The sequence below is a fragment of the Prionailurus bengalensis genome, chromosome E2 (genome assembly GCF_016509475.1).
Source record: "Prionailurus bengalensis isolate Pbe53 chromosome E2, Fcat_Pben_1.1_paternal_pri, whole genome shotgun sequence".
In the NCBI taxonomy this organism is placed as follows: Eukaryota; Metazoa; Chordata; class Mammalia; order Carnivora; family Felidae; genus Prionailurus; species Prionailurus bengalensis.
The window spans coordinates 9,720,438-9,860,659 of record NC_057352.1 but is presented as its reverse complement, the minus strand read 5'-3'; the positions used below and the strand labels follow the sequence as shown (position 1 = coordinate 9,860,659).

At 52.0% G+C, this 140,222-nt stretch overlaps 6 protein-coding genes across 13 annotated transcripts in view; 2 read left to right on the top strand and 4 right to left on the bottom strand.

The window, feature by feature from the left end:
- The window catches only part of BSPH1 (binder of sperm protein homolog 1), a 10,427-nt gene extending 6,173 nt beyond the window's left edge, over positions 1-4,254 (bottom strand). The window contains exon 1 of the mRNA XM_043601012.1: positions 4,182-4,254. Within this exon, the coding sequence (XP_043456947.1) occupies positions 4,182-4,254 (73 nt within the window). The remainder of the gene's footprint in view (positions 1-4,181) is intronic.
- Positions 4,255-14,857: 10,603 nt separating this feature from the next.
- On the top strand, positions 14,858-28,935 carry ELSPBP1 (epididymal sperm binding protein 1). Its single transcript, XM_043600432.1, is given in 7 exon segments — positions 14,858-14,933; positions 16,531-16,562; positions 16,565-16,598; positions 20,860-20,997; positions 24,534-24,680; positions 26,432-26,590; positions 28,531-28,935. Coding segments are annotated over 7 exon segments (735 nt in total). The 5' UTR covers positions 14,858-14,866; the 3' UTR covers positions 28,689-28,935.
- A 4,340-nt stretch (positions 28,936-33,275) lies between these two features.
- Positions 33,276-42,393, bottom strand: CABP5 (calcium binding protein 5). The gene is made up of 6 exons (XM_043600431.1): positions 42,161-42,393; positions 41,240-41,270; positions 40,151-40,294; positions 39,104-39,213; positions 35,446-35,593; positions 33,276-33,822 (listed from the first exon to the last, which is right to left on the bottom strand). Exons 1-6 carry the CDS (start codon positions 42,221-42,223, stop codon positions 33,797-33,799), a joined length of 522 nt encoding a protein of 173 aa, XP_043456366.1. The 5' UTR covers positions 42,224-42,393; the 3' UTR covers positions 33,276-33,796.
- Positions 42,394-44,335: 1,942 nt separating this feature from the next.
- Positions 44,336-87,436, bottom strand: LIG1 (DNA ligase 1). 4 transcript variants are annotated; one of them, XM_043600429.1, is made up of 28 exons: positions 87,308-87,436; positions 82,865-82,939; positions 80,731-80,814; positions 79,946-80,081; positions 77,076-77,202; positions 74,551-74,643; positions 72,682-72,780; positions 71,661-71,777; positions 71,392-71,467; positions 68,546-68,626; positions 68,279-68,335; positions 65,472-65,644; positions 64,927-65,093; positions 64,486-64,562; positions 63,657-63,748; positions 63,367-63,466; positions 62,527-62,612; positions 61,658-61,773; positions 59,213-59,308; positions 56,829-56,939; positions 56,200-56,271; positions 53,702-53,846; positions 53,496-53,578; positions 52,132-52,284; positions 49,825-49,878; positions 48,840-48,983; positions 44,716-44,808; positions 44,336-44,592 (listed from the first exon to the last, which is right to left on the bottom strand). In XM_043600429.1, exons 2-28 carry the CDS (start codon positions 82,879-82,881, stop codon positions 44,509-44,511), a joined length of 2,733 nt encoding a protein of 910 aa, XP_043456364.1. In that variant the 5' UTR covers positions 82,882-82,939; positions 87,308-87,436; the 3' UTR covers positions 44,336-44,508. The 4 variants fall into 4 exon arrangements, with proteins under 4 accessions (XP_043456364.1, XP_043456361.1, XP_043456363.1 ...); XM_043600426.1 differs by having other exon boundaries at positions 71,661-71,780; positions 72,682-72,783; positions 87,308-87,435; XM_043600428.1 differs by having other exon boundaries at positions 72,682-72,783; positions 87,308-87,435.
- Positions 87,437-88,857: 1,421 nt separating this feature from the next.
- ZSWIM9 (zinc finger SWIM-type containing 9) lies at positions 88,858-108,749 on the top strand. The gene is given in 4 exon segments (XM_043600430.1): positions 88,858-88,915; positions 88,917-89,131; positions 95,898-96,210; positions 105,811-108,749. Coding segments are annotated over 4 exon segments (2,706 nt in total). The 5' UTR covers positions 88,858-88,867; the 3' UTR covers positions 107,941-108,749.
- Positions 108,750-118,273: 9,524 nt separating this feature from the next.
- On the bottom strand, positions 118,274-140,007 carry CARD8 (caspase recruitment domain family member 8). Of its 5 annotated transcripts, XM_043600424.1 has the most exons (12): positions 139,879-140,007; positions 138,787-138,890; positions 137,160-137,318; positions 135,101-135,265; positions 130,098-130,153; positions 127,923-128,073; positions 126,874-127,103; positions 126,537-126,799; positions 125,150-125,275; positions 124,675-124,816; positions 123,003-123,047; positions 118,608-119,185 (listed from the first exon to the last, which is right to left on the bottom strand). In XM_043600424.1, the coding sequence occupies exons 2-12, from the start codon at positions 138,843-138,845 to the stop codon at positions 118,914-118,916; spliced, it is 1,668 nt and encodes a 555-aa protein (XP_043456359.1). In that variant the 5' UTR covers positions 138,846-138,890; positions 139,879-140,007; the 3' UTR covers positions 118,608-118,913. The 5 variants fall into 5 exon arrangements, with proteins under 5 accessions (XP_043456360.1, XP_043456359.1, XP_043456356.1 ...); XM_043600425.1 differs by lacking the exon at positions 123,003-123,047 and having other exon boundaries at positions 118,274-119,185; XM_043600421.1 differs by lacking the exons at positions 138,787-138,890; positions 139,879-140,007 and having other exon boundaries at positions 137,160-137,443.
- Positions 140,008-140,222: the final 215 nt, after the last annotated feature.

Sequence of the window (140,222 nt, the reverse complement as noted above, 5' to 3'; positions counted from 1 at the left end):
TTTATTTATTTATTTTTTTTTATTTTTTTTTCAATGTTTATTTATTTTTGGGACAGAGAGAGACAGAGCATGAACGGGGGAGGGGCAGAGAGAGAGGGAGACACAGAGTCGGAAACAGACTCCAGGCTCTGAGCCATCAGCCCAGAGCCCGACGCGGGGCTCGAACTCGGACCGCGAGATCGTGACCTGGCTGAAGTCGGACGCTTAACCGACTGCGCCACCCAGGCGCCCCACGTTTATTTATTTTTGAGACAGAGAGAGACACAGCATGAACGGGGGAGGGGCAGAGAGAGAGGGAGACACAGAATTGGAAGCAGGCTCCAGGCTCTGAGCCATCAGCCCAGAGCCTGACCCAGGGCTCGAACTCACGAACCGGGAGATCGTGACCTGAGCTGAAGTCGGACGCTCAACCCACTGAGCCACCCAGGCGCCCCTCTATTTCTGTTTAGTACTATCTGAAAGGTACCATTGGAAGCAAACATTTACTGATCTGTCCTTGGCTTTTAGAATAAGATCAGATTAGTTTTAGCATCTGTTAAGGAAAGGTCTTTGCAGGTCAAAGTCACAGGTTTGTCATGAGGGTTGAATAAAAACATACATCCGGGCTCTGCATAGTACATGGCAGATAGCAAGCATGTACCATACGGCAACTCTTTTATTGCAGAAAGGATTTCTTTCCTTACGATAATCATTATTATTTTCTCCCTGATGAGGTTCAAGTTTGCAATTAATTTTCACAAACAATAGAGAACTTCTATCCACTAGAAACTGCTCCAGAATTGCAGTTTAGGAGACTCTGGTATCGGGCAAGTATTGAAATTACAAGAAATCTCACAGAAAGTGCTAGGGCGTTTCATAATAAACGGATTGTCTGTTGTGCGCAGATCTTCAACTGCTCTTTTCTGAGATCGGAACAGAGACAGGATCTCAATGGATGTGTTTTTGCCTGTAACCGTTGAACTGGCAACCTGTATAAAACATGAAACTTTTTTTTTTTTCTGGGAGCAGGAAACATGGCATAAAGAAGGCGATGAGAGATGACTTATTTTTTCACACCCATCACCAGGAAGGATTCCAGTTGGAGGACACATTCAGAATATAAATTGACAGTGAAGAGATGTGGCTAAAGAAATATGCTTTCTCAGAATCTCTAGCTCAGTTGTCCGCAGCGAGCTGTGTGACTCTGGGGACACGACTCAACCCCTCTGTGCCTCAGATTCTCTTCTATAAAATGAGGGTGCTAATTGTACCTACCTCATGGGCTTGTTATGAGGACCATATGTATTATGCATATCAAGCACCCAGCACACCATTCGGCTTAACACTAGAAATTCTGTCTGCCCTCCACGGGGGAGAGGACATTGACAGTTCTTTTGAGTCTGTGGGAACGTTTCCATAATACAACGGGTTAAAGGTTTTTAAAAGAAAACCTGACCTAATCATAACAGCAAAGAATTATGGAGAACTCGCGCTGGGAATGTAAAATAGTGCAGCTGCTGTGGAAAATGGAAAACAGTAGGGAGGTTGCTCAAAAAATTAAAAATAGAATGGCCATGTGATCTCGCGATCTCATTTCTTTTTTTTTTTTTTTAACGTTTATTTTTTGAGAGACAGAGAGAGGCAGAGCACAAGTGGGGGAGGGACAGAGAGAGAGAGGGAGACACAGAATCCAAAGCGGGCTCCGGGCTCTGAGCCATCAGTACAGAGCCCGATGCGCGGGACTTGGGACTCGGGACTTGAACCCATGACCTGAGCTGAGGCTGGGACTCGGGACTCGAACCCACGAGCCATGAGATCATGACCTGAGCTGAGGCTGGACGGTTAACCGACTGAGCCACCCAGGCACCCCAGGCAACCCCCTTCTCAACCTCGCCCATTCTGGGTGGCATCCCTGGAGTGTTGGGGGCAACAAGAATCATTCTCCTGTTCCAGAGCAGCTGAGGCTCAGAACCTTGTCTAAGGTCACAGATGAAACTCAGGCTGGAGCCAGAGAGGGCAAGTGGTGGTGGCGGGGTGGGGGTGGGGGGTGGTGGCGAGGGGGACTTTGGAGCCCCTTGCAGGAGGGAGGTAGAACACAGGAGGGTGGGAGGGTGCTCAGCCCTCAGCCAGTAGGGGGCCTCCAGGAGCGCCCGACTATCATTCCACCACACCCCGATAAAATAATAAAGGCTCCCTTTATAATAATAATTTTATATTTATATTTGTATTTATATTTAATAAATAATTATTTATAATAATAAATGCAAGATTCGTATTTTAGTGCAAACCTTTGCGAAGGGGCACCTGGGTGGCTCAGTCGGTTGAGCCTCCCACTCTTGGTTTCGGCTCAGGCCATGGTCTCACGGTTCCGTGGGTTGGAGCCCTGCATCAGGCTCTGTGCCGTCCTCCCAAAAGGGACCCCAGTGTCACCTAATCCCTGAGTGCACCCCAACAGCTCGTAACCGCGGGGAAATTACACTTCGTGCATGGCAAATTTCTAGTCCTGGAATAAGGTCACTCAACCGAGCCCTCTGTGAAGCCTCGCCAGGTCAATCACATCTCCGTTCTTGTGCGGGGCATGCGGGGAGTGGGGGGCGGGGTATGCTCGTAGGGCTCATCTGTCTCCTGTCTTTCCACTAGCCAGGACGCATGAATGGAGGCACTCCCGCCACTTAATGTCTGCACCATCCCGTGTGCCTGGCGGGATCCGAACCACCCATCTCATTCCTTCTAAGATGCTAAAACGCAATGCTTTTCCTGGTTCGTCTCTGGAATCAGAGCGCCCCCTATTTCCGATGGCATCTTGTCCGCAGGCCGGGTTGCCGTGGGGACGTGGTCATTGTGCCCACAGTAGCCAATGTGGGTCATTGTGCCTATGACAGTAGCCAAAGGGCAGCGTCCACACGTGTAGCCTGCGTGTCAGGGGCTCAAAAGAACCCCCTAGAGACAACCACGGGGCCCTCCTAGCCTCCGGGAAACAGATACTTGCGAAGGGAGATGGACAGTGTGAGTAAACATTTCCAAAGGCTCAGAAGTAGACTTAGCACCACGTTAAATGGAAAGACCAGCTAAGGTGCCCAGAACCAGTGGGTCTTCATTCTTACGTGCATTCTTCTGAGAAGTGTTACAATCACCAAGACTCTGGACGGCATCCAGACAGTGGGGAAATGTGATGTTGGTAATTCAGGAGGCCCGGCACCAAAAGGGGAGAAATTCTAGGACCGTCTTAGCCAGCTTCTTGTGCTTATGTTTTCTTTTTCTCATGTACCCACAAAAGTGATATCTCATGAAAAATCCACGTCTGAGACAAAAGTGTTATTTTCCCAGCAGCATAAAACGAACATTCTAACAGATAAGAAAGCAGTGGTGGGGGCCCCCGGGGGTGGCTCAGTCGGTTGAGCATCCGACTTTGGCTCAGGTCATGATCTCGCGGTTCGTGCGTTCGAACTCCACGTCGGGCTCTGTGTTGACAGCTCGGAGCCTGGGGCCTTGCTTTGGATTCTGTGTCTCCCTCTCTCTCTCTCTCTCTCTGCACCTCCCCTGCTCGCTCTGTGTCTCTTTCTCTCAAAAATAAATAAAAACATTAAAAAGAAAAAAGAAAAGAAAGCAGTGGTCATGGTCACACTGAGGACATCTTGTTCTAAAAAAATATTTATCCATGCTGCATTTGATTTATGTTTCAGGGCAAAGATGTCCTGAAGAATACTTACAAATAGGACATGCAACACCATCTTTTTTTTTTTTTTGCCATTTTGCAAAAACAAAAAAAAATTGTTTCACAACTACGTGTAACCCCCATGAAATGTGTAAGAAATGCATCCATAATGAAGTTTCTTATTGTGTTATTTACAACTGTCGAAGGCCACAGGATTTTGGTAAAGGGTTAAAACAGACTTGCCAAAACTCAGTTCCATTTTCAAAGACGCTAATAAGGCACTTAAAATATTTTAATGCTTATTTATTTTTGAGAGAGAGAGAGAGACAGAGCACGAGCAGGGGAGCGGCAGAGAGAGAGGGAGAGACAGAATCGGAAGTAGGCTCCAGGCTCTGAGCTGTCAGCACAGAGCCCAATGTGGGGCTCGAACCCACAAACTGTGAGATCATGACCTGAGCCAGTCGGGCGCCCAACCGACTGAGCCCCCCAGGCACCCCAAGAATTGGTTTTTAAATGTCCACCCCGATGCTGGAACATTGATACTCACCTTCATAGTCTTGACCAAACACACTGTGAAGCCAGCAGACCCAGAGCAGCAAAAACACCACGTGCAGGACCATGTTTCTCCTCTCAGGGACTGCTGGTTGACCAGCTCATCCTCAGGATTTTAGAGCCCCAACCACTGCTCGTCCCTCCTCCTTCTCCTCCCCCTCTTTTTCTCCAGCATTCCCAGACTCCTCCTTCTCTCCTCCTCTTCCTTAAATTTTTTTAAATGTTTATTTATTTTTTGACAGAGAGAGAGAGACAGAGCATGAGTGGGGGAGGGGCAGAGAGAGAGGAAGACACAGAATCCGAAGCAGGCTCCAGACTCTGAGCCATCAGCACAGAGCCTGACGCAGGGCTCGAACCCATGGGCAGCGAGATCATGACCCGAGCCGAAGTCAGATGCTCAACTGACTGAACCACCCAGGCGCCCCTCCTCTTCCTTGTCGTAAGGTCCCCTTCCCTTCTCAGCCCCCCTCCTCTTTCCCTCTCACTCTTCTTCACCTTCCCCCCCACCTCTCTGCCTCGCATAGAAGGAAATGCAGAAAAAGAAATACACAAGGATTAGGAGAGTCACGACAAGGAATTTCAAGTTGTTTCCACAGCCACAACCATCCAGGACCCAGAAGCAGTATAGACTTATCCAAGTCTTGGATCTTACATGGGTCTTATATGGGTCTTTGAAAGCCAGGCCCAAGGACTCCACCGGAGAGGCCCAGGGAGGCTGTTTGGAGACGTAGATTTGCTTCCAGATACAAGCATCCCTGCGCATGCCCCATGAACCTTTGGTGTGGGATTCTGCTCTCTGGAGTCCCATGGAGATCCACCCAATGGGCCACAGGTGGCTTTGCAATTCCGAGGAATAAGCAACGCCACGTGTATGGGTCCCCTACAGTTCACAGCTCTGAAAAGTAAGACTGAATTCTGAAACACAGGCTCCGGTAGTCTCTATTAATATCCTTTTTAGAAAATGTTTATATATTTATTTTTGAGAGAGAGAGAGAGAGAGAGAGAGAGAGAGAGAGAATGAACAGGGGAGGGACCGAGAGAGAGAATCCCAAGCAGGCTCCCAGCTGTCAGCACAGAGCCCGATGCGGGGCTTGAACTCACAAACCATGAGATCATGACTTGAGCCGAAACCAAGAGTCAGACTCACCAACTGAGCCAACCAGGCACCCCTTCATTAATATTTTAAGTTGAAAGTACATCCATCATGTTGCCTCCTTTCTACTCATCAGTAAAGACGAGGATTTCCTTTGGAACCAATGACAAAAGAAAGGGTTGGCCTCAAATGACAGCCACCAAAATGTCAAGAGCCAGCAAATCAGAGGCTCTTAACTGGTAACTTCTGCTGTTGCACAATAGATTTTATGTTCATTTCTCAAAAATTTTAAAGACTTAAAAAAAAAGTAATCTCTGCACCCAGTGTGGGGCTCCAACTCACAACCCTGAGGTCAAGAGTCACTCGCTCCACCATCCGAGCCAACCAGGCTGCCCTGGGTGGCTCAGTCGGTTAGGCGTCCGACTTCAGCTCAGGTCATGATCTTGCTGTCCATGGGTTCGAGCCCTGCGTCGGGCTTTGTGCTGACAGCTCCGAGCCTTCAGCCTGCTTCGGATTCTGTGTCTGCCTCTCTCTCTGCCCCTCCCCCCGCTTGTGCTCTCTCACTCTCGCTCTCAAAAATACATAAACATTGGGGCGCCTGGGTGGCGCAGTCGGTTAAGCGTCCGACTTTAGCCAGGTCACGATCTCTCAGTCCGTGAGTTCGAGCCCCGCGTCAGGCTCTGGGCTGATGGCTCAGAGCCTGGAGTCTGTTTCCGATTCTGTGTCTCCCTCTCTCTCTGCCCCTCGCCCGTTCATGCTCTGTCTCTCTCTGTCCCAAAAAAAATAAATAAATAAACATTGAAAAAAATTTTTTTTTAAATACATAAACATTAAAAAAAATAAATGAAATAAAAACCTACTCAAGAGCTTTGAATTCCAATTCTAATTGGGAACAGTTGCTGCTTTTGCTTATTTCTAACACTGGTGTCTGCATACACTGCTTCCTACAGTCACTTGAGAAAGTTTATCCCCAAATCTTGGATCGACAGATGTTCCCATGGAACAATGCAGTTGGCATCTGGGGATTCCTATCGGCATCCACACACTTATTTCATGAAAACCACTCTCTCTTCTTCCTAGGACTTGAAACTGTACATTTCCCTCCAAGAAATACTTCCAATCTCGGAGCACAGCAATTTGTCACATCCTCGCCTCTGTTGTACCTGGATGACCGTCTCTGCAAGGTGGTGGCAGCCGTGGGTGGTTTTCCCTTTGTGATCCAGGGAGCCAGGAGATACTGTGTCCAGTGTCTTTGTTTTGTATGTAGCCTGCAAACGTGCAATAACCACTTCGTCTCCTTTTTGGAACATCTTTCAGCAAAATATGATAAGGCAGTTCTAGAATATGTTCCACAACATAGTGGTTGGTCTTTGGCACACTATTGTTTTGCTAAGAGAGTCGGTACTTTAAAAAAATTTTTGTTTATTATTATGTTTATTGATTTTGAGGGGGTGGGCAGAGGGAGAGGGAGGCACAGAATCTGAAGCAGCCTCCAGGCTCCAAGCTGTCAGCACAGAGCCTGACACGGGACTCGAACTCACAGACAGTGAGCTCATGCCCTGAGTCAAAGTCAGACGCTTAACCGAGTGAGCCACCCAGGCGCCCCTGAAAGTTCTTAATAACTAATTTTTTATACAAAACTAATGGCTTTCCAGATTCTTTCCCTCAGGTCTCTCTCTCTTCTCTACCCCTCTCATGCTCTCTCTCTCCCAAAAATAAATTAAAAAAAAAAACAAACATTAAAAAAGAGGGGAGATCTCATGTTGAGTGTTCTTACACACAAAGCAAAAACACAAATACAAAAACAAACAGAAAGACACAGGAGGGAGCTTTTGGAGGTGATGTCATTACCTAGATTGTCGTGATGGTTTCCCAGGTGTATGCATACCTCCAAACTTGTAATCGCACAGTAAACTATGCCCAATTCTACCTCAATAAAGCTGTTAAAAAAAATACAAATGCTAATAGGTCTAGGCTGGAACCCGGGAGTCTGTATTCTTAAAAGCTCTCTGGTGATTCCAATACACATTCCTATTTTAAAATAAATAGGTTGAGGGGCGTCTGGGTGGCTCAACTGGTTGAGAGCCTGATTTTGGCTCTGGTCATGATCCCAGGGTTGCGGGATCAAGTGCCACGTTGGGCTGCATGGAACCTGCTTCAGATTCTTTCTCTCTGCCCCTTTCCCCACCACTCATGCATGTGCTCTCTTTCTAAAAAAATAAAAATTAAAGGGGCGGCTGGGTGGCTCAGTCGGTTGAGCTTCTGACTTTGGCTCAGGTCATGATCTCGTGGTCCGTGAGTTTGAGCCCTGCACTGGGCTCTGTGCTGACAGCTCAGAGCTTGGAGCCCGCTTCAGATTCTGTGTCTCCTTTCTCTACCCCGCCCCACTCATGCTTTGTCTTTCTCAAAAATAAACATTGAAAAAACTTAGAAAAAAATAAAAACATAAAAATTTAAAAAATAAGGAGTGGTTGAGGAAGAAAGAGAGGCAGGCTGATGGACTAAAAAAAAAGAGAAAGAAGAGGGGCAGAGCCACATGCACATATTTATGGACACACATAGACACTAACACATACATGCCCATAAGTATATACATATGTATGCATACATAGTGAGACATCCAGGTCAGAATGACACACAGAGAGAGAACAAACCCAGAGACCCAGGGAGATAAAGAAGAGGAAAAAGCAGACAGGGTGGGAAGAAAAAGGGAGAGGGGGAAGAAAGATGGTACAAGAGGTTGGGAGAGAGTGGATCTCCAAGACACAGAGAAAGAAGGACAGATGGAGACAGAGACAGGAAGTAGATGACAGGAAGCAGGCAGAGACAGGAAGTAGATGATAGGAAGGAGGCAGAGACAGGAAGTAGATGACAGGAAGCAGGCAGAGACCGGAAGTAGATGATAGGAAGGAGGCTGCCAAGCCAGGAAACGAAGACCTCAAAGCCTCTTATCTAGAAAACTCCCAAACCTATGCAATGAGAAACTGACACGAAAATGACAATAAAATGAGACCCCAATCTCAGCTGCTCCAAGTTCCACTGTCCCCGCCTGCTTGCTATATGGCTTTTGGCAAGTCCCTGGGCACATCTGTGCCTCCATTTTCTCATCTGTAAAACCAAGGAGTCCTACCTGTGATCAATTGCAATATTTGGTAAATCTCTATGGTGTCAGTCCTGAAAGATACCAGGACAGGGCTGTGGACTTCTTACAGAGTTTTCAGAATGGTAGGATAGAATTTAAAAATGAGGAAAAATTAGGGGCACCTGGGTGGCTTAGTCGGTTAAGCGTCTAACTCTTGATTTTGGCTCAGGTCACGATCTCACCATTGGTGAGTTTGAGCCCCACGTCAGGCTCCGCGCTGACAGTGCTTGAGATTCTCTCTCTCCCTCTCTCTCTGCCCCTCCCCTGTGCTCGCTCTCTCTCTCTCTCTCTCTCTCAAAATAAATAAACTTTTAGAGACACCTGGATGGCTCAGTGGGTTGAGTGACTGACTTTGGCTCAGATCATGATCTCACTGTTTGTGAGTTCAAGCCCTGCATGGGGCTCTGTGCTGATAGCTCAGAACCTGGAGCCCACTTCAGATTCTGTGTCTCCCTCTCTGTCCGCCCCTCCCCCACTCACTCAAAAACAAATAAACATTAACACAAATAAAACATGAACAAATAAACTTCTTAAAAATGAGGAAAGATTAGACAACGTGTTTCAGAGAGCTGGTGTTTTTGATTCTCCCACGGTTTCTTTCTCACTGGAAAATTCTAGGGCTCTTCATTTTTCATTATTCAGGTAAAACCTGTCCACTTCCTGGTAGCCTCATATCCAGGGGCACTTTCTTCTCTGTTCATTAATATTCTTGCCCATGACCCCGTCCCTGAAAGATCCCATTAATAAACACATGATTGAATTTTATGGGCCTCATGGATATGCATGAGCTCATCTTGGGGCATCATTAACCATGAGGCCATTTCATCCAAATCACCCTGATTGTAATCACTTGCAGAAAACCCTCTTTGGGGAAGCTGCGGTGTCTTCCTACCGACAGGTTGGGACCAGAACAGTCGGGCCAATCCCCAAATAATCCAGAGATTTGGTGAGCAGAACCTTAAAGAGGGCTCGTGGAGACAGCTAGGGCCAAGAAGGACTCTCTCAAAGGTACACCTTAACCTAGAAACTTGGGAGGGGTGTGAGAGGCGGGACCTGGGAGCTCCCACAGCAAGGAAGGAAGGTTTAGAACAGCATGGTCCCCTGGAGAAAATAAAACGTAAGCCATAAATATCATTGTAAGTTTCATAGTAGCCACATTAAAAAAAAGAGTAAGAACAGGTGCAGTTTATTTTAATGATGTATTTCGTTGAACCACGATAGCCAAAATACTATCATTTCACATATGATCAACACACAAAAAAATTAGTGAGATAATCACATTCTTTGCTTTTTCATACTTCATCTTCAGATCCCACTTTTTTATGCTTACAACATGGGGCAATGAGAACTCACCACATTTCCAGTGCTCAAGAGCCATAGTGGCTGGTGGCCGCCATACTGGAAGGTGCAGTTATGGAGCTCTGTGAAAGAAAGGCCAGGGAAAGTGGGGAAGGAAGCTGTGGGGGCAGATTCCTTTCCTTGTAGAAACTCAAAGGTGTAGGTGAAGCCAGACCGTCTGACTAATGTAATGTTATGGAAGGCTGCCTGTACCCCAACTTTGGGGGAAAAGAGATGGAAGAAAAGAGAACTAACCTGGACAAACTGCCTATTAAATTCCTGGTAGTCAGCTACTATCTTCATGGTCCCATGAATATTTTTTGGCACCATTCCTCTAAGGTAAGGCTCACTCTGCCTGTTTCATGAAGGAGAAAGCTGAGATTCAGAGGTCCTTCCTGAGGTCCTGTCATTGCTCCCTCCAAAGACAGCCTGAATGCATAATGGAAGAGGTGCATTGGCATGTTTGTGAGGGGGTCTCACACTGAGGTTTTGTTTCACACTTGGAGACATCTGCTGCCAAGGAGCAGAAGGACTCAGTATTTTCAAGCCACACTAAACTCCAAATGCCTAGGCCCATGAGCTCCTATAATTCCCACAATAGCTTCCAAAGTTGGATTTTTATCTCCCCTTAACAGATGAGAACTTGAAAACTGGAAATTGGAGAGGTGAAATGACCTTCCCAAGGCCACCCAGCAGATAAATGGGAGAGGTGGAGTTTGAACCTGGGTTGGTTGGGTGCCATTCTCTTCTCATGGCTCCATTGTGACATTTTTTTGCTGAAGAGAATCAGTGAGTTGAGGCTGTGGGCTAAGCTGCCTCCTGGTGACTCTCTCAGCACCTTCATACTACCTGGTGTGGCTGTTCTCACTTCCCATGTTGGGTGATAGATATTTGTGCCTATGTCCCATCTCTGACTGTTGAAGCCAAAAATAATGTCCACTTCCTCTTAGTAGTTGTCCCAGTTCTATATGGATGGCAAGGTTCTAGAATACTTATTGGATGGATAGACAAAAAGTGGATGGTGGAAGAATGGATGGATGGATAGAAGGATGGAAGGAAGGAAGGCTGGATGAAAAGATGGATGATGGGTCAAAAGATGGATGAATGGATGGATGGACGGATGGATGGGTGGGTGACAGAAAGATAGATGAAAACAATATTAACAATGAAGAATATTATCAAGCAAGGAAAGCATTTACTAGAAGATAACATTTTCCGAAAAGTTTGGAGGACGATAAATAACAAAAAGTAAAGGAAAGAAGAAAATCAGAACATTTCCAAGATAAGTTTACTTAATGAATTAATTACTGAGAGCCTAGCATGGTGAAGAGAAGACTGGATGTTACTATCATCATCATCAATATTATCAGTCATCACCATCCTTAGCATTAATGGCCAACATTTATTGTGATCTTCCTTTATAGCAGACACCGTACTAAGTATTTTATATCTTTTGTTTAATTTGGTCCTTCCAACAAATGCGTGGAATAGGTATGATTCCCATTTTATGGATGAGTAAGCTGTTAAGAGCCTTGCATAATTATTGTTTTTAATTATGAAATCGTGTACACCTATGGAGAAAAATTCAAATAGGGAGTCTTGCAATTATCCTTGATTGTTCATTCCCACTTCTCAGAGATCTTACCAGCCAACAATCTTGTGACAGTGGCAGGATGCCAGCCCCAACTACCCCACGGCCCAGGACAAAAGGTCCTCCACAGCATTTGAATGTGCCAGTGATCAAGGAATGACTTGGTCCTCACTTGAATGTTCCAGACGTGGGTGTCTGGCTGTTGAGGCTCACTTCACAGTTCAGTCATTGTCTCGAACCACCCCCAAATATTTTCTATTAATATCCATGGCTTGATCCAAGTAGGCTCATTAACATTCCAGAATATCGGTCCTTATCAACTTCTTACATTTGCACGGTGTCCTTCGTGGCACAAAGAAGCAAACCATGTAGATACCTGGGGGGAAGCATCCAGGTGGAGGGAAGAGCAAGTGTAAAGGCCCTGAGGTGTAAGTTAGCTCAGCCTGTGCTGGAAACAGCGAAGAGCCTAGTGCAGCTGGGGCAGATCAAGGGAGAACAGAGTGATAAGGAATGAGCTTGGAGGGGAAGGCCATGGTATGGACTGTGGATTGTGTTATAAAAGTGACAGAGAAGTGTGTGGGAGTTAATGGATGCCACTTGTCCCCATTTTGATCTCTCCAGTGGCTTCTGTTTGCGTTTAGAATCTAAGGAAGGCTCTGTAGGGGTCCAGCACCATCTGCCTCGCCAAGTACTTCTTGGGCCTCACTCCTCCCTGCTCGCACCTGTTCTGGTTGTTGTTTAAATACATGTCAGCTTTTTCTCTCATCTTGCCTCTCCTGCCCAGATGAGCCACCAAGCCCCCTCCCCTGGTTCCCCTCACGCCTACATCCCACTCTTCCTGAGGGTCTGTTTACAAGTCATTTGCTTGGAAGAGCCTCGCCGGCCTCTTATCACCTTGCCCCAGTTACTCTTTGTCTGTAGCCTTGGTCCTTCCCCTTCGTCACCATGATCATGAGTAAGAGACACATGCTTGTCTCTGGTTTATTCCCTTCCTGTCTGTCTCCTTTGCAGGCAGCCCAGCCCCATGAAGGCAGGGGCAAGGCCTGTCTCCCACTCTGCTGTCTCTCATCCCCTAACCCTGCAGCCCACGCATTGTACAGGCTCAGGAAATATTTGTTTCTGAATGAATGCTTGAAAGCAAACACCAAGACCCCTGTGGACAGGACAGGGGAGAGCCTGGAGGCCAGGACATCGGTGATGGAAAGTGACAACCATCTGGGGGATAGAAGGTGAAAGCCCGAGTTTGCAGGAGCAGGAGAGACAGAGAGAAGGTGATGCGTTCACGAAGCCATTCGGGAAGCAGAAGCCACAGGGTTTGATGACTGATAGGACATTAGGGAGGAGAAAGCTTTACTGTTGGGGTGACAACTTGAGGGGTGGGGAAGAGCATTGTCTTAGCATTTATTTTTCGTGGTTCTGAAGGCTGGGAAGTCCAAGACTGTGGTACCCACAGATTCAGGGTCTGGTAAAAACCCACTTCCTGGTAGACAACCATCTTCTCACTGTGTCCTCACGTGGCGGAAGGGGCGAGGGGGCTCTTTGAGGTCTCTTTTACAAGGGCACTAGCCCCACTCATAATGTGTCACCCTCATAACCTAATCACTCCCAAAGACCCCACCTCCTAATGCCAATACCTTGGAGGTTAGGATTCCAACATATGAATTTGGGGGAGACACTTGAGCATCTGCCTCTTGATTTCAGCTCAGGTCATGATCCCAGGGTCATGGGATCGAGTCCCTTGTTGGGCTCTGCGCTGAGTGTGGAGCCTGCTTAAGATTCTCTCTCTCCCTCTTCCTGTGTTCCCAGCTCTCACTTTCTCTCTCTCTCAAATAAAAAAAAGGGGGAGAATAAAATAGAATTTGACATTCAGAAGTTTGCCTGGAGAGTTCTGGTATGAACAAGGATTTGGGTGGACATTTCTGGACTACTTAGACAGTGTCCCACAGCAGCTGAGAGCCCAGTCTCTGGTGTTGGGTTGTTGGGGTTCAGCTAAAAGCCCCAGCACTTATGAAGTTTGTGATCCTCAGCAAGATGCTTAAGCTTTCTGTGCCTCAACTTCCCCAAATTCGTAATGGGGGTTATATTAGTACCTCCCTCTTTGGGCTACTGTCAGGATCATAACGAATTTAGAATAGTGTATAGCACTCAATGAGTATTACCTGTTATTATGATCTCAGTTAATCATCATCACAAGCCTAAGTGGTAAGTAAGGTTAGCACCCCCATTTTTTTAGAGGAGGAAGCTGAGGCTTGGAGAACTTAAGTAACTTCCCAAGGTCACCCAGGTGGCAAATGGTGGAGTCAGGATTTCAATCAGGACCAGCTAGTTTCTGCAGTCAGAGGTGGGTCCAATTCTAGAGTCTGAACCACCAGCCAGAGTGAGAGCCATGAGTAGGTGGGCAGTGAATGAATGAGATATCACTCAGGAAAAAGCAAGTTTAGGGCTTGGTGCTGTGGTTAAGAATAACAAGAGAAATCAGAAAGGCATTCCAATGTGTAACAGGAAGGCAAGTGAGAGAGTGTGTTCTGAGACCCAGGTGCTCAGTAATGCCACCTACCTGTTCAAGGACCTGAATCGATGGCTTTGGGATTCCCCCCCCCCCCAATGGACCATTCAGATTTGTTATTAAGAATTGGGGCCATCTGATGTCTTTCCTGAGCTGCCTTATCTTTGCCTTAATTACTCATAAACCCAACTAACAATTTACAATGGAAATGCCCTTTCACATCAGTATCTCATTGGACCCTCACAGCCTCTCCCGGAGGCAGGAATTATTAACCTACACTTCTGCAGGCGAGGGAACAAAGGCCCATAGGAGGGAAGCGGTTTATGAAGCTTGAGAACTCTGAAACTTGTGTAGACAGGTCTGCAGTGGAACCCGAGATCTGTCCCTTACCATCTGTGGTGTTTGGGCAAGTTACTCAACTTCCCAAACCGTGTTTTCACTCTACTGTAAAGCAAAAATAATCACCCCTGCTCCTTAGGTTGTTAGAAGTGGCATACAGTAGGCACTTAATAATTTGTAGCCAGGGGCACCTGGGTGGCTCAGTCGGTTCAGCATCCGACTTCAGCTCAGGTCATGATCTCACAGTCTGTGAGTTCAAGCCCCGCGTCAGGCTCTGTGCTGACAGCTCAGAGCCTGGAGCCTGCTTCCGATTCTGTGCCTCCCTCTCTCTCTCTCTGCCCCTCCCCTGCTCATGTTCTGTCTCTCTCTGTCTCAAAAATAAATAAAAACTTAAAAAATATATTAAAAAAAAATTCGTAGCCAGCAGTAGAAGCAGTGATAGAAGCGGAACCTCAAGACAAAACAGGTCACCAGTTCCAGCCCTGGGTTGTTGTTTTTCTGGAGAACAGCCCATCTTTCTTTCCTGTAAGAGGGAGTTACTCTTCACTGCCCTCTGGGGATAGAAAGTAAAAGGGCATGACACCAAACCTGGCAGTTAGTGGAAGAGGAAGGGGCCCCGTGAGAGCAAAATTTTTGTTTTCCTTCAGTCCAGAAAGAAGAGGCCAGTTGCGATGAATCGATGGTCCGGTTACCTGCTGGGATGGATGACCTTCCTCTACATCTGGGAGACAAGTGGAGGTGAGGGTACTGGGCAATGTTGGGGAGGATTTGGAAACCGGAAAGAACGAAAGGGCCAAAGTAAAGATTCCTGGATTCAGGTAGGGAGGAGATAGAGAGTCATCTGCTTCTGGACTACCTTGAGGGCGGATAACTGAAACCATGGAAAGAGAGACCGTGGATAAGCCGGGGACTGCTGTGCCCAGGACACAAGCACCTTTTGAGATGCTCAGCACGTGGTAGGGGAATGCGAATATGTTGATTGAAAGGGGGGGGGGGGCTCCATAATTCCAATGGACTGAGTCCTCAGACTGCAACTTGGACCCTCCCTTTCCACTCTTTTTCTTAAATCGAGGTAAAATGCACAGAACATAAAATTTCCCCTCTTAACCGTTTTGAAGTGCACAGTTCAGGAGAAGTACACCCACAGCGTTGTACAACCAATAGCCATGATACATCACCTGTACTCAAACAATGCACGTTTTCCCCGCCCCCAGCCCCTGGAAACCACCAACCTGCTTTCTGACACCATGAATTTGACTGTTCTACATACCCCACGAAAGTGGAATCAAACAATACTTGTCCTTTTGTGACTTTTATGTCCCTTAGCATAACGTCCTCAAGATTCATCCATCCATTGTGTGGCCTGTGTCAGAATTTCCTTTCCTTCTAAGGCTGAATAAATATTCCACTGTGTGTGTGATACATACTATGGACGTACCACGTTTCGTTTATCCATTCATCCATGGATGGACGTGGATTGTTTCTACCTCTTGGCTGTTGTGACCAATGCTGCTGTAAACATTGGGTGTTACAAATACTTCGCGGGATATAACGAGGAGTGGAATTGTTGGGTCACATGGCAATTCTACGTTTATTTTATTTTATTTCATTTTATTTTTTGAGGAACTGCCATACTATTTTCCAAAGCAGCTGCACCATTTTGTATTCTCATCTACAGTGCACAAGGGTTCCAATGTCTCCACATCCTGTTTAAAAGAAAAAAAGTAGGGGTTCCTGGTCGGCTCAGTTGGTACAGCGTGTGACTCTTGGTCTCGAGCTTGTGAGTTCGAGCTCCACATTGGGTGTAGAGATTACTTAAAAATAAAATCTTTAAAAATTTTTTAAATATTTTTTTTTTGAGACAGAGAGAGACAGAGCATGAGCTGGGGAGGGGCAGAGAGAGAGGGAGACACAGAATCGGAAGCAGGTTCCAGGCTCCGAGCTGTCACCCCAGAACCTGACGTGGGGCTCAAACCCACGAACCGTGAGATCATGACCTGAGCCCAAGTCAGACGCTTGCCCGACTGAGCCACCCAGGTGCCCCTTAAAAATAAAATCTTTAAAAAAAAAAAGTAGCCATTCTAGTGGATGGGAGCCTACGTTCTCAATACATCTAGGAATCTAAATTAACCACCTCAAGATGGTATGGTAAACATGGAAGGAGAACAGACACCCTGTGTCATAGTTCACTTAAGCTATGGCGAAACATTCTCCACAATTAAAATCCTTTTCTGCCTGATGAGCCCTCTCCCTTCAATAAGACTCAAAAAACACTTGTTTTCATGCCCTTTAATTCCATGAAGTCCTTTTTGAATGACCACATTCTGCATTCCAGAAATTCCTAAGCTGAGGTCACTGGGTTAGCACTAGAGTTCATGAAACCCTGGCTCCGTATTTCAAAGGGTGTGTATTTATCAGGGTAGTGAGGATAGCTATTGTAACAGAGAAGCTCCAAACTATTAGCAGCTTAACACAAAACATTTTATTTCTTGTTCCTACAAAGTCCAATGGGGGAGCATCTGGTTAGCAGGGATCCATGCGCCTTCCACCGTGGGGCTCCACCATCCCCTAGGGTTCCAGGGTCCTCTGTGGATTCTTTGCATGGAGCTGGTAGACGAGGATCAAGAATCTTATGATCTTGAAGGAGAAGGGTTTTCCTTTTTTTCTGGGCCAGGAAGCGATACCCATCATTTTCTCCCACTTCCATTGGCCAGAACTCACAGGGTGCTTAGCTGCAAGGGAGTCTGGGAAATGTAGTTTTTAGCAGTACCTTTGAGAGGAAGATGAAGCTGGTTTTGAACACACAGCAGTCTCTGCCACAGGGATGTATGGACATTTTCCTAGAGAGAAGATCTGGGTTCTCAAAAGAACTGACAAGTCCTGAAAAGGCTAAGAAGCCACACTTTATTCAGACAAGAAACAATGCCAGCTTTTCCAGTTAGTGTCTCCTTCTGGTCATACCTTTCTGAGACCACACCCGTATTCCTGTGGTGAAAGTTGGTATCCCTAAGTCTCCTCTGCACATAGTTATGGACTAATTTATTCAACACACATTTGCCGAGTGGTTCCCGAGTGCCAGGCACTGTGCTATGGGCCAGAAACATAGCAATAAATAAAACTCATGCCCTGCTCTCGGGAGAGCTCACAGCAAATGGGAGTGATAGACACATAAGCAGATAATTATATTCTTTAAATATTCGGTAAGTACATTTATAGAGATCATCTCAGAGTATTATAAGAATGTGGAAGAGTATTAATCCAGGCTGAACCAAGTCGTATGGATGAGAAGCAGGGAGTAAAGCTAGGGACAAAGAAAAGAGCAGGATGAAGGGCATGAGCCAAACGCTGAAGACGAGAAAGAACGTGGAGGAAGGTCGAGGAAATGTTAATCAGGCAGTGAGAACAGAGAGGTCAGCAGGGCCCGGATTATGGAGGATTTTAACCCAGTTAAGAAGATCAGACCATCTGCTGGATTACTTTGCAGATGGCTAATAGTATCTATTATGTGTTGGTTTGTACTAATAAGTCCCAAGGATAATCTTAATCCTGTGTACAGGGGCATCTGTCTGCCCTCCACTTGCCACCAGCATCACACATACTGGTGGTGCCCATGACTGAGCATTATTGATGACGATGGTGATGGTGATGATGATGATGACAGTTAACGTTGGTCGAGGAGCAGCCATGTTCCGGGTCCACTTCTAAACACTTTCCAGATATTAACTGGTTTCAACTTGGTCTTCAACCAAGACCACACAGTTCTGAGAGCCAGGGGTGGACAACGCAATGTGACTTAAGGACCTCCACTTGCCTCAGCCCATTGGAGAAGCTCAAAATGGCAGTCTGCCTTTTCTGCTGTCTCCCAGCCTCACCCCTGTGATGGCCCAGGTCAGATTATACAGGATAAGAATCTGATCCAGAGCAAGAGATGGAGGTTCCAGGTTGAAGACAGAGATGATGTCTGGTTCATCCGTATTAGTAATAGACTGACTATCCCTAAATGTCAGTGGCTGAACTCAGTAGGGTTCATGTCATCTAGAACTTCAGTGTGGATGTTTCATGGGAAGCCACTTGTGTTGTGATTCAGAGACACAGACCCCTTCTGTACTGGGGCTCCACCATCCCACAGGGCCTCAGCATACTTTGCAGGGTCCTCTTTCTCAGACTTTCTCAACCTGGGCACTGTTGACATTTGGGACCAGATGACCCGGTTCTGGGACGTGTGCATGGTAAGGTGTTTAGCAACATCTCCAGCCTCTACCCAGTAGGAACCAGTGGTGCAGCTTCCAGGTCGCCCCTCTCCCAGTTGTAACAACCCGAAATGTCTCCAAACATTGTCTAATGTCTCCTCCACTGAGAACCACTGCTCTATGTCCAGCTGGAAGAGGAAGTAGGGAGCATAGGGTTCACCGGGGACTTTTCTGAGTGAGGAGCTGGAGAAGATCATTTCTACCCACATTGCATGAGTTGCAACTGAGTCACGTGGCCCCACCTATTAGAGAGGCCGGAAAATGGGTTCATTTCTACCCACATTCCATGAGTTGCAACTGAGTCACATGGCCCCACCTAACTATTCAGCCGAAAAATGGGTTCTCGCTAGAAGTCCAGAAAGAAAAAAGAAGATAGGTTTGGTGAGTCCATGGAAGCTTTGCCTCACCATCTTTGGAACATGAGCACACATACACATGCACACACGTGTATGCACGCACATCAATAACCTATCAGAATATCTTAGTCATAGTATCCATAATTATGTCTTTGAGGGAGGGAGAAAAGGAGGGAAGGAGGGAATGACATGATGAAGGCAGGGAGAAAAGCTGTGATCCTGGACCAGTAGATAAAAAAATGCTGGTTCTCATCCCAGTTCTCAAAAAAGGGGGAAAAAAGGTATTAAGTTGAAATGATTCCTTATCTTACATGGGTATTCACTTTCTCCTCCACAATGTGGGCTAGAATAGCATTTCTTTCCCTTTTTTTAAATGTTTTATTTATTTTTCAGACAGAGGAGGGGCAGAGAGAGAGGGAGACACAGAATCTGAAGCAGGATCCAGGCTCCCAGCCGTCAGCACAGAGCCCGACGCAGGGCTCGAACTCACAAACTGTGAGATCATGACAGCCTAAATCGGACACTTAACAAACTGAGCCACCCAGGCGCCCCACTTTTCCTTTTTTTTTAAAAAAGTTTATTTATTTATTTTGAGAGAGAGAGAGAGAGTGGGGGAGGGGCAGAGAGAGAAAGAGAGAGAGAGAGAGAGAGAGAGAGAGAGAGAGAGAGAGACTCTCAAGCAGGCTCCACACTGTCAGTAAGGAGCCCAATTTGGGGCTCGAACTCACGAACCAAGAGATCATGATCTGAGCCGAAGTCTGATGCTTAACCAACTGAGCCACCCAAGCACCTGTAGAATAACATTTCTTAAGATGTGTCTCAGGGAGGGGGACCTGGGTGGCTCAGTCGGTTAAGCGCTGGCTTCGGCTCAGGTCATGATCTCACGGTTCATGAGTTCAAGCCCTGTGCCAGGCTCTGTGCTGACAGCTCAGAGCCTGGAGCCTGCTTTGGATTCTGTGTCTCCCTCTCTCTCCGCTCCTTCCCCACTTGTGCTCTGTCTCTCTGTGTCTCTCAAAAATAAATAAACATAAAAAAAAAAAAGGTGTGTTTCAGGGACCATTATTCTCCAGCACTATTGAGGAGTGGGGGGAAAGGACAATTCAATATAATCCATACACCTCCTGCTAATTCAACACTCATCTGCATGCTGACCCTTCTGATGAGTCCTTTGTTAAAGAAACGGGTTTAGCTTTCTTTCACGTGGCATTTTCCGAGCTCATTCCATTCTGTCAGTTCTTTCTGAAGCATCTACTATGAGCAAGTCACAGTTCTAGGTTCTGAGGATACGTTGTGTGTCAAAGACAAAGTCCTGTCCTCACACAGAGGAATACAAAAAGCACCCCTCAGTATTTGCCACATCTGCACACCACCAGCGCTCTCATTTACCCAACCTTCTTGAAATGTACTCTTTGACACCTTTATCTTCACTTTAACACCTTTATCTTTAAAGAATAGTTAACATTAGCTCTGTAATCTGTAAGCGTTACTAACTTGCCGTAAATAGAAATTGCACACAAAAGTGAATGCTATGAAAAGGAAATCTTATTCCTAAGTTCTATTGGGCGCAACAATAAGACTTTGAGCCTGGGTCCTGCCCTGTTTGTTGTTGTTGTTGTTAAAAAGGAGATTATTAAAAAGTAGAGGCATGGTAGAGAAATACTCGCATTAAATTGAAGTCTTCTCTTTTGTGTAATCAGAAGGATTGAAAAAAGCGTTGAAATGTGAAATTGTTTTCTGGTCTGTGTTGCAGCATTATTTGACGCGTGTCGCTCCATTACCTACTGCGATGTCATGACCCCAGAGTGTCTGGTGTGACATTGACGGTGCTCTAATGGTCTGGAGGAAAACTTAATTCCAGTTGCCTTTATGATTTATGAGACTCTTTCCCTGTGCTCTTGGTCTCCACGTAAACTGGACACACCCTTATTTGTCACAAGAAAGTTGGATGCCAACACTGCATGTGTCACCTTCAGAACCGCCCACGAGAACCAAAGCAAGACTCACCCTTGGCTCATTCATTTGTGATGAAACCCTTCTATTTGTCTCTCTGTCCTCCAGGTCAGAAGGATTCATGTGTGTTTCCCTTCGTCTACAAGGGGTCTACTTACTTCTCTTGTATCAAAACCAACAGCCTGTCCCCTTGGTGTTCGACAAAAGCCGTTTACGATGGGCAGTGGAAGTACTGTATGGAGGAGGGTGAGTGATGCTGTCCCCTCAGCCGACCTCCTCAAATGACGGATTATAAAAGAGAATGTGTGGATGTGTAGAATGTGATCATATTTTTGAAGACGAGTTACAACATCTGTGTGTGTGCACAGAAAGTGCGGAGGCCACATATGGGATGCTAACAATGGCTAATAATATGACAATGATAGTGTTAAAAATGGTGCTTTCTGAATGAAAGAGAGGTTACAGGGCCACAGGGAACCACTGTATTCTTTGTCTCTTTCTTAATTTTCTAAATTAATAAGGAAAAACAGACAACAAAGTGTAACAGAGAAGGGATCTGACAGACTCTGTTTGCTGCTTCTCAAAGCCCAAGACATTTTTGACAATTAGATGATTTCTAATTTTTGTGCACAGGACAAAAGGCATTTTGTTTGTTTTAACCAATATCCTGTTGTTGGACATTTTAATTGTTCCTATGAGCAGCCAGATTTTGAATATTTGGGATTTTCTTTTCACTTGTATGACTGTTCTTGACTCTCTTAGATCAAAGGCTCCCTTTGATAATAAGTATAACAACCCTTTTACTATCCTGAAATAAAATGTATACATAACGTTACCTATTCCAAATTCATAATTTGAGAATAAATCAACACAATCCCTTAGCTGCAAAATTAGACAGAAATTAAACAAAGTAAATTGATAGTAAAAAGCACCATGATCATAACTAACCTAAAAAGATATTAAAAGGTGGCCAGAGGCTCATACCTCCAAGCGGAATCTCTTTGATTATAAGAGCTAAAAATGACTACAAAGAAGCCCCATTACACTGGGGGGTGGGGTGGGGAACAAAAAAACAACAATAAAAACAAAAACCCAAACTTGGAAGCAATACCACCTCTAGTTGAAAATATCGCTCTAGTTTAAATGATGCAAATCAGGATTTACTGGTTGAAGTTGAATCCGAAAATTAGAAACAAACTTTTTTTTTTAATTTCTAAAAAAGAGGTCCCCAAACATGCTTAAGACACACAAGAGGAGACAAAACTCTGCCCAAAGTGCGGATACAGACACTATCAGGGCCTAGAGATTTAACAACCTGCATCTGATTAAACCTCTTTCAGCCAATCACAGAGGATGGTTTGCCATTGGCATCGCCTCCCTCAGCCCTGGCTTCTGAACTAAGAACTTCTCTTTGGACCCCTAGTGGTGGGTTTCTCACCACCTGTGAACAGCCCCAATTCTTTCCCTCCCACCCCTCATGTAATCCACCAATTAGCCTGTTGGTTCTACCTTCAAAAATCGATTCTAGCTTCATTTTCTGGGAAGGAGCTGCCTCCACTGCTCCCATCCTTCTCCAAATCACCATCAGTTCTCCCCCCCCCCCAAATTTGTTAACTGGGCTCCTCAAATCCCCCCCACCTCCCTCCAAATCAATTCCCCACACATCAGTCAAAGTAACCTTTTCGGAATGTGAAATCATGCAACGCTACTCCCCTGCTTGTGCCCCTGCATGGCTCACCAGCACACTTAGAAGGATATCCTGAGCCCGAAGAGCCAACACAACCCTGAGAAAGGAAAACAAAGCAGGAAGCATCACACTTCAGACTATATTACAAGTTATAGTAATAAAAACAGTATGGTATTGGCATAAAAACAGACACATAGATTAATGGAGCAGATTGAGAGCCCAGAAATAAACCCATGCATATATGGTCAATTAATTTATGACAAAGGAGCCAAGAATGTGCAATGGGGAAAGAATGGTCTCTTCAATAAGTGGTGTTGATAAAACTGGACAGCCGCATACAAAAGAATGGAACTGGACCCCTCTCTTATGCCATACACAAGGGTCAACTCAAAATTATTAAAGACTTGAATCATAAGATGCAAAACCCCAGAACTCCGACAAGAAAACATGGGGCTAAGCTGGAAGACATCAGTCTTAGTGACGATTGTTTGGGTTTGACACCAAAATCAAAAGCAAAAATAAACAAGTGGCACTACATCAAACTACAAAGCTTCTGTGTAGCAAAAGAAGCCATCGATAAAATGATAAGGCAACGCAAGGAAGGGAAGAAAATATTTGCAAATAATATACCTGATAAGGGGTTAATATCTGGAACGTCCAAAAGAACTACACCTTGAGGAGAGGAGAAGAAGAAGAAGAAGAAGAGGAAGAAGAAGAAGAGGAAGAAGAAGAAGAGGAAGAAGAAGAAGAGGAAGAAGAAGAAGAGGAAGAAGAAGAAGAAGAAGAAAGAAGAAGAAGAAGAAGAAGAAGAGGAAGAAGAAGAAGAGAGAAGAAAGAAGGAGGAGGAGGAGGAGGAGGAGGGGGGTGGAGGGAGAGGAAGGGAAGAAGAAGGAGAAGGAGACACCTCACCTTGGTCTGCAAAGCTCTACAAGAACTTGCCCTTCTCTGTCCTCACCTTCTTCCACTCCCTTCCTTGCCTGATGAGCTCCAGCTACACTGGCTGTCATGCTTCTTGAATATTCTGAACTCCTTCCTGTCTTGAACCCTTCCCACTTTTATTCCCTCTATCTGGACCTCAATTCCTCCCAATTTTTGCATGGCTGGCTTCTCCACAGTGTGCAAGCTTCTGCTCAAGTGCCACCTGCTCAAGGAAGACTTCCCTCATCCCTTCATCTATGACAACCCCTCCATCACCTCCAAATGACCCTGATTCCCTCACTGAGTGTGAGTAAATCCCCCCACTATAAACATAATGTCCAAAACGATATTTGTTGTACTATTTGTGGTGGGAAATTCAATCTATGAAAGTTGCAATAAGGCACCAGCACCTGGATGATAATGTTACTATATTTTACTTCACTGATATTTGACTTTTTTTCAGTAATGGCAACTTTTTTTTTTTTTTTGTATGCCAAGATCTTGACTTCACCTGTTGATCGTAAACCATCAAAATTCTTTGTCTTGACTTGATTCCTACAGGTCTGTTGGTGATTCTAAGAGATTCTTTTTTTTTTTTTAAAGGGCTCTTTCTTTCTTTCTTTCTTTCTTTCTTTCTTTCTTTTTTTTAAATTTTTTTTTCAACGTTTATTTATTTTTGGGACAGAGAGAGACAGAGCATGAACGGGGGAGGGGCAGAGAGAGAGGGAGACACAGAATCGGAAACAGGCTCCAGGCTCTGAGCCATCAGCCCAGAGCCTGACGCGGGGCTCGAACTCCCGGACTGCGAGATCGTGACCTGGCTGAAGTCGGACGCTTAACCGACTGCGCCACCCAGGCGCCCCTCTAAGAGATTCATTTTTAAGACACTGAAGTATATTAAGTTTGTTCAGCAGGTTGGGGGGTGGTGTTGTTGAGGTTGGGAGCCCTGTTGGGGGAAGCTTTGAGCATGAAAGTACACAAGTAGGCTTTCTTTACAACATGATTAATAAAGTGAATGAATAAAATATCTTTAAAACTTGATGCTTGTCCTGTATTTGATGGCTGATGGATGGATGGATGGATAGATCGATGGATGAATGCATGGATGGATGATTGAGTGACTGTCCTGTGAATGACTAGAGAAAGTCAAACCACTCACAGACTCCTTTCCATACAGATTACCCACGATGCATCTTCCCCTTCATCTATCGAGGAAGGTACCATAACAACTGCATCACGGAGGGTGGCTTCTTCAGGAAGCTGTGGTGTTCCGTCACCTCCAGCTTTGATGAGAAGCAGCAGTGGAAATACTGTGAAACAAATGGTAAGGCACTGGAGCAGGGATGGGGGTTTTGGTGGGGAGGCGGGTGGGGGAGAGCAATGATCATTCTGAGGGGGTGGTGGCATGGGGGAGAGCAGAGCATTGAGAGCAATACTTCTAGGAACTAAGTGTGTTCTTGGAGAATACATTAGGACAACCACAGGAGACAGGAATGTCCTAAGGCCATGTTCCCCCGAGTGCCTAATGTCAGCATGGAAAATCTAGTTGTCCTAAGAACCAGTACCATGGGCTGCAGTCCTGACATTGGTTTTCAACTATTTCTATTGCTAGACTTGGCAATACGTGGATTCACCCAGTGCTGGACCCTACCTGCATTTCAAAGTGGCTTCAGATTTCATCTTAATTCTATGCCTACTCTTATTCTTTAAAAAAATTTTTAATGTTTATTTATTTTTGAGAGACACACAGAGAGAGAGAGAGAGAGAGAGACAGAGTGTGAGCAGAGGAGGGGCAGAGAGAGAGGGAGACACAGAATCCAAATCAGGCTCTAGGCTCTGAGCTGTCAGCACAGAGCCTGATGTGGGGCTTGAACTCACGAACTGTGAGATCATGACCTGAGCCGAAGTTGGGTGCTTAACCAACTGAGCCACTCAGGTGCCCCTTAACTTATTCTTTTTAAAAATGTTTATTTATTTTGAGAGAGAGAGAATGAGCATGAGTGAGGGAGGGGCATAGAGAGAGGAGAGAGAGAGTATCTCAAGCAGCCTCCATGCTATCAGTGCAGAGCCCGATGCAGGGCTGGATTCCATGAATTGTGAGATCATGGCCTGAGCTGAAATCAAGAGTCAGATGCATAACTGAGTGAGCCACCCAGGCATCCCTACTCTTAACTTTTTTTTTAATTTTTAATGTTTATTTTATTTTTGAGACAGAGAGAAACAGAGCATGAGTAGGGGAGGTGCAGAGAGAGAGGGAGACACAGAATCCAAAGCAGGCTCCAGGCTCTGAGCTGTCAGCACAGAGCCTGATGCGGGGCTTGAACCCACCAACTATGAGATCATGACCTGAGCCGAAGTCGGATGCTTAACCGACTGAGCCACCCAGGCGCCCCTACTCTTAACTTCCTAATGACCTCCATTCATTCTGGAGCCCTCTCTGTATTAGACTCTATATACCACATCCCATTGAATGTTTCCATAGAAGCCCTACGAGATGCTATTTTTTCCACATTTAATAAGTGGTCGCAGCAAAATTAAATCCTGTCCAAGGTCACACTCCTAGGTGATGTCAGAGTTAGGATTTGAATGCAAGTCCATATGGCTCTGATGCCCCTGCTCCCTCACCAAGCAGCATTGCCTCCATTGAGATGAAAATTCACGTGAGGCACCTATCCATGAGCACACTTATTCCTGCTAAAGCCTTATTTATGTTTATCCCTTAGCACTCAAAAAACCATAATGCCATATAAAACCTTGAATTTTATCTTTGTCGTAGCCATCCATCACTTGTATCCTTAACCCTAAACCAACGTTAACCTTAGATCTCACGATAACTCTGTTGATGAAGCCTGCAGAGCAACTCTGTTGTAAATGGTGTGGTTGTTGATGGCTTGGGTTCTCACTTACACGCAAAGTGGATGGAAATAATAACATCACCAGGAACTGAACTGGAGCATGTTCAATGTCGTGTTGCCTTTCCTGAGATAAAGCATGGCGCCTACTTGATGCATGATACATGGAAGCTCTTTTTGTTATCTCTTCTTGTCCCTGTGACTTTTCCATCATTATTTTCAGAGTATGGGGGAAATTCTTTCAGCAAGCCCTGTGTCTTCCCCTCCGTCTACAGAAATAGCATGATCTTTGAATGCATTGAGAGTGAAAGCAACAGACTGTGGTGCCCGACCACGGAGAACATGGATGAGGACGGGAAGTGGAGCCTCTGTGCCGACACTAGTAATACGGGGAAGGGGGCTGGGTGGACATAGGCAGACTCCTTCACTCAATTACCCAGAAAACACTGACTCCAGCCCTACTGCGTGCCAGCCACTGTGCTGGGCGGTGGGCATGTGGTGATGAGTAAGACGGAGTCCCACCCTCGTGGATATCTGATGAGCAAATAGCATGAAAAATACGACAGCATGATGGGCAAGATGCGGGCTGCTTAAGATCCACAAGAAAGGGGTCAATATAAGGTTTTCAAAATGTGAAACACCTAAGTACTTGCTTGCACAAACATAGAGTAAATCCACGCTAAGATTTAAAAAAAAATTGCTAATAAGGGAATAACAAGGATAGTGAAGCTAGTTCGAGGGACGTTTTAAGAACTACATAAAGTCGGTGAAAAGAATGTTGAGCTGAAGCAAGATTGTTAAGTTAGCCACCCAATCTGGTAACACCTAAAGGGCAATCAAGGGACGCCTGGCTGGCTCAGTTGGTGGAGAATCCAACTCTTGGTCTCAGGGTCATGAGTTTGAGCCCCACGTTGGATATGGAGCCTACTTAAATACATACATACGTGTGTAAATACATAAATAAAAATAAAATAACACAAAGGGCAATCAAACCTTTGGGGTTGTCTACCAGACAGAAATTATCGGCATCTCTACCAAACAAAAATCATTCACAATGTATCAATCTTTTACAAGTTACAGAGTTGGGGCCTCCAATCAATAGCAGGTAGTAAGTCAGATAAAGTTCTATTTCCCTAGAGCAGAGGCCTGCAAACTCTCTCTTGCCTATGAGCTAAGTCTGGGCCAATGTTTCTCTTGGCCCCCAACCCAACTTTCTACACAGTCGAAAAAAGTCCAAAGAAGGATCCTATTTTGTGACGGGCAAAAATTATACGAAATTCAAATCCCAGGGCCCACATATAAAGACCGAGGCTGTGTGAGGCACGAAGCTAAAAATAACTACCATCTGGCCCTTTTTAGAAAAAGTTTGCTGACACTGAGCTAGAGAACCAGATGGCCCAGTGCTTTAGGAGGACATAAGGTCAGGATCTTTTGACCCCAATTGTGTGTTTTGGATAATTTTGTTAACAAAGGAAAACAAGTGTACATTTGGTGGGTGATAAGGGAAGAAGCCCACGAGGAAGAAAAATAGAACATTTCTCTGTAAATGTAACCTGATGGGTCCCCGTAAAGGACACCCCAGGCGGCCTGGACTTCAGGACCCTGGACAGCTCTTCAGCACTCGACGCGTTTTGCTCGAGAGCTGCGCCGCACAAGCCCGGCCAGTATTGATTTGGGTTCCAAATCCACTTCAGCGAGTGGAGAATTCGCACATTCAGGATCTGTGAATGAAGACGACTCCCTGTAAGATGTCCTCACCGCGCTTCCCGCTTGCCTCCCTGGCTCCCCTGCTGACATGACGCTGTCCTCCTCTCTCCCACTGCCAGGACCCCTTGTGCCCCACGCTGCCCTTGTGCCCCATTTCCTCACCCCACAGAGCTAAACTCAAATAGCTTCCCAGGGAAGAAAACCCCTCTGGCATTTAGGATTAAGTCAGTATTTCCTTCCTCTAATGGGAGTCTCTGAGCAGACCCATGGACCATGTGGACTCAGTTTTTATTTAAAAATTTTTTAATGTTTATTTATTTTTGAGAGAGAGAGAGAGCACTCACCCGCGAGCAAGCGGGGGAGGGGCAGAGAGAGCTGGAGACACAGAATCTGAAGCAGGCTCCAGGCTCCACACTCTCAGCTCAGAGCCCGACACGGGGCTCGAACCCACGAACTGTGAGATCATGACCGGAGCCAAAGTCAGACACTTAACCGACTGAGCCACCCAGGTGCCCCGACCCAGTTTTGATTTTAGAGGGGGCTTTGAAGTCTAAGCCTTCACCACAGCGTCAAGGCACGGGGGTAACCACTTTCCTATCCCCTTCCACTCCCTAGGAATTTCTTCACTGGTTCCTGGCTTTCCCTGCCACTTCCCATTCAACTACAAAAACAAGAATTATTTTAACTGTACCAGCAAAGGATCGAAGCACAACCTTACGTGGTGTGCAACCTCTTACAACTATGACCAGGACCACACCTGGGTGTACTGCTGATGCAAAGGTGAGGTGCATAGCATACCTGGGCAATGCCGCTGTGAAGGTGACATCCGTCCCTTCCAGCACGATTCGCTGGGGTTGCCAGCAAGGTGAGCTCCCTGTCCCAGAGATGAGGTGAAGTGGGGGTGGGGGAGGGACGGGGACAGCTTCCCAGATTAGTAAGAGGTGGATGAACCATTTTGGACCCAGAAAGGTGCCATGCCAAGTGTTAGGTCGGGGAAGCCTTGGGTGTGCAAAGTAGGAGAATGGAATTTCTCAAACTGGGGCGTGAGAAGGAAAGATGACCTTGAAAGGAGATGACCAGGACTTCACTGGGCCCCAAAAGCCACGCACCAGGTTATTGACCTGCTACCCACTGAGTAGCCAACAGAGAAAAAGGTAGGGTTCAGTTCTCCTCCTCGTTGCATGGGTCCTTCCCCCACCTCTGCACGCAAGTCCTCAACTCTCTCCACAGGACCAACTTCTCTCTCCCTTCCAGTCTTTTCTTCTGATTTCAGTATTCTCCCCAGACCCCCTGTGTGGGTCCACTGACCTAATCACTCAGGATGTCTGGGATTTAACAAACAGAACCCTTTCATCAGATATGTGGATGGCTCTGGTGTTTCTGGCAATATTTGCTCTTATGATGCACGTGGCTTAGGGATGACACCAAACTTAGTGATTCCTCCCGAATTTTGCCTTGGCCATCAAAACAATCTTCCTGGAACAGAAGAGAGGCAACGGAATAGGTCTGGGGCTCTGGGTACCATCTTAACAGGGTGGCTATTAAAAATCACCCACAAGTCGTCCCCAGGCTTGGCTAGAATGAAGAACATTCTTAGTGCCCAGCCTCTGACTCTTGTCCACCAGAGCACAACTCTCTCCTTTGGGTCCCTATTTCAGCAAGTCTAATACAGTAGAGGTGAGGTTAAGGTGCTCAGGGTTCAGTGGCTTATCGGCCGCCATGAGCCAGGTGAGGGGCAGGGGTAGGTCTAACCACTCTTGGCTCGGCCACCTCCTCTTCTGACTCAGTCTTGGAAGCCAATGCAATACTTTTTTATTCACATCACACTTTGAGTCAGTGCACACTTGTCACCTGAATGCTGGCTTTTGATTCTATTTTCAAGGAGAGGAGAAACATCTTCAGAGGAAGACGGACATACCAAGTGTGGAACCTGCTTCGTCTTTTCCTTTCGAGCTTAATCACCTTTAGAAATACCTTGTCCGCCATTTTGCTTAATCACTTGGTCCTTTGTGAAGAACAGAGGGGGGAAATGTGGCCTAAACACCAGTAAAGGAGCCCACAGTTAATCCCCCAGGGGGCTGCCTTTGTGCTTCCTGGAATGGGATTCGGTGAGGGACCTGGAATGTATGGTGAATCTCCTGGTAGGAGGTCAGATTCTCAGCCCAGGGGCCCTTTGGAAGGAACTGCATCCTGCTATCTCTTTCCTGGAAACCATAGATTTGGGTGGAGCATTTTTAGGTACTTACGAAATCATTAATAAATAAATTAGTAGATAAACATAGGGTAGAAAGTTCATTGCAAGGGGGCCCCTGGGTGGCTCAGTCAGTTAGGGGTCCGACTTCAGCTCCAGTCATGATCTTGCGGTCGGTGAGTTCGAGCCCCGCATCGGGCTCTGTGAAGATAGCTCAGATTTGGATTCTGTGTCTCCCTCCCTCTCTGCCCCTCCCCACTCACACTCTGTCTTTCTCTCTCTAAAAAATAAATAAACATTTAAAAAGTAAAAAAAAAAAAAAAAAGGAAAAGAAAATTCATTGCAAGACTACCTCAACTATTCCTTCCCCATGCCCATGGCAGACATGAGTAATTGATTACAGAATCTGCTTCCCTGTGAGCCCAGATGCATCCTTGTGTTATTATTGTTCGTTTCCCCTCCCCTTCCCCACTCCTCCTCTTTCATGAAACCCTCTGAGCAACTGCTACCCCTATCCCACACTGCATGCAGACATCAGGAATAGATTTTCACCATTCAGCCTCATTGGGTACCAATCTGATTGGCTGAAACGAGGTCGCAGAGACATTCGAGAAGCCCGAAGACCCCATGGCAGATCTTTTCCACTGTAGATCAAGACCAACCAGATGACCCATCCTTCCTTAATCACATACAAACAGGCCACAGGAAACCTGGCTCTCCTGCCCCCAGCTGCCACACAAGACTTCAGAGACAGACAGACATACTTCCCTTCCCTCACAAACTTTCCACCTCTGCCCCCTCAACCCAGGCACAGCCCTGTTCTCGAAGCTACCACGCTGACTCCAGCCTCGGTGCCTTGCTTGTGTGGAACCCCCCTTCCCCGGTCTCTGCTGAGCCACTCAGTGTTGGAGATGGAGGTGTGTCCCCGGATCCCCCTTCTGCAGAGGACCTGCCCAGCTCTGGCCAATGCTGTCTGCAGGCAGCCGTCAGCCATCAGTCCCAAATCAGGGATGTCCTCAGCTATGGAGTAACCTCCCTCGTGCAAGGTCATGCTCTTCCCAGGGCAGCCTGTGTGCAAGTGTTGACTGAGGGCAGGTTAAAAGTTCAGCCAGTTCAACCCCAGGGGGACAAGTCAGAAGAGCTAGGTCAGGAGTTTCCGTGGGCTCAGCTGCAATGTGTGAGTTTGCATTCCGGTTCCTTCCCCAGGTACCGAGCCTAAGGACACTCCTTGATAAACCTCCTGCATACTCAGAGGAGGGACGCTGGGAACCCAACCTGAGATAGCCCATCATTAAGAAATGTCATTTCTGGGGGTGTCTTCCTGGCTTGGTTGGTAGAGCATGTGATGCTTGATCTTGGGACCATGAGTTCAAGCCCCATGTTGGGAGTAGAGATTACTTAGAAAAAACAAGAACTTAATAGTCATGGGGACCCTGGGTGGCTCAGTCAGTTAAGCATCCGGCTCTGGCTCAGGTCATGATCTCACTGCTCGTGAGTTTGAGCCACGTGTCAGGCTCTGTGCTGACAGCTCGGAGCCTGGAGCCTGCTTCCGATTCTGTCTCTGTCTCTCTCTGCTCCTCCCCTGCTCATGCTCTCTCTCTCTCTCTCTCTCTCAAATATAAAATAAAAAAACATAAAAATATTAAAACAAACAAAAAACCTTAATAGCCACAGGTGGTGAGGGGCTCCCGAATGGACAGTGCAGATCTAGAACATTCCATCATCATGGAAGATCCCAGGGGATTGCGTGCCTCTAGAATACAAGCTCCTTGAGGTCAGGTACCTTTTCATTGCTGTATTTCCATCACCTGGAACAATGCCAGGCATATAGCAGGGACTCAGCAAATATCACATTGAATAGGTGGGTGGGATGGACAGGTGTATAGATGGAAGGGGATAGAGCTGAGACAGGAGGCAGAAACCATATTTTAAAGGGTGATCTGGATTATGTCACTCCTCTGTTTAAAACCCTCCAAGGCCCTCAAACGCCTCTAAAAACACACACGGTTTAACCTCTGACGATTCGGACTCCTTACCACCTACCCCCCTCCAGCCACCACGGCCTCTTGCTATCCCTCCAACAGGCCAGCTACATTCCCACCTCAGGGCCTTTGCATTCACCCAACACTGCGTTTGAGGTGCTCTTCCCCTCCATATGCCCCTGGTGCTCAGTAGACTCCTTGCCCCTGCCGGGACTGGGGACTCCTCCTCATTCCCAGATCCCTTAATCACCTTCCTGCTCCATTTTTCTCCATATCTCTTTCCATCTTCTGCCATACTAACTAGGATTATATTTACTCATGTATTTTGTTCCGTGTCTGTCTCTTCCCTTCATAATGTAAGCTCCTCGTGGGGGGGGGGGGAGGTGGCGGCGGGGATCTGTGTATTTCATTCACTGAGGTAGAGCTATTCTTGGAAGAGGGCCTCGTATGCAGCAAGCACTTCATACATCACTACTGAATAAATGAAGTGCCAGAAGGGAGGGAGGGAGGGAGGGAGGGAGGGAGGGAGGGAGGGAGCAAGGAAGGAAGGAAGGAAGGGCAAAAGGGAAGTGGCCACAGCGAGAAGTTAGGAAATACATTATTCTGGTTCCACTCTTTTAAATTTAAATTCTATAAAGCGAGGCTATTGAGCCCTGATGACCCATTGCATACAACTGCTTAGTGGGTTTCGAAAGTGAAATAAACTCGGTGGAAGGACGTGACACGAATCCTGTACTTTGGGGACCTTGCATTACTGGGGCGTCCTGCCCACGGGCAGAGGTGAGGAGGAAAAGACCCTCTGGTTTCAGGGTGCAGGTCAGCGTAGGGTGTGAGGGCTGGCCCGACTCCCCACCTACCAGAGGCAATCGCCCTGAACACCCAGGGCAGACAGACACGGGGAGGGCGGGGCAGGGAGCTTCTAGGAACAGTTTCCACACCACCTGGCCGAGCTGAGGATTTGAGAATTCCCCCATCCTCTTTCTCGTTTGCGCGATGACATTTTGCAGGGGATTAATTCCCCGGGGATCAGCTTGCCCTAAACCTCCGTAATCCAGATTTATGGTTTAATTCAGTGGCCTGAGTATCTTACCCAAGTTATCTTACACCACGAAGTAGGAGGCAGGAGGGTGAAAAAAAACAACCACCACCAGACTGTGCTTCCAGGAAATCAAGAAAACGGACTAAGCTCACTTTGGAAGCCTCTTTAATGGAACCATTTCCAAGCCCGGTCTTCCCAGGAATCCTGTTTGTAGCCCCAAGATTGTCATGCCTCCCTCTTACCGACAGAAAGAAACCGAGGAAATCTGAAGCAGCTGAAGCAAGAAGGGGGAAGGGTGGACCATGGGCTGAGCTTTTTGAGAGTCTGACCCAAGAGGACACCAGGGAAGAGACTCTGCTGGGGTGTAGGCATTGGGGGTTACATGAAGTCGAGATGTCATTAACCTCTGGCATTGGTGGGGTGGCGCTGACCTTGGTCCTGATCTCATTTCTAGCTTCTTATCTCATTCTAGAGAGGTTCCCCCTCACCCCGCCCGCCATCCGGGCAAAGCCATCACTTTTGGTCCAGCCTCGACTCATACAATGCAAGGCCAGTCACCACGCACCCTCCCACCCTCTCTCCTGGACGGGCCCGAGGGGATCTGGTCTTCCACAAGTGCGGGGTCCATGCCTGCCTGGTGGGGAGAGACCGGGGGCTTCCACAACCTCCTCAGCGAGACATCATCTTCACAAACTCTGCAAAGAAAAGCCCCTGGTAAGGCGCCGATTTGTAAGAGCACTTTTTGAGCCCTTTACTATGTGTCAGGAACCCAGGGTGATCTTTGGGAAACCCTCTGCTCCTCAGTTTCTTCGTCTCCCAAATGGGAATCACAGGATCGCCATATACCTTACACAAGTTTTCCAGATGGTTAAACGATAGAATGCTTACAAGACCCATGAAGCGTTACACAATCGTTATGACTATCTTATTTCATCTTTCCAACCGATCCTGGAGGCGTAACTACCATTTCCCAGATAAGCAAACGGAGGCCAGTGAGGTTGACCAACGCGCCTGAGGCCACGTGGATGGTGAATGGAAAACCTCGGAAGGAACGCACTGACTCTGTGGTGACTCCACGCCCCATGAACTTCTGGGCCCCACCCAGGTCTTGAGGTCCATCTGTCCTTCCCCTGCGCGGGGCTGGACCGAGGATCTGTCTCTTAGCTCGTCCAGACTTTCAGTGATGCCCCCCGTACACCTGAGCCTGGCGAGACCCAGCGGGCATCCCGCCAAGATTTCCTCAGTTACAGCCAGGCCATAAATGCCTCCTGAGTTTCCCTACTGGGAATTACAAGCTGATGGGTCAGAGAACATCCCTGACCGGCCTCCAGGATTTGACATCCCAGGAGGCCAACACAACTCAAGGCAGCGAGGTCTGCGGCGATTACGTCCTTTGAAGGGAGGGGGACAGGGAGGCCTTTGTAGGGCCACAGATATGGGGGATACAGCCAGCTGAGGACGAAGGGACGCTTCATGGCAGAGACCGAGCTGCGCCGATTCCTGAGGGATGGAGAACACCGGGGAAGGTACCGGAAGCGGAAGGGACGTCAGAGAGGGAGAAACCGGATTTAGAGAGCACAGAGCAGGCACCCAGTGTGCACCAGAGCGCAGCGACCCCGAGAGTGGGGACAGAAGTGCGGCCGGGGGTGGGGGTCACACCAGGGATGCACCTGAGTATCAGACCGAGAACTCAGCTTTTGTCCCCCGGCAGCAGTTAGATGCTGGGGCGCCTGAACTAGAGTCACCATGATGAGACTCTGACCCTCCCTGTTAGGTCTCCCACGAAAATGGTCTCCACTCCCATCCACCCAGGATTGCCACGGGTTCCCTTCCGCCCATCCCTCAGTACACGTGGGACGAGCTCTGTGCCAGGACCGGGGTGTGTAGGGAAGAAGGGTTCAGTCCGGGGCCTCCTCGGGAGGAAACAGGCGAGGCGCTATTACGAGCTCGGGTGATGTCACCCTCAGCGCTGCGGCGGAGGCACAAGGGGGCGCCGAGAGGAGGGGTGGGAGCACCTTCCGGTGGCCTAACTGAAACTGGGCCAGCGGGAAGGGGCAAGGGCGTTCCCGCCCGGAACGAGCAGCAGCGTCACGCGTGACTTCCCTGGGTGGCTAGGACAGGTAAGAGACGACCTTGAATTTGAACCCCGCGCATCTGACCCCAGAGCCCCAGCTGGTGACCGGTCCACTCTCCCGACGGGACAGTTCGTTCTCGACAAAGGCGCCCCGTGAGCCAGGGAGGGACAGGCACGGGGGAGGTAGGAGCGAGCCCTGGCTCAGAAAGCCACCCGCGCGGCGGCTGCCCCCTCGCGACGTCACCTTCAAAGTCGACCGTGCCGTCTCCGTTCACGTCCGCCTCCTGCACGACCTCCGAGATCTCGCGAGGGGTGAGCTTCTCTCCCAGAAGCCTCTGCATGGCCTGCTGCAGCTCCCCGAGGGTGATCTCCCCGTCCCCGTTGGTGTCAAACTGCTCGGGGCAGAGGCGCGGTGTTGGCAAGGACCGTGACCACAACCACGGCGGTCGGGAGCTAAGCTAAGCGCCCGTCGTGCACTCGAAAATGTCCTCAGCTCCCGGAGGGCGGGTCATTTTCACGGTCGTGTTCACCGCCCCGTGGCAGGTCCCCCAAACGGTGCTTTCCCCACGGTGCAATATTAGTTAAATTAATGAACTATTTTCAAACCTCCATGCTGCACACCCCTAACCAACCCGCACAGAAAGTCTCGTCCGGGCCATCTCCCCAGCGTGGGGGGCGTGGGGGTGGGGTGGGGTGGGGGGTGGGGGCAGCTAACCATCCTCGTCTAGCCGCGCTGATGCTAACCCGGCTGAAGCCACAATCGTCTCTTGCCTGGACCGTCATGACGGTCCCCTGATTGGTCCTCTGGATCCCATGGTGGTCCACATCTCAGGACCTCCTGTTCCTGTTCACTTAAGACAGAAATCAGGGGCCCCTGGGTGGCTCAGTGGGTTAAGCATCTGACTTTGGCTCAGGCCGTGATCTCCACGTTGGTGAGGTCGAGCCCGGCATCCGGCTCTGTGCTGACAGCTCAGAGCCTGGAGCCTGTTTCGGATTCTGTGTCTCCCTCTCTCTGCCCCTCCCCCACTCATGCTCTGTCTCTCTCTGTCTCGAGAATAAAAAAACATAAAAAAAAAAAAAAATTAAACAGAACTCAGGGGCACCTGGGTGGCTCAGTCGGTTAAGCATCCCACTCCCGATCTCAAGGTTCACGAGTTTGAGCCCCGCATTGGGCTCCGCGCTAACAGCACAGAGCCTGCTTTGGATTCTCTCTCTCTCTCTCTCTGTCTCAAAAATAAACTTTAAAAAATAACAAAAAAAAATAAATAACAACGTAAAACAGAAATCAGCATCCCCTGCTGAAAATCGTCCAGTGGCTTCCTCATCCCCCTCCATGATATCCTGGCTCCTTCCAAGACGCACAGACTCCTACGAGGTTGACCCTTCCGCCAACTCTGACCCTTGTTGATCGCCTGCTACTTTCTCTCCGGCTCGGGACTCCAAGCTCCAAGATCTTGCCCACATCTGTCTTCCTGCCTTCCAGCGTCCGTCCACACCTGCTGCTTGCTTCCTCAGCCTGGAACATGATCCCCCCCCCCAGAGCAGTGCCGTCCAGGAGAAATACAGTGCGAACTGCATGACTGATTTAAAATTTGCTAGTAGCCACGTTTTTAAAAAAAAAAAAAACGGTGAAAGAGAACAGCGAAGTTTTTAAGTAGACCTCACACCCCGTGTGGAGCCCAACGCAGGGCTTGAACTCATGACCCGCGAGGAGATCAAGAGTCAGACGCGTAAGCAACTGGGCCACCCAGGCGTCCCACACGTAGATGTGTGGCAGAGCCTGATCTCCGGGTCGTGAGGTCAAGCCCCATATTGGGTGTAGAGATTACTTAAAAATAAAATCTTGAGGGGTGCCTGGGTGGCTCAGTCAGTTAAGCAAGCGTCCGCCTTCGGCTCGGGTCACGATCTAGCAGTTCGTGAGTTTGAGCCCCGCATCAGGTTCTGTGCTGACAGCTGGGAGCCTGGAGCCTGCTTCGGATTCTGTGTCTCTCTCTCTCTGCTCCTTCCCTGTTCGTGCTCTGTCTCTCTCTCTCTCAAAAATAAATAAACATTAAAAAAATTTTTTTCAGTAAAATCTTTAAAAATTATTGAGCTATATTACATTTTTTAATTCGCACTGGATTTCGGAAGACTTAGCATACTACCATAGTAAGTACTTATACTTAGCGTGATTAGTTAATGTGCTCAGTGCACACGTATACTTAAGCCAAGGATACTAAGTCTTAATCCAGGTGTATTTTACCACCGATAGTGCCTCTCAATTCAAACACCAAATAGTACAGGAAATACTTGACCTGTATGCACCTTGCATACAATTTAGAGTTGAAAGGGTAGATCTACATGCCCAAGTTTTTCCAAACAAAATGTTTCCCAATAACTGAATTGAATATTTGTTTTTGTTTTATTTTACTTTACTATTTTATTTGTTTTATTTATTTTATTTTATTTTATTTATTTTATTTTACATTTTTTATATTTTATTTATTTATTTATTTTATTTATTTTATTTTTTAATTTTATTTTATTATTTTATTATATTTTTATTTTATTTTATTTTATTTATTTATATATTTTTTGTATTTTATTTTATTTATTTTATTTTGCATTTTTTATGTTTTATTTTTTATTTTTTATTTATTTTATTTTATTTATTTTATTTTATTTTATTTTTTCATTTTATTTTATTATTTTATTATTTTATTTTATTTTATTTATTCTATTCTATTCTATTCTATTCTATTCTATTCTATTCTATTTTATTTTATTTATGTAGGCTTCACACCCAGCACAGAGCCCAATGCAGGCTTGAACTCACGACCCTGAGATCAAGACCTGAGCTGAGATCAAGAGTCAGACCCTTAGCTGACTGAGCCGCCCAGGTGCCCTGTGTATTCCTTTTTAAAATTCAAACAAATTGAATTTATATTCTGTTGAATGTCAAAGGAAATTAAATAAATAATCGAACTGAAACTAACCAAAATTAGAGAAAATGAACAAATCAGTTCCTCAAGTCATACTGGCCATGTGTCAAGGGCTTGGCAGCCACAGGTGGCCAGTGGCTACCATTTTGGACAGAGCGTTCCTTTCTTTCTTTTTAAAAACATTTTTTAATGTTTATTTATTATTGAGACAGAGCATGAGCACGGGAGGGGCAGAGAGAGGGGGAGACACAGAATCCGAAACAGGCTCCAGACCCTGAGCCGTCAGCACAGAGCCCGACACGGGGCTCGAACTCACGAGCCACGAGATCATGACCTGAGCCGAAGTCAGACGCTCAACCGACTGAGCCACCCAGGGGCCCTGGACAGAGCGTTTCTGAGATCACAGGCAGCTCTGTCGGACGATGCAATTCTAGATCTTTATGTGAAGCTGGGGCAGAAAAAGGACACAGCTGAAAGGGGTAGATCTTCCTGGGATTGGGAACCCACGTTTGCACAGCTCTAAAGTCTTTCCTTCCAAACGCCATGCTGTTCTTTACTTTCACCGCCTGTATTGAAAGCTCTGAGAAAAGCGTTTTATCGGGGGATGAGCGCATTTCAGCAAACGCCTCACCCTCCCTGGGTCTCATGTGTTAAGCATCTGGGTTAAACCAGATTATCTCTCTGCGTTCCCCTCTGGGATCTCAAGTTATTGGATTCCTTCTTCCCATTACAGACAGCGAGATGAGAGGTCCTAACATGGGCTAGGGGACTGCAGGACCTTGGGTAAGATTTAGTAAATTCCACGAGCCTCAGTTTCCCCATACGCATGACTGAGATAAGGGGCTGCTTACTCCCACCGTTATTTGCGATGATTAAAAAAAAAAAAATCGGTGTGGGTGGGTTCTGTCCCCGCTTAAAGCCCAATCGTAGACCCCTGGGCTTTCTTCAACTACCCCTAGCATCGCGAAACTCTCGACTCACTTCCTTGAAGGCATCGCGCATCTCCTGGACGCCGATCATCCCTGCCGTTTCCTCAAGCAATTTGGGGGTCATCAGCTCCACAAAGTCGTCAAAGTCTACACGGCCACCCACTGGGGACAGAAGAGGCAGGTCTAAGTGAGATTCCGTGTGCCTAAGCCACCATTGCCTTCAAGGTCTGTTCGAGGTAGACCTGTTCTGATCTCTCTACCTTCTGAGAACCTTCCCTCTCGGCCAACCCGGGCCCCAGGGTCCCTCTAATCCAAACCGGGGCGGATGGGGTGCACAGGGTGGCAGTAAGCAGCTGTCCGTGTGACCTCGAGCAAATCTCTTAATTGATTCAGATCTACATTCGCTCCTCTGTTGGTCTGTGCGCGGGCGAGTGCGAATTAAACGGGAGCCACGTCCCTTCCAGATAGGAACACGATCCTGTCCTGGCGTTCGACCTCCTTTCCTCCGTGACGTGCCCAGAAGCAAACCTCAGAGCGATTCTGGCCCGGCTTCCTTCTCGAAAAGCCGGTGGTGGTGGCAGTAAACCTACGTCCCTAACCAAGAGCCTGACCTGCGTCACCTCCTTTGTCGCAATCGCACAAGGAGTGACATCATTTCTGCCTGACAGGTGGGGAAACGGAGACTCAAGAGTGGGGGTTGACTCCACTTTTCAAAAGGGGCCACAGTCGGGGCGCCTGGGGGGGCTCAGTCGGTTGAGCGTCCGACTTTGGCTCAGGTCACGATCTCACGGTTCGTGGGTTCAAGCCCCACGTCGCTCTCTCTCCCCCAAAATAAATAAATTAAAAAAAAAAACCCCACAATCAGTAAATGATAGAAATGGGCCTTGAGTCCAGATCCTGCCTCTAAGGTCACCATTTTTATTCACTTCTAAACGCTGCCTCCCCGAGTACAGCCTGAGCTGCTCGGACTCCCAGTGGCTTCCGGACTCCCAGGGCCGCCTACCCTCTTCCTTACCTGCCGCTCAGCCTCCACATCCTTCCCGATTCCCCCCACCAGCCCGCCCCCAGCCCCAGTCCTTCTTCCCGCCCCCAGCCTCACGGTTCATGCGGATTTGCTGGCCCAGTTCAGTCAGCTCCATCTCTGTGGGCATGTAGCCCATCGTCCTCATGAGATTCCCCAAATCCTTACAAGAGATGAACCCATCTCTGTCCTTGTCGAACTCAAGAAATGCTTCCCGAAGCTCTGAAAGTGAAGAGAGAAGAACTTTGGGGGGGACTTGAAACGGTGAATGGGGCAGACGGGCTGGGGAGACTTGAAACAGTCAATGGGGCAGACTGGCATCCCTTGAAACCATCAGGGAGGTGCCCACTAGAGACTTCTCGAGGAACACGTCTTTGAAAACCAAAATTGCGAAAAGGGGTGACGTACAAAATGTGGACGGAGATGTCAGCGTGCAAGTGGAATCGATTCGTGAGACCGCAAAGGGATGGCCCCGGAGTCTCAGATTCTGGGGGTGAAGTTATGGGAAACTTCAAAACCACCAGAAGAAAAACCAATAGGTTTTGATTCACCTTAAACGTCATGCATATGGACGGGCGCCTGGGTGGCTCAGTCGGTCGACTTTCCGACTTCGGCTCAGGTCACGGTCTCGCCGTTCGTGGGTTCGAGCCCCGCGTCGAGCTCTGTGCTAACAAACAGCTCAGAGCCTGGAGCTCGCTTCGGATTCTGTATCCCTCTCTCTCTCCCCCTCCCCTGCTCATGCTCTGCCTCTCTCTGTCTCTCAAAAATAAATAAATGTTAAAAAAAAAAAAAAAAAAGTCAGGCATATGGGGCACCTGAGTGGCTCAGTCGGTTGAGCGTCCGACTCCCGATTTTGGCTTACTCAGGTCATGATCTCACGGGTCATGAGATCGAGACCCATGCCGGGCTCTGCGCCGACAGCATGGAGCCCGCTTGGGACTCTCTCTCAAAATAAACTCATGCACGTGTCACTCCTGGATCTCCGAGACACTTGGGGATGGGTTTTGCCTTCTAAACACTTTGGGAGGTGCCTAAAGGACCATGAGTTCCACAAATCATGGCTAAGTGGGAGGAGAGGAAGGTGGGACGGAAGGGTCTACACGGAGATGCACAGAGAGCAGCTTAGTGGCAGACGACCATGGGGTGTCTTCTGGGGACAGAGGTTACCTTCGATCTCATCCTGTCCCAGCGGTCTTTCCTGGAAAGGAATGCAGGGAGAGGGAATTTGGAGAGGGTCAGGGACCCAGCATCCACTTCTCCAACCACGTCCCCTCCCTCCTCTGAGCGACCCCTCTCCTTTCCTGTTTCTCCTCCGTTCTTGCTCGTTCCACCCACCCCTTCCTTCCTTCCTTCCCTTCCTTCGCTCACCTCCTGCCTCCCACCCACGGCTCTTGCTCATCCTTCACACTTCCTCTCTCCTGTCCTGGAATCTTGGTCTCTCTCCCTCTGCCCTTCCCGAACGGACACATCCATCCCACTGTGCTGAACGGGGGCCTTGGATGCCATGGAATCCAGGCCCCTCCTTGTCCAGAAGAAGACAGTGAGGCTGAGAATCAGAGCAAACGTGCTCAGAGTGCCAGTCCCTTCATTTAAACCTCAGAACCACCCGGTGCAGGGTAGGACCAAATAAAATAGCGTTCCCATCTTTATAAAAGAGGAAGCGGAGGAACAGAGAGGTTAAGGAAACTGCCTGAGGTCACACAGCTCCTAGGGGCAGAGCCCCTCCCAAGGCGGGGAGACTTTAAAGCGTTCCCTCCAGGCTGTGCAGCAGGGCGCCTGAGATCTGAGTTCTGAGTCCGAATTCTTCCCGCCACACCCCCTGGATTCTTACCCCACCCACCCCATTCTTTCTCCCGAGGCTCAGAATCCCTTTTGTGGGGACCAGCGTTCAGCGACGGCGGGGCCGGAGGATCCGTGCCCCCCTCGACCGGTTCCTAAACCGGCTAAGAATTTCCAATCACCGTTGCCGCCCCCGTATCTGGGACACCGCGAGGGTCAGGCTTGGGGCCGTCGCACCCGACCTGGGAAATCCCACCGAGTCGCTGCTCATCTGAAAGCCTGACAGTTAAAAGCGTGCTGCCGCCTCACCCGCTGTTTCTCGGCGATGCCTTTTCTCAGGAAGATGCAGGCGGGGCCCACGGGGACCTGCATGGAGGGACGGGGCGGCTCGGCAGGCACCAGGCTCAAGTCGGCTCCCCCTCCTTCCCGTCTCGGTCACTCCTCCGCCAACTCTTCCTGCCTCTCCCTCGGCCCCTGGTGTCCGAGAGCTGTGACAGCTGGATCAGAAATCTCTACTGGGGTTGGGGAGGGGATCAGAGCTGTGTCTGCCTCCCCATCTGGCTCCAGTGAGACGGGCGGGGATGGGGCGGGCGGAGGGGGGGGAGGCCAGTCTCAGGCTCTGACCTTTCATCCCCAGAGTAGGACTGGAAAGATCATTGCAAAAATGGGGATTAGAGCCCAGGGCAGCCCTTCATTCACGTTCCGGGCGCTCACTGCAGGCCGGGCCTCTGCTGGCCTCTGGGCGGGTAAAGACGTAGAGGGCACGGCCCTGGCCGCCGGGACCCGTGTGCCACCCGCGAGGGCCAGCTGGCGGATGCAGGAACCCAGGGACTGGGTCAGAACCCTGGCTTCAGGAAGCGGGCACGCATCGCGACCGACAGGGTGCTGTCTGGGCTGCTTCTGCTCGTCTCTCTCTTCCGTCTCCCTAAATGATTTGGGGGAGGGGAGGGGAGGAACGAGGTGGGCATCCCTACTGGCGAGGGGGAGAAGTCATAGCCACGTGTCACCGCCCAAGGAGGCAATGAGGGTCTCTACCCCCGGGGGTTGGGAGGGGATCCAAATAGGAGGAGGTGCCCGCAGAGAGGCGGCATGGCCCAGGGTGCCGGGTGGGAACGTGAGCGTGAGTGGAGAGAGGCGGCGTCTACATGACATCTAGCGTCTGGGGCTTGACTTCTAAATAGCATTCTGCACTCAAAGGAACCGAGACCGGGAGACGCGGCCAGTCCGGCCGCTCCCATGACTGGAACAGGACCAGCAGGCAGATGCGCCTAGAAACAAATCTTGGGCCGTGAGGCCAGCACAGCGTTGTGGGGTCACAGCAAAGGAACACGGACGCCAGCCTGAACAAGAATCCAAAGAAAGAACAACAGACTACATAGCATAACACAGGACACCAGGAGTCCCCACAGACAGGAACAAAAAGGGCCAAGCTTGACCACATTTATTTACGCGGCACAAAGTATCCCCTTACAACGTACTAACTGCACGGGAGAGTCGCTCTGTAGGGGGGACACCGAGCAGACACCATCTCGATCAAATGATTAAGATCAAATGATTAAGACGAACATCTCCCGGGGCGCCTGGGGGGGCTCAGTCAGTTAAGCGTCCGACTTCAGCTCAGGTCATGATCTTGTGGTTCATGAGTTTGAGCCCCGCATCGGGCTCTGTGCTGACAGCTCGGAGCCTGGAGCCCGCTTCTGATTCTGTGTCTCCCCCATCTCTCTGCCCCTCCCCCTCTCACTCTCTCTCTCTCAAAAATAAACATTAAATTTTTTTTTAATTAGGGGCACCTGGGTGGCTCAATCGGTTAAGCATCTGACTTCAGCTCAAGTCATGATCTCACAGTCCGTGAGTTCGAGCCCCGCGTCGGGCTCTGTGCCGACAGCTCGGAGCCAGGAGCCTGCTTCGGATTCTGTGTCTCCCCCTCTCTCTGCCCCTCCCCTGCTCATGCTCCATCCATCTCTCTCTGCCTCAAAAATAATTAAAAACGTTAAAAAAAATTTTTTTTTTTAAATTTTGTTTTAAATTAAAAATAAATAAATAAAATGAACATCACCAGCGGGGCACGTGGGTGGCTCAGCCGGTTAAGCATCCGACTGCTGGTTTTGGCCCCGGTCGTGATCTCACAGTTTCGTGGGTTTGAGCCCCAACTCCGGCTCTGCACGGACAAGCGAGGAGTCTGCTTGGGATTCTCTCTCTCCCTCTCTCTCTCTGCCCCTCCCTTGCTTGCACAGTTTCTATCTCTCTCAAAATAAATAAATAAATAAATAAATAAATATCAATCAATCAATCAATCAATCCTTCAGTTACACTGGCTACATTTCAAGGGCTCGGCGGCCGTGTGCGGATAAAGGACATTTCCAGCCCTGCGGATAATCCCACCGGAAGGTGCTGGTTCGGACGGTTCCCATCCGTCCCCCGCCGTCCACGTGGGAGCTCCAGGAGCCGCGCCCCCAGCACCCAACACAGACTCTGACACCACGGTGGGGGTTCAATAATTATTTATTGAAAACACGACTGGCGAAATCCCGGATCCCAACTTAAACTGTCCCCGCGCGCGCGCACACACACATGACGCTCAAAACCCACTCGACTGTGACACCGGATTTGCTGAACAACAGAGGTGATGCCCCCGCTGCCCCGGGGAGGGTGGGAGCCTAGTAGAAATCTTCTGGGTCGGAGTCTAAGTCCGCGCCCTGCTGGTTCTGAATGTGACTCTGCTTCTTATACAGAGAGGCCACCTGAGGACAGCGGGTGGGAGCGGGCGATCAGAAGCCCCGGGGGGGTACCCCTCCCCCCCCACGCCAGAACCCACCGCCGAGAAGCCAGCCTGGCCAGGCAAGCCCACCGGGCCGAGGCCTCACCTGGGCACTGGTGGTAGCCTCCTCCGGCTTCTTGTCTTCGCGGACGCGAATAAACCGGGGGAAACGGAGGGAGATCCCCTTCTCGCTATCCACCTGGGGGAGGGGGCGATGATGGGAGACGCTCCCGGGGTCTAGCCCACAGGCCACCTACGCCAGCGGTTTCCTATCCAGTCTCCTCTCCGCTCCCTCCCCTCCGGCCTCAGCTTCCTCGTCCACACAATGGGGCCAAGCAACAGGTTATAAAAAGTAAATAAGGCAACAAAGTGCTTAGTTAGGACCATACCTGGAGCGTAATAGGTGCTTAAGAAACACCAGCTACCACAGCTGTTACTATATTATTATTCTTAGGGCCGAGAGGCAGGATAGCAGAGATGGGGTGCAGGTTCTAGAACCAGAGGCAGGGTGCGAATCCCAGCTCCCAAGTCAGGAGCTGCGTGACCCCGGGCCAGTGACCTCCGCTCCCGGGGCTCTATTTCCCCAGCTGCACACTGGGGATGTTCAGTGTCGTGAGGACAGGACGCGTGCGTGTGAGTGCCGAGCCTGTGAGCACAGTGCCTGCTTCGCACAGACGTTCCACAAACGCCGCTCCTGTCACTTGTCACCGGGGCACCCTGCCTGTCTAGGGTGGAGTCTGAGTGAGAATTTTCAAAAAAGAAAGTCGATTTAAAAATAGGAGTCCCGGGGCGCCTGGGTGGCGCAGTCGGTTAAGCGTCCGACTTCAGCCAGGTCACGATCTCACGGTCCGTGAGTTCGAGCCCCTCATCGGGCTCTGGGCTGATGGCTTGGAGCCTGGAGCCTGTTTCCGATTCTGTGTCTCCCTCTCTCTCTGCCCCTCCCCCGTTCATGCTCTGTCTCTCTCTGTCCCAAAAATAAATAAACGTTGAAAAAAAAATTTTTTTTTAAATAAATAAATAAAAATAGGAGCCCCAGGGCGCCCGGGTGGCTCAGCTGGTTGAGCGTCTGACTTCGGCCTAGGTCATGATCTCGTGGTTCATGAGTTCGAGCCCTGCATCAGGCTCTGTGCTGATGGCTCAGAGCCTGGAGCCTGTTTGGGATTCTGTGTGTCCCCCTCTCTCTGCCCCTCCCCGCTCACGCTCACTCGCTTGCTCTCTCTCTCAAAAATAAACATTTAAAATGAGTAAATAAAGAAATAATAACAATAAAAACAGGGAGTCCCACTACCAAAACTGAAAGAGGAAGAAATAGAAAATTTGAACAGACCCATCACCAGTAAGGAAATCAAATTAGTAATCAAAAATCTCCCAGAAAACAAGAGTCCAGGGTCAGATGGCTTTCCAGGGGAATCCTACCAAACATTTAAGGAAGAGTTAACACCTATTCTCTTGAAGCTGTTCCAAAAAAATAGAAATGGAAGGAAAACTTCCAAACTCTTTCTATGAAGCCAGCATTACCTTGATTCCAGAACCAGAGAGAGACCCCACTAAAAAGGAGAACTATAGACCAATTTCCCCAATGAATCCTCAACAAGATATCAGCCAACCAGCTCCAACAATAGATTAAGAAAATTATTCACCACAACCAAGTGGGATTTATACCTGGGATGCAGGGCTGGTTCAATGTCTACAAAACCATTGACGTGATTCATCACATCAATAAAAGAAAGGACAAGAACCATATGATCCTCTCAATAGACGCAGAGAAAGCACTTGACAAAATACAGCATCCTTTCTTGATAAAAACGCTCAAGAAAGTAGGGATAGAAGGAGCATACCTCGAGATCATAAAAGCCATATAGGAACGACCCAACGCTAATATCGTTGGGGAAAAACTGAGAGCTTTCCCCCTAAGATCAGGAACAAGACAGGGATGTCCACTCTCGCCACTGTTATTCAACATAGTATTGGAAGTCTCAGCCTCTGCAATCAGACAACACAAAGAAATACAAGGCATCCAAATCGGCCCGGAGGAGGTCAAACTTTCACTCTTTGCAGATGACATGATACTGTATATGGAAAACCCTAAAGATTCCACCAAAAAAAACTGCTCGAACTGAGTCATGAATTCAGCAAAGTGGCAGGATATAAAATCAATGCACAGAAATCGGTTGCATTCCTATACACCAACAATGAAGCAACACAAAGAGAAATCAAGGAATCGATCCCACGTACGGTTGCACCAAAAACCATAAAATACCTAGGAATAATCTAACCAAGGAGGTGAAAAATCTATATACTGAAAACTATAGAAAGCTTATGAAAGAAATTGAAGACACAAAAACATGGAAAAAGATTCCATGCTCCTGGAGAGGAAGAACAAATATTGTTAAAATGTCGATACTAGGGGCACCCGGGTGGCTCAGTCGGTTGAGCGTCCGATTTCGGCTCAGGTCATGATCGCACAACTCGTGAGTTCGAGCCCCGCGTCGGGCTCTGTGCTGACAGCTCAGAGCCTGGAGCCTGCTTCTGCTTCTGTATCTCTTTCTCTCTCTGCCCCTAACCCCCTCGCATTCTGTCTCTGTCTCTGTCAAAAATAAATAAACGTTAAAAAAAAAAAATTTTTTTTTTAAATGTTGATACTACCCAAAGCAATCTACATATTCAATGTAATCCCTATCAAAATAACACCAGCGTTCTTCACAGAGCTAGAACAAATAATCCTAAAATTTGTATGGAACCAGAAAAGACCCCGAATAGCCAAAGCGATCTTGAAAAAGAAAACCAAAGCAGGAGACATCACAATCCCAGACTTCAAGCTATACTACAAAGCTGTAATCATCAAGACAGTATGGTACTGGCACAAGAACAAACACTCAGATCAATGGAACAGAACAGAGAACCCAGAAATGGACCCACAAACGTATGGCCAACTCATCTTTGACAAAGCAGGAAAGAATATCCAATGGAATAAAGACAGTCTCTTCAGCAAGTGGTGCTGGGAAAACTGGACAGCGACGTGCAGAAGAATGAACCTGGACCGCTTTCTTACACCAGACACAAAAATAAACTCAAAATGGATAAAAGACCTAAACATAAGACAGGAAGCCATCGAAATCCTCGAGGAGAAAGCAGGCAAAAACCTCTTTGATCTCGGCCGCAGCAACTTCTTACTCAACACGTCTCCAGAGGCAAGGGAAACAAAAGCAAAAACGAACTACTGGGACCTCATCAAAATTAAAAGAGAAGGAAACAATCAGCAAAACTAAAAGGCAACTGACGGAATGCGAGAAGATATTTGCAAATGACACATCAGATAAGGGTTAGTATCCAAAATCTATAAAGAACTTCTCAAACGCCACACCCAAAAAAACAAAGAATCCAGTGAAGAAATGGGCAAAAGACATGAACAGACACTTCTCCAAAGAAGAGATCCAGATGGGCAACCGACACATGAAAAAATGCTCAACATCATCATCAACAGGGAAAGACAAATCCAAACCACAATGAGATACCACCTCACACCTGTCAGAATGGCTAACATCGGGCTCTACTCTTGACAGTGTGGCGCCTGCCTGGGACTCTCTCTCTCCCTCTCTCTCTGCCCCTCCCCTGCTCTTGCTCTCTCTCAAACTTAAAAAAATAAAAATAAAAATACGAGTTCGCCTTTAAATGGAAGTCCACGCCCAATCATAAAAGCATACGCTGGCTACATTTTTGAAGGACCAGAAGAAATCACAAAAGAAATCCATTTTTAATTCAAGATTTCTGGAGGGGAAAGCAAAGAGCGACCCCAGCGCCAGCCACAGGGTAGCGTGTCCCCCGTACGCTGACCCTTGAGAGCTGGTGCTGAGGACTGAGCCACGGGTGAATTTTAAACCTCGGTAGCGAGAAAATGGATTGAAGGAAGTGAAAAGGTGCTGTAAGCTTTTACCCAAAAGAACCGTGTTTTTAAAACTCACTGAAGAGCCAAAGGGGAGATGATTATATTAAAGGAAACAATTTCACCGTTTACTTTCTAAACCTGGGGAATTGCTTTAAAAAAAAAAAAAAGAAAGAAAGAAAAAGAGAGACTTTGACCCTGTTTCTGACACCCAAATAAAACCTAAGCTCAAGCTTTCCTGGCTATTAGCAGCCTGGAAGCACAGGTGTGGGCTCCATGATCCCCTGCCCATCCCCCATCTGGAAAGTTGACCCCCAGGTCCCTCCCGCTGCACCCCTGCGACTCACCAGGCCCCGGGCAGCGGGGTAGATGGGGGACAGGGACAGATCGGCGCATTTCACCTCCCACACGGCGCTGGGGTCCAGCCAGTGATCGGGGGCCACGGCGCCGTCGGCCCGGACGTAGGAGCGTGGGGTGGGCAGCACCAGGGCCTGTGGGGAACAGTAGCGGGTGGGAGGAAGAGAGGGTCTTGGATCTCAAAGTCAAGGCGAGGAAATGGACAAAAGGGATAGACAGAGACACAGACAAGCCTTAACGTAAAAGCCTGGGTGGGGACAGGGGGGCAAAGGTGAAGGGAAGAAATGAAGGACAGAGGCCCTGGGACCTGAGTTAAGACATTAAAGACAGGGGTGCCTGGGGGGCTCAGTCGGTTAAGCGTCCGACTTCGGCTCAGGTCATGATCTCACAGCTCATGAGTTCGAGCCCCATATCAGGCTCTGTGCTGACAGCTCAGAGCCTGGAGCCTGCTTCGGATTCTGTGTCTCCCTCTCTCTCTGCCCTCCCCTGCTGACGCTCTGTCTCTGTCTCTCTCAAAAATAAATAAACATTAAAAAAAAAATTTTTTTTTAAAGACATTAAAGATAAAAGGCGCAAAGACAGGGACAGAGACCCAGAGAGAGAGAAGCGAGAATGTCACAGAGGCAGAGACACCAGCACACCGGAAAGGGAGTCTACCCCAAGATGCCTGTGACCATGACAACAAACAGTCCCAATTACATCACCAGGGGCTTACGCAGCCCCGCAGGGATCCGCTCAGGGCCAACTCGGGCACCCCTGCGGTAGCGCCCGCCCCGCGGCTCATCCCCCATCAGCAGGGGCAGGAGCGGGGAAGGTGGTGGAGACCCCATGACCCATCCCGTCGGCCGGCCGAGCTGGAACTCGAACCTGGACGCGAGGGGCTCCCAAGCCAGCTCCACCGCCCGCTGCCCCCCTCCCAGCGCCCCGCCCCCACCGAGAGGGTGCAGGGAGAGGAGACGAGGCCCCGCTGCCCACCTGGAGGCTCTGGAAATGGTCCTCTAGCTCCTCGTCACTGAAGCCAGTTCCAAGCTGCGGGGGGGACGGCAGAGGTGAGAGGCGAGCACGCAGGGCAGGCGGCCAGGCACTGCCCCCTGCTCCTGCCCCTGAGACCCGGCGACCTGCGCCTAGCGGCGGCCCCGCCCTCCTCCGGCCTAGCTGGCACCCACGAAAGCGCAGAGGAAGCTGCAGGGGGGAGCCGGGTGCAGACCCCGGAGCGGGGACGCCCTCTCCCTGCTCTGTTCCTTCTGCCCACCTGCTGCCCTTCGCCTTGTGGAGAAACCCTTGTTCCTTCCACCCGGCCTCCCTCCTGGGCCCTGGGGCCGCTCCCCCCCGGGGCTCCCCTCCCGGCCCCACCGGCCCCACAACCGGATGTCCTCTCCAATCTCAGCACAGCCAAAGCAGAACTCGCTGCCCGCGAATGTAGCCAGACAGCCGGCTTCAAACCGCACGTAGAAAACTTCCCCGCCGGGAGGCCTGTTTGGGGGTCGAGAGCCTGAAACAGCTTCCTACCTGCTGTCCGACAATAGCTCTTTCGGAAAACTGTGCTAGGTGCGTTCAGGCAGGGTGGTGGCGGGTTGGGGCCCTGAGATAATCGGCCAACTGTAAAGCCGCTTCGGCCACGGGTCACCCGGGCTGAGCATCGGTTTAGCAGACAGAACAAAGCCGGCCCCACAGGGAGTTCGTTCCGCAAACGGGGGCGCGTGTTGAAAACTCAGCCACAAGCGTTTGTCAACAGTCACGGGCCATGTCGCTGAAGCAGAGTCAGCGGCTAGTCGAGGGAGGACCACCCACCCCCCACTGTCAATGACAGACCCCCGGGTGTCAGTTACAGGCCCCAACAGAATCCCCGACAGGGAAGAGCCATCAATTACAGGCCCCCAGAGGGAAAGAGGGAGTCTGCATCCTAGAAGCCGTGACCGACCGCCCCCAGCAACTCAGCCAGTGAGAAACTGTCACCCCCCCCCCCAAACGGACGCTTTTTTCCCCGCAATGGGTTTTTGTTCAGAACAACCCCTCCCAACTTCCCCCTCCTTCTCCAAAGAATTACATTCCTCTCCTTCGTGGGACCAGCTGTGGTTCTGCCATTGTCTGCGTGTCCCAAGCTGCAACGCTCTGCTGCTTCTGAATAAACCCGTTTTCAAATAACCGTTTTGTTTTTATTTTTAGGATTATATTAGCCCATTCAAGTCGTGTTTATAAAAGTCCTGGGGACAAGTGCAAACACCCTAATATTTTTTTTATCCCTATGATACTGAAGCGCATCTGACGGTATTTAAAATGGTACTTAGAGGGGCGCCTGGGTGGCTCAGTCGGTTAAGTATCTGACTTCGGCTCCGGTCATGATCTCACCTCGTGAGTTCGAGCCCCGCGTCCGGGCTCTGTGCTGACAGCTCAGAGCCTGGAGCCTGCTTTGGATTCTGTGTCTCCCTCTCTCTCTGCCCCTCCCCCACTCATCCTCTGTCTCAGTCGCTCAGAAATAAATGGTAAAGAAATAATAAAAAAGCAAAAAAAAAAAGGTCCTTAGTGGGTAAAAAGTGCAAAAAAAACACAAAACCTCATATACAGAGATTACAACTTTGAAAAAGTGGAAATAAGACGTTCCCTCAAATATTAGTAATTGTTACCTCGAGGCACTGGAATTATGGGTAAGTCTATTCTGTTTCTGTGGCAAAAGCCTCACATTTGTTGGGTCAACGACGTGTGTGGCTTTAAACAAAAACAGAAGCCACTGCATTTGCTAAGCTCCCTTGTGGATGGCGTTGGGAGCAAAATTCTGACCAATGCCACTTAAACAGAAATTGCTTGGTGGCTGAGGCTGACACAGGTGGAACATCCCTTTGCTCAGGGGCCTTTCCCCTTCCTGCTGCTTCGAGCGTGGCCGTGATGGCTGGAGCTCCTGCAGCCGCATTAGGAAGGTGAGATTGGAAGCACATGACAAAGCCACTGTGCGGGGCGAGAGAAGCTGGGTCCCCCAATGACCTCGGAGAGCTGCCTGCCCCCCCTCTAGATTTCTCATTCTGTGGGAGAAAAACAAATCTCTCTGAAGCCATCACTATCTGTAGCTGAGCTCAGATATAGCGCATTCCTAACCTGATGTAGCTTCCTTACATCTTTCTACGCTAGTGTATTTTTCTACACAAAGCAAGAGTTCCTTGTGGGATCAGAAACAGCAAATAAAAACTAGGAAAAAAAAATAACACTTCACAGGGAGGCCACGAGAGCCTCTTGGTTCAGGCCCCCACCACGTTGAGTCGAATCGACTTCCCTCCAGCCTCCCGGTACCTTGCATATGGCCTGGAGCTCCTCACTCTCCTCGTCATAGGCCGCCAGCAGGAAACCCCCGTAGCGGCCGGCCCGCTTCCCACGGCCCAGGTAGGCGCCGATCACCACGAGGTCCAGGGTGTCGCCCACGCCATCGAGGTAGTCCTTCTTCAGCTGGGGAGGGAAGGGAGGAGGTGAGAGGGCGCGAGGCACGGACCTCGCTGCCGGAGGCTCATGGGTGGGTGGGAGGGGGGAGTCTCAGGAGAGCTCCCGGGAGAAGACCACGGATGGCCACCAGGCCGGGGCTGGACACAGGCCGAGCTTCTAGACTTCCCGAGTGAATGGGAAAGAGGTGACCAAACTAGGAAGGGCTAGCAGAACTGAGGACAGGTCAGAGACCTCGGGGGTTCCCATGGGTCCCCCCTTTCCGTTGGGACGAGGCGCATTCCGCTCTTTCACACGGAGAACATTTGCCATTTGTTCCAGGAACATTAACTCAGTGCCAGGCAGGGGCTCAGCCTTGAGCATGCGGCAGCAACAGTAAATGTTCCTCCCCTCCCAGTCTGGGGCGGGGGGGGGGGGGGCAGAGGGACCACGGGCTGCTAACAAACCCACAGGGCGATCCAGCCAGCCGCCCTCCAGCTGGCCTCCTGCTATAGTCCTCCCGCCCCTCTCCAGGCAAGCCTCCTGCCGGCCGGCTCCCATTCTGCCCAGCACCCCCCACCCACCCCCCCACCCACCATTCACGGCCAGCCAGATGTCCTGTGCAAAATGACAACCAGATCACGGGGCTTCCTGCCTAAAACCACCACTGGCTTCTCAAAACCCTTAGCGGAAAACCCAGCGTATTTTACAGCGACCCCCAACATGCTGTGTGATCGGGGGCCCGCTCTCCACCTCGACCTCACCTCACACCTCGATTGCCGTGCTCCCTGCACGCGCCAAGCTTGTTCCTACCTCAGGGCCTTTGCACTGGCTGCCCCCGCCCTTCTGCCCCGCCCACCCTGCTCTGTTCCCAGATCTCCATGTGGCTGACCCTTTCCTGTCGTCCACGTCTCCACACAAGCGTCACCTCGGGAGAGGCCTTTCCCAATCACCCAGAGCACGGCCAGATCCTCGCTGGCCCCAACTCAACTTGCTCTCTTCACAGTGCTCACTGCCCCCAACATCGGCTCGTTTATGTCCTGGAGTTTATGACTCCCTTCCCACTGGCCCCACTCGCTAAGCCCACAAACTTCATCCAGCTTCCGCGGCGCTCAGGCTCGTGGTGCTGGGAGGCAGCGGGGACCGAGGAAAGGTGCCTGTGCTCAAACAGGGTGCGGTGTGGATCGGAAACCTGGAAGGCAAGATTTCCAGGCTTGGGAAGGGCAGCCGGGGCGGCTCACCTTGAGCCAGTTGTGTGATCTCTTGGCGATCTCGTAGGTGGCGTCGACGTCCAGGGTCTTTACCATCAGCCCCTCGCAGGAGTCTGAAGGAGACAGGGAAGCGTGGCCTTCGTGAAGCCCCGGGCTCAGGACGGCCAGCTGGCTTCCACCAGGGCAATCGTCCGGGGCGGGGCGGACACACGGCGGCCGGCCCCAGGCCCCCTCACCTTTCACGGACTGCTCCAAGAACTCGGCGATCTGGTCTGTGTCCTTGGTGTCCAGAGAGGTGGCGAAGACGAACTCGCCCTCCGTCTGCACGAAGTTCTCCCGGAGCAGCTGTCGGCGCCGGGAAAGGGGCTCGCGTACCAGGGACTGAGGGGGCAGGAAGGGAGAGGAAGGGGCGTCACCGTGGGAGTAGAGAGAGGATAAATCTGACTGGGGGGAGACGGGAAGGCTGTGTCACACAAGCCACCACGCAGGCTACGACGATCGCCCTGGGAGGGAGGAGCCACACCGGCCCAAGGACGCGAACCAATTTCAAGTAGAGGTCAAGAACACCAAGGGGGCCGGAGGCCGTTCAGTCCTGTGCCCTCAGGTGCGTAAGACGGGGCCCCGGCCCTGCTGGAGCCAGAACGGACTGTTGTCATTGTGACTACAGTTCATTGTTTTGTTTTGTTTTTTAATGTTTATTTACTTGAGAGAGAGAGAGGCTCTGCACAGTCAGCACAGAGCCTGATGCAGGGCTCGATCTCGTGAACCGTGAGATCACGACCTGAACTGAAACCAAGAGCCAGACGCTTAACCCACAGAGCCACCCGGGCGCTCCCAAACGCTATCTTTCACATGCATCGTAAAAGTGGGTGGTTCAGGCACCGGCCGGCGTTCAGCATCAGGACCTCGCCTGGCTTCCTCCGTCGAGGCAAAGGGCGAACCGGCCTCCGGGGGAAGGAACTCTGCAGACTGACAAGACAGTAACAAGAAGCCGCCAGACCGGTAAGTCACAGAAAGGCTGAAAAGATGCTCCGGTTCGTGAGTCGAGTGCAAGCGGTCGCCGTTCGGCTGCCAGATCGCCAAAGGCTAATTGCCTATAGGATGATGGTGGTGATGGCGACGCATTTCATAGAATAAACACCGGTACGCGTCAGCCACCACGCCTGGGTCCCACGGCTCTGTCTGTCCCAAAGCAGGCGGGGCAAGGAGCTACTGTGAGCTCTTTATCATGGACGAGGAAGCTGAGACTCAGAGAGGTTGAATCACTTGTCTGCGGCCCCACAGCCAGGGAGGGAGAGCTGGGCTGTGGGTGACAGCAGGTGGCCCGGCTCCAGATTCTTACCCCGTGCCCTGGAGCAGCGGTGCTCAAACGTTCCGGTCTCAGCATCCCCTCAGCATGCTTTTTTTAAAATATCTTATTTTTAAGCACTCTCTACGCCGGGTGTGGGGCTTGAACCTACAACCCCAGGATCAAGAGTCGCCAGCTCTCCTGACTGGGCCAGCCGGCGCCCCACCGACCTCACACCCTTGGAGTTTACTGAGGACTCACTCCAGAGAGCTTTTGTGTCCAAAAAAAAAGGGTTACTCTCCCTGATATTTACCATAGAAGTGATACAGTATCAGCTACTATGGCCCATGTTAACGCAGTTGCCGTATTAAAGTGGGAAACCTTAACATTTATTAATTCACTTCCGGGGCACCTCGGTGGCTCAGTCGGTTAAGCGTCCGACTTCAGCTCAGATCGCGATCTCGCCGTTCCAGAGTTCAAGCCCTGCGTCGGGCTCTGCGCTCAGAGCCTGTGGCCTGTTTCAGATTCTGTGTCTCCCTCCTGCTCTCGCTCTGTCTCTCTCAAAAAAATAGAACTCCAGGGCGCCTGTGTGGTTTAGTCAGTTAAGTGTCCGACTCTTGATTTCAGTTCAGGTCACGACCTGTTTGTGAGTTCGAGCCCCTGCGTTGGGCTCTGTGCCGACAGCTCAGAGCCTGGAGTCTGGTTCGGATTCTGTGTCTCCCTCTCTCTCTCCCCCTACCCCTGCTCCCACTCTGTCTCTCTCTCTCAAAAAAAAGTAAAAAAAAAAAAGTAAAAAAGTAAAAAAAAAAAACAAAAAAAACCCCAATATGTTAACCCAACAACATGCTTTTATGAAATGTGCCTATATTAGAAAAAAACGAATGAGAAGAGGGGCATTACTTTACATGTTTGCAAATTCTTTAAAGTCGGGCTTTTTTTTTTTTATGTTTGTTTATTTTTGAGACAGAGAGAGACAGAGCATGAACAGGTGAGGGTCAGAGAGAGAGGGAGACACAGAATGTGAAGCAGGCCCCAGGCCCCGAGCAGTCAGCACAGAGCCCGACGCAGGGCTCGAACTCACGGACCGTGAGATCATTAAAGTCGGGCCTTTGACGGAGCCGGATTCCCGTGTGTTCACCTGCTGTGTACCAGGAGGGCACGCGGCCAGAGACGGCTGTGACGGCTGTGACGTGTCGCTCTGGCCGCAGGGCAGGAAGAGGATCTGCCTCCCCCAGCTGTGGAGCCGGGAAGGCAGGCAGGGTCTCACGCTTCCCCAGAGAGGGCCTCGGAGACCCTCAGGGGTGCTCAGACCACACCCTGAGAGCCGTGACCTGTGTGTGGCCTCCCAGCTCGGGGACGTGGAGGTCAGGAGGGAAATTCAGACCGCCGGCTCCCGAGCTCCCACGCCGCCGCCCGTCATCCCCCAGGCATGCAGCCGGAACTCACCTCTCCATTGAGGTAGATGAGGTCGAAGGCATATAGACAAACCTGGACCTGGATGTCTGCTGCGTCCACCTCCTGGGTTGGGGCGGGATGGAGAGCAAGGGCGGAGGGGGGCCGGTGAGACGGGGGCCCGGTTGGTTTGCCTCCCGTCATGCCTGAGGCCGACACCTGTCACTGTCTTCCCTTCTCTCCAGCCAATGGGCCACACCCGCCCTGAGGGTGACCATGCTGCTGGCCCCAGGCTCTGCAGCGTGATGGCTCTCAGCTCATCCCAACAACCTCATTCCCCTCTGCCAGGTATCTGCCCTCCCAGCCTCCCCTGCAGCTGACGGTGGTGACAGGACACAATTCTGGCCAATGAGAGGAAAGAAGTTTGCTGGGGTACAGGTGGTGGGCGGGCTCCTGGAACAGATCTTCCAGAATGAAACAGAGACATAGGAAAGGGGCTCTTCCCCCTTTGTACTTTAGCATGCTGGGATGAGAACGCAATGGCTGGAGCTGGGGCAGCCACCCTGCCAAAGGCCGCAAGAACCGCATCACGACTGACACTCCGCCCTCCTGGGGACGGGGCGGGGCTGGGAGGAAGAGAAAGCGGGGGACCACGGCAGGCAGCTCAGGGCGACCGGGGCTACCTTGCGCTTGCGGGTGGTGAGCACTTGGAACGGCTGGATCTGCTTCTTTTCCCGGTCCCAAGCCACGGCTTCCGTGTCCAGGATGAAGGATGTGACTGATGGCAGTTTAACCTGAAAGGTGGAGGGGGAGACCCCGGGCTGCTGAGAGGTACGGGGTGAGGCCAAAAGGCAGACGCAGGGACACAAATGGCCTTTCCCTGTTTTAGCTCCCAAGACGCGCCGACATACTGATGCCAACTCACGGACACGCGTACGAGCACAGACCCTCTCTTCTCGAAGAAGGAAAAAGCGAACTTTTCTAAGACTTCCTACTTGGTGCCATAAGCTGGGAACCCAGCGGCCCTTGTCAGGTCCCCGTGAACCTGTCCATTTCCCTTCGGACATCTCTAAGCCGCCCCTGGGCCACCCCCTCACTGAGCCCAGTCCGGCCTAGGCCACGTCATCCTACCGGTCTCCTTGCTCCCGCACGGACCCGCGCCTAACCCTCATGGCACTCGGTGGACTGTTAGCAGATGCCAAAACAGGTCGCAGTGTATCCCTGCTAAAAACCACAGCTGTCCCCGTCAGTCCCCGGCCCCCCCTCACCTCACCCGGCCCCCCTCAGGCCCCGCACCCCAGCACACTAGCTCCTCTGTTTTGTGGATGGGCTACGTTCCTTTAGCCACCAGGCCTTTGCACATGCCGATCACCGTAGCGTGCTTGTCCCTGTCCTTCACCTCCACTGGGAGGGCTTCTTTTCTCCCAGAGGAACGCTCCCGTACCACTCCAGGTGGCCCCGTTCATCCTGCAGCCTGGGGCCCTGTGCGCGGTGGTGGCCTGCCTCACTGACACCGGGCCTAGGTCAAGTCTGACTCTTACAGAGGCTCCCAGAATGGCGGTCCTTTCCTTCAGAGCCCAGGTCTCCACACAGAACTACGGGGCCAAGAGCAGGACACTCTGATAAGATCTGCCTGCCCCGTGAGGCCTAAGCTCGGTGGAAGAAGAGACTTAATGGGCCCGTCCACGCTACTAGGCCCCCAGCTGCCAGCACAGGGCTCAGGACAGAGCAGACGCCTGGTAAACCCTGGCTGAGGGAACAGGGAAAGGAGCCCCGAACTGTAGGGGCTCCATCCAAACACTCCCAGGAAGCTCCGATATAGACAACGCCACCTGTGCCGACAAAAAGGCGCATCGGTGGCTGTTGCTTCTGGGAGACGGATGGGGGCGCGGCTTGGCACGGGACACAGGAAAGCGATACGGAGCGATGCTTACATGGAAAGGTTTTTTTATGTTTACGTGGGTGTGTATAACCTTACCCGAACTCACCAAGCCAGATACGCTAAGATCGGAATATTTCATAGGAACTATGTCTAGTTGGGGCGCCTGGGTGGCTCAGTCGGTTGAGCGTCCGACTTCGGCTCAGGTCACGATCTCGCGGTCTGTGAGTTCGAGCCCCGCGTCGGGCTCTGGGCTGACCGCTCGGAGCCTGGAGCCTGCTTCTGATTCTGTGTCTCCCTCTCTCTCTGCCCCTCCCCTGCTCATGCTCTGTCTTTGTCTGTCTCTCAAAAATAAATAAATGTTAAAAGAAAAAAAAAAAAAAAGAAAAGAAACTACATCTAGTAAAACGGGTTAGAAAATCCAGGGCTTGGCAGCTAACAAGGGCTCCGCCCGTGCCTGTGAATCTGTTAGGTCAGTCCTCGCTGCTCTGGGAAAGTGCCAACGTCCTGATTAACTAGGGGCAGGCAGGAAGGGCTGTTTGACCAAGGGCTCCCAAAGCAGGCCCAAGAAGCCCCAGAAGCAGAGAAGCCCTTGCTCCGGGGCCCTCAAGGCCCAGCCATATTCTGACGGTGGGGCTGATGTGCGGGCCGGCTCCCTCTGCCCTCGTCCCGGCCACCTCTCCCTGTCAGAGTGAGATTCCGGTTTTCCCGGCCTCTGTTGCGCCACGGGGCCCAGTGCGGGACAGCAACCCCAAGCCAGAGTCGGCCGGGGGTGGTGGGAGGTATCCCGAAAACGTGAACTTTCCTCTGGAGAGGGGAACAGTGGGAAGCCAGAAACCCCTGCCCGTCTTTCTGTCCGGAAGCATGGCAGGTATCTAGGGGCGGTCAGGGCACGAGTGTTGGGGTGAAGAGCCAACCAGCGAAGGACAGCAGAGGACAGAGACAGAAATGAGCCGGATTCTGGAGGGCTTTGGTGCACAGCTGAGCCTGGGTAGGGCCGCCCACCCCGATCTCCCCGAGAAAAGAAAAAAATCACATCTGCCTAAGCCTCTGGGAGTCAGGCGTTCCGTTATTTGCAGCCAAACACATCCCCATCTCCTTGTAATAAACCCCCACCGCTCCCCGCTGCTCCCCTGCCCCCCGTAACTGCAGCCCCTGCCAGAGGGGAAGCGGGTGGCAGACGCCCACCTTGGGGATGCGGCTGATGATGTCCGGGTACTTTCCAGTATTGTCTTCCTGATTCCTGCTGAAGATCTTTACCTCCCCGCCTTCCAGGACATGGATCTGTGGCAGCAGGGGACGGGAGAGGGACTCAGAGCCCGGCCCCTCCCCGCCTCCCTGTGGCCCCTCTTTTCTCTTCTGACCCCACCTTCACCGGCAGAAGGTTCCAGAAGCTCTGGAGGAGGAACTGGTACAGAGAGCGGAGTAAATCATCTCCTCCATCCAAACAGCGACTCCCACCCGTTTGTGGAAGCCCCCCCGCCCCGTGCCCCCTGGACCCCGCCATCACTTTCCTCATCCTCCCTATCCAACCCCCACCCAGATGCCGAAGTGTCTTGCTATGTCTAAGAGGATTTGCCTGGTCTCAAGCCGTAAATATCATTCTGATTTTATGGTTAATTCATTTTAAAACAGCCTGGTCACGGTCCACATGTGCCGCCTTAAACGTACGTCATCTCGACAGCTGTGTGGGCGTGGGCTGTAACGTACAGGACTTAAAAATACGCACGTATCTTAAAAATCACGGTCACTACCGTAAAATCCTTTGCTCTCTTATCTTTTCTCAGCAGCCTACAGTAAAACCTTGGATTGCGAGTGACTTGTTCTGCCAATGTTCTGCAAGACGAGCAAACACTTCTCGTCAGTTTCAACTTGGTAAACGAGCGATGTTTCCAGCACGAGCACTCCGTGACGCCGAACGTCCCATGAGCACAACTAAGCCAATGGTTCTTCTTTGTCTCTCTCTCTCTCCCTTTCTCTGTGGGACTGTGATCGTCTCCCATGCTCGGGTGCTTGGTCTCAAGCCACGGTGTTCGGCAGAAATCAGTGGTTTTTCAGAATATTGGAAGGTGCCCACGGCTGGCATTGGTGTATTTTTTGTCATTTCGAAGCACCTGTGGACAGTCCTTTACTTTTCCGTACAAGGGTAAGCTTAGAGGAGCGCCTCGGTGGCTCAGTCGGTGAAGCATCTGACTTTGGCTCAGGTCAGGATCTCACAGATCGTGAGTTTAAGCCGCGAGTCGGGTTCTGTGCTGACGGCTCAGAGCCTGGAGCCTGCTTCTGATGCTGTGTCTCCCTCTCTCTCTCTCTCTCTCTCTCTCTGCCCCCTTCCCCACTCATGCTCTCTCTCTCCTTCAAAAATAAACATTAAAACAAAACAAAAGAATAAGCTTAGGAATGCTTTGCTTCATTCTAGGTCGGGCTGCCTGCGAATATAGACCCTTTCCTCTGCTGCCTTATTGTCAGTTACGTGAAATACAATATACGGCCGTTTATCGCTACTGTACCGTAGTGAAGAGGGGTGTATACGACGGCCCCCACGCAGAAAAAGGCTGAAAAGAGAGGACGTGATTACGCTGGGAGTTAAGAAGGAAATCATGGCGAAGTACGAGCCCATAGACAGCAGTGACTAGTGACAGTGACAGTGAAAGGCGTCCTACACAAGAACCCTCCCCTCTCTCGTCTCCCTCACACCAGCCACAGAGGTTTTCAAAGGTAAGCGCAGGTTAATTTGTTGTTCTTTCTATTCTGTATTTTCCTTGCTATTTTGCGTTACGTTGCAGTATCGTAATCTTTTTTTTAATTTATTTTTGAAGGAGAGAGAGACAGAGCATGAGCAGGGGAGGGGCAGAGAGAGAGGGAGACACAGCATCGGAAGCAGGCTCCAGGCTCGGAGCTGTCAGCCCAGAGCCCGACGCGGGGCTCGAACCCACGAACCGGGAGATCATGACCTGAGCCGAAGTCGGACGCTCAACCGACAGAGCCACCCAGGCGCCCCCGTAATCATTTTTATATGAATGTTTTTGGGTCACGGAACAAATCACCTGAGTTTCCATTATTTCTTATGGGGAAATTCGCTTTGATATACAAGCGACTAGACCTACAAGCAAGTTTCCGGAACGAATTATGCTCGAAAACCGAGGTTTTACTGTATTTTGAAGATCGATGATGCTGACTCTCCAAGTTCACTGCTTGTTAAGCACCGCACGGTGTCAGCCCGACACCTGCTCATCCATCCAGGCGACAAACGCTGGCTGGCCCCGGCTGGCCCCGCCAGGACAGAAGAGACCCAAGAAGCGACCTTACAGACCCAACCAAGGGCCCACGGGTGTGCCTGGCGCTGGGTCACACGACACGTGCTTACATCACCGCACCGAAGGCTGTATAGACGCCTCCCGTGATGGCTGTTACACTGACCCCCCCGCCAGCCGGGCGCGTGCAAAGCCGGCATTTCTCGAACGCCCACTGCAGGGGGGTCGGCAATTTTGATGGTTTAATCAAATAAAATCGGCTTTCAGATACACGGGGGAGGTGGGTGTTAACACACCCTCTACGTGAAGGTGGAAGTCCCCCCCCAGGCCCCGGCTCTCTGGCACTTTCCCTTCTGCCGAGGGAACGCGTCCACCCCCCTACCTGTGCCCTCTGCCCGTCGTATTTGTACTCGCAGGTGAAAGCCGCCTCCTCAAAGCGTTTCAGGACCTCGCTGACACCGCGGGTGGGGTGTGCCAGCATCGGTTTCAGGGGGACCCCTGGGAGGGGAGGAGCGAGAGTTAGGGTGCCCTGGGGGAGGGCCAACCCCGGGTCAGGGAGGGGTCTGTGGCACAGACAGCCCGTTGTGCCCCAGGGCCTATTCTCCTTTCCCACCGCGAAGAGAACACGCCCTCCCAGGGCAGGAGAGGGGGGTGGCCTCCCAGCTTTGGGACATTCCCAGACTCCCTTGCAGCTAGGTAAGGCCACGTGATTAGGATGCGTGTGGTAACAATATGCGCGCCTTCTGGGTCACATCCTCACCCCTCTTCTCTCTCTCCCTCCCTCTTCTCGTTATCTAGAAATCCGAGCCATCCCTGGTCACGCACATTAGGGTGAAAACCTCTGGGAAACGAAGTGACAAGACAGAAACCTAGGTCCCCGGGGGCCCCTGGGGGTCCGTGGAGCCCAGCCACGCATCCTCCCTGATCCCTGCCCTCCTCTGGACTCTTACAGGGTGGGAAGAAGAGGCTGTGTGGCCAGACCCACTGCCTTTTGGGGGATCTCTTGTTACGGCAGATTCCCCCACGCTCCTCCTGATACAGATGGGGCCTCCAAACAAACAGATGGGCTTCAGCATGGGGAATGGGATTCAATTTTGGTGCTGAGAGGAACCTACAGGTTCTCAGGGGGACGAAGAAAGCTAAGGCTGGGAGGAGGGAGTGGGGCCCGCAGGAGGGCCGGCCCCGAGCTCCGTGGCCCCACGGCCGGCTCTGCCCAGGGAGGGGCTGCGGCCTCTCCTGAGGGCCCTGTACCTGGGCTCAGCCTGCAGTGCTCCGGGAGGTGCTCCAGGCCGTGCTCCAGCAGCACAGGGATGATGCGGTCCAGGTCGGGCACCTCGCTGGGGCGGGGGCAAGAATGAGCAGGTGTCCTTCCAGAACTCCCGCAGCCTGGAAACCCTGTTCTCTGGCTCTGAGATGCGCCGCTGTGAGTCTGTCACCCTGTTTGTTCCCTCCCAGCCCCGACTCCCCTGGTCCCAACTCTCACGGTCTCTGTCCCGATCCTCCCTCAGTGTCACTACACATCCCTCTGTTCCCCTCGGCTTGGGCCTGCCGTCAGCCCTGTCGTCGTGAGACCAGCGGCTCTCCGCCTGAGCCACACGTAAAAGGCACTCGGGGATGGAGTAAAAAGTTCAAGGCCGGGCTCCGCCTCCGGAGATTCTGATGTGGGAGTGGGGGACAGGGTAGAGACGGCTGTCCTGGCCCGCGGTTCTGCAGGGTTCACGGCCATGTGCCCGAGCGGGTGCCCCCAGGGTTTCCGTGCAGACGCTCGTGGGCCCTCCTGCCACTGTCACCAGGCAGTCACGGTCCTGCTGTGGCCAGGTCCTCCAGGCAGCCCTCCCCGGAGCCCTTGCTGTCACTCCATGGATGTGCTAACGCCCCGCTGCGTGTCAGTCACAGGATCCCTCACCGTTTGCCACCTTCCTAATCTCTGTCCCCAGCCTTGTGTCCGGCCCCAGTCCCATCCAGATGGTCACTAGTGCTCACTAGCCACCGGCCCCTCCCACGTCGCCAGCAGCCCTCGGTGCCGAGCCTCCCGCCCCTCCAGCAACCCCCCCCCCCCCCCCGCCCTCGGCCCTTGGCCCCAAATCTCACCAGAATGTCTGCTTCAGGATCATGCCCTGTTCCTCCAGCCACGTCTTCCGGGCCTCCGCTGTCCGGCCCTTCCCAGCGTCCACGACAGCCGGGGGGAAATCTAAGACCAGAGCCACCAGCGGAGGCTTTGGGATGGGCCCGACCCCTCGGCTCCCCCAGGGTGGGCGGTGCTGGAGACAAGGCTGCTAGGGAAGGAAGGGGCCTGGAAAGGAGCTGGGGCGTGGACTTCGGGAAGGGAGGGCAGCCCGGGCTAACCCGAGCGCCAGGCAGAGACAGCCGCGGGGCCTCACCTTGGCCGGGGGGCGTGAGGCTCACGGCCTGGGCGAGGGCGGCCAGCACCGACTGCTCTGCCAGCCCGAGGCGTAGCCGTCCGCTCAGGGCTCTGGGGGGAGAGCGGGCGAGAGGGCTTGTCAGCACCACCTTGCCCTCTACCCGATGCGCCTGCCACCTCCGGTCTCCCAGAACCCTCTGGAACCCTCTGGAACCCTCTCCTCAAAGCCAGAACAATCTTCAGGGCTGGAAGGGACCTGAGGGGTCACACAGCCCCAGTGAACAGACAAGGAAACTGAGGCCAGCCCGTAGCAGCCATGGCCGCTGGTGTTCTCTGGGGCAGAACAAAGTGCCTCCCGGGGGCCTTTGCGGCTCACCTCAGATGCCCTCTGGGGAAGCAGTGAAGCTTGGGGAGGGCGAGCCGGGGCAGAGCGGGACACAGACTGTGATGGGCAAGGTGTCCCCCACACAGGCCTCGCTCTGAGCCGGGGGACTCGGGCGCGAGGCTTATCCTCCTTGGGCCTCCCCTCCCGCAGACCAGGCTGAGGGTAACAAGGCCTGCCCGGCAGGGCCGCGGGGAGGAAGTGATGCACTGACACATGCCACACCGGGGACCCGAGAAACACCGCACGATGGAGGACGACTACGATTTTGTTTTCACTGTCGTGGCGACCGCTTGGCTCCCGGCCCGTCCTGCACCCGCCGAGGCCACGGCAGACACGGCTGATCAATCACCGCACCTTTTACCCACGAGCCCCAGGACGATGCGAGGAGAAGAGCCTAGTGGGGACGCCCGTGGCCAGTCCCCCGCTCCTGCCACCTCCCCCAGCCTCCCGGGCCCATGCCCACCTGGCGATGAATCGGGCTTCTGAGTGACGGCAGGCGACAAAGAGGCCTTTGATGACATCCATCTTCTTGGCTGTGGACTGAGGCGGGGCAGGCCAGTGGGTGTCTGGGGTGCGGGGTGAGGACCCCGCCTCCTCCTGGCCCGCAAGCTGCCCCCACCTCTCCCTACTCCCAGCGCCCGGTCGCGCTCTGACACAGTGAGGAAGGCCGCGTCCGGCTCCCCTCCGGCCCCACCTTGATTCGGCCAGTGTCTACTGTCCCGTCACATGGTAGGAACAGAGCAGGTGTCGAAGGGCAAGGGGAGACCCCCCCTGCCCCTCCCGAGCATCCCCACAAGCAGGACTGAAGCGACCCGGCCACCAGAAGCCCCCCTGTCGCCACCCGCCTGCCGTGTCTCCAGGTCCCCAGGGTCTGGGGCCCGGGGTGGCCGCCTTGCCCACTCACAGCGCTGCCGGCGAGCCCGGCGATGTCTCGGAACTTGGCGAAGACCCCGGTGGCCGTGAGAGCGGGCGGGGGCAGCATGAGTCTCTGGGTGCTGCGGCTGTTCTCGGCCACCAGCCCCACGTCGCCCTTCTCGGCCGCCTCGGCCTTGACGGACTCCAGCTGCCGCCCTTGGGGTGCAGGGAGCCGGGGCTGAGGGGGCCGCACCGGGCCGCGGGTCCCCACAGGACCCACCCTGCCCCTCGCCGGCTCCCCCGCATGCACGCCGAGCCCCGGGGGCCCCGCCCACGTTGCTCTCCCCACATCTGACGCTTCCCTGGGCACCTGCTCCCTCCACACCTTCTTCCCAGCCCCTCCTCCCAACCCCGCGGCCCCACCTCCAGCCCCGCCTCCCTCACCAGAACCAGCGCCCCACCAGTCTGTCCCATCCATCCGGCTCTCTTCCCCACCTCCAGAGTCCCCTCTCCCATCCCTCACGCGCTCCCCACCTCTCCCCCTTCTCCCTCTGAGACCCCTACGCTCCAACGGCCACCACACGCCCTGCTTACCCGTGGCCTGGGCCACCGCCTTGAGGAGGACCCCGTCCCCGACGCCAAGCTCCAGGCCCTGCTGGGGCGGCCCGAGGCGGTTGAGGCTGAGGTAGAGGATGGGGAGCAGGTCTGGGGGGGACAGGGCCACCACGGAGCGCAGCAAGTTGCTCAGTGTCTCCACCATCCGGAGCCTGGGGGGCGGGGGGGATGGGGGGTGAGCCGCTGGCAGGTTAGGGTCAGAGCTGGGGGGGCAGGGGAAAGAACCCGGGAGAGGAGAAGACAAAAGGCTTGAGCCCAGGCCCCGGCACAGTCACAGGCTGCTGGTAGGAGGGTGATCCCGGTCCCTGCTTACGACGGAGACGGGGAGGACCATCCACAGAGGATGATGGGAGCACGGAGTGCTGTCTAGGTGCCGGGGGCCGCTTCCAAGCATCTGTGCGTTTCCGCTCACTGAAATCTCACGGCTCCCCCATCACACAGACGCCCCTATCACCCCCACTGCACAGATGAGGAAACTGAGGCGTAGAGCCACCATGGAACTCGCCCGAGGTCACAGAGCCCGTGCGACTCAAGCCGAGAGGTGACCCGAGGCCGTCTGCTCCAGGACCCGCGCTCCCAGCCACTAAGCTGCGCTGGCTCTAGAAGCACGACCACGTTAGGGACGCCCGGGCGGCTCCGTGGGTTCAGCGTCCCATTCCTCACTTCGGCGCAGGCCATGATCTCCCGGGCTCGCGAGTTCGGTCCCCGCATCAGGCTCTGTGCGGACAGCGTGGAGCCTGCTTGGGATTCTCTCTCCCTCTCTCTCTCTCTCCGCACCTCCCCTGCTTTTGCTCTCTCTCTCTCTCCCTCTCTCAAAATAAGCTTTAAAAAAAAAAACAATAAAAGTACCACGCCTCTGTCCGTGTCACGACGTCTGTACGAACGTGTGCACGTTCGTTAAGCGCACACCCAGGCAGCCTAATTGGACAGAGGAGCTCAGTCTATTCCCATGGAGGAGACACCGGAGGACCACGAAGCCCGCCGAGCAGACCCCCCAGACGTGACCGTCACGGGCGGACCCACCAGTGGCTCCGATGCTGGCGGAACGGCTTGCCCCCCAAACTGAGGTCTACCCCGGAGCCTCACGATGGGACTTTACTTGCCAGTTAGAAAATAGTGCGGTAACGATTTCAGGAGTAGAATCCTCAACTTCCTTTTTTTTTTTTTTTTTTAAAGTTGATCTATCTTGAGAGAAAGAGAGAGTGGGGGATGGAGAGAAGGAGGGAGAGAGAGAGAGTCCTAAGCAGGTGCCACACTGTCAGCAAGGAGCCCAACACGGGGCTCAAAGCCAACAAACCGTGACATCACGACCTGGGCCGGAAGCAAGAGTCGCACGTTCACTTGACTGAGCCCCCCAGGCGCCCCGCCTGAATCAGCTCTCGAGGAAACGTCACACAGACCCAAAGTGAGACTTCTGCAAGGTCCCCGGACTCGTCGAAAGCACCACAGCGGGGAGGCTGGACCAAGAAAGACCGAGGAGCCGTGGAGGATGGAGACAAGGAGACGGGGTGACCACGCACCACAGGCAGGGGTCAGGGTCAGGGCGAGGGTCCAGGGTGGGTCCCGGCCTAGCAAAGCCAACGCAAAGGGGGAAACCAGCCAGACACAAATGACGTCTGCGCGTCGCATAACAGCCCGCGCTAACGCTGACATCGCGGTCTCGGTAACCAACCCCTGCCGGCGTAAACACGTCAACGTTAGAGAAAGCTGATCACGGGTACGTGGGGGCTCACTGTGCCATTTCTACGATTTTCCTCGAAGTTTACAGTTATTTCTAAAGCGCCTAAAAAAAAAGTTGTAAAACCCTCCAACTGGGGATCGTGGGGACTGGACAGTCACCCATAGTCCTCCTGAACTCAGTGACTGCCAACAGCACCTCCTAAAAGTACTTACTAGGCACCTCGCTGTGCCACTCTGGCACCCCCTCCGAGCAAACCCGAGACGGATGATCTTCACTTTCCTTACGCAGAGGCCGAAGCTCAGAGAGGTCAGGCCACCCGCCCACGGTCACACAGCCAGGAAGCAGCCGGGACGGGGCCCACTCCCAGACCTGTCTGCGCCCGGGGCTGGGCACTGGCTCCACTGCCCACAGGTCTGGCCTTCCTGGCCCTTCCCACACCCTCTGGGCCCCAGAGGAGGCGCCTCCCGTGTTCACAAAGACACACGCTGAAGCACTGGGAAGAGCCTAAACACTCCGCGATGTACAAAAATGAAAGAACCCCATGGCGCGGCTAAAAGGGGTGAGACCTACTTAAAGCAGCATGGAAAGATCTGGAAACAATGCTGATGGAGCATCGGGGACCAGAATGACGTGGGCCCCCTGACAACACCGATTGAATACACAGGGATGGGGGGTGGGGGGGGTGCAGGATGGGGTGGAACAGGGACCAGGCCCAGGCAGCCCAGGGCCCCAAGGGCCCTTGCAGTGCTCACTGGGAGTGGGGTTCTCACTGTACCCAACACCCGGACCTCCTCACAGGAAGGGCGAGGAAATCAGCCGGGCTGCGGCGACTTCTCACCAAATGCGGGTAGACGGAGCTCATGTCATAGGGAGGAGGCGGTGTCCCCACCCCAGGGATCTGGGTTCTCTCCCCTACCACGTCTCGTTCTGATCAACAGAAACAGACAGAAGCACGGGGCAGGGGCCTTCCGAGCCTGGGGCCCAAGAGGCCTCGCAGCTGCTCCCAGGGCCATGGCCATGAGAGGGAGGGAGGGTGAAGGGACCAGGCAACAGGAGGCGTCCCTCCCCCCACCCGCCCCCCCCACAGCGGGGTCCCACAGATTACCGAGCAGAAACCTCCTCAATCTTCTCAAATGTCCGGGCCACAGCCAGGTAAGGGACCCTGGGGGAGGAAGAGAGACACGGGGCAGTGCATACAACCCACGCCGTCCATCGTCTGTCCACCTGCCTCCCCACGCTTTCCACGCTGCTGCCTGTGTCCCCTGAACGTGGACACGAGGGACGCGGCAGTTCCCTCCAACGGAGGCCTCCAGGGAGAGGCACCCGGCGACAGGGGCGTGAGGAAGGCAGTCGGGGGCGGGAGAAGCCTCACTTCTGGCCCGGCTTCCAGCAGGCGTCGTCGACGGGATGGTAGTTGTTCTTGGCCGGGTTGTAGCCGGAGGGGTCCAGGGGTCTGTGGAGGCAAAGGGGAGATCAGACACCTGGGGCAGAGCAGAGCCGCTCCTTCAGCTAACACTTTCTGGAGCACCTGCTGTGCACCCGACACCGTTCTAGGCACGAGGGCACACAAAGGAACGAAAACAAAGTTGGTGAACCTGGAGCTCCCGCTCTAGTGGGAGCGTCAGGGGCAACAAGACAAAACAAAACACAGAAGCAAACGATCTCGCTATTACGAAATACGTAAAACCAAGTGGTGGGGGGCACAGCGGGATAGAAGGTGCTAGATCTGAGGAAAAGGTGGGGAAGGAGAGGTTTGGGCAGAATAACCTGAGGCGTGAGCAGACTGGGTATCGGGGAGAAGAGCACGCCAGGCAGGGGCAACAGCCAGTGAACCCATGAAACGCGAGCTCACGACCTGAGCCGAAATCAAGAGGCACACACCTAGCTGACGGACCCACCCAGGCGCCCCTGCGGGGGAGCGTGTTTAAAATGACCCGGACTCCCCAGCCTCAGGCCTGTATCTACCTCAAAACTGGGGAGGCACAAGAGGGTGGGCGAGAAGACTCGGAAATTTTTCCAGCTCTTGTGCGGACTCTGATGCCCAGACGGGGCTGTGCGGCTGAGCCGGACGGGGCGTGCGTGCGGCTCTGCAGGGGAAGCATTTCCTAGGTGGTGGCCGTCCCGGTCGACCGTACTGTTCTTATGAGAGACAGCACGGCAGTTAAGAAATCCGACAGCCGGGCCGCCTGGTTCAAATCTCAGCGCGCGGGCCTCACTCCCCACCCGTGACCTACGCGAGGCACCGACGGTAAATTAATACTAACAGGAACAACAGTAGCAGCTACAACCTGCTGAGCTTGGCAGCGGCCAGGCCCTAGCCAAATGTTTCCAACCCTCAGGAGGAAACTGGCACAGAAAGGCTAAGGCACTTCCCCAAGGTCACACAGCTGGCCGAGGAGGAGCTGGGGCTTCTCACCACTCCACGATACCGTCCTGCCTTCAGGCCTCACCTTCCTCGTCTGTGAAATGGGGATACTGACAGAACCTACGCACAGTGACCGCTGGATGAAAGCGAGTGCGGTCCCCGGTATGTCCCCATTTCCGAGGTGAGAAAAACTGGACGTCCCGAATGTTTGTCTGTCTCCTGGAGGCAGCCATTGGAGGTGGACGAGTAATCAGGCTCGGAATGGAGTCGGAAGAATGATCTCGGTATCACGTGAAATAGGTTAACAGGACGGGGGCGCCAGGGTGGCTCAGTCGGTTAAGAGTCCGACTCTTGGTTTCGGCTCAGGTCAGGAGCTCACGGTTCGTGGGCTCGAGCCCCTGCATCCAACACCACGCAGAGCCTGCTTGGGATTCTCTCTTTCCCTCTCTGCATGCCCCTCCCCCACCCCCACGCACATGCTTTCTCTCTCTCCAAATAAACTTTAGGAAAGACAAAACCAGCCAGGATACAAAGCCTTGCAGGCAGTAGGCCACCGATTTCGTCAGAGAAACTTTTTTCTGGATGCATAAGCACACGCACGTACCCAGAAGGCCAGACGGGCCAGAACTGAGGAGGAGCACGCCCAGGATTCAGGGGGCACCCAAGTCCTAGGCCCGGCCCTACCCCCGTCTTCCTGCGTGACCCAGGGAAGCTAACGCAGCCTCTCTGGGCTAATGGTTCCAATGCCTATAAAATGGCTAAAATGCTCTCTTCTGCCACAAGAGTCCTGCAAGATGAGGTACAACAGCATAAAAGAAACCTTTAGCGCTCTACCCGACGCATAGTAGGTGTTCAAGAGGAGCCAGCGGTTCCCATAGCGATGTCGCGTGCTGAAACGGTGCCCTTTACCCCCGCCAACAACGTCTCAACTGGGGCACAAAACTGCTGTTAAGACTCCCCAAAACATTTTTATCGGAACAGTTCACCGGACGGAGCCTGCGGGGCTCCGTGGGTTGAGCGCCCGACTCCTGACTTCCGCCCGGGTCGTGATCTCGCAGTTTGGGAGATCGAGCCCCCATCCGGCTCTGCATTGGCAAGTGCGGAGCCTGCCTGGGATTCTCTCTCTCCCTCTGTCTCTGCCCCTCCCTTGGTCGTGCACGCCCGTGCGTGCACCCTCTCAAAATTGACAAATAAACTTTAAAAAAAAAAAAAAAGAAGAATTAACTGTAATCACAGCTTTTCTTTTTTTTTTTTTTTCCAACGTTTATTTATTTTTGGGACAGAGAGAGACAGAGCATGAACAGGGGAGGGGCAGAGAGAGAGGGAGACACAGAATCGGAAACAGGCTACAGGCTCCAGGCTCCGAGCCATCAGCCCAGAGCCCGACGTGGGGCTCGAACTCACGGACCGCGAGATCGTGACCTGGCTGAAGTCGGACGCTTAACCGACTGCGCCACCCAGGCGCCCCAATCACAGCTTTTCAAAAAATTCTTTGCGTGTTTTTTTTTTTTATTTTATTTTTGAGAGAGAGAAAGGGTGCAAGCGGGGAGGGGCAGAGAGAGAGAGAGGGAGACACAGAATCCGAAGCGGGCTCCAGGCTCCGAGCTGTCAGCGCAGAGCCCGACACGGGGCTCGAACCCACAGACTGCGAGATCGTGACGCGAGCCAAAGTCGGACGCCCAAACCGGCGGAGTCCTCCAGGCCCTACCGTAATCACAGATTTTTAAAGCTAAAAGAATTTTTGGTGATTATCGGTCTCGTCTTTACAGGGATAAAACCAAGAGAATTCGGACCCACTGCGCTACTCCCTTTAATGCCCTGTCCTCGCTACTCGACGGTCGATATCAACTCACCCTTTGGCCTCCTCCTTTCTAGGGGCGCCAGGTCCCTCTTCTTTCCCTTCTTTCTTGGTCGCCGGCTTCCGGGGGGCTGGGAATGAAGTCAGGAAACTGTGGGCCCTTCCTCCTGAGAGCCCCCACTGCCCAACTCCTCTCGGCCCATCAGGCCAGGAGAGAGGGGTCAGGCCTTCCGTAGGGCAGGGGTAGGGCAGGGCGTGCTCCGGAGAAAGGCCCACCGGCCTCCTCCCCGCGCGGCTGGGAGCTGATGGGCGGGAGACACTCACCGAAGAAACTGCTGACTGTCTTGGGAGCTCTGGGGGGAGGCTTAGCCTGGTCCCCCTCCCGTGCTTCCTGCTTTCCGGCCACCGCAGGCTCTGAGGTGCTGTCTGTCGGGGGCTCGGCTGCTAAAGCGAGACACAGGGTCAGCTGGAGACGCCAACATCCAACCCGAAACCTCATTTGTAACCCCAGGTCATTCTGACGCCCCAGGCGGAAAACGGCCCCCGTTCTGCCCCTTTTCTCTCCGCGTGTAAGTTTGGAGCCTCTTGGGCCTGAAGCTTTTGCGGCAAGTACTAAGGGTTCCGCTCGGCATCTGGCCTGAAACTGGAGACGTGATGCGAACGGCGGTAAAAAGAAATCTCAGCACGATTAGAAGAAAACACTCCCACTTCTCCTGCCGTTGCAGCAAATCGGATGCGATTTGTGTCCTCAGAATGCGCCCATGGTGTCCTTTCTCACACAGGAGTCTCACGGACGCCCAGTTGCGGGCTTGGGGTCTGGCCTGTGAGGGTAACTATACTGTCTGACTTCATAAATTCCCGCTCAGTGAGCAACACTTAGTACCTGTGATTTTGCAGAGATACAAATATCTTATCGGAGGACGCCCAGCTCTTTTTTCTTTACCCACACACACAGGGGGGAGATTATAACCGTAAGAACGGTAATAAAACCTACGACTCCCCTAGAATTTGCATCTTTTTTTGTGTTTGTTCATGTTTGAAAGACAGAGCACAAGCAGCGGTGGGGCGGAGAGGGAGGGGGACACAGAATCCGAAGCAGGCTCCAGGCTCTGAGCCGTCAACACAGAGCCCGACACGGGGCTCGAACTCACGAACCGCGAGATCGCGACCTGAGCCGAAGTCGGACGTTCAACCGACCGAGCCGCCCAGGCGCCCCTCCTAGAATTTGCATTTAAACAACACATTTGAGGAGCTATGTCATGTTGAAAATTAACTGGCCTCCGAAGGCATCCGACCCAAAGCCAGAGAGCCAGGGCGGGCTGGGGGCAGAGGACTGGAGACTCACGGGAGGTCTCTAAGTGCTCAGCGGGCGTCGTGGGCCGGTCCCCTTCTGCTTCCTCCTTTTGGGCCAATTCAGGCTCTGTGAGGCTTTCTGTTGGGGTCTCTGCTTTGGATAACAGACAGAAAAGTCAGATGGCAAAAAAGAATCACTCTGACTCCCCCAAGGACATTTCAAGTCCCGAGACGGTCAGCCCCCCGCTATTCCTGTGTGCCAGTCAAGCATATCTGTAAAGTGATAGGAGGTGTGACAGTCCGTTCTTGGTCAGCCCCAAGCACGGCAGGACCCCCAACACAATCCAAACCCTGTGTTCCTTTGCCTGGGCAACCAGACCTGGACACAAACAGCCAGTACCGTCTTAGCAACTTTTAGAATTATTCACCGCAAAATACCACCAGAAAGAGTCCCAAATGCATGTGATAACCTGATATGGGTAAAAAGTAAAAATTTTTCAAACTGATGGGGCGCCTGGGTGGCTCAGTAGGTTGAGCGACCGACTTCGGCTCAGGTCACGATCTCACGGTTTGCGAGTTTGAGCCCCGTGTCGGGCTCTGCGCCGACAGCTCAGAGCCTGGAGTCTGCTTCTGATTCTGTGTCTCCCTCTCTCTGACCCTCCCCTGTTCATGCTCTGTCTCTGTCTCAGAAATAAATGAACATTTAAAAAAAAAAAAAAAAAAAAAGCATGTGAACTTGAGAAAAACGTGCCTTAGTATCAAGAAGCTACCCGCCCTCCGGTGACCCCACGCACTAATGCTGGCTAAAAACGCACAATTCACACTACGAATGGATACCGACTAAAAATGGCCAACAGGAAGTCACGTGTGCCCCGGGGAAGTTGAGCCTAACAAACACTGCAGTGGCAAAGGCTATAACTGGTAGAATCTCACACGGGCCCCCAAATGACCAATGGATCAGATCTTTACGGTGGCATTCCCCCCCCCATTTCATATGCACAGAGCTGCAAGTCCCCCCCCCCCACCACCACAAGGTAGGATGGTTTAAGGTTCCAAGGGGAAATGGCGACATCTGGTGGACACTTCAGGAACTACTAGCTCGAGGTATCAGATTCCAGTATCCTTTGACCTCTATCCTTGGATTACCTTTCTACAAAGCTGGGCTTTCATTGGTGGCCATGGTAAAAAAAAACAAACAAAACAAAAACAAACAAAAAAAAAACCAACAACAACAACAACAACGAAAAACTGCACAAAAATCAATGTGGAACAGGAAACCAGGGGGGCAGTCTTCAATCGGATTCCACAGTTTGAGAAATTGTGCGGAGGACAGGAGACATCCTATTTAGTCACTGATCGTGACTAAGGACGGACCAAAAAAATAACTGCTTTCCCTTTCGATGTGCGCGCACCATTTTCTCCAACGCCCAGGTTTCTAGAACATAAACAGTCGTCTGGACGTAACTACTTAACGGACGGAGCCACTGAGGTCGTGGCCTGGTTGCGGGGGGGGGGGGGGGGGGGGGGCGGGGGGGCCAGAAAAAAAAAAATCACTGAGACACTAAGGGCGCTGTGAGAGGCTGGGGATCTCTGCTTCCTGATAAAATCTCTCAGGAAAAAGACGTGATAGAGAGGAAACGATTTTCCATCGAAACAAACAGAAGATAAAAATGGGCCAAACTGTGTACGAATTAACACTAAACTGAAGAGGCCCAAGGAATGGATTTCAAAATGCTCTGACAACAGTGATGCCTACGCTGGGGGTGGGGGGGTCAGGTTCTGACGGCCACATCTGGATCCAGGGACACAGGCATCAAATCGGGGATCCTAACACCCCGTCCCATCGGAGAGGCCCCCACCCTTCCAGATTCCCGCCATATACACACTCTCTCCCTCTCTCTCCCTCCTCCTGGTGACTCACCTTCTTCCTTCTTCCTCTTTGCCTCTCTGTCCTCATCCTTGCTCTGTTCTTCCAGGATATCCTGAATCGGCCGTTTAGGAAGCTGCTTCCGAGCTGGGAAGGAAAAGGGCACGGTAGGGCTGACCTCGCCGGCCTATCTGCCCCCCTCCCCAGTGAGCTCAGGCCCATCGGTGATGGGGGCCCCTGGAGAAGTCTCTGGAACCGCCCCCCCTTCTGCCCCGAGGCGGGCCTCATCCTTCAAGCTGTGCTGCCTCCTGGCTGTGTGACCCGGAGCAAGTTACTTAATTTCTCTGTGCCTCGCTCGTCTGCCTGTGCAGAGTGAAAACAACCCCCAAAAGTTAGTGACGCGGTGATGTGCTCGGCTCAGGACCCAGGGAGGAGGACTCTAGCAGACCCCCTCAGTGCCCTGCCTGCACCCCTAAGACCTGACCATCAGTGCGTGTCCCGGATGGCTCTTCCGGGGCCTCAGACGTCTGCGAGAGGCCAGGAAGCAACGGGTCCCGCGACGGGCCCTCGCTAGTGACTCCCGTACACCGAAGGAGCCACCATGAACGCCCATCTTCTCCCGGCTGGGCCGCCTTCCCTGAACCCCTCGCGGTCTGCGTTCTCTGTGCTTCCCAAAACAAACGACTCGCATTTGCACTCTTGTTCTGGAACTTCTGAGGCCGCTTCTAGAAGACCCCAAGCGGATGCTCAAGCGCGGTGAGGAATTCACCGAAAAGGCAACTGCAGTCTTTTTTATCGCCGTCTGTCACCTTCTCCCCGGCCTCCTGGACCCGGTGGCTCCTGCGCGTGGCCGCAGAGGGACCTGCTCTCAGCCGCGGCCGGCACGGTCCTCCTCCTCGCTCAGAAAGCCGCCCGTGTCTCCCCACCAGCCACTGAAGGATAGAGTCTTTGGATGTGGGCCCCTGTCCTACCTCACCTCTCTCCGGCTGACCTTCTAACTCCTCCCACGCCACATAACCCTTTCTTCCCACCCCCGCCCCCCGCCCCCGCCACCGAACTGCTGCTGTTCCCAGACACGCCACGCTGTGTCACGACTCCGGGCCCTGGCACGTGCTGCTGCTCGGTGGCCCTCTGGGGCAAGGTTCAGAGGTCATTACCTCTAAAAAGAATTCTCCAACCCCCCTCCCCCCAACCCAGGGCCGATCTCGGCGTCAGCCCTGAGCCACTCAGCTGTGTCGTCATGACCCCCCACTCCCGCAGCCCTCCCGTGGCGCCCCAGCACCCCCAGGATGGGCCCCGGGCCCCTGGCCCAGCACGTGCGGGCCTCCGCGAGCCAGCCCCGCTCTCCTGTCTCCCCGCGCACTGCCTTCAAGGTCTCCCTGCTCCCCAAAGTGCGTTTCATTCTCCAGAAACATTCCAGGGTGTGCGATCCCCGGAGCGCCCTCCCGAGGCCTCCGTACAGGCTGCTCTTGGCCGCGTGGCACAGTCAGCACCAATCCCTTTCCAAGGCTCAGCTCAAGGTGCCACTCCCCCCGCGCTGGCTCAGTTCTGAGCTCCCACGTACATACAGTGCCCTATTCCCACCGCTATTGTTTTTCTTTTTTTTTTTTTCGTTAAAAAAAAATTGGGAGGGAGCCTGGGTGGTTCAGTCGGTTGGGCAACCGACCTCGGCTCAGGTCACGATCTCGCGGTTCATGAGTTCGAGCCCCGCGTCGGGCTCGCTGCTATCAGCACACGGCCTGCTTCGGATCCTCTGTCCCCCTGCCCCCAACCTGCCCCTCCCCCGCTCGTGCTCACTCTCTCTCTCTCAAAAATAAAAACAAACATAAAATTATTTAAGGCTTTTGTACGCGAGTGTAATTAACATACGGTCTGTTAGTTTCATGTGTCACAACTGCGACACCCGTCGTCTGCCATCACACGAGGGTCTCTCACCCGTGCTCCCCCTGTATGAGACCTTCCTGATCCCTCAAGGGACACAGGTGCCCCTCCACAGGCCGACTTCCCATGGACCTTCTCCAGTGTCCCTGCTCAGTGTCCCCAACCCTGTGCGCTGAGCTCCAGCACACCAGGGCATCGGTGCCCTGAAGGGCCTTCCCACCGCCTCCTCCCGTTAACTCTCTTCCCTCCCCGTTCCCTGCTTGTTTTTCCGTGTCCTTCAGGGCTCGGCTTGGGGAATCTCTCTTCCACAAGCCTCCCTTGCGTCGTGGCCCCGGCCCCGTGCTCCCGCCGTGAGCTGCGCTGCCTCCACGATGGCGCGTCGCCACGGTTAGAATAACCAACACTTCCTGAGTCCTCACTACGGGCCAGGCCCAATTCCAAGCACTTTACGCCTATTTCCTCTGAACCTCTGTAGGGTAAATGCCCAGTTATGGTCATCTCTGTCCTACAGATAAAGCAATTGACGCTCAGAGAAGGTAAGTCATTTACCCGAGGTCACACAGCCAGCGGATGGTGAAGCCATGCTCTCAACCACAACATTAAGATCAGAGCTGGGACGAGGGTGGCCGCCTGGTGCAGAAACCCTCGCGTGCACAAAGAAGAGCCACGGAAGGGGCATCCTTCCTGTGTGTCCTTACCTGTGCGCCGCTTAGGGATCCCCGTTGGGGAGAGGCCCGCAGGAGAGGTGTTGGAGAGGGGAGGGCTGCCCTCGGGAAATGTGACAGGGCTGGGAGGGGAGACCTGTGGAGAGCCTGGGGCCGGCTTCTGGAAGGCAAAAGAAAGAGCAATTCTACAGTGAGGGGAGGAATAGGGGCCACCTCCTCGTCGAGGGTTCAGGCCCAGTTCAGGCCTCCTCCTCTCTTACCTGGGCCTCACTCCACCCTCCTGTGAAATTTCATGGTACCCGACTCTCCCCATCACGGACACTAATTTTTCTAAATGGACTCTTTTTTTCTCAAGTAGCGGAACTTTTGACTTTTAGCTAGGCATGTGATGGTCCAACTAAAAACCCCATTTCCCAGCCTCCCTTGCAGCTAGTGTGTCAGGAGTGTGAGAACCTCGCTTCCCAGCCTCCCTTGCGGCTAGGTCTGGTTAGGAGTGTGAGAACCTCGCTTCCCAGCTTTCCTTGCAGCTAGGTCTGGTCAGGAGTGTGAGAACCTCACTTCCCAGCCTCCCTTGCGGCTAGGTCTGGTCAGGAGTCTGAGAACCACACTTCCCAGCCTCCCTTGCGGCTAGGTCTGGTCAGGAGTCTGAGAACCACACTTCCCAGCCTCCCTTGCGGCTAGGTCTGGTCAGGAGCATGAGAACCACACTTCCCAGCCTCCCTTGCAGCTAGGTCTGGTCAGGAGCCTGAGAACCTCACTTCCCAGCCTCCCTTGCGGCTAGGTCTGGTCAGGAGTCTGAGAACTACACTTCCCAGCCTCCCTTGCAGCTAGGTCTGGTCAGGAGCCTGAGAACCTCACTTCCCAGCCTCACTTGCGGCTAGGTCTGGTCAGGAGTCTGAGAACTACACTTCCCAGCCTCCCTTGCGGCTAGGTCTGGTCAGGAGCATGAGAACCACACTTCCCAGCCTCCCTTGCGGCTAGGTCTGGTCAGGAGCCTGAGAACCTCACTTCCCAGCCTCCCTTGCGGCTAGGTCTGGTCAGGAGTCTGAGAACCACACTTCCCAGCCTCCCTTGCGGCTAGGTCTGGTCAGGAGCATGAGAACCACACTTCCCAGCCTCCCTTGCAGCTAGGTCTGGTCAGGAGCCTGAGAACCTCACTTCCCAGCCTCCCTTGCGGCTAGGTCTGGTCAGGAGTCTGAGAACTACACTTCCCAGCCTCCCTTGCAGCTAGGTCTGGTCAGGAGCCTGAGAACCTCACTTCCCAGCCTCCCTTGCGGCTAGGTCTGGTCAGGAGTCTGAGAACTACACTTCCCAGCCTCCCTTGCGGCTAGGTCTGGTCAGGAGCGTGAGAACCTCACTTCCCAGCCTCCCTTGCGGCTAGGTCTGGTCAGGAGCCTGAGAACCTCACTTCCCAGCCTCCCTTGCGGCTAGGTCTGGTCAGGAGTCTGAGAACCACACTTCCCAGCCTCCCTTGCGGCTAGGTGTGGCCAGGAGCCTCACTTCTACACAAGGCAACATAAGGGAAAATGATGCACACTTCCCAAGGAACGTCTTGCCCTCCTCACTGGCTGAATATCGACATTCACTTGGACAAGAGCATCCAGAGATAAAAGTAATGGTATAGACGCAGCCCAGGTCTTCAACACGGAGAGACTGGCACACTCATCCTGGACTTTCTGTGCTCATTAGAAAGAAACTCCTACCTCGTATCTTGGTTTCAAGTGCTGCTCTACTCATCTTACAGGGCCCCCTGCCAGTTATTAAGTGATCGCCCCTCAGCTCCTTCCCACTCTGCTGTGGCGCTGTGCATCACGCGGTGCCGGAACGGGGCCCGCGCCAGCGGGATCCAACTGACGGTGTTTCCGCCGCTCACGGGGCCTGCGACGTGACGCCCCACAGACACCAGCCCCCTCCGCCCGGTGCCCCTTCCTCAAAGATCTGACCAGGCCTTCAGGGCACCACCTGTAAGCTCAGAGACCCCGGCACCCGCCAGCCAGCGTCTGAAGGTCTGAACTTCGGCTCTCCGCTTCCAGGCGTGGTGGCTGCATCCTGCGGTGACTGCCCCCACGCTGCCTGAAGGAGTTCTCTCTTCACCCCTGCAGTCACCCACTTGAAAACCGCATTCCCGGTTGGCCATTCTCTGTATTAAACTCTCCGTTCCAACCCCTCGTGTGGTCTCCCGCTCCTCTTTGGACCCTCATGGATACGGGCCCCAAAGGAGTGTCGTGAAGGCTGCCAGTGACCCAACACCTCTTGCGTCTCTCTCCTGCTCAGAACCGGTCCAAGGATCCCCAGCAGCCCCAGGGCAAAGTCCAAGCTCCTGAAGGTGCCCCCGCTACTCCCTGGACCCCGTGAATATACTCAGGGATGTGGCAAAGGGCCATTCAGGCCGCAGAGGGAATTAAGGTTACTAATCAGCTGCCCGTTAAGTGACTTTTTTTTTTTTAACGTTTTATTTTTGAGAGAGAGCGAGCGAGCGTGAGTCGGGAAGAGGCAGAGAGAGAGAGAGAGACGGAGGATCCGAAGCAGGCTCCGCGCTGACAGCACAGAGCTCCGCGCGGGGCTAGAATTCACGAACCGCGAGATCGCGACCTGAGCCAAAGTCAGTTGCGCAACCGACTGAGCCACCCGGGCGCCCCCCCCTTAAGTGACTTTTAAGCAAGGGAGGGACGGAAGCAAATGTCTTTGGAAAAGACGAAAAGCCCTCTGACCTGCGGAGAGACCGCACGTCTGTTTTTGAGCCCTTAGTCTGTATCGTGTGTTACTCTCAGATATGTATGTGAACAGACCCCTCTTTACGCACAAGCCCTGGGGGGCAGGCGCCACCGGGAGCTGATGGGAATTATGGCTCCTCCCAGAAACAGCGGGGAGGCTAGCGGGGGCGGGGGGGGGGGGGGGCCTACCTGGCCTTTGGAGGGCGTGAGGGCTTCATCCTCCTCCTCCCCTTCACTGCCCAGGACCCGGGCCGCCTTCCGCCCTGGCCTCTTCACTGGAGAATCGTTCTCAGGCACCTCTCCGTTCCGTTCCTTCAGCGCCACCCTGGAGGGTGGAAAATGGAGGCGTTCCAGCAGGCAGAGAGGGGGTATACTGCCCTGAACGTTCCAGCGCCTTCCCTAAGTTTCATTCCCTCCCTTTCCTTTCAAGCATTTAACGGGCTTCTTCTGGAGGCCTCCTTCCCTACACTCTTCATCATCCATCCATCGACCACATCCTGCGTGCCCACCTCCTGTGATGAGCGATGCTGGGGAGCGGACGGGAGTCCCTGCCGAGAGCAGAGAAGGCCTCCCTTCTTCAGTCACACAAGCCCCTGGGATGTGGCGAAGGCCATGGCCTCTCGGCTAGAGACTATACTTCCCAGCCTCCCCTGCAGCTAGGCGCGGCCCTGTGACGGGTTCTGACCAACAGAATGTAAGGGGTAGGACTGATGCACGCAACCCGCTCCCGACTGCTCGTCCCCACGTTGTCTTACTGCTGGGACTCTCGGACTTGCCAACCGCCTTAACAACCCTGAGGTCCTGGATCCGGCCATGCCTGAAGCCGGACCTACCTTTGGACTTCCCAGTTATCAGAGACAAAAAAAATTCCCTTTAGGGCTCCAAGACATTCTGAGCGGGGCTCGAAACACTTAGAGCCAAGAGGGTCCTGATTGAGAGGAACAAATTCACCACATCCTAGCCCCGTTACCTACTTTGGAGGTGGCTCTGTCTCTCTGCTGGAGGTCTCTTTCTCCGGCTTTTTCGCTTTGCCCTCCTTCTTGGGGTGGAAAAATGACCTAGAGGAACACAGGAGGAGGGGAAAACGGGAATGAATACAGCACAAATGGGTCCTCGGATCGGTGCCCCGTTCTATTGCTTCCGACGCGGACTGCCGTCCCAGCACGCGACAACTCCCTTCGATAAGGAAAGTGACGCTCTGCCTGGGGGGGGGGGGCAGGGGCGGGGCAACGCTCTGCTTATATTTCCCATCCTGACACCCGACAGCCATGACGCATCCCAATTTTCCTTCAACAAGTACCAGCTAAGCACCTCCTAGGTGCCGGGGACCTGGCCGGGCCCCGGAGATTCGGCGGAGACCCAGACACAAAGCCCCCACCCCCGAGGGGTCGACACCCAGTAAAAGAGGCGATATTAAGTCGCTAAATATAAAATGTCAGGAGGCGGGAAGTGCTCTTATGAAGACAAACAAGGCAGGGCGCCTGGGTGGCGCAGTCGGTTAAGCGTCCGACTTCAGCCAGGTCACGATCTCGCGGCCCGTGAGTTCGAGCCCCGCGTCAGACTCTGGGCTGATGGCTCCGCGCCTGGAGCCTGTTTCCGATTCTGTGTCTCCCTCTCTCTCTGCCCCTCCCCCGTTCATGCTCTGTCTCTCTCTGTCCCAAAAATAAATAAATGTTGAAGACAAACAAGGCAAGGCGTCCCCTCTCCACTTGAGACTGGCTCGCCCGAGTGGCTGGCTTCCAGAGACCGGAGTCCTGAGCAGGGATGGTGGGAAGCTATTGGTGCAGGCACCTCGCCCACGCTCTGCCGACCGGGTGAGGGAGGCCAGTGTCACCGGGGATGTCCCGTGCCCCCTCCTACAGGGTGATGCCAGGCTGCTGCACGTCACTGCCCGTGACCCCAGTGACAACAACATCGGACAAATTTGGGGACCGTCTGCAGGCATCCTGACAAAGTCGGAGAAACCGTCCCCCAGAGTGACACCAAAGGGAACGGGGGAGGCGTGACAACGAAAGGGAATATGGGACTCCGAAACGCAGCCTGGAACAGAAAAAAGCGTTAAGGGATAAACCGTTGAAACCCGAACATGGCGTGGAGCGTAGTCAACAGTAATGTCCCAGAGCCGGCTCCTTCCTGTGGCCGACGGACGAGGCACGCGAGGCGTCAACGGTGGAAACCCGGGGCGCCGTGTGCAGGAACCATTCTAGAAGCGCCTGGGTGGCTCCGCCGGTTAAGCGTCCGACTTCGGCTCAGGTCATGATCTCGCGGCTCGTGAGTTCGAGGCCCGCGCCCGGCCCTCTGCTGACAGTGCGGAGCCTGGAACCTGCTTCGGATGCTGTGTCTCCCTCCCTCTCTGCCCCACCCCGGCTTGTGTTCGTTCTCTCTCTCTCTCTCTCTCTCTCAAAGTAAAACAAATAAACACTTAAAAAAATAAATAAATAAAAATAAAACCCGTTCCAGAATGGCTGACTTTAAAGCAGCCAATCAGTCAGCCGATCCAGCCAAGAAAGCCATCAGACACACTGTCCGCCCAGGACAGGCTACGCCCCAGATTTGTCGTCATGGGAGAAGAACGGAGCCTGTGATCTGTGACCTCCCAGGTCTCCGGGCTGGGGGTCCAGGACGGGGTCAGCCTAGAACCCATCCACTCCTTTTGGGAGGGGCCCCTCCACACACTCTCCGACTGGGACGCCCCCCTCAGAGTCCCAGTGAGAGAGTTGGGGCTGCTGATGTTTCAGGCCGCCCGTTCTTGGTGGCGGGGGCTGCCCTGTGCACTGTCGTCCAGCAGCGTGCCTGGCCCTTCTCCAGTAGATGCTGATGAGAAGCGCCCCCTCTCTTCCCCCTAGTTACGACGCTGCCGGCTGTTCCCTGGGGGGGCCGAACCACCGACTGCAAAACACTGGGTCAGCACTTCTGAACCCCGTGGCTCAAAACTCTCACTGTCCTACGCGTCGCGCTCCCCGTGTCACCTCCTGACTCTTGGAAATTCCAATTTGAAGAGTGACTTGTGTTCTTCCAGGAAAAGGCAGAGAAAGAGAGAGAGAGAAGAAAGAGCAGAGACCTTTAGAGAGTGTGGGACAGGGCGGGGTGGGGGAGTTGTTTCCTTACATGATACTCCGCTGCATGGTGACGTCCGAATTCCCTCTCCCCCCTCTCCTCCTCCTCTTCTCCGGCCAGATGTTCCTGAAACAGAAATCCCAATCGATGGTGAGAATACGGGTCGTGCAGAGACCGAAACACCCGGCCCTCCTTCTTCCAGAGAGAAGAAAACCCCACAAAGTCAGAAACATGAGTTCGTCCACCGAGATGAAACTCCCGTTTTTATGGACCAAAATGACTGGCTGGTGGGATTTATTAGCGAAGATGAAGTTCCGGAGGCACCTGGGGGGCTCAGTCGTTTGAGCGTCTGACTCCTGATCTCGGCTCGGGTCTTGATCTCGGGGTCCTGAGCTCAAGCCCCGTGTTGGGCGTGGAGCCTCCCAACAACAACAACAACAACAACAACAAAACAAAAACAAAAAAGAGAAGAAAAGAAAGGAAGTTGTGGACTGTACTATTCCATTTACACAACGTTCTCCAAATGACAAAACTCAGGATGGAGAAGAAATCAGGGGTTTGTCGGAGCTTAGGGACGAAAGGTGGGGAGCGGCTATAAGGGGCAGCACAGTGAGTGCCTTTGTGGAGCTTTTCCACACCCAGACCGTGGTTGTGGTTACACAGATTTACACGTGGGTTGAAAATGCACGCGCGCGCGCACACACACACCCCCACCCCGGACAAACTCCGTGGTCTAGTTCCCGGTACCGTCCCCTGCCAACTTCCTGGTTTTGATATTGGACTCTGGGTATATGTCACCCCTGGGGGAGGACAGGGGTACTGGTTTTACAACTTCCTGTAAGTCTATAGAATTCTTTCAATTTAAAAAAAAAAAAAAGAATGAAGATACTCTCTACCTGCTGATGTAAAGAGAAGTTCTAGGTATGTATATATGTATATATATACATTTTTTTAATTTTTTTTGTTTTATTTATTTAAGAGAGAGATTGAAACAATAATAATAAATAAGAAAGAGGCAGAACGGTATATGTAATATGCTCCTAATTTTGTAAAACAGGAGAAAATACGATCCTGTTTATTCTTTCGTATTGCTTTTATTTGCCAGATAGAAACTATGGAAGGATAATCAAGAAGCCAACAGGTGTGGCTGGGGGCACCCAAGGCAGCTGGGAGGAAGGGTGGGAACCAGACCTGTCATACCTCTGTCCCGGTTTCATGTGAAACCCTGCGTATCTATTACCTGTTCAATTTCTAGGCCCCATGTAATTATTCAAATGTCATTATCCAGGGGCGCCTGGGCGGCTCAGTCGGTTCCGTGGCCAACTGTGACACAGGTCACGATCTCACGGCTCGTCAGTTCGAGCCCCGCGTCGGGCTCTGTGCTGACAGCTCGGAGCCTGGAGCCTGCTTTGGATTCTGTGTCTCCCCGTCTCTCTCTCTGCCCCTCCCCCACTCACACTCTCAAAATTAAACATTGACATATTAAAAAAAAAAAGAAAAAGAAAAAATTGTACTTACCCAGCCTCCCACTCCCTCTGGGAAATGCCCTCCCTGCCCCCCCAGCAGCCAGGCGCCCTGCCTGGCTCTGAGCACTGGATGAAAGTGATTTTACAAATGAGGCGAGAGAAGCAGAGAGGTCGAGTAATTTGCCCAAAGTCACACAGCCTGAAGGGTTGCAAAGCCAGGACCCGAAGACAGGTATCTGGCTCCAAAGTCCGTGTCCTTAACTGCTACCTATTCTTCTTTTTTTTTTTTTCCTTAATTTTTTGAATGTTTATTTATTTTTGAGAGAGAGACAGAGCGCAAGCAGGGGAGGGGCAGAGACAGAGGGAGACACAGAATCCGAAGCAGGCTCCAGGCTGTTAGCACAGAGCCCGACGCGGGGCTGGAAACTATGAACCATGAAATCATGACCTGAGCCGAAGTCCGACGCTTGACCGACAGAGCCACCCAGGCCCCCCGAAACCGTGCCGTGTGTTGAGCGCAGTGATCGTCACGTAATTCGACACGTTTCAAAACCGGCAGAACCATACGCCAAAAAGAGGAAGTTGACTCTACACAATTTTTTTAATATTAAGGAAAACAAAACAACCACCACCAACTCTTGGAGTTACCAACGACTCAACCTCTTTCTCTCACGCCCAAACTCATCAACCCATAAATCCCACTGGTGCCGTCTCCAAAAGATCCCCCACAGTCAATCCCGCTGCCACGAATGCTGTCCTAACCCCTCCCTCTTACCCTTCCCAGTATTTAGCACAACCGGACCTTATAGATTAGAATTTGCCCCACTCTCTAGAGCAGTGCTTCTAACACAATTTTCTGCACAACAGAAACATTCTGTACCCGCGTAGTCCAAAAAGCTCACTCTATCCACATGGGGTTTCAAGCATTTGAAACGCAGCTAGTGGGGCTGAGGAGTTTCTCATTTGTTTCTAATTTAAATTAAAAAACGTACATGTGGCAGGTGCCTGGCGGTGGGGGGGGGGGGGGGGGCTCAGTCGGTTAAGCATCAGACCCTTGGTTTTGGCTCAGGTCATGATCTCACAGCTGGTGGGTTCGAGACCCCGTGTAGGGCTCTGTGCTGACAGTGCAGAATCTGCTTGGGATTCTCTCTCTCCCTTTCTCGCAGCCCCTCCCCCGATCACTTTCTTGCACACTCTCTCTCAAAACAAATAAATAGATACAATATTTATATGTGGCTAGTTGTACTCTATTCAGCAGTGCAGAGCTAAAATGCTGAGTTCCATAAAGGTAAGGATTTTGTCTACTTTGTTCAGATTATGGCCACAGGACCTAAACCAAGTGCCTGGTCCTGAATGCATTGGCCCACACATATGCCTTTATTTAAAAAAATCAGGGTAACAAAAAACATCATTACTGAAGAATTACTAAGCAGGATCTTTCGATCTTTCAAAAACCTGGAGGCCACAGGGCAAGGAGTGAAATATAAAAGGGTCTTTAAACACTTTAGTCTTTCTCTTCTCGTTAATGAAAGCTCACATCTCCTGACCTGTCTGCTCCCCTGACCACCCCCCCCTTCCACCCACGGAAAATATTTTACACCGTTCCCCTAAATCCGCTACTCTCTCTCATCCTCTGAGGCTTAGAACAGCTCAACGTCCCCCAAAGACGACTGGGGAAGCTGAGACAGGAGAAGGAAAGTGACTTTTTGCTCAGGGCCACATAGCCAGCCAATGATGGATACCAGGAATGGAGAATGGAGAGTGCCAGCTCCACGAACCGCCTGGGATTATGTTTACAATACCCCAGCCCACTGAATCAGAAGTTCTGGGAATGGAAGACGGGGGGGGGGGGGGGGGGGGGGGGGGGGGGGGGGGAGATCTGCAAGCCTAGCAAACTCCCAGAGAATCCTAAGACAAAAGGATATTAAGGAAGTCTCACTTAGACTCCACTGGCTTTTCCTTCATGCCTCCCTCTGGCTAACAGGTGAGAGATTCAAACGGGCTGAAATGGGGACGGGGGGGGGGGGGGGGGGGGGGGGGGAGCCAAGAAGTGATGTCCTTGATCCCATTCCCTACCATCTCTCCTCAATGGTTCCCCGCAGCTTTCAGATGCCAGCTCCCCTTTCCAAAGGCTCATCTCTACCAGCCACGTGCGCCCCTGCCTCGCCTTACCCTTCAAGCCGCTCCCCTACCTAAGGTCATCAACATCCTTCTCTCTCTGCTCCCCAGGCTCCTCTGACCCTCCCTCCACCCCTTCGGGCAACAATAAACCCAATACACCGAGACATTTGATTTACTCTCTCCAGGGACCCCTCCCTTCCCTGGCCTCGGCGAACCCCACCTCGGCTCCGCTCCCTCATCAGGCATCCACAAAGCCAGACCTCTCCTTACACAGAAGGTTCCCGACCCTTCGTTTGCCCTTTGCCTAGACCTGGACCCTTCCACTAATCTCTCTCTCTGCCCCACCTCCCTCCAGCGGGATTCCCTCCCCACTTAAAGCCGACCCCACCTCTCCTGGAACCTTTTCCCTGGCCCCGCCCGCTAGCATCTGGCCCCGCCCGCTAGCATCTGGCCCCGCCCGCTAGCATCTGGCCCCGCCCAGTAACAAACTTTTCCCCTCCCCCTTCCCCACCCCCTTCCAGGTGGGCCCGCCTCCCCGGCCATTCAATCTCCACGGCCCCGCCCACCAAGCATTTCCGCCCCCCTTGCCCCTCCCCTCGAGCGTCTACGACCACGCCCCCCCGCGGAGGCACCGCCCCTCCAGGCCTCTCCTCAAACTCCGTCCGGTCCTGCGGACTCCGGCCCTCGTCTACCCTCTACCTGGCCCTCTCTCTCCCGCGGACGCCCCCCGCCCCCTCAAGCGACCCGCTGCGGGCGCTCTCCCTTCCCTGCCACGCTCTGGGCCCCCTGAGCATCTCCCACGCCGGCTCCTCTGCAGCCGACCGACCCCGCGGAGCCGTGGGCCCCGAGCGTACGGCACGCGCTACGCCCCCCAGTCTCCCAGCCCCGCGTCGGCAGCTCCACTTGCCTCGCGCCGGCCCCGCGCGCCGCTGTCTCGCGCGTCACACCCGGAACCGCTCGGCGCTCGACTGCAGTCCTCAATTGGCGCCACGGAATTCGCGCGCAGACTTGGGCGGGCGGGGGCGGGGCCGCGCCGGGGGGCGGGGCCCGGGCGTCGTCCCCTCCGCCGCTGCCGCCCGGGGGACGCTGGGAGTTGTAGTCTCCCCGACCGGAGGCTACTAGGAAAAGGGGTGAAGTGGGGTGAGCCCTCCCGCAGAGCACGACGGGAAACGGCCCGCGCTTTCCCTCGCTCGGGGTGGGCGGGTGTAGCTGTGGGTCCGAGAAGTGACTGACGGGGAAAGGAGATTCAGGGAAAGCCGCTGCGCGTGGCACGGCGGGAAGAGAGGCGGGAGACCGCGCGGGGCATCCCGGGAGCAAGGGCCGGGCCTGGCCCCGGCGCGGAGCATTGTGGGAGGTGGACGCCGCTCCGGGGCGGGTAGGTGAGTGGGGAGGGGCTGGAAGGGTGCACATCTGGGGGAGGGGAGAGGCACAGCTGGGTGGGACAGCGGAGATGGGAGGGCCCGCGGCAGGAGGGGCTGGGAGGGCTTGGGGAGACAGAGGCGGGCTGGGAGGGGCTGCACCCAGTGGGGAGGCGCAGCTGGACGTGGGGGAGCATCTGGGGTGATGAAGCCCATCTGAAGACCAGGGGCCATGTCTAGGACCAGGATGCACATCTGGGGAGTAGGATAGCTGCGAATGGGAGGAGGGAACCACAGCTGGACTTGGGGGAGCGTCTGGGCAGGAGGGACCACAGACAAATATCGGTGACACTTGTGAGAATTGGCCACAAGTGAATGGGGCACACACCTGTGGGCGCAAAGTACGTACTGGATGTGGAGAGGACATCTGGATATGGGAGCATCTCGGAGGCAGGGGCTACAGCTGGATGTGGCGACCCATGGGGTCACCTCTGGGAGAGGGGCAGCGGCTGCATATCGGAGATACATCCCGGGAGGAGGGAGCCACAGGTGCGTGAAGAATATGATCGGGGTTGCGGGGTCCGTGACTGGACGTCGGAGCACATCTGGAGATGGAACATCTTTAGAAGAGGGGCACAGATGGATGTGGGTTAGGGCCAAGAGGAGACACAAGGGGGCGTTTCATAAGAATGGGGGTGCTAGAGGTGGCGGCCAAGTGGAGGAGAGACATCAGGAGGGGGAGGAGGTCTTAAATGGAAGGAGGGAACACATTTGAGGAGGTGTCCACCACGGAACTTAAGAGTCCCATTTTGGGAGAGGGACCCCAGCTGTACCCAGGGGCACATCTACAGAGGAAGGGGCCAGAGCTGAAATCAGGGACCAGGATGACCGGCTCCAGTTGTCCCAAGGAATAATGCAGGGATGGGAGAAAGCCCAAGGTGGAGCGTAGATTCATATATAAATATTAATGGGGGTGCATCCCGCCGTGGGCCCCACCTGGAAAGAGGCGCCAGCACCAAAGAGGCGGGCGGAAAACGGAGGAGGTGGGGTACCCTGATGGGGACGACCCTGATATCCACGTGTCCCCTCTTCCCCTCAGGCGCCCCAGGATGGAGTCCCCACCCAGCACGGCAGGCCAGGAGGAGCAGGAGCTGCGGGGAGCGGGCCTTCTTCTCGTGGGCCGAGTTCAGCCGCTTCTTCGACGCGTGGTGCCAGCAGCGGCTGGCACTCTTCTTCGTCAAGAGCTCCATGCACCTGGCGCGCTGCCGCTGGGCCAGCGCGCCCCCGCTCTACACGCTCATCGACGTGCTCAAGTACAGCTACGTGCGGCTCGTGTGCAAGGACGTGCGCGCGCCCAGCCGGCCCACCGTGGGGTGCGTGAGCTGAGCTGCCCCTTGCTGGGTGCTGGGGGGCGGGGGAGGTGGGGGGCGGGGGGAAGGGCGAAGGGGAAGCAACCGGGAGGAGTAGGCAGTGAGCCCCTGCGGAGAGAGACCCGGAGGGACTCATGCCCGCTAAAAGTGCTAAATGCATACACCTTGCAGAGAGGCCGAGAGTAAGGGAGAAAGGGAGACAGCCAGTCTGCTGGCCGGACAAAGGCGCACACACAGTGAGTGACAGGGTGGGCTCCAATTACAGACTTTTTTTTTTTTTAACCTTTATTTATTTTTGAGAGACAGAGCACAGCAGGGGTGGGGCGGCGAGAGAGGGAGACACAGGAATACAAAGCAGGCTCCAGGCGCTGAGCCATCAGCACAGAGCCCCATGCAGGGCTTGAACTCACTGACTGCCAGACTGAGACCTGAGCCGAAGTTGGCCATTTAACTGACTGAACCACCCAGGCGCCCCAGACTTACATTTTTTTTAACGCATTTATTTTTGAGGGGTAGAGAGAGTGTGTGTGTGCAAGCAGGGGAGGGGCAGAGAGAGAGGGAGACACAGAATCCAAAGCAGGCCCCAGGCTCCGAGCTGTCAGTGCAGAGCCCCACGCGGGGCTCAAACTCACAAACTGTGAGATCATGACCCAAGCCAAAGTCAGAAAACTGGGTGAGAGCCAGGTCTGGGACACACAGAAAGAGACCAGAGCCAGACTGAGCTGCAGAGAAAGCCACAGGACAAAGAGAAAAAGATTCATCCACGCTTTCCGTAAATACGGGGCCAGGTCCCACACAGGGGCTAGCGATACCTCACTGGGGAGAGCAGGGGTTGAGCGGGACAGACGCATCCCCTCCCCTCGTGGAACTTTCAGGCAAGACAGGGAGACTGACACATTATATGAACAAGCTCACAGTTTCCTATAAACATAATGTCACAAGGGGCAAGCGAAACACCCAAAAGAGAGCCGGGAGACTCACCCGGGTGGCCAAGGGTGTTTCAATCGACCCCACTTCTAAATCAGAGCATTCCCCATAAAATGTTTGGTTTCCGGCTTTTCTGGAAACACAGGAAGAGGCTGAGCCCACCTTCCTGCGAGGCAGACGGCCACTCCAGTTAGACTGGGTGGTGGCGTTCAGGTTTGCCCCAGACCCCACCGCTCTCCATTGCCTCATACGTGGCCCCCGCCGCTTGTGTGTTTCGCCCGCCTGGTCCCTGTGGGTGCATAAGTTTGAGACCCTTGGCTGGAGAGCCATGGGCAAGGGCGGGGCACTTAAAGACAGGCTCCGTATTACAGGGCTGTTGTGAGGTTACCGCGAGACCAAGATGGGGGAAGGCACTTACCCGGTACCTGGAACATGGGCGGCCTGGTAAACGACAGCTATTCTAGAAGTCAAAGAGCACAGCCTCAAGCCAGCAGCCTAGCCTCCGACCCCCCAGGCCTGCTGCAGTTAAGCCAGCGACACCGAGCAAGTGACGTCACCCTTCTGGGTCTCAGTCTCCTGCCTTGGAAAGTGGAGGAAGTCGTGGCATCGATCTCCTAGGTTTTGTGAGGATTAAATGAGCTAATGCAGGCACGTCGCTCAAAAGACGACGTGAGCACCTTCTGACAGCGATTCTGACCGTAGTTATTTAAACATTTATTGGGAGTTTACTGTTCTCGGTAGTTTACTCACTGCCTATGTTGAAGCAGAGACCCAGAAGCAGAGCAGCGTCAAACACCCATCCTCACAGAGAACTCTAGAACACCAGAGTTTGCGAGTGGCTTGGGCCCAATCCTGGAATCTCTCTTCGTTAACAGAACCCAATTCCAAGTAACAAACACTTATTGAGCACCAACTGAGCGCACGCTCTTTGCTGGGCACTTTGCTCAGCGCTTGAGCAGCTGAGTACCTAATGGAGGAGACAAAGACCCCCCCCCCCCAAAATGTTATTTTTAACGTGTTTTGTTTTGTTTTGTTTTGTTTTGTTTTGTTTGAGACAGAGACAGAGCATGAATGGGGGAGGGTCAGAGAGAGGGAGACACAGAATCTGAGACAGGCTCCAGGCTCTGAGCTGTCAGCACAGAGCCTGACGCAGGGCTTGAACTCATGGACCGCGAGATCATGACCTGAGCCGAAGTCGGCCGCTTAACCGACTGAGCCACCCAGGTGCCCCCAAAATGTTATTTTTAAAGGAAATGAGGGCAGTTGTGAGAGAGAAGAAGTTGAAGGGGGGTGGGGGGGATAACAGAGGAGTGGGCAGCTCCATCCGAGAGCTTACGGGGTGCTCCTGGAAGCCTTCCTGGAAGAGGTGACCAGTAAATGAAAACTCGAAGGGCTCTCTCTGTTTATACACTTATGGATGTATGTATGTGACTTCAACACGCAGCGCTTGCTGTGCACAGGCACTGTCCCCAGTGCTCTGCAAATATCACAGGGAGCCAGGGGACAGGAGGGGCAGGGCTGGGGATTGACAGGCTGGTGGTGGCTTTGGGGAGACAGCAGGATGGTCCCGGGATGGGGAGCCCAGGAGGAAGGGGGGATTAGCAAGCCGGTTCAGGGATGATGACTGGGGGCCCACGGTTTCTGAGACCCTCTCTTCCCCCAACTGCTCAGGCAGCACCTGTCCGGTGTCACAACCCAGGAGCAGCCCATAGGCCAGGGTGCTATAGGGGGCGTCTGGTGTGTGACGGGGCAGCAGATGTGGGGGGAATGGTGTCAGGGTCTTGCCCGGTGGGGCTGAGTCCAGGGGCCAGGACTCATCTTGGGGGAGCCCTGGGAGGGCTGTGAGCAGGGGCAGCTCTGGGTTTAGGATGATCCCTCCGGGGGCCACGGGAGAGGGGGGGACGGACCGGAGGAGAGAGACGGGAGGCCAGGGAGGAGGCTGGGACTGAGGGTCCCAAGAACACACATCAGGACTTTGTCTCCTTGGCCACTCTGTCCCCCTTTCCCAGAGGATGGTCAGAGAAGTCTTCCTGGAGGAGGGGACACTGAGTCTGAGCCGTGAAGGATGCGTAGGAGGTAACTAGGTGCAAAGGAGGACGAAGAAGGAAAGAACCGAGTAGACCGGTGGCAGTGGGGGTGGGGGAAAGTGGATGGTTGGACGAGGTTAGAAGGCACCATAGGCAGGACTTGGTGCTGGGTGGCTTGATGTAACGAGCGGACTGCCCGGGTACCGGGGGGTTCGTACAGCAGGATTCCATCATTCCACGTCATTTATTTACGGAGCGCCTCCCCGGCATTCTGGCATTCTCGGTGCTGGGAAGGTAGCGGTTTGCAAAACAAAGATTCCTGCCCCCTTGGAGTTCACATTCAGAGGTGGGGGGCATTATCCCCCCCCCCCCCGCCAGGTGTGAAGTAAAGAAAGTGCAAAACTAGCGTCTAGAGGCTTCAGTAGCCAGTCCTGGGAGTTGCCAGGGAACCCCAGAGGGGACGTGCTGTTCTCGGGCGAGATGCACAGCCTCACGGAAGTGTGACCTCTCTTGAGCGGGGGAGGCTTGTTCTCGGGGCTGAAACACTCAGGCCACAAGACGCCAGACCAGAGAGTTTCACGAAAAGCCCGTGAGGTATCCAGGGGGAAACGTGTCGGGTTAAGAGCCCCACGAACTGGCCGTTTTGGTCAATCAAAAATGACCGCACGTCGGAAACTTCCTTCAGTCCCTCCCGGCACCACACCACTGTGGTGGCTGGACATTTTTGTGTCTTGTGTGTAACGACTGTGTGCTTACAGGTTTTCCAAACTCGTGTTATTTTTGTTACTTTACATAAGGCAAAGCGTCTCACGCGTCTTTGGCAGACCTTTACAATCTAGCAGGCTCCCTGGGTTTTGACCTCCTGAGCAGAGAAGGAAAGGAACGTGTCGAGAGTCCCCCTTCTGGTTTAACGGAGACAGTTCTGAAATATTTACCCTGGCTGCTGAGGAGCCTCACCCTTCTCAGGGGCCATTTGGAAACAATCTGGGAGCGTTTTAGGGAGCGCGCCTGGCATTTACTGCTTGGGAGTCAGGCTTCGTAATGACTCGCCAAGCCCTGGACAGCCTGTGTCACCGGGGTCGACAGACTACAAGGCCCTTGGCCAGGTGCACCCTGCAGCTGTTTTTCGTAAATAAAGTTTTATTGGAACCCAGCCAGGCCCGTGCATTTACATGGGCTCTATGGCCGTGTTCACCAAATAGAGGCTATTTACTGTCTGGCCTTTTGCAGAAAAAGCACGACCAGTCCCTGGTCTGCAAACATAAAAACCCCCTACGAAAAAGGCTGCTGGCGTCCCTCGTGGAATAAAAACACGGAGCCTCCTTTCCAAAAGCAGATGTCAGTTTTAAGTATTATTACCAGGGAAATACACCCTGATTGTCCCCCAGCCCCGCCATTTCTCTTTCATTTTTCACAACGCTGGTTGTACCCCCTAAATCAATTTCAGCTACGGGGCCAGGCCCTGCAGTCTGAGGACCATTGTCCTAGACGGACAGGCTCTTTCCGCACACGGGCGGGTGAGAGAGTTGGGTGTCCTCAAAGCGTTGTTTGTAAGAAGAGTTAGAACCAGAATTAGAACTAGAGGGGCGCCTGGCCGGTCAGTTGGAGCGTGCGACTCTCGATCTCGGGGTTGTGAGTTCGAGCCCCACGGTGGGTGTAGAGATTATATGAAAATAAAAATCAAACAAACAAACAAACCAACCACCCCAACGTAGAGCTGGAAGAATTGTGAGTGGAATGCTCTCTCTCTCTCTCTCTCTCTCTCTCTCTGATTTGCTTCTCTTGCTTCTCTCTTCCCCTTACAAAGACCCTTGTCAGTACACAGGACCCACCTGGATAAGCCAGGATCACGTCCCCATCGCAAGACCCTTAATTTCATCACATGTTTAAGAAAGCACACGCAGCGTATGTATGCAACCCAGTGAATTTCCCGGAAATAAGATGCATATGTAACCAGTACCCAGAACAAGGGAATACACGCGTCCAGTGCCAAGAACCCCCTCACACTCCCCCCTCTTAGGGTTAACCACTCGAGGTTGTGACCTCTCTCTGATCTCTCCGCAGCAGACTCTGGCTTTCCTCTTGGAATTTCTTTTTTTTTTTTTTTTTTAAGTTTATTTTTGAGACAGAGAGAGACAAAGCATGAACGGGGGAGGGTCAGAGAGAGAGAGGGAGACACAGAATCGGAAACAGGCTCCAGGCTCTGAGCTGTCAGCACAGAGCCCGACGCGGGGCTCGAACTCACGGACCGCGAGATCGTGGCCTGAGCCGAAGTCAGCCGTTTGACCGACTGAGCCACCCGGGCGCCCCTCTTTTTTTTTTTTTTTTTTTAATGTTTACTTTTTGAGAGAGAGAGACTGAGAGAAAGAGAGACAAGGATCGGGGAAGGGGCAGAGAGAGAGGGAGACCGAGGATCTGAAGCAGGCTCCCCTCTAATAGCAGAAAGCCTGAGGTGGGGCTCGAACTCACGAACCTAAGAGATCACGCCCTGAGCCGAAATCAAGAGTCGCACGCCTACCCACCTGAGCCACCCAGGCGCCCCTGAACTCGCGATAAACGGGACGCGTGGTGCTTTATCACCCTTCACGTCGGGCTTCCTTCGCTCGGCGGGTTGGGGAGATGATCCACGTTGCCGGGGACGGTAACGATTTGGTCCCTCTTACTGTTGGTTAGTGCTGCGTTTGAGGAATATATCCCTGCTTACTTCCCCAGGCTTGAGTGGAAATCCTGGGTCCCGGAGGGGCACATCCGTGATCAGCGTTAGCAGATCGTGTCACGCAGTGCCCCACACGTGACTTAGGTTTTACGCGCCCGTGGTCTAGAAGTACGAATCGGGCCTGCCCCGCCTCCTGGCCCACGTTTATTTCGTCCTTCGGGCAGCGTGTAGTGGCATGTCCTTGGGGGTTGCTGTTTGCATTCCCTCGATGCCTGGTGAGCTGGAGCGCCTCGTCACGTAGACAAAGTTTCCGAACCTAAGAACCTACCTCCTGCTGCTTACGGGTACCTAAAAACATACGCAGGAAGGCAAAATACCCACTTTGGGAGGTGGCTACTTTGGGGGGCAGAGGAGGGAGGGGTCCTTTTTGGGGGAGGGCAGGTGCACAGGGGCCCTGCACTCGCGATGTTGTTACCGCTAAATGGGAAGTGGCAGTGTTTTCTTTCTTAAAATTGAGATAAAGATGAGAAGCTAAATCGCTCTCGAGGTGCCGTGGTAGGTAAAGGGCCGCGGCAAACCCTGAGCGCACGGGAAGCCAAGTGCTTTCCACACATCAACTCTTTCAACCCTGACAACAAGCCTAGGAGACAGGCACCATGCATATTCTCTCCCTTTCAACTCAGGAGGAAACTGAGGCACAGAGGCTGGAAGCCACTCGCCCCAGGTCACACGATCGGCGGGATCGTGAGGCCCTCTCTCTTCTCTGTGCTGGAAACAATTCTTAATTTTAGAAAACAGTCAGGGGCGCCTGGGCGGCTCCGGGGGGGGGGGGGGGGGGGGGAAGTGTCCGACTCTTGATTTCGGCTCAGCTCATGATCTCAGGGCTGTGAGATCCAGCCGGAGGCCAGCGTGGGGCTCTGCGCTGAGTGTGGAACCTGCTTAAGAGTCTCGCCCTCTGCCCCTCCCCATTTGTGCGCGCGCCCTCTGCCCCTCCCCCATTTGTGCGCGCACGCGCGCTCTCTCTCTCTCTCTCAAAAAATAAATTAGGAAAAAAAAGTATATAAAATGAAAATTTAAAAAAGGAGACAGAGAGAGAGACAGAGAAGGAGGACAAGGGCAGAGGGTGATGTGACGGCGGCCGTGGTCGTTCCTCCCGCAGGCCCCCCCAGCCCGGCTGCCCGGCCTTCATCATCGTCAAGCTGAGCCCGCTGCGGGACCGCCTCGTGGTGACAGAGTGCCAGCTGACCCACTCGCACCCGGCCTGCCCGCTCGAGTTCGCCTACTACTTCCGCCCGGGCCACCTGCTGGCCAACGCCTGCCTGCCCGTGCGCACCACCAACAAGATCTCCAAGCAGTTCGTGGCCCCCGCCGACGTGCACCGCCTGCTCTCCTACTGCAAGGGCCGCGACCACGGCGTCCTGGACGCCCTGCACGTGCTCGAGGGGCTCTTCCGCACCGACCCCGAGGCCAAGGTGGGGTCTCGGGAGAGGCAGCCGGGGGCGGGGGACAGCCACGCCGGAGCCTCGCGGGTCATTCATTCATCCATCCGCCCACTCCTCCATTCGCTCCTTTCATCCATTCCTCCGCGCCGGTCATTCGCCAGGTGCTTATTGCTAGGTGCTGGGGGAGGCCGCAGCCTGCAAGACGCGTGGTCCCCGGCCGCCGCGGGGACCTGGCCCGCCAGCGCGGCGCTGGGCCGGAAGAGCTCCTGCCCCCACGGAATTGCGGGGGAGCGGGATTCTCCACTGCCCGGAACGGTAGCCCCTGGCCACGCGTGGCTATTGGGCACTTGAAACGTGGCCAGTAGGACCGAGGAACCGAGCTTTAAGTTTCGTTTCTTTTTAACTAATTGCGACTGAAATAGCCGCGCCTGGCCCTGGGGCTGCCTTGCAGAGGAACGGGCTAGAATTCCCTCGCCTCGCGTCCTGAGTCGCACCCAAAGGTGATCAGATGTCAGTAGGGTTGGGGCTAGGAAGAAGACGAGTCAGAAGGGCAGGAAGTGCCCTTTAAAAGACATTTTGCAAACCTGGACGACGCGGTAGAAAACGCACAGACGCGAAGCACGCAGTCTGACGAATGCCCGCAGAGTGGAAACATCCAGATCAAGGCTCAGAAGGGAGGGGGCTTCCTCAGCGAAGGTGACGGAGGGAGGTGACAGAGTGAGGAGTGGGGTCCGGGAGCATCAGGTGAGGACATGGAGAGGGACGGTTGGTTGGAAGGGCGCGGTTTTAGTTTGAGGGGTCACCGAAGGTCTCTCTAAGGAAATGCTGGCGAAACAGGGGAGACAAGGGAGGCAGGGGACCCCTCCCCCTCCCCCCCTCGATCTGCAGAGGCAGGGGAGTTCCAGGCAGAGGGAATAGCCTGTGTAAAGGTTCAGAGGCTGGAGCATGCGAGCTGTTTGTCCAAGAGAAATCTTTCTGCTGCTTTCAGAGCTGGGGTGGCCGTGAACGAAGGCGGGGGGGGGGGGGGGGGGGGGTGGGGGGGGACGACGTACTGCCCCCGACTGTTCTTTTCTCTTGTGCAGGGAAGAGGTCCCAAGTCAGGGCACCTGGGCGGCTCAGTCAGTTAAGCGTCTGGCTCTTGATCTCGGCTTTGACCCTAAGCTCACGAGCCAAGCCGTGATGATCGAGCCCCGCGACGGGGTCTACGCCAACCGTGCGGAGCCTGCTAGGGATTCTCCCTCCCTCCCTCTTCCCCTCCCCTGCTTGCACTGGAGTGCGCACGGGCTCCCTCTACCCACACCTAATACTGGTGCTAACGTTAGTTAACGTTTGTCAGGCACTTAACCGTGGGCTAAGCACGACCCTAAGCGGCTGTACATCACCAGAGCGTGTGGAGGAAGGACGTCACCATTCTTACCTCCGTTTCACAGACGAGGAAACTGAAGCGCCCAGAGGGCAAGCGAGTGGCCCGAGGCCACACCGCTACCTAGTGACGGAGCTGGACTTCAGCCCTACACCGTCTGAGATGCGGGGATGTTCTCTTCACTGCTCGGCTACTCCCCAGTTTGGAAATGAGGCTCGGGCCCCCTCCCATCAGTTCTAGCCTCCGGAGAGTTGAGGGTCGCGCCCAAGTCGGTTTGCTGCTCTGTCAAATGGGGCTTCGCACACACGCGCTCCCCACCCCACTGGTCTTTGCCGAGCTGTTCCGTCCTCCACGGTCCACCATCAAATAAATCAGCCTCGGCTGTCTTTTCTGGAAACACCTGTGCTGTGTAGGGCTGCCTCCATGAGAAGCAGCTTACTGACAGATGAAAGCCTTCAAGGTCAAGGGATTGTCCTTTTAACTTCCAGTTTGGAAGCTGCCATAGACCCCGGCTAAACCAGGGTCGGCTCCTGAGTCTATGGTTTGGCCTTGACGCTTATTTTTTATTATTTTTTAAAAATTTATTGAGAGAGAGAGAGAGAGAGAGAGAGGGAGAGAACGAGCAGGGGAAGGGCAGAGAGAGTGGGGGACAGAGGATCTGAAGCGGGCTCCATGCAGACAGCAGAGAGTCCGATGCAGGGCTCAAACCCACGAACCACGAGATCGTGACCTGAGCCAAAACCGGGGGTCTGATGCTAACCCACTGAGCCACCCAGGCACCCCCACCTTAATACTTGTAAAAAAAAAATGAGGAAGATGTTCTGGAACACCAAGAGACAGACTCGTGAATGGGTTATTCCTTTTTTTTTTTTTTTTTTTTTTTTAAGTCTTTCTTTTTTGGAAGTGAAGAAGGGAGGAGGATGGGTAAAAGTCAGGCTGCCAGCTTCCAGGAACCAAACGGGGGAAGAGGGCTTTGGGATGCCCTGTCCCTCATCAGATGGCCCTGTGGTCCGCAAGGCCAGGGACCCTTTCTGCTCTACGCTCTTCGCAAAAGAAACCTCCAGCCACCTGGGGATGAGAGGCAACTTGACCTTGACAGGTCTAACTGCTTCTTAAACGGCCACCAATTTGTCTTTTTTGACCCCCCACCCTGCCTCGTGCTGCCACTTCCTTTTGAAGATGCTGCTCTCGGTCCTCAGCACTTTCCAGTTGCTGGTTCAGGAATCACGAGGTTTGGGGTTTGGGCTTTGTTTTGCGGGGAGTGGGGAGCGATCGATCGTCTTGTCCGTCTGTCTTCCAGCTTCCTGAGTTTGGTTCCTGCTGTTTCCTTTTCTGTAGCTCCTCCCAGCCAGCTCCTGTGGGAGGGATTACTTTTTTGGGGGGTTGTTTTTGTTTTGTCTGTCTGTTGGGGGGATTACTTTGCAGAGCCAAATGCCTGGGACCCCCCTGAGTGGCCGTGGCCCGCTCGGTCTGGGGAGCGGACCGCACGAGAGTCGTGTGCCCAAAAGCCACTGCCACGGTGCGTGGGCAAGACTTCCGTAGCCGCTTCATTCGGGGAGGTGCTAAGACCTTTTATGATCTGCCCCAAGGCAGCGATGCTGGGCGGAGGTGTTCCGTCGCATCTCCATTACCCCATTTCTGGCAGGCTCTAGGGTAACCAGCAGGCCAACTGGCTTTCTGGGCAGAGAGGGAGCTGGAACAGAAACGTGGTGTCTTCTCTCGCAGGTATGCCCTGCCTTCTGAGAAAGGTGAATGTTGATCTGAGTGTGCCACTTGCACGTACGCTAAAAGGTCAACCGGTACAGGCACAGTGGGGGACAACCGGACAATGTCTGTCCACACGACCGCGTTGGCCCCTGTCCCACGGGTGGGAATTTATGCTGCAAACGACTCTGGCAGCCGATCCGAACGGGTCGCTCAGATACGGTTTGGAGGTTAACGACACCGCGAAGCAAGGTGCAAAACGGTGCGTACCGTGCTGTGTTGCGCGCGGCAGGGAGAGAATGAGACTGTGTGGCTGTGCTGGCTTGTGTTCACAGAAAGAAGCTCCAGGAGACGCCCAGGAGGTGGAACAGGCGCAGGAACAGCGAGGGGGTTGGCGCGGGTGGAAAAGTAGAGGAAGAAGGCTGGGGCTGTGTAGCTTCATATGATTAGATTTCTGGACCCTGTGGACTTTTTTTCTTTTTAAACTTCTTTTTTTTTTTTTTTAATTTTTTTTTAACGTTTATTTATTTTTGAGACAGAGAGAGACAGAGTATGAACGGGGGAGGGGCAGAGAGAGAGGGAGACCCAGAATCGGAAGCAGGCTCCAGGCTCCGAGCCATCAGCCCAGAGCCCGACGCGGGGCTCGAACTCACGGACCGCGAGATCGTGACCTGAGCTGAAGTCGGACGCTTAACCGACTGAGCCACCCAGGCGCCCCTCTTTTTAAACTTCTTAATTTAATTTTATTTTTAGAGAGAGTGCACGTTTGAGAGAGGCAGAGAGCGAGAGACAGAGAGAGAGAGAGAGAGAGAGAGAGAGAGAGAGAGAGAGAATCCCAGGCAGGCTCCATGCTCCATGCTGAGCCCGACACGGGGGCTCGAACCTATGACCCTGGGATCATGACCTGAGCCAAAACCAAGAGGCGGTCGCTCAACTGACTGAGCCACCCAGACACCCCTGGACCCTGTGGGCTTTTTGCACGTTCAAATGGTTCATTTTAGAAGAGAAGGTGAGGGGCACCCGGGCGGCTCAATTAAGCGTCTGACTTTGGCTCAGGTCATGAGCTCATGGTTCGTGACCTCGAGCCCCACGTCGGGCTCTCCGCTGTAAGCCCAGAGCCTGCTTCAGATCCTCTGTCTCCCTCCCTCTCTCTCTCTCTCTCTGCCCCTCCCCTGCTCTCTCTCTGTCTCAAAAATAAACATTAAAAGAGAGAGCGAGAGAGAAGTGAAAATAGGCCAGGGTCCCAATGTACCATACTGACCTCGCCAGCTGTGGGACATCCCCTGGGGTGCAAACGGCTCGCTCCCCGGGGCCTCCGCGTGTTCATCCATAGAACGGGGGTAACAGTGCACACACCCCTTCGTAGGACGTGTGGATGGGTGCGTCCCGGCGACAACACTGCCCGGAAGCCAGGAGGCCCTGTACGTTCGGCTATTGAGCTACTATCTTTATTCCCTCAGGTCGGGAATAGTCTAGAGACCAGGGCCGTTCCGATCGCGTGAAAAGGGGGCGCGTGCTCACACGGAGGAAGGGGGTGTGGGCGGCAGGTGTCGCGAGCCGTGGTTTCTGGGGTTCGCGTCTGTGGAACCCACCGTCGACGGCGGCCGCACCCCTGTGCTACCTGTTTGTGTGTCTGAGATGACGCCCTGGCCGCACCTGAGTCCTCACGCCTGTCGGCCGCGCGCCCTTGAACCAGGCCCGTGGGGTCGCTTTCGTGAAGGCCGAGGGGGTAGCGTGGGCAGGCACAGGGACTCGAGGCCCCAGCCGCCTTGGGTGCGAATTCCTGCTCTGCCGCTCACTGCCTGCGGGACCCTGGGCAAGCAGCGGAAGCTCTCTGTGCCTCAGTTTTGCCATCTGGAAAATGGGGGCGGTAATAATCGTAGCTGTTTCACAGGACTGGTGTGAGCATTGGAGGAGGTGAGGCCTCGGCACAGAAAAACCCCCGTCCTGTGTGGGGCCGACGCGGGGGCTCGAACCCACGGACCGCGAGATCATGACCTGAGCTGAAGTCAGACGCCCAACCGACTGAACCACCCAGGTGCCCCTCACCTCCTCCTACTCTTAAGATGTCCTGATGGCCGCCCCCCCCCGCCCAGTGCCCGCACTGGCACTTGGCACGTCAGATTTGTTCCGTAAATATTTGGTAGCGAAACTCATATTTGGGGGAAACTGAGGTACCCCCCACCTTCGGCAAAGGCCGCCACACACACCCCCCCCCCTCCGCAGCGTCCCCCACACGTCTCCCTCGGCTCCTTGCTTTTTTTCTCCCCCAACAACTTCAGGGATCTGGACTTGGATCCCCAGCCCCGTTACCTGCTAGCTCCGTGGCCCTGGGCAAGTCACCCCCTCCCCCGGTGTAGTTGGGGACCCTAAGTCCGCCCTCAGTTGCCACGAGGACTCACAGAGCTCGGCAACGCTGTTACACTCCCAGCTACGGCTTATTACAGCGAAAAGGACACAGATTAAGAATCAGCAAAGGGAAAAAGGCGCGTGGGGTGGAGGCGCGAGGACAGTGAGTTTCCATTTGTTCTCCTGGCGTTCAGCTCTGCCAGCAACATTGTTACGGGCTTGGAGTATTGCCAACCGAGGAGCCCCCCCACCCCAAGCCCCGGTCCAGAGATTTTGCTGGGGTTCGGCCACATAGACGCGCCTGACTGCCTGAGTGGCCGCCCTGGGTCTCCAGCCCCCCTGGAGGTCAGGATGATACTGTGTGGCTCAAGCCCCTCCCCATCATAAATCATTCCCGTCTTCGCATAGACTATCTAGAAGTGGCCCAAGGCGCCCAGACACTCTTATCCGGCAGGACGTTCTTATCTCCCAGCAGCCGGGCAAGAGCCAGACCTTTCTTTGGAATATGCTGAGCTCAGACAGCCCAGACGGGTTGAGGTAATCCTTCACTGCCTCGGTTCAATAGAAGGAAAAGGATCATTCCCTCTTGGCAACGGCCCTCGCTCACTCGGAGGTCCCCGCACCAGCCTCAGTCCCATCAGCCTTTCTCTTGAGCACGCCGTCCGTGCGCGGGGACCCATAAAAACAGCTGACACTCAGCACATACTGATCTGGGACCAGGCACTGGTCTTCATGCTTCGTGCAAATGAGCCCATGTGATGGTGCGCCCCCACCTTTGCAGGCGCGAGCAGCGGAGGCCCAGAGAAGTTCAGACACTTGCCCTGAGCCACACAGCCGGTGCGGAAGCTCGCACAGCTGGTCAGAGGAAGCACCACAGCCTGGCTCCAGGGTCTGGAACGCTTAGCCGCCCTGGGTTCATTTATGCCCGTGTGCCGGGCCCACAGTAGACTCTCCATCAACGCCATTTGATGAACAAACAGGGGTGGAAGGAAAGCCTCCGTGCCCTCTTTAGAAAGAAAACCCAAGATCAGAAATCTGAGTTATCCCTTGAAGAATGGAGATCAGGTTCAAACTGGCCAAGTGCCTGCCTGCTCTGGGAAAGCCTCTTGGCGAATACATTTCGCTTTATTTACTTTTCTGTTACTCCTGACTCCGGAGGAGAGATGGACAAGAACTCAAGACTATAGAAACACATCACTCTTTTAAACCTGTTCCACTTAGGACGACTTTGTCTTTGCATTAATTTCTACACCAGCGCTGTCTGACGGGAATTTCTTTTTTTTTTTTTAAGTTTATTTTATTTAGTTAGAGAGAGAGAGAGTGCAGGGGAGGGGCAGAGAAAGAGAGGGAGAGAGAGAATCCCAAGCAGGCTCTGAGCTGTCAACGCGGAGCCCGACGCAGAACTCCAACTCATGAACCTGTGAGATCGTGACAGGAGCCGAAATCAAGAGTCGGACGCTTAACTGACTGAGCCCCCCGGGCGCCCCTGACACAACTTTCTATGATGATGCAAATGTCCTGCGGCATTCAGGAGAGCAGTCACTAGCCTCGTGTGGCTAGGGTGAAATATGTCTAGTGTGACTGATGAACTGAGTTTTTATAGGTGGTCAAATATTAATTCACTTAAATTTAAATAGTTACAGGTGGCTATACAGGTTGGACAGAGCGCAGTTCTAGATGGAAACATTTGCTGAGATAAATCGTCAAGCAATGATGTCAAAACTCAGGATAGGCTGAAAACAATCGTAGGGGGATAGTAACTCATCAGCTGTAAGATTACGAGGCTTTTTCATACCATTTATTGAATTCGAACACTGGTTAAGATACTGACTATAAGGCTTCTGGGTCGGGAAGACAAATTTTTTTTTTTTGTTCCCTTGGGACTCTACCAGACCTTTTTTTTTTTTTTTTTTTTTTTTTTCAATTAGAGGATATTTTTTCCTTCCCCTTGAAAGCTAAGAACAATGCAGTGCTTCGTAACCACCCTGTAGGAAGAAGTTGGATGATGGCAGAACGGTTTGTGGAGAGATCTGTGCTTAAGTTATTCAGATCCTGGCCCTGCGGCTGGGGGTTGGCACCGACAGGGACCTGCAGGACGAGGCTGACCGTCAACCCTCTGCCCCATTCAGTGGCTTTTGTGCGATGACGATGCCCAGAGTGACGAAGGCCGAGGACGACAAGAGGGACCAGAAGATGAGGTCCAAGGGTCTGATCGCCCAGCCCACAGTGTGGCGTGAACTCTGGGGGTGGGGGGTGGGGGAACTGTAGTGGGATTGGGGAGTCCTGGAAAGGAAAAGCTTTCAAGCAGGGGAGGGGGGTGATCTGATCTGAAGTTTTGAAAATGAAACAGAGATGAGGCAGGTGGGGGCGGGGGTGGGGGGGGTGGGGGTGGGGGTCAATGAGCATCGAGTATGGCTTGGGGCTGCCCACCTCTGGAGGGCGCTGGAGACGTCCAAGGGGCCATGTTCCTGGATCTGGAGCCTGGAGATACAGAACTGAGAGTTATCAACTGAGAGATGATAAAAGGCTGGGTGACCAGAGGCGATCGCCTGGGCAGAGCCTAGAGACGGGAAAGAGCAGAGGAGGGGACAGGACGGCAGCTCAGCAACATTTAGAAGTGGAGAGTGGAAGAGGGGCGAGGCAAGCGAAGGAGGACAGCCAGGAGTTTTCAGGGTGACAGAAGCCGAGAGAGATTCGTGTTCCAGAAAGGGGGGCAGCGTCGTCCCCGTCCTCTGAGTGCTGCGGTGAATCAAGTGACACAGAAACAATAGCGGGATTAGATCCGCATCAAGCCTTGGACACAAATGATCTCATTTTGGCCTCTCCACGACCCTATTCTATAGACATCGCCTCAGTTTTGCAGTCAAGGAAAGTGCGACTCAGCCCAGGGTCCCACACCAGTAAGAGCCGAAGCCACGATTCAAGATTGGACTCTTCCCTGAACTCCAGAGACGTGGCCTGTGGATATCGCTGCATGCTTTGTGCCTTCGTCCCCCCGGGGAGGTAGCAAGCTGATGCCATGGCGCCATTCAACGTATCAGGAATGCAAAACACAGCACCCCTCACCTCGTGGGGCTCCCATCTCCGGAAGGGTGAATGGGCAACAAGCAATTCGAGATGGGACGTGCTTCGGGGTGATTAAGTGCCACGGCCAACGGTGGCTAGAGAGAGCCGGGCTACTTGCTAAGAAGGGAGGGCCGGAGCGGGCCTTTAGGAGGACACGGTTTTGGGGGCAGGGGCGATAATCGTAGCGACTGCGAACACTTGGAGAGCCCTTCCTGTTTCTTGAGCGCGTATTGCCGAATGCATCATTTGTGCCAGGCAGTGTTCGAAATGCTTCCGTTCATTTCGTCCTTCCCGTCGCGGGGAGTCTCTCGTAACATTCTTCCAAGGGGGTGTTGGTCAGGGAAGTGGCCGGGAGCCACACACAGCCAGGAAGTGGGGGCCCCAGGGTCTCAGCCTTGCGCGGGCTCTAGACCCCACGCTGGACCTGCCCCCCCCCCCCCCCCCCCCCCCGAGCACGAAGGAACGCGTCTGCAGTTCCCAGACGCGGAAATGGGGGGAACGACGAGGTTAAGGAGGAAACTGAGGCTCCGGAGAGGTTACGTCACAAGGTTAGAAAGTGATGGGGCCGGGACTCAAAATCAGGCGATCTTTCTGCGCAGCCTACGGCTTTATTGCTAGATAGACCGGTGGCTCTCAACCCGGAGCGCGCGTGGGGATCCCCTGGAGGGCTTGTCAAACACGGATGGTGGGGCCCTCAGAGTTTCTGACTCAGCAGGTCTGGGGTGGGCCTAAGAATGTGCATTTCGGTCAAGGTCCCAGCGGGCGCCGCTGCTCCCAGCCCTACACTTTGAGAACCTTCGCCCCAGCCTGCCTCTCAGCGCAGGAAGGAATGAATACCCAGCCCCGAGTAGGTACACTGAGGCTCAGAGAGGCTGGCCCGCGGGCAGAAACCCCACAGCTATTAGATGGCGGTGCCGGACCTCGAGCCCGGGCAGTCCGCCTCCAGAGGTCGCGTTTTTACACCATCCCCCCCTGCACCGCCGCCTGCCGGTCGGAGGAAGAAATGCCTGCACGCGGGAACGAATGAATTCCCATTTCCCCGTCGTGGACACCGAGCTCCGGGGGCCGCCGGGCTCCCTGCCCCCCCCCCCGCGCCCTCCCCCGGGCGATCCCTGACCGCTTTCCCTGCCTCCCCGCCCCGCCCGCAGGTGAAGCTGGTGTTCGTGGAGGACCAGGCGGTGGTGGAGACCGTGTTCTTCCTGACGTCGCGCACCCGGGCGCTGCTGCGGCGCTTCCCGCGCATCCTCCTGGTGGACCGGCTGCCCGGGCTGCAGGGCGCGCTGGACCTGCTGGCGGTGCTGTGCGTGGACGGCGCGGGGCGCGCGCGCCAGGCCGCCTGCTGCGTGGCGCGCCCGGGCACGCCGAGCCTGCTGCGCTTCGCGCTGGCCTCGCTGCTGCAGAGCGCGCCCGACGTCAAGGGCCGCGTGCGCTGCCTGACGGCCGGGCCCGAGGTGGCGGCGCAGCTGCCGGCCGTGCGCCAGCTGCTGCCGGGCGCGCGCGTGCAGATCTGCCGCGCGCAGGGCCTGGAGACGCTCTTCAGCAAGGCCCAGGAGCTGGGCGGCGCCGGCCGCGAGGACCCGGGCCTGTGGCCGCGCCTGTGCCGCCTGGCCGGCGCCTCGTCGCCCGCCGCCTACGCCGAGGCGCTGGCCGAGCTGCGCGCCCACGGCCCGGCCGCCTTCGTCGACTACTTCGAGCGCAACTGGGCCCCGCGCCGCGACATGTGGGTGCGCTTCCGAGCCTTCGAGGCGGCCCGGGACCTGGACGCGTGCGCCCTGGTGCGCGGCCACCGCCGGCGCCTGCTGCGCCGCCTGAGCCCCTCGCGCAGCGTGGCGCAGTGCCTCCGCGACCTGGTGGCCATGCAGTGGGCCGATGCGGCCGGGGAGGCGGCGCCCGAGGGCCCCGACGGCGGGGGGCCTTGGCCAGAGGGCGAGCCGGGGAGGGGAGCCCACGTGGAGAAGGAAAGGATGAAGGGCCTGGAGAGCGGGGACTGGGCAGGGACCCCGAGAGAAGGAAGTATTTGGCGAGGCGCCCAGTTGGAGAAGGAGCGGGCCCGAGGAGTGGAGGCCAGAGACCGGGGAGGGGCTCAGTTAGAAAGTGACTCGGGGAGAGGGTGGCAGGTCCAAGACTGGAGAGGGTCCCAGTCGGAGAACGAGCACTGGAGAGGGCCAGAGATCAGAGACTGGAGGGGGGCCCCGTTGGAGGCCGAGAAAGATTGGGGACCAGAAGGTTACGTAGGGAGAGGGGCCTGGTTGGAGGACGGTGGGCCGAGAGCATTGGAAGGGTATACCTGGAGGATGGCCCAGCTGGAGGGTGACAGCATTAGGGTGCTGGAGACCACAGAGCGGAGGGGGGCCCCGTTTGATCCTGAGAGGGCCAAGAGTCTTGAAGGGAGCACCTGGCGGGGGGCCCAGCTGCACGATGAGAGGGCACACGGACTGAAAGCCAGAGACTGGAAGGGGCCTCAGCTGGAAGCTGAGAAGGGAAGGGGGCTGGAGGTCAGGACCTGGAGGGGGCACCATGTGGAGAAGCCCAGGGAGTTGGTCCCTGAGAATGGAGACCAAAGGGGGCCCCCGTGGGGAGATGAGAGGCAGAGAGGGCCAGAGGTTGGAGAAGAGAGGGAAGTGAGGTTGGGGGTCAAAAGAAGAAGGGATCTGGAAGATGTAGTTCTGGTCCATCTGGGGGACACGAGGGTGACAGGCCTGGAGAACGGAGAGGGAGCCCGGTCTGTGGGCCCCAAGGGCCGAGGAGAACAAGGGATGGGGTGTGGGGGTGCAGGAGGGAGGTGTCTAGGGCTGGGGAACGGAGTCCCGTGTGGGCCCGCCGTGGGAACTGTGTGTGAAGGCGATCCAGAATGGGCAGGGACGCGGAGAGCGTGCCTGGCCGCTGGGGAGAGCCCGCAGGAAGGGGGTCAAGAAGAAGGTCCACGGGAACCAAAGAGGCCTTGCTGCCCCTCCGCAGAGGAGGAGGTGGACTGGGAGCCCCTGGCCAAGTTCCGAGCGGCCTGCGGGCCAGAGCTGGCGGAACTGGTGGCCGAAGAGCTGGCCTTCGCCAGGCAGCACGGGACCCGGGGTTTCCACTGGACTGGAGCTGGGTTTGCCCTTAAGGACGGAACCTCGGACTTCTTCCTGGACAGGGCCCTGACCCGCTGCAGCTGCTCTATCCACGCCGCCCGTCGTCTGCCCTGCCGCCACCTCTTTGCGGCACGCCTCCTCACGGGGGCAGCCTTATTCCACATGGACCTGCTCAGGGACTGCTGGGGGAGAGCCCCAGAGCCCTGACCCATCGGGCCCCCGCCTGCCACCCTCCGCTGTGAGGGCAGGAGGGCGCTCTTCGATCCCAAAGATAACAGGGCTGAGGCCAAGGAGGCCACCTCAGTCCCTCTGGCCACTTCCTGTGTCATCCAGGGACCTCACCTTGGCCGTTTGCCTCTCTGGGCCCTAGGGGAAGCTGACAGTGGTCTCTGAGGTCCTGGAGGCACAGTGTGGAAGAGGGTGGCGGCTAGGACGGCTCCTGAGGGCCTCCCTCAGGAGAGGAGATGTGTGATGAGACAGGGGATAGGAGGGGGGGGGCAGACGGGGGGCAGAAGGAAGGAGGGGACAAAGCTGGGGGAGGGGAGGACACCAGGATACGGGGAGAGCCCAGGCAGGAGCAGATGGTCCGTCCGGAGAGTGCAGGGGTGAAGGAGAAAGCAAAGGGGAGTGTCAGACAAACGGAAGGGGGGAGGAAAGAGGAGAGAAGCTCGCAGGGAGACCCGCGGAGAGAGGACAACAGAGGCAGAAATGGGGGAAAGCAGAGGGAGGCAGGAGAGAAGGAGGCCAGGGTGGAGGACAGAGGGGGGAAAAAAAAAAAAGACGCATGGAAAGGAAAGGTATAGGAGGTAGGGAGAGAAGGAGCAAGAGGGGAGTGATTTGAGAGTCCCCAAAGCCTGGACGCTTGGATCCCCTTGGCCTTCTGGTTGGTCATTTCCAGAAGAGACTGAATGGGGGAAGGGGTATGGGGGGAGGGGCGGAGGCTCTCCAGTGGGAGAAGGGAACAGTCTGGAGTATTGTGCTTCAAGATCGGAATAAAACAGTATTATTTTGGTTTCTGTACTGAGTTCCTGGCTTCTCGGGGGAGGCGGGGAGGCCCAGACCTGGAGAGAAAGTCAGGTGGTCCAGAGGTCATGTCTATCGACAAGACCTCCTGGGGCCAGATGGCATGGAGGGGCCGGAAATGAGTAGATTTCCCCCTGGCAGCTCGGGCCTCTTCCTCCCTCATCTGGACCGATATGCCAAGGTGACAACTTGGCCGACATCGGTGGAGTCTACCCTCAAATGACTAGCCCAGGCCAATCGCAGCCACGGTGCCAGCGATTGGTTTAACAAGGGGCACGTGACTGAATCCTGGCCAATGGGTCTGCTCAGGGTGGGAGGCTACTGAAGGTTCTCTCAGTCCTAGGAAGAGGCCCCAGGATGAGGGGGTCAGGCCTAGACCTGCTTGCCAGCCTCTTGATAGATGCCCTCTATGATCCGCCCCCCGCCCAACACCCTGGGAGGTGGACATTGTGCCCATTTTCCAGCTGTGGAAATTAAGTCACAGAATTGCAGTGACTTGCCAATGGACACACAGCGGAGAGTCCCCCGTCCCCCGAGCCAAACCTCCACCTCTGCACTTACAATGGCTCCCATTTGTTTTTTTGAAAATGTTTATTTATTGAGAGAGAAAAAGACAGAGAGCAGGGGAGGGGCAGAGAGAGAGAGAGAGAGAGAGGGAGGGAGAAAGAACCCTAAGCAGGCTCCCCCATTTCAGTGCAGAGCTGGACATGGGGCCCAAGCCCACAAACCATGAGATCATGACCTGAGCCGAAATCAAGGGTCCGATGCTTAACCAACGGAGCCACCCAGGAACCCCAAGCCCTCAGTTTCTTGATGTGGAAAAATGGGGCTAAATACTAACTCTGCTACCGAAGCTGGTTGGAGAATTGAAAATAATGCCCTTATTCTCTCTAGCGCGTGCCAAGAACCCCGGTGATTGGTTGTCGTTATATACCGACTCTCCCGTTCTCTTTTTGAGAGACTGAAGATGTGGGTTGACATTTGGTGACGCTGCATGGGGAGGGTCTCCCATTACTTGTTAGACCGGATCAACATCACAATAAATACCAGCGAATTCTTCCGAAAATGCACCACGCATGCGCTTGAGGCGGTCGGAAGCGCGTGAATGGACCCGCGAACGGCTGGGTGTCTGGCCCGAAGGATGAGGATCGCAGCACTGAGTGGGGAGGGGACAGCGATAGGGAGGTGGCGAAGTCTGGGGAGACACCGCTCGAATCTGAAAGGCACCAGGGGAGCCAGCGGCGCGGTCGGTCCCTAAACAGGGACGCCCTTCCTGTGTCACCCCCTCTTCGGGTAATGGTCTCGCCCGATTCCCGTTCCCTTCTGCCACTCCGGGACACACCAAGTTTCCAGCAGAGGGGTGGGAGAAGTGGTCCTGGGTACTGAAGGCACATTTGGGCCGGCGGGAGCTTTGTCGCGGAGGCCGGGGGTAAATGCTGGGGGGAAAAGGGAGAGGAGACAAACGGGTCGAAACAATTGGAAGAGGGGAGGCCCTCGGGGGACCCAGGTTCGAAGGGCGGGGCGGGGCGGGGCGGGGCTTAGAAGACCTTTGCCAAGGAAAGAAGGCGGGGCCTCTGGCTGGGCGAGTTCACCGTGCGGGGAGGCGCGCGGTTGGAGTGGGCGGGTTCATTGTGAGTCAGGGTGAGGGGGGTGAAGTTGGTTGGGAGAGACCATCGTTTGTTTGGGGGTGATCCGGGCCGTGCTTGGGGGTGACCTCTGCGTGTGTAAGAGGGGGGAGGTTCCAGGTTGAGTGTGTGCCTCCGGAGCAGGTTTGAACTGTGCCTTGTAGCAGGAGTTGGATTCTGACCGAGGCTCTGAGAGGGCATAACAACAGGTGCTAGCGCCCCTTGGTGGAAGAGTTAAGTACCTACTTGCAGAAGGTAAGGACCACCGGCAAATATCTCGAGAGTTATGCTGGAGCGGGTGCGGGGAGCCTATCAAGGGGGCTGTCGCTGGCGTCGGCTGCGGGGGAGCCACGAGCAGGAGAGGGGCAAGATCAGCTTGGGGTGAAGACAGCCTTCTGGGGCCGTGTGGGGGGTGGACTGGAGTGGGGAGACTGGACAGGCGCTCTTAAGCCTCTCCCTTCCTCCTTGGGGCACCCGGGTGGCTCAGTGGGTTAAGAGTCCGGCTTGAGCTCAGGTCATGACCTCACGGCTCGTGAGTTCGAGCCCCGCATCGGGCTGTGTGCTGACAGCTCGGAGCCTGGAACCTGCTTCGGATGGTGCGTCTCCCTCTCTCTCTCTGCCCCTCCCCCGCTCATGCTCTCTCTGTCTCAAAAATCAATAAAACATTAAAAAAAAAATTCTGCCCCCCTCGCCCGCTCACGCTCCCTCTCCAAAAGAAAAAGAAAACTGTTGGATATAGCGCATTTTAAATTCTTGTGCGCGAGGTGTGTTCATGAACACGGGTGCATTTCAACTGGTTTTGATGAACCCTCATCCGACATACTTGTTTATTTTCTGCTGGGCCACAGTAGAGGGGAGGGAGGTCACTGCTCTATTACCAGAATCTAGGGCAGTGCACGGCACATGGCCGGCAGTCAGGCTGTTGAATGGTGAGGAGTGTCCCCTCCCCCAGAGCTCCTGACTCGGGAATTGTGGGTGACGCGCAAATTTGAGCCTGCTTCACCCGCCTTTCCCCACGATGCCGAAGGGGGCGCTCTGAGCATCACATTTTGATCCAGACCCACCCCCTCGTTTCTCGGGTGAAGAAATTGAGGTCCAAGAGACATCTTGACTTGCCTGAGGTCAGGCAGCACGTTGACAACAGAGGAAGCAGCCTGGCCTGGGCTCCAGCCCAGGAGAGGCTGGTCATTGCTAAGTGCAGGAGTCATTCCTGCACCTCCCTGGGCCCTCGGGTCTCCATCTGGCAAATGAGGAGGGTTCATCATCACAGAGGGGCGGGACATCATGGGGTCACATTTTGCCCCTCCCTCTTACTAGCTGTGCGATCTTATGTAGATATTTCTTAATCCCTGTGCCTCAGTTTGCTCATCTGTCAGATGGGGGTAATAAAAGTCCCCACCTCATAGGCTGAGTTCGGTGAGTTAATACCCATGAATTGCTCAGAACAGTTCCTACAGCCTCGTAGGTATCCAATAAATACTAGCCAGTCGCATTATCTCCAACACTGCCACAAGAGGTGTGCGAATATCCCCCATAGGCGGGTGAGGGTGAATTTGTGAGCCCGAGTTTCCCGGATTCAGATCTCGACTCACTTCCAAACTCTGTGACCTCGAGCACGTGAATTGCCCTCTCTGAGCTTCAGTTACCCTGCAGATGGCTGGGTTATTGTGAGCACGCAGTAGGTATACAGAAAGCGCCAAATAAATGCCAAGTATGTATCCCTCTGTGTTCAGAGTCTCGCTGCAAACGGCATGTATTAGTTCCTTATGGCTGCTGTAATAAATGACGACAAACTTCAGAAGTTTGAAGTCCGTTTCCCTAGGGCCGACATCAAGATGTTCGCAGGGCCGTGCGCCCTTTGAATCTCTAGGGGAGAGGCCGTCTGCTTCCCTTTTCAGCTTCTAGAACTTCATCCCTCACAACCCTTGGCTCCGGCCCCTTCTTCCACCTTCAGGGTCAACAGCGGAGCATCTCGGTTCCTTGATCCCATCGCCTTCACTGCATCGAATCTCCCTCTTATAAGAGCACTTGTAGACATTTAGAGCCACCGAGATGATCCAGGATAATCTCCCCATGTCAGGACGCTTAATTTCATCCTACCTGCATAGTCCTTGTTTCCAAAGTCACAAGCACCTGAATATAGTTAGAGGCCATCATTCAGCCTACCACATGGCAGAAAACCCACGCCAAGCTTGCTGAAGCAACAAAAGGTAATTTATTGCCTCACGCAACCAAAAGGTTAAGGAGGGGATGCTTCAGGCACAGCTAGATCTAGGTGCTCATCCAGAAGCTGTCCCTGCCTTCTCTGGGAGCTGTTTGTGTCTATGACAATTTCATTGCCAGGCTGACTCTACTCCCCGTGGATGCGAAAGGTGGACGCGGGCAGCCCCAGGTTCACATCCAAAGATAAGTGCCGTGGAGAAAAGTAAAGCCAGGTAGGGCAAGACAGAAGGGTAGCGTGAGTTTCCATTTGAAATAGGTGGTGAGGAAAGGCCTCTAGTGAGAAATGACATTTGAACAAGGACCTGACCCAGATGAGGGGGAAGCCAGGCCGCTGTCTTGGGGAAGAGGGTTCCAGACAATGAGTCCGTTGAAGAGCCTTGAAGCCAATGTGGCCAGAGCCTAGTGAGCCAGCAGGAGAGGGGGAGAGAGGAGAGATCCCAGAGGGAACGCAGGGGGGTCACGCAGGGCCTCCTGAGTCCTGCCGAGGACCTGGGCATTTCTTTGAGTTAGAGGGGACAATGCCGGAGGGCTCTGGGCTGAGGAGGGCCGTGAACTGATCTAGGTGTGAACAGGCACACTCTGGGGAGCCTACCTGGGGGTCGAGGACTGAGGCGGGAGGTCCAGACAGGCAACAGGCGTCCTCGCTTGGGGTCAGAGAGGATTTGAGCTTAGGGGAGGCGGCCGGGGAGAGAGTGAGAAGTAGCCGGATTCTGGACGTACTTTCCGGATAGAGCCAACATCGGAGGGATTCGATGAAGGGGTATGAGCGGGAGGAGCAGGTTTCTGCCCTGCAGGTGTGGGATGGAGATGACCAGGGACTGAGCCCTCTCTCCTCTCCCAGGCGCCCGGCGGAGGCGGGGCGGAGGCTCCGGCCCTGGTGCAGCTCGTCCACGAACACCGGGCGTACTCGATCCCTCGCCGGGTCCCCGACGCCGCGGCCGAGGCGCGCCTCCGCCAAAGTGGCGGCGCCAGGCTCTCTCGTCCCCGGCTCTGAGGTCCGGGCGGGGTGGTTTGGCCGCGAGGCCTGCGGGAAAGCCTTCAAGCGCGCGTGGAAGCTGCTGAGCCACGAGGTGGTGCACACGGCCGCGCCTTCAAGTGCCACTCGACTGCAAGGTGCACGGGGACGAGCGGCTAGCGCTGCGCAGCCTGCGGCAAGCGCTTTACGCGGGGCCCGCAACGTGTAGGCGGGAGCGGTGGGCGGGGCTAGGGGCGGAGACAGGAGTGGGTGGCCGGGGAGAGGCGGGGCCTGAAGGAAAGGGGCCGGGCGGGAAGCGAAGGTGGGAGGGGCCTGAGGGAAAGGGGCCGCACAGTGGATGCGGGGCGGACGGAGCCTGGTAGAAAGGGGCCGGGCGGTGGATCGGAGGTGGGCGGGGCCTGGGGGAAAGGGGCGGACGGTGAATCTGAGGTGGGCGTAACTAGAAGTTGAAATGGTTTTCATTGATTCATGGCCCCTTGTGGTTCATGTTCTGCAAAACGTTACTTCACAACTTTTGCCTGTTTTGAACCAGGGGTTTTATTTTTGGATATTGATGCCCAATGCTTGTTTTGTATATTATAACAATAATCTGCTGTTCACATCTTTTAGTTTGTGGATTATTTATCTGACTCTGATTCTGAATCTTAACGCACTCAGATGTATCTATCTGACTCATCATTTTGTGCTTTTGAATTTTTTCTAATTAAGATTTTTCCGGTTTTGTTGGGAAATTTTTAAAGTTAAAATTCAAATTCAAGTTTGCTTCAACTTCAAGTTAAAGATACAAAAAATTACAAATTACCATTGTTCCCACTAGCACAATAATGAAGAGAGACAGGCTCTGGAATGAGGACTCATAGTCATATGAATTCCTATGCTCAAGCTTAACCTGTGTATACATAGATCTGGCCCCTATTTAGGATCCTGAGAACTTTGAGAACTGAGGTAATGGGGAGACCCATGCCCAATCCCATAGATACATACATAGGATAGGCCTGAATAGCCGTGTAAAGACTTTGAAAACTGGAAGGTTAGGGGCGCCTGGGTGGCTCAGTTGGTTAAGCAACTGACTTCGGCTCAGGTCTTGATTTCACGATTTGTGGGTTTGATTCCCGTGTTGGGCTCTGTGCTGACAGCTCAGAGCCTGGTGCCTGCTTCGGATTCTGTGTCTCCCTCTCTCTTCCCTTCCCCCACTTGTGCTCTCTCTCTCAAAAATAAATAAAATGTAAAAAAAAATTTTAAAAAAAAGAAAAGAAAACTGTAAGGTTAAAAAAAAAAATCCAGGATGCACATCTGGCTTAGTCAGTGAAGTGTGCGATTCTTGATCTCAGGGCTGTGAGTCTGAACCCCATGTTGGGTGTGGAGGTTACTTAAAAATAAAATCTTGGGGTGCCTGGGTGGCTCAGTTGTTTAGGCTTTGGACTCTCGATTTTGGCTCAAGTCATGATCTCATGCTTCCTGAGATGGAGACCCACTTGAGCCTCTGGGCTAACAGCATGGAGTCTGCTTGAGATTCTCTCTCTCCCTCTCTCCCTCTGTGCCTCTCATGATCTCAACATAAATAAATAAATATTTTAAAATTTTTTAATAAAATCTTTTTGAAAAATCTGCAATCTTCCTTGCACATGAATAAGACCAGCGTCTCATGACATAACATTCAAGTGTCCAGAATACCAACCAAATTGACTCAAAATGTAAGGAAAAGCCAAAAAAATCTCCACTTACGTGGAAAATAACAATAAACACCAAAAAGGTAACAATAATCATCAAAGAATGAGGTGACACCAATGATGGGATTACCTGACTGCCGGAGTCCAGCTCCGGCAGGTTCCCAAAGGATGAACGGCATCAGAGAAAATGTGAAAATAAAACAAAACAAAAATGAAATGGACGCAGACAACCGCAGTGTGTTGAACTGGCCGATTTATTGTAGCAAACGTGGCATTATATTTGCTAGTGATCTCCTTGTAGCCTACGTCATCTACGTTTTCTGGCATTACCCAATTCTCAAATTGTTCCTTTGGGTCATCACCCAATAAGGAATACCATGATTGTTTTCTCATAACGTCCCCTCCTGCCCTTTGCTTATTGATTAATTTCTTTCATTGTTTTTATTATGTATCTATGCTTATCTATAATCTATAAAGTATTTGCTTTGCTGTTCTCATGAAAGGTCATTTATCTCTCAACACCTCAAGTGGAACAGTTACAGGGACATGACCTCTTGGTTGTTTCCCTGAACCATTCGTGGTTTTGAAGAACAAAAGTGTTCGCCTGGGTCCGAGGTGCCAGGAAGGGGCCAAGAGGGCCTTAGAAACCCACGCCTTATACATTCTCAGAGAGACAATGCACCTAGGAACTAATGAACCATTCTGTCCCTTAACTTACTAGGTTCAATCATCATCTGGAATGCCTCCTGGGGGCCAGGTGGGCCCAGGGGTTAGAGTGACCTGAGTCCAAAGATACACTCCTTAGTTACCGGAGTGGGGCTTTCAAATCCATATGTCTCTCCTTTACTGGCCTCCTTTGCTGGCAAATGCATGAGGCTATCCTTCCTGTAAGTAGAGAAGTCTCCATAGGGGGTGGCAAGGGCTAAACGTAAGGCCGCACAATTTCCTGCGGAACCTTATTTTCATTCCTAATGGCTCTTTTCCCAGTGGGCCTGTCGAGGGCAATTCCCCAACAGACAATACCCCAGGTAGTTATAAGGCCGAATTACCTAAGAGCGGGAGTACAAGAAGCTTCAATGTCGCTGGGCCGCCTTGCAGTCACCAATCCATCCACAGCCCAGGCCTTGTCACTCAGGCTGGGATAGCTCGGCTTCCAGCACCTGACAAAGATTAAAAAAAAAATTTTTTTAACGTTGATTTATTATTTTTTTTCTTTTTTTTTTTAAATTTTTTTTTCAACGTTTATTTATTTTTGGGACAGAGAGAGACAGAGCATGAACGGGGGAGGGGCAGAGAGAGAGGGAGACACAGAACCGGAAACAGGCTCCAGGCTCTGAGCCATCAGCCCAGGGCCCGACGCGGGGCTCGAACTCACGGACCGCGAGATCGTGACCTGGCTGAAGTCGGAGGCTTAACCGACTGCGCCACCCAGGCTCCCCATCGTTGATTTATTATTGAGAGACAGAGAGAGACAGAGCATGAGCAGGGGAGGGGCAGAGAGAGGGGGAGACACAGAATCCAAAGCAGGCTCCAGGCTCTAAGCTGTCAGCTCAGAGCCTGACGCGGGGCTCGAACTCACAAACTGAGAGATCATGACCTGAGCCGAAGTCAAACACTTAACCAACTGAGCCACCCAGGCGCCCCTCCTCATGGGTTCTTAAAGCATACTCAGCAATTGAAAGTAGAAAACATATATAACATTTTTCTGTTTGGGACTTTATTATATATAGAGAGAGGTAATATTGAAGACAACCCGGTCATAAAAGGGAACATGGCCAAAATGGTGGTAAGGCTTTTAGATTCCACTTTATCTTTATTTTTCCTTAAGGAGACATCCCACCCAGTGCAGAGATCAATGCAGACCTTGAACTCATGACCCTGAGATCAAGATCAAGACCTGAGCTGAAATCAAAAGTCAGACACTTAACTGACTGAGCCACCCAGGCGCCCCTCTAGATTCGACTCTAATTAACACAATATTGATATTTCTACTGAGGCATTCAGTGTGTATCTTTTCATCTCTAGTGCACTCGCCAAAAAATCCACGACCACATCTTGTCAAAAACACAACAGATAAATTAAGGTGGAATCTGAAAAAACTCTTCACATAACCCCTGAAAAGCCAAGAAAGGAAAGATAGCCATGCAACACCAAGGGCATAAACAGAAAACAAATACAAAAATGGCTGACCCAGGCTAGATTCTAACATGTCAACAATCATGTTCAATGTAAACGGCTCAACATGCCAATTAAAGCAGAGATTGTCAACGTGGGTTAACAAAACAAAAACAAACTGACTCAACTCTATGCCGTCTTCCGCAAAAACTCACTTCAAATATAATGAAATAAGTTGAGTTCAAAGTCAAAGGGTAGCAATAGTTCTGCCACGCAAACACTAGTTCAAAGACGGTTGGGATGGATAGAAAATGGCAGGGCCCAATGGAGACTCCAAATGTCAGGCTTATTTTTGTGACATCCTTAGCCAGGAGGGCCTCTCTCAGAATCAGCTGGATGCTCTTCATCTTTCTTCTCGCTGGTTCTGTGCAGACCATTTATCCATACTTCACCACTGTGTGGACCTGCCCACTCCCAGTACCAGCCCATATTCCAGCAGCAAAACGTTTTCTGCCAACGTTTCCATGGGCTTCCATTCCTGTGCTCTGTTCCATGAAAGGGACTCAGATCATTCTGGGATAAATACCAGTGGATAAAATGTTAAAGACACAGCATGTTTTTAATAACGACAACATTAAGACTTAGGAATGCCATGAATGTCCTCAACAGAGAGGTTTTTTAAAAAAATGTTTATTTATTTATTTTGAGAGAGTGAGAGAGAAGGGGAGGGGCAGAGAGGGAGAGAGAGAATCCCAAGGAGGCCCCACACTGTCAGCGCAGAGACTGAAGTGGGGCTCGAACCCACCAACCGTGAGATCATGACTTGAGCCAAAGTCAAGAGTCGGACGCTTGCCTGACTGAGCCACCCAGCCCCCCCCCCCCCCCGCCAATAGAGAGTTTTTGTGAGCCTTCCTGCCTTTTGTTGTGAGAAGGTAACATCTCAGAGGTAATGTTCACCGGAATTGCTTCTCACATTGCTCAGGAGAACTGGTCTCCCTGGGCCTTGTCAATCACGAACACACTTGCGTTTATCTGCCTCTGCCCAGATGTCCAAGAAATGTGCCAATGGATGAAACAGGATTTTTTAAAAAATTATTTTCAATGTTTATTCACCTTTTTGAGAGACAGAGAGAGACAGAGCATGAGCAGGGAAGGGGTAGAGAGAGGGAAGCACAGAATCCGAAGCAGGCTCCAGGCTCCGAGCCATCAGCACAGAGCCCGATGCGGGGCTCGAACTCATGAACCGTGAGATCATGACCTGAGCCAAAGTCAGATGCTCAACCGACTGAGCCACCCAGGCGCCCCAGAATTTGTTTTTAAAAAGCACTTCGAGGCAGTAGTCCTCTCTTCAGATATTCTTGACGTTAAGATATTAGGATACACTAATAGGTCTCCATGAAATTACACATCAGTCCTCAGGAAAGCCTGTGTGATGTGTTGGTGTTACCTGGACCTCGTGCCTTGGACCCTGAACTCAATGATCACACATCCATTTATCCATTTTCAGCAGAGAACACTGGATTCTCTCTCCCTGAGTATCTGTCTGAATCACTGTTGTAAACTCTGCTGGTTGAGGTAGGACATCAGATAAGGGTCTCTTCTACTAATGCTTTTGAAGAGCACCTTCTGGGCCTGGTGCCCTTTATTCTCCACCATCCTCAGTAGGGTCTCGTTCCTTCTCTGCTGTGTTGGCATCTGCTGCACCATCTCCTTCTCTTCCTCGGTGAAGACCCCATGGTCCTGAAGATCATCCAGGACTCCATTCAGGTTCCCCATCCTGGCTTGAAGATGACGATGGTGCTCCTTCATAAAGGCCACAGCTGGACAGAAGGAAGCGTTGCAGACTCAGAAAAGGGAAGCTTGCTTATAGGGGTCAGGACCCATGCCCAGCTTCAAGACATAATTCTGCATGGAGACGTTGCTCATTCTCTTTTGCGGGCTGCCCGGGTCTCACAGACGCACGCTCGGGACGCGCAGTCCATTCTCGGGGGTCAATGAACCTAGGGAGAACTCAGCGATACCTCTTCTTCAATCCCAGCCCCCCCCCCCTCCAAGCTTTGAGCACCTCGCCTTCGCTACTTTCCGGTTGTCATCGGAACCCTAGAGAGAGGGCTCTACGTTGCCATCCATGCAACTACTCATCCTTCTAACAGTCTCCGAGTTCCTACATTGCCAGCAGCTGTGCATGACATCAGAGAGGCAGATGGGTAAGGCTGGCTCCCCACCCTCAAGGGTCTTCTGCTGCTGAACTGTGTAGAAAGAGATTTACCTGGTTAAGGACCACACAGGAGGGACAGGGGCACTGGACAGAAGAGGGTATTTTGCATCATGCTGACTCAGGTTTCCTGTTGGTGCCCATGTATAGTACCTGTGTGACCTTGGCCAAATAACATTGCTTTCTTGTTCCTCAGTTTCTTCACTAAAAGTGGGGGGTGGGGGGGCGCCTGGGTGGCTCAGTCAGTTGAGGTTTCAGCTTTGGCTCAGGTCATGATCTCCTGGTCCATGAGTTTGAGCCCTGTGTCGGGCTCTGTGCTGACCGTTCAGAGCCTGGAGCCTGCTTCGGATTCTGTGTCTCCCTCTCTCTCTGCCCCTCCCCTACTAATGCTCTCTCTCTCCTTTAAAAATAAATAAATATTAAAAAACAAGTGTGAGCGCTGGGACACCTGAGTGGCTCAGTTGGTCAAGCATCCAACTTCGGCTCAGGTCATGATCTGGCGGTTCGTGAGTTCGAGCCCCACATTGGGCTCTCTGCTGTCAGCACAGAGCCTGGAGCCTGCTTCAGATCTTCTGTCCCCCTCTCTCTGCCACTCCCCCCGCTTGCACTCTCTCCCTCTCTCTTTCTCTTTCAAAATAAAACAGCATTTTTTAAAAAGTGTGATTGTAGGGGCGCCTGGGTGGCGCAGTCGGTTAAGCGTCCGACTTCAGCCAGGTCACGATCTCACGGTCCATGAGTTCGAGCCCCGCGTCAGGCTCTGGGCTGATGGCTCGGAGCCTGGAGCCTGTTTCCGATTCTGTGTCTCCCTCTCTCTCTGCCCCTCCCCCGTTCATGCTCTGTCTCTCTCTGTCCCAAAAAAAAATAAATAAACGTTGAAAAAAAAATTAAAAAAAATAAAAAGTGTGATTGCTTTTTATGTACAACTCATGCCTCTAGAACTTTTGCTCTTAACACGGTGGCACAGGTAATTCGTGCCCAGTCATCTGTGGCTATGGCCAAACAGCTTAATTTAATGATGTGATTTCTGTGAAGTCTCGGTCTTTGTACTGAAAAGTCATTGCAAGGGTATGGTCAGTGACTCCACAGTTTGAATGAATGATGTTGCTGCCACAGACAGATTCTCCGCTTAACCTATTCTTGGTGCCTCGATTGTTTCAACCTTCCCGTTTGTTTAGCAACTGCTATTCAACCTTCTTTTTCTTAAGTGTATTTACTTTTTGAGAGAGAGAGAAAGAGCACACGCGCGCGAGCAGGAGAGGGGCAGAGAGAGAATCCCAAGCAGCCTCCACGCCATCAGCGCAGAGCCCGATGCAGGACTCGAACTGGGACATCATGACCTGAGCCGGGATCAAGAGTCGGACACTCAACCGAATGAGCCACCGAGGCGCCCTTGCTATTCGATCTTCTTAACTGGACATAAACTTAACTTTTTCCTTTTCTCCAAGATGCACTCTGAGACGTTTTCAACTCCCTCAACGCTAGATCCAAGCTCCTCATGTTATCCTCTTCTAAATCCCTCCAGTTTTCCTTGGCAACACGCCCCACGAGTATACTTTGATAAGCAGTGTGGAACGGGCTTCGTTGTTTTCACCTGCTGGAATAGAAACCCCATGCGTGCAGAGAGCGTGTCTGTCTCGGGCTACACTGCATACAACATTGTTACTTCACGGCCACTACCATGTTCCCGCTCTGACGCTCCTCTGTGATTGTCTGGGGAAGCCAGCCACGGTTTATTGACAGGACTAAACAGAAGTGGACGATATGAAGCACAAATACAGGTACCCTGATTATTTAGCATGCTACCGGCCTTCGATAAGCTGCGTTTGTCATCAAGATCATTTTTATCACCATAGTCCCATGAGGGACAAATGTCACCACAGCCTTCAGGTCACAAAGGAGGGGATGACTAGACTCTGAAGCAAAGTCTTCATGGAAGAATTAGTATCAAAGGAGGATTTGAAGGATTTGTAGGACTTCTTTAATGTTTATTTATTTTTGGAAGAGAGAGAGAGAGCAAGCAGGGTAGGGCCAGAGGATGCGAAGCTGGCTCTGGGCTGACAGCAGTGAGCCCGATGTGGGGCTGGAACTCATGAACCGTGAGATCGTGACCCGAGCCGAAGTCGGATGCTCAACCAACTGAGCCAGCCAGGTGCCCCGGAAGGAAAAGGATTTGGGTATGAAATGCAAGATGCCACCAGGCCAAAAGGGAAAGAGGGGTAACGAGGTGTCATGATTCATGACACATGGTGGCCAGGATAAAGATTTGACTCGAGATGTGGGCCGGCAGAAGCTTCTGAAGGGTCTTCTAGACAGAGTGAATGAGTGTCAGTTTCATCCTTCAGACGACAGGTGACAGATATCTCTTGCTCAAGAGCTTGTGTGATAGGAAGGGGAGAGACCCTGTATTAATGCTACACACTCACCACCTACATTAAGTCCTTTCAGTTTCCTTTATGAAATCACCTTTACCTGATTCTTCACCAAGATCTGTAGCTGAGTTTGAACCCAGTTGCAACTCCAGGTGTGGGGCCTGATTTTCTCCAGCTAGTCTGCCTCTCTGGACCTCCTGACAACACCCGCTGGCCAGGATGGGTCTGTTGCCATGTCAAGCCAATGCGATACCCGAGGAGCCTTCTCCTCCCCGAGAGACACCAGAAAATGCTCTCCTTCTCCTCCTGGATGATCTGTTTTGACAAAGGGGGCCCGTCACTTCTACCGTGTGGAGACTGACAATCATGGCCAACAACGTGGAAGGCAGAATGGAGTCCTCTGAATCTTGGCTCCTTGTTTTATTTTCTTTTTAAAAGTTTAGTGCGATCGAGTCCCACGCTCCTCCGACTGAGCTAGCCAGGTGCCCTTTGGCATTTTATTTTAAATAATTTCTTTCCCCGCTACCTACCATCTCCATTAACCTGAACCAATTCCCAGCTAACACCTGATCTTGACCTGATCTTACAACAGGCTCATAAGCCAATTAAAACTTCCTGTTCATTCCTCACTCACAGTCATCCACACAGTTCCGAAGAGTGAGCGCCTTGTTACTCACCCTTCAAAAGTCCCCCTTTGCCTTCGGACTAAGCTCCAAAAGAGTTCAACGATCATCCTTATGCTTACAAGTTCTGTTTCTTGCCTGCCCCTCTGGACTCACGTGGGCTCCGTCTCTCTAAAGTTTGATCCCCAGCCGCCTTGAACTACTCTTACTTAAAGTTCAGCAGATGCAAAATGGTTTCCCAAAAAAGCGTGGTTGCACGCTCAGAGTCTGCGTATTACAGCCTCATGTGTTTGCTGAAGTGCATCAGACTCTGTGTTTGTCTCTGGAACCACTTAGTCTTTGTAAATGAAGAGAAGTAATGAACCCACATTAAGCGACATCACTCAAAGATCTCCTGAAATCAGACTTTTGGTGGAAACACTGCACTGACCTGGGAGGGGAGGAGGGGCCGATGTAGCACCAAACTGGAGCTCCTCTAGGAAGGAAGGAAAAGTTGGAGAATGATATGAAATCAGCTGTATACCTTTATTTAGTTTTTCTTTTCTTTTTTAAGTTTATTGTTTTAGTAATCTCTACGCCTATCTTGGGGCTGGAACTCATGACCCCGAGATCAAGAGTCACATGCTGTACTGATCGAGCCAGACGGGTGCCCCTTGGTTTCTCTAGGCTTTGATGTAACACACTAAAATAATTTTTTTTTTAATTTTTAAATGTTTTTATTTATTTTTGAAGGAGAGAGAGAGAGACAGAGACAGCATGAGCAGGGAAGGAGCAGAGAGAGAGGGAGACACAGAATTCGAAGCAGGCTCCAAGCTCTGAGCTGTCAGCACAGAGCCCGATGCAGGGCTCAAACCCACAAACCATGAGATCATGACCTGAGCCAAAGCTGGGTGCTCAACCGACTGAGCCACCCAGGCGCCCCTGTAACACACTAAAGTAATTTAATTCCATTTCCTAAGTGAAGGATCCCATTCGAACATTAATATACAAATGGAACCCCATGAGGTAGAAGGTCACTCCCTATCCATTAGGGAAATGCATCAGAGGAAGGAATATATTTTCCCAACATTCCTTCTATTTCTATTTATAAGCCAGTATGTGAGAAAATGTGAAGCCAACGCTTAAGTTATCATACTGTTCTACATAAATTATCCTCTAGGAAACAGAACTACCCTATGACCCAGAAGTTGCACCAGAAATTATTTAGCCAGAGGATCCAACAAGATCCAGATTTGAAGGGGTTCATGCACCCCAATGTTTATAGCAGCATTATTTACAACAGCCAAACTATGGAAGAGCCCAAGTGTCTATCAACTGATGAATGGATAAAGAAGATGTGGCGCATATATATATATATATATATATAGTGTGTGTGTGTGTGTGTGTGTGTATATATGTGTATATATATATATATTACTCAGCCATCAAAAAAAATGAAATCTTGTCATTTGTAGCTATGTGGATGGAGCTAGGGTATACTATGCTAAGTGAAATAAGTCCATCAGAGAAAGATGAATACCATAGAATTTCGCTCATATGTGGAATTTAGGAAACAAAACAGATGGACATATGGGAAGGAGAAAAAAAGAAAGAAAGAAAGAGGAAAGCAAACCATAAGCGACTCTTAATGATAGAGAACAAACTGAGGGTTGATGGAGGGAGGCGGGTGGGGGAGGGGCCGGGTGGAAGATGGGTACTAAGGAGGGCACTTGTTATGATGAACACTGGGTGTTGTATGTAAGTGACGAATCACTGAATTCTACTCCCGAAACCACTATTGCACTATATGTTAACTAACCAGAATTTAAAGAAAAATTAGGAAGAAAACAACTATCTTCTAGGCAAACGTGTTTTGGCATGAAATACCATCATGAAGTGATGAAACGTGAATAAGCGAGTACATTCCTTAAACTTTATAACGCCGGGGTTGTTGATAGTGCAGAACTTTGGACACTATAAACTGTCAGTAAATTAATTTTCTTCTCTGGGATGAGACCATAAACAGACCTTCTCCTGTGATAGACTTCACTGCAACCAAGGAGACAGGTGCGTGATTTCCCCCCCCCCCCCCAATTTTAGCCTTATATATTTTTTTTACCTACCTGGCTTCACCAAAGTGTACCAGATCAAAGTCTCGTGTGTTTTTTCAGTAATTTCAAACATGATTGGTTCCTCCATCCTCCCAGCATAGACTTTAGAGAAGACCTGGATTTCTCCACGGTTCCTGTAGGATAATTTCAACTCCTAGAGGAAACACATGACTTAAAGCATCGGTGGGGGGCGGTGGTGGGGGGGGGGGTGGAAAGTTCTGTTTGCCTACAGGAAACTGGCCACTGAAATATAATCCATTTCCCATACAATCTCATGGCTGGTTGAGAGGAAAACAGAGGGAGAAAGGTCAACATTCTTGGTAAGTTTACAATTTCAGGAAATATTATTGTTCCATGGAAGGAAGAGTAGACCAGCTCTTATCAGGACGTAGTTCAGAGAATAATCTTCTCTCTTTTTTTTTTTCTTCAAAAGTACAAAATATTTGGAACCGTGTGTTCAGTTTGAGTTAGATCCAATTCTACTGACCTTGGGTATTATTTCCAGGGGAGGCGAACAAGACACAATATAACGGGAACCAAAATTCAGTGGGTCCACTGGGGGCGAGGTCTGCAGACGCACACCTTGAAATTTAGCTTCCTCCTCATCTATTGACTGAGGAAGAAGCAGCAGAAGCAAATCAGAGGGCGAAGCTAAAAGTGAACAAGCAAAAGCAGTCGCCTACAAAGTTCTCCATATACTGTATCAAGTAGCACGTGTGACATCATTCAATGGACGTAAAGGTTCATGTACAGACTGATACATTCAAATATATATGTATATACCTATATATATGCATATTCGTATATATATGAATATGTCTCTGTACATAAGGAAGGAATGTCGTTTTGAGAAGGCTCAGGTCATGATCTCACAGCCGTGAATTCGAGCCCCGAATCAGGCTCTGTGCTGACAGCATAAAGCCTCCTTGGGATTCTCTCTCTCTCTCTGCCCCTTCCCTGCTCTCTCAAAATAAACAAATAAACTTTAAAATATTTTCTCTTGTATTTTAAATACCCACGGTTACTCACAACCTAACAACCGCCAGGCCCATACTTGCCTCTTACTGAGCTGTAGGAAAATTAACCAATTGGCCAGCAAATCAGATGAGTCTTCCCCCACTAACCTCTCCACCGAGGTTGGAGGAACAGAAGTGGTATTCTATCCAGGGATGCAGTAGCTATGGGGCCACAATGGCCACCAGCACTTCTGCTTCCGCACTAACCCTGGAACGGTTGGGGTGGGGGGACTCTGAGCCTTTCACAAATGCACAGGAGGAGGATGACTGCAGAGGGGCGCGTGTGTGTTTCATTTAGATGTTACTAATGTCCATTTCTACAATGAAATCTCTGCATTACCTCTTCTGCCAGTCCCCATAAGTCTCCTCTCCCTTTTTTGCTTCTCCTTAAAAGCCGGAAAAGGTAGCTCCACTTTTAGCAGAACCAAACTCCTATTGGGATCATTGCGTATGGTTCTAGAGTCAGCACCTACAGATTGACCTTGTGAAGGGTGATTCATGCTTCTATCAATGAAAGCTGTGCCTTGACTTTTCCTTTCTATTTGTTTGTTTGTTTGTTTGTTTATTGTGTGTGTGTGTGTGAGAGAGAGAGAGAGAGAGAGCGCACCAAGGAGGGGCAGAGAGAGAGGGAGAATCCCTAGCAGGCTTCAAGATGTCAGCACAGAGCCCAACATGGGGCTCGAACTCACAAAACTGAGATCGTGACCTGAACCAAAATCAAGAGTCCCGCATTCAACCTACTGAGCCACCCAGGTGCCCCTGTGCCTTGACTTTTCTGTTCAATAGGGAGACAGAAGGTCCAAGGTGATAGGCTGAAAATGTAATTCTCACATCTTCTCCCAAATCTGCAGGCCTTACCTTCGTTAGCAAGTAGTCACTGGGGATAAGATACAAGTGAAATTTCACAGCTTCGTGGTAGAAGTGATAATAGATTAGTGCCGTGGATGTGATGGGGACCGAAAGACAGGTCCCTCTGGCGAGTCTCAGCAGGATCCCCATCAGAGAGAAGCTAGGGTTTTCCAGGATGGCATAGAAAGGCTCCACTCGGGCTGGCGGCTCCAGGACCATCCCTTCATCCTTAAAATGGGCAACTTGGAACCAAGAGATATCGACCTCATTTGCTGCAGGGCAACCAGAAAGGCCATTAGACAATGGTCTCCACTGTCCCCACAGAACTCCTCTCTCCCCTCTGTACCTGGGAGGGAGATGACGTGGGGGAGGTGGATTTCAGTGATGACCCCCTCAGGCTCCACAGAGATGTCAAATAAAGGGCCGGCCACCATCCATTTCTCGTGATGCTGTAACTTCAGGTCCAGGTGCTGACTCCAAGAATCGAACGTAATCACCACGGTCACTGCTGCTGTTACCAGGAAGCCAAGGCCTGTTGCTGGCCACAGATAGAAGCCGGCCACGGGGAAGTGGACACTGAAAAGAGTCAGAATGATAGTCATACAGGGACAACACCAGGACTTTGATTTAAAGAACAAATGTGCAGGGGCACCTGGGTGACTCAGTCAGTTGAGCGTCTGACTCAATTTCAGCTCCAGTCATGATCTCACAATTTGTGAGTTCGAGCCCTGAATTGGGCTCTGTGCTGACAGCATGGAGCCTGCCTGGATTCTCTCTCTCCCTCTCTCTCTCTCTCTCTCTCTCTCTCTCTGCCCTCCCCACCACTATCAGAAATAAATAAACATTTAAAAAATAAAGAACAATTATGCAGAGGGATGTGATGTTTGGGGTGGCAAGTTTCAAGATTCATCTGTGACTTTCACCACATTAGAAAATTCTGTGGGGGGGAGGGGGCCCCTGGGTGGCTCAGTTGGTTGAGCGTCCAACTTTGGCTCAGGTCATGATCTCACGGTTTGTGAGTTCGGGCCCCGTGTCAGGCTCTGTGCTGACAGCTCAGAGCCTGGAGCCTGCCTCGGGTTCTGTCTCCTTCTCTCTCTGCCCCTCCCCCACTTGTGCTCTGTCCCTCTGTCTCTCAAAAATAAATAAATGTAAAAAAAAATTTTTTTAAAGAAAATTCTGGGGAATTAATTAGGCTTTCTGGACCCTGATTTCTCTGTATTCTACATCTGTCAAAATTAAAATACCAACTCGGAATATGGAATACAGAGAATATTGACAAAATTTCAGATGTCTTAAGAGACATATCATGTACGTGTATACATGTTAAGTATCACACATTATATACTTCCTTTATAGCAGAATTGTGTTTACACAATCAGCATCTTCGATTCTTACCGGTATCTGTTTGCACTCTTATCAATCAATTCAATATCCACATTTCCTTCAGGTCCCAGAAACTGATTACTTTTACAAACCGGTTCAGTCCCAGAACAGAGTTTAGCAACCAGGTGGGGCACTACTGTCTTCTCTTCCCAGCAAGTATCTTCTGAAAAAAATATATTGCATGTGTCATATGTGGGTTGTTGAAAAAGGCATGGCCTGAAGGGGTCCTGGATGTTGAATTGCACATGTACTGTTGGGAATCCAGATATCAGAGAGAAGGGTATGGGACTAGCACAAGCGGCTTTGTTTTGAATCCACACAGAGAAAGCCACAAGAAGGTTCTTTGTTACTGCTGAAATTACACCCCCAAATTTAAGAAGGAAGTCACGCTGGGCAGCATGGGGGGCAGGGGGTGTATTTGCCTAAGTCAGGAACCACAGCAGCTAAATTTCTACATGGTCCCAAGGAGCAGAAAATGCTTGTTGCTGGTGAGGGAAGCCAAGTCCATAAAGCGAACAAGCATGAAAGCTGAAGAGGCAAAAACACATCTGTTCACTCTCGTCCTCTCCATCATCCATCTCGTGGCATCCCCAGACCATCGCCCGTTCCCTGAACGCTTCCAGGATCCGGCTGCGCAACAATGCTTGGAGACCCTCCATGCACGCACTGCTGAATTCATTTCCCACTGCTTAGGCTCTGGGCGAGGATGATTTGCATAGAACAAATATCTCTAACCTGGGCGATAGAAATCTTTTAGACACTGTCCTCTGACAAAAATTGGTTTATGAGGAATTATATATGATGGAATCTCATTTTGCAGAGAGTAGAGATCTTGTATAGGAAAAATGAAAAGTCTCAATTAAACAGTTACTTAACCTCTCTGAGTTTTTTTCCTCATGTAGAACTGCTCTGAATCTTGGTACCTGGCTGTGTGATACCCAGCGAAAATAGCACACGATGTTAGCTATTCATGTGATTAGCTTACTCAGTGACCACATGACTGGGAAGACAGGAGTTGGGCTGGGCATCAAGATACAGCCAACACCAGTGCCCTGCTCTCCTTGAATCTCGCATGGCTTTCAAACTACTTCACACCATGTAGGACAGTTTTCAACCATCAGCACTTAGAGGTGGAGCAAATAATGACAGAATCTAAAATAGTCATATTGGGTAATTTTTTCCAACCCAACACAATGAGCATAGATATATGGGCTGAATTTGAAGATGGAACCTATAAGAAGGTATTACTGGTTAAATGAGTCATAAGAGGGGTGCCTGGGTGGCTCAGTCAGTTAAGTGTCCAACTTCGGCTCAGGTCATGATCTCATAGTCCATGAGTTTGAGCCCCGCATCAGGATCTATGCTGACAGCTCAGAGCCTGGAGCCAGCTTCAGATTCTGTGTGTCCCTCTCTGTGCTCATCCCCTGTTCATGGTCTCTCTCACACACACTCTCTCTCTCTCTTAAAAATAAATAAACATTAAAAAAAAATTAATGAGTCATAAGAAAGAACTCTTTATCCAATAGGAAAGGTGTCCTGGTGTCCTTACAAGAAAAGGAAGGGGGACCAGATCTCTCTCTTTCTCTCTCGATGCACAAAGAAAAGGCCATGTGAAGACCCAGGGAGAAGGTGGCCATCTACAAGCCAGGAAGAGAGTCTTCAGGAAAGACCAAATCTACGAGCCTTTGATCTGAGACTTCTAGCTTTCAGAACCATGAGAAAATTAACTTCTATTGTTTAAAGCTCCTAGTCTACCGTATTTTGTTATGGCAGTCCTAGTAGACTAATACAATGGAAATGTCTCCTAACCAAATACAATCCAATGCTGCCACACCTCACCTACCAGCTGGAAGATTTCTCACCTCTAAGTTTGCTTTATTTGTCTTTGAAGTAGAATCTATATAATCCACTCATAGAGTTTCCATGGATAATAAAAAGAGAATATGCGTAATAACCCTAATAGAGTATTTGGAATATGGAATTCATTCCTGATATAACGTCCAAGATTTTGAGTACTTCGTATCCCCATTTAAGTTGTATGGAGGATGGTGTTAGAGATAAGAAAATTTGTTTTTGGTCGTCACTGCCATAAAGGACTTCAACACTGTCTTCTCTACGTAAAGCCACGGGACATTTCCATCAACCCACTGACACAGTCCTGGCCTCATCTCTATGTTAGCCAATTACCTGATTCTTGACTCTGTGAAGATTTCTGGTCTTCAGATTCGCTTCTGAATGGAGAACTTGAGTGTCAAAAATGAGGAAAATATTAGAAATTAGTTCACAGCAGGCACCTGGCTATCAGTAGAGCATGCAGCTCTTGATCTTGGGGTCATGAGTTTGAGCCCCATGTTGGGTGTAGAGATTACTTACAACCAAAACTTAAAAAAAAAGAAATAAATCAGTTCACACACACATAATAATAATAAATAATAATAATAATAATAGTAATAGTAATAGTAATGAAAGAGATGTGATTAAAAGCTAGAGCTGTTTGGCCCAAACAGTGGCCACTAGCCAAAAGAGGCCATTTAAACTTTTAATTTAATTTAATTTAATTTAATTTAATTTAATTTAAAATTCAGCTCCTCGGGGCGCCTGGGTGGTGCAGTCGGTTAAGCGTCCGACTTCAGCCAGGTCACCATCTCGCGGTCCGTGAGTTCGAGCCCCGCGTCGGGCTCTGGGCTGATGGCTCGGAGCCTGGAGCCTGTTTCCGATTCTGTGTCTCCCTCTCTCTCTGCCCCTCCCCCGTTCATGCTCTGTCTCTCTCTGTCCCAAAAATAAATAAAAAACGTTGAAAAAAAATTTAAAATTCAGCTCCTCAAGGGTGCCTGGGTGGTTCAGTTGGCTAAAAGTCCAACTTCATTCAGGTCATGATCTCACAGTCCATTGGTTTGAGCCCCTCGTCGGGCTCTGTGCTGACAGCTAGAGCTTGGAACCTGCTTAGGATTCCGTATCTCCCTTTCTCTCTGTCCCTCCCCCACTCATGTTCTGTCTCTGTCCATCTCTTGAAAATTAATAAAATTTAAAAACAATTTAAATTCAGCTCCTCAGCTGTACTATCCACATTTCAAATACTTAATACCTACATGTGGAAAATGAATAACATATTGGCTACTGCAGAATAGAACATTTCCATCATCATGGAAAGTTCTACTGGACAGTTGTATTAGACTCTCAAAAAAGAGATAACTTGGACAAAGAGAGGTTTGCTAACAAAATGTAAGCATAGTAGAACTGAGAGGATCTCTCAAACCAAATGTGTTTTGACCACTCTACCTCTTCTCCTATTATACCAGCGTCCAAAGTGGCCATACCTAACTTCTATTGTTTAAGTTGCTCTGGCTGGGGGGGGTGCCTGGATGGCTCAGTCGATTAAGTGTCCCAACTCTTGATTTCGGCTCAGGTCATGATCTCATGTTTTGTGGGTTCGAGACCCACATCATTCTCTGCGCTGACAGTGCAGAGCCTGTTTGGGATTCTCTCTCTCTCTCTCTCTCTCTCTCTCTCTCAAAATAAATAAACTTAAACAAATATTTAAGTTGCTCTGACTGTGTCACTTCAGCTGGCAGTAGGGGCAGGACTGGAGGGGGACAAGAATTTTGTGACCACATGTGTTTGTGAGATGCGACTGCTTATATTTCCAAATCCAATGGGCATGATGGCAAAGGAGGTCTGAGAGACAATACTCCAGGGCAAGTTAGATGCACGCTACCCACTCTGAGTCTCTTACTGTGGAGTCTTTTTACTACCAACAAAGTACTGTGAACACACGTGCCTGGTGTCACTAAATGTCAACAGTGGTTAGAGAAGGATTTTCCAATTTTAGTATACGTGCTGCCGAAGCGAACACTAGAGAAGAATTTTCGAAATGAGTGAGCCTGCAAAACTTCCTGGAGAAAATTCACAGAAACAAGCAGACATTGGTGAGGGTCAAAAGGCACAACAGGGGAAGAGGAAGAGAAGAAAAAGCAGAAGAGAGGTAGAAGAGGTCCAATAAAGCAAAAAAGAAGACTACCACAAAAGATTCTGATCGCCAAAATTCCCAGAGTGAAGAAGAAATATGTGACAGGACTACGTGGCTTTGCAACTTCCGAAATTGATCTTAAAGACGCACAGAGACTTGTTGCTCAAAAATTCTCCTGTGGGGACTCAGTAACAGGAGAGGATGAGATCATGATTCAGGGAGACTTTATATATGACATGATTGATGTCACTCAGGAAAAAATGGCCAGAGGTGGATGATGATGGCTACAAAGATCTTGGAAAAGCAAAGAAGTGATTTTGAAAATTTGTCTGTAGTTAATGATCTGAGAGTTGATGTGGCCAAAGGGAGAGAGGCCTTAAATATATATATATATATATATATATATATACACACACACACACACACACACGTTTATGTGTGTGTGTGTGCACGTGTGTGTGTGTGTGTCCTACAGTAAAACTGTAGATTTCAGCACACTTGGTATTTTCACTGTTCTGGATAAGGTTGGTTCATTTTTTTTTCAACGTTTTTTTATTTATTTTTGGGACAGAGAGAGACAGAGCATGAACAGGGGAGGGGCAGAGAGAGAGGGAGACACAGGCTCCGAGCCATCAGCCCAGAGCCTGACGCGGGGCTCGAACTCACGGACTGCGAGATCGTGACCTGGCTGAAGTCGGACGCCCAACCGACAGCGCCACCCAGGCGCCCCTGTTGGCTCATTTTTTTAACTGCCAAAGTCTGATAAACAGAGGGGAGACTGTAAGGCTTATACATGAAATAGAATTTAGTCAAATAAACATTTTGGGTCATTTAGCATTAATTAATTAATTAATTGGCGCTCATTTGTGTCATATAACTTTTGGAATAAAAACACTGAATTAGCAATTGACTTATGGGTGAAACACATGCCCCCATAGCAGTGGTGCCCAAACTTGACTGCACCTGGGAAGCTAAACCACTCGCGCGCCCCCCCCCCCCCGCCGCCCCAACTCACACAAATACCTATCACAAAACACAGGCCACAGCCCGTACCAATTAAGTCAGGAGGTTGGTGGTGAGACCAAAGCACCATTACTTTTAAAGCTTCTGTGATTCCACTATTTAGACAAAGCTGAAAATCATGATCTATGGGGTGAGCTAGTGGTTCATGAGGCACCTGGTTGTGAGAATCTGTCCCTAACACATGAGGACAACCAACACAATCCAGTCTCTGTCTTGGGGAGTTGGAAATTTGGAATGAATCAAGACCTGGGGTATCACAAGGCAAGAAGCCTAGTTCCTAAAAAGAGGTATGTATGATGAAGGACGCCTGAGTGGCTCAGTCAGTTGAGCGTCTGACTCTTGATCTCAGGTCATGATCTCATGGCTGTGAATTCGAGCTCTGTGTTGGGCTCTGTGCTCGTCATGAAGCCTGCTTAAGTTAAAAAAAAAGGGGGGGGGGGAGAGGAGATGTGATGAAAGAGGAAACAAAAGCGTTGTTTTCTGTGGGTAAAGTAGTTATGGCATAACTGCTTCCATGGTATCATGAAATGTCTAGTTTCACTGATGTGTTCTTAGATTCCCTTCATTTCTTGATCTATACACGTAATCCTTGATCCCCAAACTCCTTATCTATTCCTTGCTACGTCTACTCACTTCAACATGAAAGGGATTAACAGAGAAATTGATACACAGGCTATGGATAAAAAAGAACACATATTTGCAGAAGTGGACTTAAAAGAAAGAATCTGTGGCTCTTTTCTCAAAAGCATTCTTGGGCAAGCCACGTGCGAGAAACTTGACCTGCCCTGCTCAGTCCTGGCGCTATGTCTGAGGCTACAGAAGCAGTCACGGATTGTGTTGGCCCCATGCAAAGCACGGAGGTTACATACACTGCCTTCTGTGTGATGTTCCTGCACGCTGGATTCCAATGGGTGGCGGAGGTTGGGACTTCAGTGGTGGGAGGAACCCCTGGTGAGTGGGAGCCAATTCATCCCAGTAGGTGGGATCCGACTCTTAAATTTTTCAGGAATTTTGTGGGCAGGTTGTTAAACACAGCTATTATTAAGAATTAAGTTACCGGGGCGCCTGGGTGGCTCAGTTGGTTAAGCGGCCGACTTTGGCTCAGGTCATAATCTCACAGTCCGTGAGTTCGAACCCCGTGTCGGGCTCTGTGCTGACAGCTCGGAGCCTGGAGCCTGTTTCAGATTCTGTGCCTCCTTCTCTCTCTGACCCTCCCCTGTTCATGCTCTGTCTGTCTCTGTCTCAAAAATAAATAAACACAGGGGCGCCTGGGTGGCGCAGTCGGTTAAGCGTCCGACTTCAGCCAGGTCACGATCTCACGCTCCGTGAGTTCGAGCCCCGCGTCGGGCTCTGGGCTGATGGCTCAGAGCCTGGAGCCTGTTTCCAATTCTGTGTCTCCCTCTCTCTCTGCCCCTCCCCCGTTCATGCTCTGTCTCTCTCTGTCCCAAAAATAAATAAACGTTGAAAAAAAAATTAAAAATAAATAAACATTAAAAAAAAAGAATTAAGTTACCTAAGACTTTCATTTAAATAGACCATATTACAAATAAATAAACGCTCGCATTTTTCTACATCTTACTGTATTCTGCACTCTTTTCTCTAAGTTTGTTATTTATTCTTTTGTCATCTCTACACTCAACATGGGGCTCCGACTCAGGGTCCTGAGATCAAGAGTTGCAAGCTCTTTCTACTGAGCCACCCAGGCACCTCTATACTCTGTACTCTTGAGGTTATGTTACTAGTTTGAAATCCACCATGATACAAGTAATCACCCCACAGAAATTGGACGGCACTACAAATAAAAGCTCTCTCCCTCCCCTGAGGAAGCTGGTGTTGAATATTTTCCAGCACACCCCTTCAGGGACCCCCCCCTCCGTCCTTCAGCCTCGTCATGAGCCAGATTCCCAAGGCACTGAGTTAGTAATTTGTTTGGGTTCCCAGCTTAACCAATGACACGGTGATCTTTGCATCCATGACTGCCTTTTCGTGTATAGCTTCTCATCCTGCCTCCCTGGAAGAAGAGGTGGTTGATCTCATTCATAAGTTTGTGGGTTTGCTGGTAAGACTGTATAACCTCATTCGTTCTCCCCCTGATTCCCATATAAATGACCAAATTCCCCTGATTCTTGTGCGCACCTCTGGTATCGAGGAACAGAATCCGGTACGATTACAGCTTTTTCCGTATAATCATTCCCCTTACCAGGAAATCTCTTCCTCACAGGACTCCGTTCCAAGAGCAGTGATGTGCGGTGGTGGCTTTGATATCAACACTTCACAATATCCTCCACTTTCTGAGAAAGTAGAAAACTGGTCATCCTGTATCTGCGCAGCCGAAGGGCAGGGGTGAGATACGTCATCATATCCGCTGCAAACAGAACGGAAGTTGTGTTATGAATACAGCATGGAGTCCTGGTGGAAGGACAATCCTGGCAGCATGATTTTATGTTAAAAGCCATGGACCCCATGCTTTGTCTTTATGGAAACCTTCTCTCAAGCCCCCATGAGTCCACCTCACCCCGCTTCATACCAGATTTCACTGTGTCTCTATTTCCCATTCCACATTGCTCTCTCCATCCCGGGAAGCAGAACTCAGTCGATTCTCAACACCAAGTACTTGCTGTAACATTTTGTTTCATACTAGATTGTTGACCTAAATGACCTTGTTGAGAAGTTTAGGGAGAAGAGAAGATTCCTAGCTTATATTCTGCCTTCACCCATCATTGGTGCCCGAGAGAATGGGACCCTAATGTGAGTGAAATTCCAGGATGTCAGTGAGATTATGTTCTGTAAGAACCCACCCAGAACAGGGGCACCTGGGTGGCTGAGTTGGTTAGCAACAGACTCTTGACTTTGGCTCAGGTCATGATCTCATGGTTTTTGGGTTCAAGCCCCAAGTTGGGCTCTGCGCTGGCAGTGCAGAGCCAGCCTGGGATTCTCTCTCTCTCTCTGCCCCATCCTTGTTCATGCTCTCTTGTTTTCTCTCAAAATAAGTAAACATTTAAAAATGTAAGAGAAAAAGAACCCATTCAGTACTAATGCTCCTTTTCTACCTCCTGCCTCCACATGATGAGATACACCTGAGATGCTAAACGATGGCTATCAGGCTTATTTCCTTCTTCCACTGGGGATCCTTGTCAAGATATGGAACAGAAAAGTCCTATGCTAGGTCCTTTCTTCTTCTTCACACTTGAGAGCTGGGGTCCAGGGTCCCTTGGCTGGCTGATAGCAAGATTGGGGTTAAGAGCAAGGGAGCATCCTTTGGGCCAAGACCTGTACTGTCTAATATGATAGCCACTAGACACACATGCCTATTTAAACTTAAATTTTAATTAATTAAAATTGAAAATCAGTTTCTCACTTGAGCTAGCCATATTTCAAGTGGCCAAACATCGTAAGTGGACAACGGTTTTCATATTAGACACCACGGATATGAGCTATGCCCATGCTGGCAAGAATTCTATTGATAGCCCTGACCTTAATCATCTACGATGGTTCACTTGACTAGAGATTGGCATTGGAGTAACTGGCATTGGTTCAACCAAATAAAGTGGTTTATTGAGTCCTACAAGCCATGGTACCCTGTATAGAAATATCCTATTGAGAAAGGGTGGATAGACGAAGCAACACTGAGAAATTCTTGTGTTCATCGGCAATATATTCCAGCCTGTCAAATATTACCTTGAAATAAAATCTATATCTGAGTTACTAGTACTGGGTCAATGCCAATTTCCAAATTGTGGCAGTGATATTTTTGTTGTTGTTGTTATTGTAGTTAGAGAGAGAAGAGTGGGGGAGGGGCAGAGGGAGAGAGAGAGAGAGAGAGAGAGAGAGAGAGAAAGTGAGAGAGAGAGAGAGAGAGAGAGAGAGAATCTCAAGCAGGCTTCATGCTCAGCTCTGAGCCCAATTCAGGGCTGGATGCCACGACCCTGGGATCATGACCTGAACTGAAATCAAGAGTTGGCCCTCAACCGACTGAGCCACCCAGGCGCCCTGACAATGACTACGGTTATAAAAGATATCATCATTAAGGGAAGCTGGGTAAAGTGAACATTTTTGCTCATTCTGTACTACTTTGGCTACTTCCTGTGGGTCTTAAACCATCTCAAAATAAAAAGTCATAACGACGAAAAAGAAAGAGCAAATACGCTGATTTTTATGCAAATAATGTCAACGTCTTTGCTTTTCACTGATCTCTATGAGACAGAGGGACAAGATCCAGAATCTTCCATTTTATCCACACTGAATATAGTATCTCTTACATGAGAAAGTCAATTTTGCATCGGTCCTGAGAAGGGGTAGAGCTCTGTTTTTGTTTTTGCTTTGACCGGGCGGACATCCTCCACGGTGACAGGTAGAAGTTCTCTGAGTGGTAGGCGCTCTTTTCCACTTTGTCTGCATCACTGATGCACACACACAACCTGGAAAACACAAAGGGTGTTGTGATTTGTGTCTGTGCAGGGAACTGGATGGGGGGGGATGGTCTCCTCGCTGTGATGCAGTGGAAGTAACACAAACCAGATGCCTCATCCTCAGAGTGATGCATTTTCTGATGTCCACCTTGGGATTCATTTATTTCATTGTGTTGACTGTTACCCCGTCACCACTCAGCAGACAGTGAGCTCATCTCAAGAGACATGGCTCATTTGATTCTCAGTGCTTCATGTTCATCACATGTATACGTAATACTTGGTAAGACTTAATACAGACTCGAATATAACTTGTACAACAATATTGCGTGCTAGTAAAGTAGGGAGTGTGAGAAGTTCCTTACTCTTCTGCTGCCCTTCATCGGTCCCAAAAAGGGGGAACTTTTGTACAATTGCACCACACTAGATGAATTAAACTTCCCCCAAAGCAACATCTGTTTATTTAGTGTGAGTCTGTCGTGACTATGGCGACCAAAGAGAAGAGAATCCAAAGGCTGGTTCTTGGCACTTACAGCCAAATCAACATTGTTGCTTAACTCTCTGAGGGAAGTATCAGTTTCCTGACTTGTAAAGCAAGGATATAACACCATCCTGGCAAACCCTTGTGATGATTAATTCTAGCAGGGGAATGTTACCCAGTACCCAACCTAAAAAATGTTAGATTCCCAAAGAAAATAACTCACGTCAGTTACGCTCAATATTCCCTAGCATGGGGGGCTTGTACACCTGCCATATTGGCTGCATCTTTGGTCCAATTCATTTCTGTCCAGTTCCAAGATGAGGCAAAAATGTGCTTTCATTGGTCACAAAGAAAACAAGAGCCTCTGGAAGGTGTGCTGTTGAGGAGTAGCTGAAGCGTTCATGGATACAGCCTAGTGAGTTTGCCTTGTGCCTTGGGATGGTCAAAAGCACAGCCATGGCATCAGGGAAAGAGTTGGAGGAACGTCCATAGACTCACTTGTGCTCAGGTATGAAGTTGTGGTCAGAGTCAAGGTCATATTACCCAACGATGGGGAGAGAAAGTCTAGGTAGTACATCTGGCCATCCAGGAAGGTGTTCCCCCTCAGGTATGTTGACACGAGTGAATGAAAAAGAAATGTAAGCAGAGCCTTTTCTTTAAAAAGAAAAAAAAAAAAAGCAAGGACACCTGGGGGGACTCAGTCGGTTAAGCGTCTGACTCTTGGTTTTGGCTCAGGTCATGATCTCATGGTTCATGAGATTGAGCCCCGCATTGGGCTCTGGGCTGACAGCACAGGGACTACTTGGGATTCTCTCTCTCTTCCTCTCTCTCTCCCCTCTCTCCCCGTCAAAATAAATAAATACACCTAAAAATTTTTTAATAAAAGTAAATAAATAAAGCAAAAAGACCATAGTACTCAGTATTTCATGCATCAGTAATGAGGGGACAGAGGATACAAAGCCATCAAAAGTCCTCGAAGGGCAGTACATATACTCTCACCATGTCAGAGGGCATCTCTTACATATGCGTATCCTTTTCTTAGATGTATATTTTTCCATTTTATCAGCCGGTGTGTTTACCTCTCTGCTACGTCTCTATTAACCCTGAGAAAAGAAAAGAAAATTGTCTTCACATAAGTTGGAAGAACCTGCAGATAAATGTTAGCTTTTATGTCGCCACACAATCGCCAACATTGCTTATTGTCCGCTCAAAAGAGATACATCAGGTGAATTGTTCCCAGTAATGCCAAGCACTTGGAAGAGAGACCCAGAAAAGACTGTGAATTTTAAAAATTATTTTTTAATTTTTCAATTTTTTAAGTGTTTGTATCTTTCTGAGAGAGAGAGAGAGTGCAAGCAGCCTAGGGGCAGAGAGAGAGAGGGGGACAGAGGATCTGAAGTGGGCGCGCTGATGACAGCAACGAGCCCAATGCAGGGCTCTCTCTCTCGCTCGCTCTCTCTCTCTCTCTCTCTCTCTCTCCTTCTCTTCTCTGTCTCTCTCTCCCAGAACAAATAAACTTAAAAAAGAAAAAAAACCCAGAAATTAGAACCACATGATAAACACGGGCAAATACCAAAAACCATAATACCGATTAAAACTCAAAGAGATTCATTACAGCCCTATACCGAAGAAAGATTTGTAGGAAGATATTACAGACTCTGCAGAAGTGAAGGTCTTTTCTAAGTTAATTTATTTATTTTAAGAGAGAAAGAGAACGAGTGGAGGAGGGGCAGAGAGAGAAGGAGACAGAGAATCCCAAGCAGGCTCCCCACCACCAGCATACAGCCCAACACAGGGCTCAATCCCAAGAACTGTGAGACCATGACCTGAGCTGAAACCAAGAGTCTGTCCTCAACGGACTGAGCCACCCAGGCACAGAAGTGACTTTGATTTTGCTTTCTTCTGAGTCAGATGCTGGCTCTGTCTGGCTCAAATCTACCCACAACCGGCTGCAGGGGGTTCTGAAAGCCCACTTCCCCTGCTGATTTCAAAAGGAGCTTGGAACTAGGCAATCTGCAGCTAAGGGCATCCTCCCATCTGTCCCTCCCTCCCCTGAAGCCACCCTACTTGATCTTTTCCTGCAGTACTTACCTAAGTCTCGGCTTCCCTAGGGCACAGAAAGGAGAAGGCAGAGCTGGTGGCTCAGACATCCCCGGGCTGCCCCAGGTTGTGTTCATCTGGGGAAAGACTATACCCCAAAGGGAAGAGGCTGAGGCTGAGTCAGAGGAGAATTAGGGACCTCCTCTTATTAAAAGAAGAAGTCCTGCCTCTTGTTATTTATGACATAATACTTTCCCAAGAATGTGTGATCACTGATGCTCAATTTTACTTTTTTTTAACGATTTTACTTGTACGTAATCTCTACCCCCAACATGGGGCTCAAACTCACAACCCTGAGATCAAGAGTTGGGTGCTCTCCCCACTGAGCCAGCCAG

Coding starts and splice junctions, on each gene's coding strand:
- CABP5 (XM_043600431.1), bottom strand. CDS start 42,223: ATGCAGGTCCCCGTGGGCCCCGCCTGCATCTTCCTGAGAAAAGGCATC. Junction 41,271..42,160: donor GCATCGCCGAGAAACAGCGG/GTGAGGCGGCAG, acceptor ATTCCTTTCCAG/GAAAGACCGCTGGGACAGGA. Junction 40,295..41,239: donor GGGACAGGATGAGATCGAAG/GTAACCTCTGTC, acceptor CTTCACTTTCAG/AGCTTCGGGAAGCATTTCTT.
- LIG1 (XM_043600426.1), bottom strand. Junction 65,645..68,278: donor ATTGAGGAGGTTTCTGCTCG/GTAATCTGTGGG, acceptor CCCGCCCCCCAG/GCTCCGGATGGTGGAGACAC. Junction 44,809..48,839: donor ACCCCGCTGCCCGGGGCCTG/GTGAGTCGCAGG, acceptor CCCCTCCCCCAG/GTGGATAGCGAGAAGGGGAT.
- CARD8 (XM_043600421.1), bottom strand. CDS start 137,443: ATGCATCACTCTGAGGATGAGGCATCTGGTTTGTGTTACTTCCACTGC. Junction 130,154..135,100: donor TGTGAGGAAGAGATTTCCTG/GTAAGGGGAATG, acceptor TTGACACTCAAG/TTCTCCATTCAGAAGCGAAT. Junction 128,074..130,097: donor TTCACAGAGTCAAGAATCAG/GTAATTGGCTAA, acceptor TATTTTTTTCAG/AAGATACTTGCTGGGAAGAG.